At 46.6% G+C, this 144,179-nt stretch overlaps 1 long non-coding RNA gene and 1 pseudogene across 1 annotated transcript; both read left to right on the top strand.

Moving 5' to 3' along the window:
* Positions 1-35,290: 35,290 nt before the first annotated feature.
* LOC103640152 (lysosomal Pro-X carboxypeptidase-like) lies at positions 35,291-117,621 on the top strand (annotated as a pseudogene).
* On the top strand, positions 50,268-51,378 carry LOC103638815 (uncharacterized). Its single transcript, XR_002265347.1, has 3 exons — positions 50,268-50,313; positions 50,799-50,857; positions 51,293-51,378. It is a non-coding gene; the product is annotated as an uncharacterized lncRNA (long non-coding RNA).
* Positions 117,622-144,179: the final 26,558 nt, after the last annotated feature.

The following is a 144,179-nucleotide window of genomic DNA, read 5'->3' as shown; positions in this document are numbered from 1 at the left end:
TGACAATAAAATGATTTCTAATACTCCAAATATACTTGTTAGAATCCATGTATAGGCATGTGGCCTTGCGCCTGCTATAGTGCCTGTTTGTTTGGGATTCTGGGCAGATTCTGGCCGCCAGAAGCTGAAGCCGCGGCCAAACGCCCAGCTTCTGGGCCAGCTTCTGGCGATCGCGCTTCCCACGGAAGCCGGCCTTGCACAGGGAATCAGAAGCCGCCCGACCCACGCGTCCGCTGGAAGCCGAGTATTCGCGACGGTTTGCATCCACCCCCCGAGCCCTGCGTCCTCTGCAAGCCTCAGCTCTCTCCCTCAATCGCCGCCTGCTCCTCCGTCGCATCGGTGCGGCGGCCTCGACCACAGTCCCGTCTCCCCTTCCGCGGCATTCGCTCAGCAGGTACAATTCCTCCATTCCGTTGCGTATGCGCTCGTCCCCTGCTGCATCCTCGCTAGGGTTTTAACCTCGCCGCATCGTCCATACGGAAGACCTCGCCGCCTCCAGGTCTTCCGTATGCGGTCGTCCCCCGTAGACGTGGCTGCATCGTCGCTAGGGATTTGACCTCGCCGCCGCCAGGTCTTCGCTATCCGGTCGTCCCCCGTAGACGTGCCTCCATCGTCGCTAGGGTTTTGACCTCGCCGCCGCCAGGTCTTCCGTATCCGCCCGTCCCCCGTTTTAGTCGCAAGGGTTTTCACCTCGCCGCCGCTAGGTCTTCCGCAAGGTTGCACTCCGCCGTTGCATTCCAACCTTCCATACCCTTCTTCCCCGATGTCGTGTTACGGATCAGGTGTACCCCATGTAGTGATTATGCTTTAGATTGCATCGACGTGTGTGGTTCAAACTTCCCACTGTAATTAAGCCAATTGTGAATTGCTTAGTAACGAAAATCCTGTTTATGTGATGTTCAGATCTCGGGGTGTTAGCTGTTTGTCTCTCTGTTGCATCACAGAATCTCCACTCCAACGAAGGTGATGTTCACATTTAATTATTTTCCCCTTCTTGTCATTAACATTATGTATGTTAAGCAGTAATTGTTCATATGTTCACGTTTTTTGGTTACTCCTTTGAAACTGTCTTTGTAGTGTCAAAAGTACACAAGTTAGTAGTAAATGTTTGGTATAGCCTCCTTTGTTAGCAGCCTAGGCACTGGAAAAGTAAGCCAAATTTGTGTACATAGTCCCCATGTGTGGTATACTAACGACCTAATAAATCCACATCAGATGGATTCAGCTGACTCCATTGCCGACAAGGCAATTGGAAGGATGCAAGAGATTTCGGACAAGATATTTTCCGTAGCGAGGGAAACAATCCATCCTGGACGCGGGTTGACCTCATTTGATGCTACCAAACTTCGTGTAGCTTTGGAGGAGATAGCTTGCATGCTGGAGCAAGACTCTCTGGTTTTGCAAGAACATTTGGACATCGTAAACAACTTTAACATCCCGGTTGACAGCAGCTATGAACCTTCTACCTTGTCGTCACCACCCCCATCTGACGACGACCTGACTCCACATTGGGACTTTGCGGAGCATTTCCAAAACTTCTGGGGAGTTGAATATGACTCCGATCAGATGCCTTCGTTTAGTGACAATGATGTTTAAGGTAGACCTGAGTGAACCTTGGAGTTAGGTGTTTGAATAACAAGGTTGAAATCCTTAGCTTTTGTGTACTAAGTGCGTAGGGAAACAGGGAATCAGTTTGTTCTTTTGGTTAATGGGCTGCTGTAAATGTGTTCCCTGTCATTTTGTGTCTAGTACCAGTTTATTTAAGGTTCTCGTTGTGTAATTAAGCAAATTGGCATCGTAGTACTATTGGTATATTATCTGAACATTGTATGGCCAGTATATTATTCATCTTTGTTGTTGTTTTTAATCCGAGAACACTACTACGTATGTTGAAAACTATATACTTGTTATGCACTAGATGGACAAGTCCGGCAAAGTAATTGCAAAGTGGGATAGTAGAGCAACAAAAATTTACACAGAAATTTGTGTAGAAGAGGTCAATGCTCGGAACAGGCCACAACAATTTTTAAATGCAGAAGGGTATGCTAACCTCATAAGGAAGTTTAAGGAACGCACTGGTCGCACTTACACAAGGGATCAAATGAAGAATAGGTGGGATTCGTTGAAGAGAATGTTCACCCAGTGGAAAACTCTTAATGAAAGGGCTACAGGCCTTGGTCGAGACCCTCATACTGGTTCAATCAGTGCGCCAGATGAGTGGTGGGCCAAGCAAAATGAAGTAAGTTCATCTTTTTTTCGTAGACTAACATTAGTATTGGCCATCTAAAAGTAGGACTACGAATTGGTGCAGGCAATGCCAGGTTGTATTATGTTCAAAACAGCCCCCCTAGAGAATGAGGACGAGCTAAAGGTTATGTTTGGACCCATTGTCTGCACAAATGAAAGAACCCTGGTTCCTGGCGTGGAGGATGCTAATTCATCTTCTGATGATCATTTGGAGTACACTTTAGGTGGGGGTGAAAACAGCACACCTGACCCATGCACAAATGCTACTGGGAAGCGTAAGATGCGCCATGATTCCCCAAAACCAAAGAAGAAAAAAGATTCGAGGGAAGAGTACATGAAAAGACTTGTGGAGGCTTTTGAGTCCCGCTCATTGACCACAAACAAGTCCATTACCTCTTCTGACAATGACCCGGTTCGATTAGAGATTTAAAAGCAGTTGCTACAAGTCAAGGAAGATGGATCACCTGAAGGGAGCGAACTACATTTGTTTGCGACGCATCTTCTGATTCATAAGAAGTATAGAGATGTTTTTGCAAACTTGGAGACAAAAGAAGGAAGAATCGCTTGGCTTCGCAATGCTTACGAGTTAGAAACTAAAAAGAGCACTTAGCTGCTGGACGTCCGACAACAGAGTCGTACATGTTTACCCCTGTCGTTCGTTGTTTTTTTCATCAGTCATGTCGTTTCATTAGATGTTAAAAAAGTCCACCTACATGCTGCTGGTCGGACAATTGAGGCTTATTTGTTCAGTATGTTAGTTGTGTCTGCTTAATGAGTCATGTCGTGTCTGTTTTCGTTAGTATCATTTTCGCTTTGAAACAATTTTCCAGAAATTCGAGTTCAACATGTATCAGAATAATATGAGTTGTAACTTTGTGAGCTATGTGAATCTGTGAACTGCATATGCCTGTAAACTCTTCGGCTTCTTGAATATGTGTTTTATAAACTGTGTTTGCATATGAAATTTTGGCTCTTGGTTGTCTCCATGCAGATGTGTGACCCTTATGAACACACATATGATGATGAAATGGATGCACACACATCTGATGATGAAATGGATGCACACACATCTAATGACGAAACAGATGGAGAATTGCTTGTTGCTCTTTATGCTGTTGACATTTGGGGTAGGCATTTCAGTCGGGCTCCTAGAAGAACATTGGTCGAATCTGGTATTCAATGGGTTCAAAGAACGTTGGAGATTAGTAACGACTGTTTTGACATGTTTCGGATGCGAAGAACTGTTTTTCGACGATTGCATGACACGTTGGTACAAAATTATGGTCTGCTTCCAAGTAGGGGTGTCAGTACTATGGAAGCTCTTGGCATATTCTTGTGGGCATGTGGGGGTCCCCAATCGTTTAGGCAGATCAGAAATAAATTTGGTCACTCATTGGAAACAATTAGCCGCAAGTATAGTGATGTCCTTAATGCACTTTATAAGATGTCATCGGACACAATCAAGCCAAAAGACCCACATTTTGTCGAGATTCATCATCGTTTGCGAGAGGCGAGGTTTTGGCCACACTTCAAGGATTGCATAGGCGCAATAGATGGTAGTCACTTCCCAGCGGCAGTCCCGGCTTCGGAACAAGCGAAATATATTGGCCGACACGGTTACACGTCGCAGAATGTAATGGTCGTATGTGACTTCGATATGAGGTTCACATTTGTGGTGACATGATGGCCAGGTTCCGTACATGACACAAGAGTATTACAGGATACTTTAATAACTTATGCGGACAGGTTCCCCCATCCACCGGAAGGTATATAAATATTTTGTTCATTAGTATAATACAGGACTATTTTATGTCATATGTACGTAACATTTGTATGTAATGTTTGTGCAGGTAAATACTATCTTGTCGATTCGGGTTATCCTAATAGAAAGGGGTACCTTGCACCTTATATGGGTCAGAAGTACCACATTACGGAATGGCAAAATGCGAGGCAACCTATTGGGAGTAAAGAAGTTTTCAACTATACGCACTCATCCCTACGAAATGTTATTGAGCGATCATTTGGGGTGCTAAAAATGAAGTGGAGAATTCTATTAAGTCTCCCTTCATTTTCGCTTGAGAAACAATCGAAGATAATTATTGCATGTATGACACTGCATAACTTCATTAGAGATAGTGCTCTACACGATAGAGATTTTGATGAAGTAGGACCTAATAGCCTAAGTCATGATCTACCTGCAGGTGAGAGTAGTACTAGCACATCTGATGAGTTAGACATGAGTGATTTTCGAGATGCAATTGCAAATGCATTAGTGTCGTAGTTAACTTAGTGCAATTGTAACGGTACTTATGATGTAATCAACTCCACAAATTAGTTTGTAATGAACTTTATCTGCGTTATGGGTATCATTTTATCGTTTGTTCGAACAGAATCTGCAATTTCAGAATCTGTATCCAAACACGTAGATTCTGACGAACAGCTTTTCTGCACAGCTGGCGAACCAAACACCTAAATTCTAACCACCAGCTTTTCCCAACAGCCAGCTTTTCCCCACAGCCAGCTTTTCAGATAAGCTGGCCAGAAAAAAGCCGAACCAAACACGCCCATACTTGTCCCACCTAGCGTCACCATATGCGCTAGGGTCGCTGGCCTATATATGTAACCCATATTTGATCAATACTATGATTTGATTGGATAACCATTCTATCATGATATTAAAAGATGGTTATGATACTATGACCCTCGGTTTTGCCTAATCATACCGTAGTCATTAGCCCTAGCTGATGCACTCCACCCTCCTCTCCTCTCACATCTATGCCCCATTTCCACCATGTCACCGACACCGCCAGTCCCTAGTGAGGCCAAGCTCGCCGCTGCTCATGCCCAAGAGGAGGTTGTATAGCGTACCAAGGAGTAAGCCACCACCGCTGAGAACGAGAGCGTCAACTTGGTTGCCAAATCTTCTGCTGACGCCCATGGCTATATCCTCGCCATAGCCAAAGCCCTAGAGAAGGAACAATCTACCACTATTGTCCTAAAGTTTGAGGTCGTTGTCGTCCTGAACCCCTCTCCACCAACTACCCTCAATGGCGCGACCTCGTCCTCCTCACCCTAAAACGTTATGCCCTTGACAACCACATCCACTTTGACACTGCTAAGGCCTCCACTCCTGTATTATGGTGCATGGAGAACATTGTACTATCTTTACTCTTTGGCACAATCACCTTTGAGATACAAGATATGGTTCTCCTTGATGATGGCATGGCCTAGGATGCCTAGTTCGCCACCGAGCACCACTTCCTAGGCAACCAGGAGACTCATGCCCTCCATCTCAACACACTTTTTGCGCCTGTATCCAAGGTGATATCTCCATCAGTGACTACTTCCACAAGATGAAGGGCATGGATAATGCCCTAGAGAACCTTGTCGAAGTCATGCCCGATCATACGCTTGTCCTCAACCTCTTTCATAGTCTCAATAAGTGGTTCGAGCACATGAAGACCTTCATCAAGTGCACCACATCGTTCCCACTGTTTTAGACCATTCGTAATGAGCTTCTACTTGAGGAGCTCACCATGGTTGACAAGGCCTCTACCTTCGATTCTAGTGCCCTCCTTGCCACCTTTGTACTACACAGCAGCAGGAGTTTGATGCCACCTAGAAAATGGTTAAGCTCATTTCACTTTCAGGGCCAAACACTTGCGGTGCCCGCTGACTTGACCAAGATGCACCACCCCTATCATACTGTGCACCAGCTCTTTGTCTAAATTCATGCTCCTATCGAGACTAATGTAGAGCAGCCTGAAGTTTAGCATCATAATCATCACCCTGTTCTTCACCATAATAAGTTCTTGTTGCTTCATCCATCCGTTGTATCTGCCGAATCATTTGCATCTTATTTTCCTTTGTCTTGTCTACCTCACCAGTAAAGAATGTCTTTACTTTAGGAGGAATAGATGGACAATTCTTTGCATCCTTCCCTCGATGTGCTAAATGCTCCTTGAAACGAGTAGCACCACCATCACTATTTCCTTCATGCCAATACTTGCACCTAAAACTTTGACCAATCTTTTCTCCATGCTCCTACACTAGGTCTAGCATTTTACCCACAACAATGCAAACCTTGAAATATAAACTTTGTCATGGATGTAACAAATATAACTACGAATATGCGATAACACCTATGACCTAACAGTTATCCCCGAAATATATCACCTAGTTATCATCTACTACCTATTGCCTCACTAATGTAACAAATATCCACTAAATATTGTTGTGAAATAACTAAAAAATATGAAGTATCCCCTCTGTTAAGTAAGAACACTAAATATTGTTGCCAAATACGTAAAATATCCCCTCTCAAGTCCCTTATGGCTAAAAACAAAATATCCCGCCGGCTAAACAGTATATTTCAGTGAGAACCTAGTGAGATCCGCTCCTTGGTCAACGAAACTCGTTTGCAAACTAACCTGAGCCGCGTTTCCTGCTAATAATGATTGAGCTACCAAATCAACAGATCTCAATGCTTTCTTCATGACATTCGCTGCGCCGAGCGTGGATCTCATCGCTTTGGTGCCGAGAATGGCTGAGGCCTGAGGCTGAGCGGAGAGGCTGAGGGCGACTGGGAGAGTGAAGTGGAGAATGAGCTGCTCACCCACGGGAGTAACGTATATAGAAATACTAATGAGTTGGACAACGGTTAATGGGTCTACAATATTTTTTTTGTTTTTGGCACTAAAACCACAATTTTTTTGACACATTTTTTCGCTTTTTATGATTTTTAATTCAAATTTTGAAACAAATTTTTCATCGGGATCCATAACCCGCTGAGCACCGGAAACGAGAAAAAAACTGGATTTTGCTCGGGAAATATTTCCCTGCTCCCAATACATTCCCAAAACCTCCAATACATTCCCAAAACCAAAACGTAATTAACAAGACCCACAATATCGTCCACCAAGCAAAGATCAAGAGAAGTGTAGGAGGGTGGGCGACGGGCCTGCACTGCGAGGAAGTCATCTATGTCCGCACGTATGCCAAACTTGGTCGCCAGCTACACCTTCTCCCGCACCTCTGCGGGCGGGGCCATACGCGTTGAGGTAGCAGTTGTACCACTGCAGGCAGGGCTAGACGTTGTGGCTGCGTTGACGCGAGGACCCACCACCACACACGCTCAATCGGTGGTAGGAGGCCAGTGGTAGAGGGAGCCTAGCTCAAAGGGATACAACAACAATGGCAGCTATGGCCTATGGTAGCTACTGTGAGTGGGCAGGGTGGGATCGGATGATGGGGTGGGGACGAAGGTGATGCACGTGAAATAGGGTCTCGATTGGGAGCTCAGACAGACGGGATGTTTTTCACGCGCGACAGTTTTGGGATATAAGATACGTAACTGTTGAAAACTTCTTTTTTTTCTTTTTTGGGACCAGAGCTTTAAGGATCTCTTGTAGATGCTCTAATTGCGCAACCACCTTCGCCGTGTGCCTCAATTGGTATTTCTAGGATTGGGCACTGGCTACAGAAGTGGACCCGTAAGGATTCCGACGCTCCTCCACTGTATTTTCATTTGGCAGGGAAAAACGAAAACGATGGCCATCTTGCTGAATGATTGTCAGCTCACGTAGCCACATTGTTGGTACCCATCACCCAAACCTGATTTACCAAAATCCGAATCCGATTTACTCGAACCCAAATTACTGAATCATTTATTCGGATAACAAGGCTGAAAACCTGTTTTAAGTTTGGATAATTCGGGTTTCATGTTCCCGTACCCGATTTCTCCAAATTACCCAAATTCCCAATGGACATCTACTTGGACCTGGACACACAAAGTGATGCAGCCCAATAGCCCACGAATCAATTCTAATTGCTAACCCTAAGGGCTTGTTTGGGATCAAAGGTAATGGAGTGGATTGAGGGGGCCAGAATCCCCTACTACTTAATTTTGAATAGTGAGGGATTATAGCCCCCTCAATCCCCTTCATTACCCTTTGTCCCAAACAAGCCCTAAAGCTTTTCCCACTCCCAGCCCCTCACAACGAAGACCGGTATGCAAGCAACCCATATGCGCAAGCCTATAAGCAACTAACCTCAACCATTGGATGACGATCTAAAGGTGAAATTGTATTTCACAATTGAAACCCCCCACTAGCTCCCACCTTTTGTGGAAAACCGCCTACCCTTTCTAATATCCCTTCTTTTTCCTGCTTTCCACACCTGAGACCTCCAGCTCTCGTTGTCTCTCCCCCCAAAGTCACCATTGTTACCGATCATCCTGCGCCCATCCCCAACTTCCCCATGCATACTCATCTCATCTGTCGATAGGCTCTCAGGCAAGAGATGGATGGACATGCATGCAATTGCAGTTGGCATCGAATGGAGAGTACAGAGTCCACACGTGCTTTTCACAAACAGGGCAGTCTCCTCCTTCGTGAGAAGAAATAATCCCATCCAACCATCCCATCCCGCGTTTCAACGACTCCACTTGGGTTCTCTTCTTGTTTTTAATTTGTAGTGGATTTTTAGGCTATTGATCTAGCAAGTTCATCTAGTTTTTGCTAACTTTTTTTTGCTCAAGCTCATGAGCAGAGAGGTTTCCCTTGTGTCAACGGGAAATAATAGGAATGCAAGGATCAAGGAGGTGAAAGCAGTGGCATTGGCACCACCACCACTCGTCAAAGCTGACGACATGTGCCATGGGATTAGCTTAGCATTGCTATTTCATGTCTTCACCTCGCCACCGCTTTCGGCTTTCTTTGGGATAAACAATTTCTCCACTGTTGCGGCGAGCTCCCTCCCTCAGAACTCACACGCCGACTGTTTCTTCCTCCTCTTCCCCAAGTCGACGACACATAGCCAGCAGCCACAGTAACAACACAGCCATAGACCCGTCATCTCTCCTCCCATCCTCTATTAAAACTAACCTCTCCCTCCCTTTTCGCAGTAATCCTCTAGACTACTCCCTCCTTGATCACCCCCATTTTCGATCTTCAGTTCCTCTCGAGCTATATACTAGAACCTTGCATAGGGGTTGTGGATCTATCGACTCATGATTAGTATGAGGAAGATGGTGGCGCATGATCACCGAGAGTTGATCAGCGATGGATCTCTGGTGCGGACCGGGGACAGAGGAGGAAATGTCAAAGGGAAATGTGCCCTTGGGCCATCTCTAGTTGTTTTGGTTATTAAGTGTCCAACACACCACTTTGAATTAACTATATGAGCACATGTGGAAAGAAAGCAAATTGAAGATATCAAGTTCAAAGGAGCACAAACATGGACCCAAGTGACCAACTTGATGTAAAATGGTACAAGTGTGACATTTGCACTTTAAATATGTTGCATAGGTCTATTATGTTGTTTCTAGTACTTGTGTTTGGGATCTAACTTATATTGTTGAGAAAATAACTATTTGGGCTTGAGTTTACACATATTGCAAATCCTTTTGAAATGAAGTGAAAAGGTATGGTTCCTACACTTAGTCATTTGTTTTATGTGCTAACAATGCTTATCTAAGTGCTAGGGAAACTCTCAAGAAGAGTCAAAATAAGTTGGAGAAGTTTGGCTCAAAAGAACCAAACTTGGGCTAGTTTGGGACCCACCAGACTGATTAGTGAGCACCGGACTATCCAATGAAGCGTGCGTCCGAAGACGCTGCTCTCGAAAATTTTATTTATAAGATTCACCGAACATTGAATAGTGCAATATTTGGTGCATCGGACATCAACTCCAACGACTCTCTCCGTGGGCGGGCGCCAACCGCCAACGGCTAGCTAATGTGGCAGCTGTCCGGTGGTGCACCAGACTGTCCAGTGCCACACAGAAAAAGAAAATCGGCCAATCAGATCGTCGGGCGAACGTTGTTGGTTGGAAATCCAGTGGCGTACTGAACTGTCAGGTGAGCCCACAGACAGAGATGTTTTCTAGCTTCCTTGTGGAGAAGGCAACAACTCCTAGGCCTCTTGGGGCTATAAAAGGAGCACATTCAACTCCGAGACTCCGCGACCACATTGTTTAGTGATTTGAGAGAGATTTGTGCACATTTCTGAGCAGCTACTCTGTCGTTTTATTATTGTGCTCTTGTCTTTGATTTCATGTGTATTGTTGTTGTGTACTTGTGTGTGTGTGTTCTCACTCCTTCCCTTACTCTGATTTTGGATTATAATCATCTTGTGTAAGGCGTGAGAGACTCCGACTTGTAGAGATTACTCACAAATGGAATTTCGAGATATAAGGAAGAACCGTAGTACTCAAGTTTGATCTTTGGATCACTTGAGAGGGGTTGAGTGCAACCATCGTCCATTAGGACGCCACAACATGGAGTAGGCAAGCATATTACGCTTGATCGAACCACAAGATAAAAATTGTTGTCTCTTGTGCCATTTACATTATTGCAATTTTTATCTGATAAAAATTGTTGTCTCTTGTGCCATTTACATTATTGAAATTTTTATCTCTTCTTAGTTCCATCTTCTCACTTGTGATATTGCTCTAAGTATAAATCATATCTTGATAGAGCAATCAAGTGAAAGGAACATGTCTCTCTTTCTCTACTTCCAATCTTGGTTTAATTTATTATCACTCATATTATAGACCAAATTTGTAATTTTAAGTGATATTTTGTAGGATCGCCTATTCACCCCCCTCTAGGTGCTCTAAATTGGTATCAGAGTCGTTCTCTTCATCAAGCGACTAACCGCTCGAAGAGATGGATCCTAAAGGGAAGGCAAAGGTGACCGAGGAGGAGATGAAGATCCCCTCAGGTGACACACCCAAGGGAGGACAGACCGTCAACTCTGGGTTCGACAAGAAGAAGTAAGGCAAGAGGAGAAAGCGCATCAAGAAGAGTGTTGAAAGTCGCCTAGAGGGGGTTGAATAGGCAAAACCTGAAAATTATAAACTTTGAATACACACTTTACCCAGGGTTAGGGTCAGAAATAAAAAAAATCTTGAATTAAGAGTGCGGAAGATAGTTCCTCTTGCTATGAGTTGCTCAATCAATGCGGATAACTTTAGGAGCCAACTCAAAACAATATGAGCAAGGGAAATTTAGAGAGAGTAGAGGGAAGAAACAAATCGAGTGATGAAGATCAACACAAATGAACACGGTGATTTGTTTCCCAAGGTTCGGTTTCAAATAACCTAGTCCCCGTTGAGGAGGCCATAAAGGTCGGGTCTATTCCAACCCTTTCCCTCTCTCAATCGGTCACTTAGACCAGTCAAGTGTTTCTTCTTAATCACACGGGTCACTAAGACCCCGCAAGGATCACCACACAATTAGGTGTCTCTTGCTTGCCTTACAAAGCACTTAGAAGAATTAGAGTGAGAAGAAGAAATCAATCCAAGCAACAAGAGCAACAAAGGGAACACAAGTCACCCTCTCACAAGTCACTAAGCACTTGATTTGCTTTTGGAGCTTAGAGAGGATGGAATGTTTTGATTATGTCTTTGGAGTGTATTCCTATGCTTTAGTATTGAATGAGAAGGTTGGAAGGCTTGGATGGCTTGAATGGAGGTGGTTGGGGGTATTTATAGCCTCCAACCACTTCCTAACCGTTGGCTGACTTTGTTGTCGATGGGCACACCGGACAGTCCGGTGGTGCACCAAACACTCTATTGTTCACTATCTGGTGAATGCCACATCATCCGACCGTTGGGTTTGGAGCTGTTGACCATTGAAGTCCTTTGTCCTCTTGCGGCACCGGACAGTCCGGTGGCACACTGGACAGTCTGGTGCGTTCTGACTTTGCAGTTCTGACTTCTAACTTCTGCTCTATCCACTATTCCTTCATCAGCGTAGATGACCGTTGGTGAAGTTGACCGTTGCTCTATTGGCTCACCTGACAGTCCGGTGAATTTTAGTGGAGTGGTTTTGAGAAAACCCGAGAGCCGCCAGTTCGTGAAGTGCTTCGCCTGGGCACTGGACAGTGTCCGGTGCGCCACTGGCAGCACCAAATCTTGTATGCTCCAAGCTTTGTAGAATTCCCTCAATTCTTTTTCTTTGTATGTTTATGTTGAACTTTATGCACCTGAGAGAAATAGCAACTAGGCAAACTAGTTAGTCTATATGGTTTGTGATGGATGTCAAACACCAAAATCTATTAGGTCCCGTTTGTTTCCTTTCATTTTGAGGAATCGAAATCTTACTAATGGAATAGTTTATTTTTTTTAGAATGTGACATTCCACTACTTTCCAAAGTTATCATATAAGCCTATCTCAAATTCATTGGGTGAGATATGGAAATTGATTCTATAGATTACATGCTATTTTTCCGATGCACAACTTATAGCACACTCTTCTACTTGATTCGCTATAACATAAATATAGTATATAACTATCTCTCTCATATGATCTAGGATAATATACAAATATATTACATATATAAATATATAAACTTAATTAGTTTTGTCTAAATTATAATTATGAAAATGGAATTCAATTCCAACGAAACAAATGGGCCCTTATAGGAAATGGTGAACCCCATTTCCCTTTCAATCTCCCCCTTTTTGGTGATTGATGCCAACACAAACCAAAGAAAATACAAAGTGTACAAATATAACTAGTTTGCATTTTTGTCAGATGTGCATAATTTATTTGAAATGAAATAATTGAAAGTATTTCTAAGCATACATGGTTGCTTTCTTCTAGTTTAACATTTTGGACCACATTTGCACCACTTAGCTTGTTTTTGCATTTTTTTGGAAAAGTCATTTCAAATTCTTTTGCAAATAGCCAATGGTATAAGAATATCATTTCTAAAAGCATTTTCAAGTTTTGAAAATTCTCCCCTTGTTTCAAATGCTTTTCCTTTGGCTAAATAAAAGCTCCCCCTGAAGTAGCTCTCCCCTTAGCTGTCAAGAGGGTTTTTGCAATTTGAATAATTTCTCCCCTTTTTTGCAAAATTTCTCCCCTTTCGAAAAGAAGTTTTTAGAAAACAGGGTGGTGGTGCAGTCCTTTTGCTTTGGGCCTATTAATTTCTCCCCTTTTGGCATTAAGCACCAAATACAAAGAAACTTTAGAGGCCTATTACTTTCTCCCTCTTTGTAAAAGGATATGAATGAAAGTTCATGAGTAGGACAAAGGATAAATGATACCGACGGAGTCCTAGTGGAAGCCTTGCCTTTGCCGAATACTCCATTTCCCTTTTAATTTAAGACTAAGGATAGAAATACACTTGGGATCACATTAGTCTTAGCTTTGGCACAAGAAGAATAAGAAATATGCATTTGTACCAAATGAAAGAGACATGATCAAAAGTATATAAATGAGCTATGTGTGCAAGATTTCAATCAAAGTTCCGAGAATCGAGGATATTGAGTTCATTCCTAAGCTTGCTAAAGGTCTTTTCATTCAGGGGCTTGGTGAAGATATCAGCTAATTGGTTGTGGGTGCTAACATAAGCAATTTTGATATCCCCTTTTATTGATGATCTCTCAAAAAGTGATACCGGATGTCTATGTGCTTAGTGTGGTTGTGTTCAACTGGATTATCCGCCATGAGGACTGTACTCTCATTATCACATATGAGAGGGAGTTTGCTCAACTTATAGCCATAGTCCCTAAGGTTTGCCTCATCCAGAGTAATTGTGCACAGCAATGGCCTGCAGCAATATACTCGACTTCGGCGGTGGATAGAGCTACTGAGTTTTGTTTCTTTGAAGCCCAAGACACTAGGGATCTTCCCAGAAACTGACAAGTCCCTGATGTGCTCTTCCTATCAAATTTACATCCGGCATAATCGGCATCAGAATACCCAATTAAATCAAAGGTAGATCCCTTGGGGTACCAAAGTACAAACTTAGGAGTGTAAACTAAATATCTCATGATTCTTTTCACGGTCCTAAGGTGAACTTCCTTAGGATTTGCCTGGAACCTTGCATACATGCATATAGAAAACATAATATCTGGTCGTGAAGCACATAGATAGAGTAAAGATCCTATCATCGACCCGTATACCTTTTGATCTACGGATTTACCTCCTGTGTCAAGGTCGAGATACCCATTTGTTCCCATGGGTGTCTTGATGGGTTTGGCATTCTTCATTCCAAATTTCTTGAGTATATCTTGAATGTACTTAGTTTGGCAGATGAAGGTGCCCTCTTGGAGTTGCTTGATTTGGAATCCAAGAAAATACTATAACTCCCCCATCATTGACATCTCGAATTTCTGTATCATAATCCTACTAAACTCTTCACAAGATGACTTGTTAGTAGACCCAAAGATAATATCATAAACATAAATTTGGTATATAAACAAGTCTTTAGCAATTGTTTTAGTGAAGAGAGTAGGATCAACTTTTCCAACTTTGAAGCCATTAGTGATAAGAAAGTCTCTCATGCATTCATACCATGCTCTTGGGGCTTGCTTGAGCCCATAAAGCGCCTTTGAGAGCTTATAAACATGTGAAGGATACTCACTATCTTCAAAGCCTGGAGGTTGCTCAACATAAACCTCTTCTTTGATAGGGCCATTGAGGAAGGCACTCTTCACATCCATTTGATATAACTTAAAGCCATGGTAAGTAGCATAGGCAAGTAATATATGAATTGACTCAAGCCTAGCTACGGGTGCATAGGTTTCATCGAAATCCAAACCTTCGACTTGTGAATATCCTTTAGCAACAAGTTGGGCTTTGTTTCTAGTCACCACACCATGCTCATCTTGTTTGTTGTGAAATACCCACTAAGTACCTACAACATTTTGGTTAGGACGTGGAACTAAATGTCATACCTCATTCCTCGTGAAGTTGTTGAGCTCCTCTTGCATTGCCACCACCTAGTCTGAATCTCTAAGTGCATCCTCTATCATGTATGGCTCAATAGAAGACACAAAAGAGTAATGTTCACAAAAATGAGAAACTCGAGATCTAGTGGTTACCCCCTTGTGGATGTCACCAAGTATGGAGTTGACGGGTGATCTCTTTGAATTGCTTGGTGGACTCTTGGGTGTGGTGGTCTTTGATCCTGAATCTCTTGATCATCTTCCTTGTCTTGATCTTCATCATCTCCCCCTTGATCAATGTCCTCTTGAGGCGGCTCATCGTCTTGATCTTCATCCTCTTCTTCTTGAGCCATTTCCTCATCTTGGGTTGGTGGATATGCTTGTATGGAAGATGATGGTTGATCTTGTGCTTGTGGAGGCTCTTCGGATTCTTTTGGACACACAACACCAATGGACATGTTCCTTAGCACAACGCATGGAGCCTCTTCATCATCTAATTCATCAAGATCAACTTGCTCCACTAGGGATCCATTAGTCTCATCCAACACAATGTCACAAGAAACTTCAACTAATCCTGTGGACTTATTGAAGACTCTATATGCCCTTGTGTTTGAGTCATAACCAAGTAAAAAAACCTTCTACTTCTTTAGGAGCAAATTTAGAATTTCTACCTCTTTTAATGAGAATAGAGCATTTGCTCCCAAAACTCTAAAATAAGAAACATTGGGCTTTTTACCGGTGATGAGTTCATATGATGTTTTCTTGAGGGTTCGGTGAAGGTAGAGTCGGTTGATGGAGTAGCAAGTGGTGTTAATCGCCTCCGCCCAAAACTTGTCTAGTGTTTTGTACTCATCAAGCATGGTCCTCGCCATATCCAAGAGAGTTCTATTCTTTCTCTCCACAACACCGTTTTGTTGAGGTGTGTAGGGAGAAGAGATGTAAGGCCCAAAATTTGTATAAGAAGAAAAAAATATAATAATAATAATAATAAAATAAAAGAAGAAATAAAAATAGTAAATTTAGATATCTCAAATTATACTTGAGAGTTGAAAATTGAGAACTGAATCTTGAAAACCAAGAGCTATTTTAGAAAAGGAGTACCTTGGGTACTCAAACACAAGTCTTGGGACTCTTGTGTCTGCCCCCAACATATTTGGCAACTACGTTGCCTGATTTGTTAGTAATCACAAAAGGTGCATCAAAAGTTTTAAATGAAATGCTATGTTCATTTGATGCATTAGCAATCTTCTTTTTAGGCATTTTGATGTGAGTTGAATGTCTAGAGCTAGAAGCCTCATTACTATACATATAAGCATGATGAGAAACAATATGCAATTTTCTAGTATGAATTCTCCTAATTTTCTGCTCAGCATAGTTCTCAGGATATAAAATGTAATCCTCTCTATCCTGAACCATGGGAGCCTTGCCCTTAACAAAGTTTGAAAGTCTATTCTTGGGGGCATTAAGTTTGATGTTGCTTTGGCTCCCTTGTTGGAAGCCAATGCCATTCTTAATGCCAGAGCGTCTCCCATTATAAAGCATGCTATGAGCAAACTTAAAATTTTCATTCTCTAACTCATGCTCAGCAATTTTAGTATTTAATTTAGCTATGTGATCATTTTGTTCTTTAATCATAGCAAGGCGATCATCGATAGCATCAATATTAATATCTCTACATCTAATGCAAATGGTGACATGCTCAACAATAGATGTAGAAATATTGCAAGCATTCAATTCTTCAATCTTAGCAATTAAACTAGAATTTTTAGTTTTAAGACAAGAAATTGAATCATTGCAATTGTTAAGCTCTTTAGACAAGTTTTCACATGTTTCTACCTCTTGGTGTGTTCTCCCGACATCACTTCGATTTGTTAAACTCTAATGAAGCACCGGGCTCTGATACCAATTGAAAGTCGCCTATAGGGGGGTGAATAGATGAAACCTAAAAATTATAAACTTTGAATACACACTTTACCAAGAAATAAATAATCTTGAATTCGGAGTGCGGAAGATAGTTCCTCTTGCTATGAGTTGCTCAATCAATGCGGATAACTTTGGGAGCCAACTCAAAACAATATGAGCAAGGGAACTTTAGAGAGAGGAGAGGGAAGAAACAAATCGAGTGATGAAGATCAACACAAATGAACATGGTGATTTGTTTTCCGAGGTTCGGTTCCAAAGAATCTAGTCCCCGTTGAGGAGGCCACAAAGGTTGGGTCTATTCCAACCCTTTCCCTCTCTCAATCGATCACTTAGACCGGAGGAGTGTTTCTTCTTAATCACACGGGTCACTAGGACCCCGCAAGGATCACCACACGATTAGGTGTCTCTTGCTTGCTTTACAAAGCACTTAGAAGAGTTAGAGTGAGAAGAAGAAACCAATCCAAGCAACAAGAGCAACAAAGTGAACACAAGTCACCCTCTCACAAGTCACTAAGCACTTGATTTGATTTTGGAGCTTGGAGAGGATGTAATGCTTTGATTGTGTCTTTGGAGTGTATTCCTTTGCTCTAGTATTGAATGAGAAGGTTGGAAGGCTTGGATGGCTTGAATGGAGGTGGTTGGGGGTATTTATAGCCTCCAACCACTTCCTAGTCATTGGCTGACTTTGTTGTCGATGGGCACACCGGACAGTCCGGTGGTGCACCGGACACTCTACTGTTCACTGTCTGGTGAGTGCCACGTCAGCCGACCGTTAGGGTTTGGAGTTGTTGACCGTTAAAATCCTTTGTCCTCTTGCGGCACCGGACAGTCCGGTGGCACACCAGATAGTCCGGTGCGTTCTGACTTCTGACTTCTGCTCTGTCCACTGTTCCTTCGTCAGCGCATTTGACCGTTGGCGAAGTCCGGTGCCTCACCGGACAGTCTGGTGCCACACCGGGCAGCCCGGTGAATTTTAGTGGAGTGGCTCTGAGAAAACCCGAGAGCAGCCAGTTCGCGAAGTTCTTCGGCCTGGGCACCGGACAGTGTCTGGTGCACCACTGGTAGCACCAGATCTTGTATGCTCCAAACTTTATAGAATTCCCTCAATTTTTTCTTTGTATGTTTATATTGAACTTTATGCACCTGAGAGAAATAGCAACTAGGCAAACTAGTTAGTCCATATGGTTTATGATGGACGTCAAACACCAAAATCTATTATAGGAAATGGTGAAGCCCAGTTCCTTTTCAAGTGTACTACGACAGTGACTCCTCCTCTTCCTCGTAAAAGGACAACGACGGCTCCTCCTCCATCAAAAAGCTGGTCAAGCAAAACAATTCTAAGACCTCTTTTAACTATTCTCGCATACCTCACAATTTGAATGCTCATTTATTATCTATTCTTTTTGTAAGCCTCCTAATTTTGATGGGGAAGATTATTCTTGGTCGAGTCATAAAATGGGCAACCATTTGTTTTCTCTTCATCCTAAAATTTGGGACGTAGTTGAAAATGGAATGAAATGTGTAGATAGCGATGATGAGAATTACAATGCTATTCATATGCAAGAAATGATTCACAAAAATACCCAAGCCACTATTGTGCTTTTAGCTTCTTTGTGCAGGGATGAATACAACAAAGTTAGTGGCTTGGACAACGCCAAGGAAATTTGGGACACCCTCAAGATTACTCGTGAGGGGAACAATATAACCATGATTACCAATATGGAGTTGGTGGTAGGCGAGCTAGGGAGGTTCACCATGAAGAGAGGGGAAGAGTCAACTGAAATGTGCAGCAGACTCAAGACTCTGGTGAACAAGATCCAAAGCTACAGGAGTACAAGATGGATGGATCATGACGTCATGCGACTAATGCTAAGGTCACTTACCATCATTGATCCTAATCTTGTAAACCTCATTAGTGAAAACCCTAGGTACACCAAAATGTCGTTCGAATATATCCTTGGAAAATTTGTGAGCAGGCGTTTGATGGCAAAGGAGGCAAGGTATGTTGACAACATCGCCAACAGACTTCTTCCTCAACAATACGAGCCGCAACCCGTTGCTCTCAAAGCGACGACCAACAAGGATGCACTCCTCAACAAGTTGGCACAAATTGAGGCAGCCGGTCTAAATGAGGATGAAATTGCACTTGTGATCAAGCGTTTCAAGACCTCTTTGAAGGGATGCAAGGACTACGCCAACAAGAGCAAATATGGGGAAAGCATACTTACTTCAAGTGTGGTAAGTCCGATCATTTTTTTGCTCAATGTCCCGATAATCAAAATGACCAGGACCAAGGCAAAACAGGGTAGAAGGAGAAGAAGTCCTATAGATAGAAGAAGGGCGAGGCGCACATAGGCAAGGAATGGGACTCAGAGTGCTCTTCATCTGACTCCGATGATGAGGGACTCGTCACCTCCGCCTTCAACAAATCTATGTGCCTCATAGCTAAGGCTAGATTATCGATAGCAGATGAACAAACCACATGGCGGGGGAGAAGAAGATGTTCACTTCCTATGTCAAGAATAAGAATTCCCATGACACGATCATCTTTGGAGATGGGAACCAAGGCAAGGTAAAGGGGATAGGTAAGATAGCGATTACTACTGAGCACTCAATTTCTAATGTCTTTTTGGTAGAATCATTTGGTTATAATTTGCTTTATGTTAGCTAGTTATGTCATATAAGATATAATTGTTTATTTACAAATGTTGATGTAACTGACTTTAGAAGAAGTGATGGTTCATTAACATTTAAAGGTGTATTTGACTGCAAGCTTTATTTGGTTGATTTCACTAAAAAGAATGTCAATCTAGATATGTGTTTACTTGCTAAGACTAACATAGGTTGGATGTGGCATCACTGTCTAGCACATGTTGGGATTTAGAACCTTTATAAACTTTTAAAGGGAGAACATATGTTAGGACTAACTGATGTCTGTTTTGAGAAAGATAGACCTTGTGCATCGTGTCAAGCAGGGAAATAGGTGGGACCAGTCATCCGAGCAAAAATATAATGATGATGTCAAGGCGACTGGAGCTGCTACGTATCGATCTCTTTGGACTCATTGCTTACCTTAGCATCGAGGGAAGTAAGTGGTCTTGTTATTGTTAATGACTATTCATGCTTCACTTGGGTATTCTTTTGTAGGATAAATCTGAAATCCAAGGAACTCTTAAATGTTTTTTAAAGCGGACTCAAAATAAGTTTGAACTAAAGGTGAAGAAGATAAGGAGCGACAACGGTTTGAAATTCAAGAACCTACAAGTGGAAGAGTACCTTGAGGAGGAAGGCATCAAGCATGAGTTCTCTGCCTCGTACACTCCACAACAAAATGGCATTGTGGAGAGGAGAAAGGATGCTCATCGACATGGCGAGAACAATGCTGGGAGAATACAAGACGCTAGAGTGGTTTTGTTTGGAAACCATGAATACGGCTTGCCATGCCATAAACGTCCTCTATCTTCATCGCCTCCTCAAGAAGACGACATACGAACTCCTAAACATAACAAACCCAATGTTTCTTATTTTCACGTATTTGGGAGCAAATGCTACATTTTGGTTAAGAGAGGTAGGCATACAAAGTTTGCCCCCAAGGTCGCTGAAGGGTTTTTACTTGGTTATGATTCAAATACAAAGGCATATAGGGTCTTCAACAAATGCTCTGGACTATTGAAGTCACTTGTGATGTTGTATTTGATGAAACTAACGGCTCTCCAAGAAAGCAAGTTGATCTTGATGGTATAGATGAAAATGAGGTTCCGACGGCCGCAATGAGGTCTATGGTGATAGGTGATGTGCAACCATAGGAACAACAAAAGGAATAAGATCAACCTTCTTCCTCATTGATGGTGCAACCCCCAAGTCAAGGTGAGGAACATGTACCTCAATACGATGGCATGGATCAAGGGGGAGCACATCAACAAGAAGACAAGGAGGAAGAAGAAGTACCACAAGCACCTGCAGCACCAATCCGCGTCGCCATACAAAGGGATCATCCGGTGGACCAAATCCTAGGTGACATCAGCAAGGGATTAACTACTCTTTCACGTATCGCTAATTTTTGTGAACACTACTCCTTTGATTCTTCTATTGAGCCTTTCAAGGTAGAAGAAGCCTTGCAGGATCCGAATTGGGTGATGGCAATGCAGGAAGAGCTCAATAACTTCAAGAGGAATAAAGTCTGGAGCTTGGTGTCACGTACAAAGCAAAACGTTGTGGGAACCAAGTGGGTGTTCTGCAAAAAGCAAGATGAGTACAGGGTGGTGACAATAAACAAGGCTAGATTTGTGGCAAAAGGTTATGCCTAAGTCACAGGTTTGGATTTTGAGGAGACTTTTGCTCATGTATGTAGGCTAGAGTCTTGTCGGGGACCATAATTAGGGGTACCCTCAAGGCTCCTAATTCTCAGCTGGTAACCCCCATCAGCACAAAGCTGCAAAGGTCTGATGGGTGCGATTAAGTCAGGGATCGGTCCATTCGAAGGACTCGATCACGCCTCGCCCGAGCCTAGCCTCGGACAAGGGCAGCCGACCCCGGAGGATCTCCGTCTCGCCCGAGGCCCCCCTCCAGCGACGAACATATTTCCGGCTCGCCCGAGGCCCTGTCTTCGCCAAGAAGCAACCCTGACCAAATCGCTGCGCCAACCGACCAGATCGCAGGAGAATTTAATGCAAAGGTGGCCTGACACCTTTATCCTGATGCACGCCCTTCAGTCAACAGAGCCGAAGTGACCGCAGTCACTTCGCCGCTCCACTGACCGGCCTGACAGAAGGACAGCGCCGCCTGCGCCGCACCGGCTGCAGTGCCACTTGACAGAGTGAGGCTGACAGGCAGTCAGGCCCGGCCTCAGGCACCATAGGAAACTCCGCTCCGCCCGACCCAGGGCTCGGACTTGGGCTAAGCTCCTGAAGACGGCGAACTCCGCTCTACCCGACCCAGGGCTCGAACTTGGGCTAAGCCCCGGAAGACGGCGAACTCCGCTCCGCCCGACCCAGGGCTCGGACTTGGGCTAAGCCCCTGAAGACGGCGAACTCCGCTCCGCCCGACCCAGGGCTCGGACTCAGGCTAAGCCCTAGAAGACGGCGAACTCCGCTCCGCCCGACCCAGGGCTCGGACTCGGGCTAAGCCCCGGAAGACGACGAACTCCGCTCCGCCCGACCTAGGGCTCGGACTTGGGCTCAGCCCCGGAAGACGACGAACACCGCTTCGCCCGACCCCAGGGCTCGGACTTAGCCCTGGCCTCAGCCGACGGTCTCCGCCTCGCCCGACCCAGGGGCTCGGACTCGACCACGGCCGCGGAAGACAGACTCGACCTCGGAGGAGCCTCCACATCGCCCAACCTAGGGCGCGGACCGACCACGTCGACAGGAGGCGCCATCATTACCCTACCCCAAGCTGACTCAGACTACGGGGAACAAGACCGGCGTCCCATCTGGCTCGCTCCGCCAGATAGGCAATGATGGCGCCCCGCACGCTCCCTGACGACGGCGGCTCTCGGCCCCCTTACGGAAGCAAGAGGACGTCAGCAAGGACTCGACAGCCCCGACAGCTGTCCTTCCGCCAGGCTCCAGCGCTCCTCCGACGGCCACGACACCACACGAACCGGGTGCCAAAACCTCTCTGGCTGCCACGACGGCATGTACTTAGGGCGCTAGCTCTCCTCCGCTAGACACGTAGCACTCTGCTACACCCTCCGTTGTACACCTGGATCCTCTCCTTACGCCTATAAAAGGAAGGACCAGGGCCCTCTTACAGAGGGTTGGCCGCGCGGGGACGAGGACGAGACAGGCGCTCGTGTGAGGCCGCTCGCTCCCTCTCCCGCGTGGACGCTTGTAACCCCCTACTGCAAGCGCACCCGACCTGGGCGCGGGACGAACACGAAGGCCGCGGGATTTCCACCTCTCTCACGCCCGTCACCGGCCACCTTTCTCCCCCCTTCGCGCTCGGCCTCGCGCCGACCCATCTGGGCTGGGGCACGCGGCGACATTTCACTCGTCGGCCCAGGGACCCCCCGGTCTCGAAACGCCGACAAGTCTATTCAAATTTTATTAGCCTATGCTGCTCATAATTCTTTTTAAGCTCTTTCAAATGGATGTGAATAGTGCCTTCCTTAATGTACCAATCAAGGAGAGGGTTTATGTGGAGCAACCCCTGACTTCGAGGATGGTAGGTATCCCGACCATGTGTATAATCTCACTAAGGCGCTCTATGGGCTTAAGCAATCACTAAGAGCATGGTATGAATGTCTCAGAGATTTTATTATTTCTAATGCTTTTAAGGTTGGGAAAGCTGATCGTACTTTTTTCACTAAGACCTATGATGGTGATTTGTTTATATGCCAAATATATGTCGATGACATAATATTTGGTTCTACTAACCAAAAGTCTTGTGAGGAGTTTAACTGGATGATGATGCAAAAGTTCGAGGTGTCTATGATGGGTGAGCTGGCATACTTTCTAGGATTTCAAGTAAAACAGCTCAAGGACGGAATCTTCATCTCCCAAATGAAGTATACAAAAGATCTTCTCAAGAAGTTTGGGATGAATGACGTGAAGCCCATCAAGACACCGATGCAAATAAACGGGCACTTGGACCTCAACACATGAGGTAAGTCCGTAGATCAAAAGGTATACTGGTCTATGAAAGGATCCTTGCTTTATTTATGTGCAAGTATATCGGATATTATGCTTTCTGTTTGCATGTGTGCTAGATTTCAATTTGACCCCAAGAAATGTCACCTTGTGGCCGTGAAGCGAATTCTTCGATATTTAGTTCATATGCCTCACTTCAGGCTCTGGTATCCTAAGGGGTCTACCTTTGACTTAATTGGATACTTAGACTTCGATTATGCCGAGTGCAAGGTTGATAGGAAAAGCACATCAGGGACTTGTCAGTTTCTTGGAAGGTCCCTGGTGTCTTGGAGCTCAAAAAAAACAAAATTTTGTTGCCCTATCCACGCCGAGGCTAAGTAATTTGCCGCAGGCTAGTGTTGTGTGCAACTACTTTGGATGAGGCAAACCCTCTAGGATTTTGGCTACAATCTGGGCAAAGTCACACTCCTATGTGATAATGATAGTGTGATCCGATTGGTAGACAATCCCATTGAACGCAGTCGCACTAAGCACATAGAATCCGACATCACTTTCTGAGAGACCACCAACAAATGGGAGATATCGATATTTGCCATGTTAGCACCGATCACCAGCTAGTCGATATCTTTACCAAGACTTTAGATGAAAGAAGGTTTTGTGAGCTGTATAGTGAGCTTAATGTCTTAAATTCATGGAACCTAGATTGATTTATATCATACATGTGTCTTTATGCCTTTGATCATGTTCCTTAAGCTTAATTGTGCTTTATTTCCTATTTTGGTGCTCAAGTTGTAGAATGTTATTTCTGAACCTCACAGGTTCTTATGCATTTATGCGTATAGCTAGGAGGAGGATATGCTACAACTTGACCCCGTGAGAGTAATATGTTTGCTTGAGCTGTGTTAATGTAATCTCAAAGGTGGATTGAAAGGTAAAAGGTGGACTTGGACAAAGAAAAGGGCTTCCACTGCATAACGATATCATTGTACCTTGTTCCAAGTTACCCTTGGTGTTTCATTTCCCTTTGCTCTTAATTTTCTATTTTTTGTGAGGCAATGAGGTTTAGGGTCACGAGTTTCTCCGTTTTGGTGCTTAATGCCAAAGGGGGAGAAATTAAGGCCAAAGCAATTGGATCAACCACCACTTGTGAATTTCAAAAACTTTTATGTTTTGAACTTGACTTGATCAAAACCCTCTTCGCAGCGAAGAGGAGCCCTCTGATTGCAAAACTATTCTCTTATGGGGGAGAAATCTTTCTTATGGTAAAAGGGGGGTTTGGTATTTGATAAAAAGTAGTCTCTAAAAATAGTTTTATTTGCAAAACTAAAGTGTTTTGACTTAGATGTTAGAAAAATGAACTTGTTTGTAAAAACAAACCAAGTGGTGGAAAAATGATCCAAATATGCCAAATCCTATGAATCTTCAATTGGTTTTTAATGTGGACTTCAATTTGCAACTTGATGGCTCATATTTGGTTAAGTTAGTATATTTAAGTTGCTTTAGGTGTGTCAGCATAAATCACCAAAAAGTGGAGATTGAAAGGGAAATGTGCCCTTGGACCATCTCTTGTTGTTTTGGTGATTAATTGCCCAACACACCACTTTGAACTAATTATATTGATAAGAGCATGAGAACAGGTGGAAAGAAACAAATTGAAGATATCAAGTTCAAAAGAGCACAAACATGGACCCAAGTGAGCAACTTGGTGTAAAATGGTACAAGTGTGAGGTTTGCACTCTAAATATGTTGCATAGGTCCATTACAATGTTTCTAGTACTTGTGTTTGGGCTCTAACTTATATTATAGAGAAAATCACTCTTTGGGCTTGACTTTACACATATTGCAAATCCTTTTGAAATTAGGTGAAAAAGGTATGATTCCTACACTTAATCATTTGTTTTATGTGCTAACAATGCTTATTTAAGTGCTAGGGAAACTCTCAAGAAGATTCAAAAGAAGTTGGAGAAGTTTGGCTCAAAAGAGCCAACCTTAGGACAGTCTGGGACCCACCGGACTGTTCGGTGCTGCCTCCGGTGAAGCATGCGGCTAAAGATGCTGCTCTCGGTAATTTTATTTATACAATTCACCGAACAGTGAACAATGCATTGTTCGGTGCACCGGACATCAACTCCAACGGCTCTCTCTACGCGTGAGCGCCAGCCACCAATGGCTAGCTAGCGTGGTAGTTGTTCGGTGGTGCGCCGGACTGTCCGATGCCACGCCGGAAAAGGAAACTAGACAATCAGATCGTCGGGTGGCCGTTGTTGGCTAGAAATCCAGTGGCTCACCGGACTGTCTGGTGAGCCCACGGACAGGGAAGTTTTCCATCTTCCTTGTGGAGAACGAAATGACTCCTAGGCCTCTTGGGGCTATAAAATGAGCCCCAAAGCATCAGAAGTGAACATTCAACTTCAAGACTCTGTGACCACGTTGTTTAGTAATTTGAGAGAGATTTGAGCGCATTTCTGAGTTGTTACTCTGTCGTGTGTGTTTTGTGCTCTTGTCTTTGCTTTCGTGCGTGTTGTTGATGTGTTGTGTACTTATGTGTGTTCTTACTCCCGCCCTTGCTCTGATTTTGGTGAGCATCTTGTGTAAAGCGTGAGAGACTCTAACTTGTGGAGATTCCTCACAAACTGGATTTCAAGATATAAGGAAGAACTGTGGTACTCAAGTTTGATCTTAGGATCACCTGAGAGGGGTTGAGTGCAACCCTCGTCCATTGGGACGCCACAACGTGGAGTAGGAATAAAAAGTGACGTGACTCTTGTGCCATTTACATTAATGCAATTTTTATATCTTCTTAGTTCCATATTCTCACTTGTGATATTACTCTAAGTATAAATCATATCTTGATAGAATAATCAAGTGGAAGGAACTTATCTCTCTTTCTCTACTTCCAGTCTTGGTTTAATTTATTCTTACTCATATTATAGACCAAGTTTGTGTTTTAAGTAATATTTTGCAGGATCACATATTCACCCCCTCTATGTGATCTCATTAACTACGTCACCGTCCATGGTGAGGGGTGCTAGAACGCGCTGGCATGAGGCACATAGCGAACTTTGGGAAGGGGCGAGGGATGACGAGAGCTGGAGGTCTCCGGTGGGGGAAAGCAGGGGAAAAAATAAGGGGGATTAGAAAGTTCAGGTGGTTTTCAACAAAAAGGTGGGAGCTGGTGGGAGGTTTCAATTGTGAAACACAGATTCATCTTTAAATTGTCATCTAACGGTTGAGGTGAGTTGCTTGCACGCTTGCATATATGGGCTGCTTGTATACCAATCATAGCCGTCTCTCACGGCCCCCACACCCCACCCACAAGGGGGTCGGTCGCCACCTGACCTAGACAGCCCCTCGCCGGTCGTCGCCCTACCCCTGCACGTGTTGACTGTTGCTCTTGCTCGTGCGCTCAGCCACTCCTCATGTCACGGCTCCGACAGTGCTCAGACTATATGTAGTGCATGATGCTTCCCCTCCTCTCCCCTACGACTGTAGCAATATAGTGTCTCCCTATCGCTGCAACGTCTCACGCCAAATACCCCCCTACAAGCTACAGTTGAAGGGGGAATCAGGGAAGCGCTATATGTGGTGATACGGCAGGTAACCCCTTCCCTTGTTCTGTGTGCACATTTGTGTTTGTTGGTTGGTAAAAAATTGATAATAAAGGGTGAATAGATATGGAAAATGATATATTTATTGTGGTAGTGAGGTATATGGGAGAATTTAGAGGAAACAGCTGCAGGAGATAAAAAAGTATATAATGAAATGATAACGATGTGATGTAAAAAAGTGGTATAGTAAGAGAAATTTAGGGAAAATCGTTGAGAATAGTCTCAAACACCCGCGTCTTCTGACTGCTACTTCCATCATAGGACCTGAGCTAGCAGATCTTTGTTTTTTTTTTAATGACCGACGGTAGTCCAGGAGTTCTACCACTTATGTGTGTCTGGTGATGGTACTTATGTGTACAGATTTACGAGGAATAGCCGCCAACTTTATTGTTGCAAACAATTCAGATTATTTGTTGATAAAAACCTGAAATGACGGGGGTTAGTGCTTTGCAAATTTTATAGAAATGTTGCAACAAGTGCTTGTTCGGTGATTCGGCCGGTAGCCCTAGCGCCCAGCAGAAAATCTGGACCAACCTATCTAGGTGTCGTTTGGTTCGCAAAATGTAACGTAAATGGTAACAGTAATGATTTGCATTTGATTACTAGTGGTAACAAGTTTGAGTAGACTGATATCAATTTCTAGTGTGGTATCCGATTACGATTGAACTTAAACAAATATGATTTAACGTTATTTGTTACCGATTACATTACAAATATGTGAACCAAACAGCACCTAGTTCGGTTAATTCGGGACTACTAGAATCCAATATGTCAGTATAAACAGGTATATTTCGGATCCTGATTTTCATTATCTAAATTTTTTATTACGTGAATTACCTGACAAAAAAATCGGGTAACCAGGATACAGTCACGGTTGTTGGGGTCGTCTCCCCCCTGCTCGTGTGTTTGTTGGGGACCGGGACAGGGAGCTTCTCCGTACACTATTATATTTGTAAATTGAGAGAAATAAGTGACATGCTTCCAACATATTTAAATAAATTAAATATTCTAATTTCGAATAAAACAAGCATATAATTCAGATAAATGTCATATGTAATTATAACAACAATTAACAGTAGCAATTTAAGTAATTGAAAACATGAAACATAGCTACTCATGTCCATTTGTAAATTAAACATGGCTTATTGCTATCAAAATAGCGGGTTGCTGCACCAGACAACCCTCCAACGCTAAAGGGTGATCAAAGATCCTCGACTAACGTGATAGTCCTATCTTACCAAATCAGGGTTTTACATCAGATGTAATAAGCCTAATAATCAAGTATAAATAGTAATAGTAAGGAGTTGTGAACTAAATAATATAACAGAATTTAACACAGTTAAACAGCCTTAACAAATAGAGATATAATTAGGCACAAATAAATACTTTATGCTGAAATTAACAACAAACTAAAATCCAGACTGTCACGTTGTCTCACTACACCGCTATTATCATTGAGCAATCAAATCCACCCACAGATTGCGCAATCACACCCAAGTAAAAAATACTAGCAGATTGCACAAAATTATTCAATAAATATAGAGAGGCAACGGGTAACTCACAACACGTAGATTGTCTACGTGGAAAGATCCGCTCAGCGAACACGAAGTTCTGTCCCAGAAAACCAATTTTGCCGCCCACGTCCGGGCCTGCACAACGGGAGGTTGACGGAGATACTAGAGCCGCTACTGATGCCGTGGGAGACGTCCACAGCACCAGCCCGAGAAGACGAACACCGCGCAGTAGGGAGCCCAGGCACCATGCCACGGTGGACAGAAAACAGAACAGATAGAGCACCACACAGGCGCACTGTTAAATCAACGGAGCACAGGAGAACCTCACTGCACAAGAACAGCACCACCTCTACCACCTTCCAATCACCACCAGCGATTAACCACAGGAACACTAGGGACCTAATGGATTGAGGAGAATGGAACAACAAGCAGCAGAGAGGAGCAGAGAACCTTTTTAAAAGCCGGAGGAGCGCTCGCCCATCTTAAGCAGACGGCTGCGCCAGACAGTTGCGCAGGATCCGGCAGAGCAGCGAACGAATCGCTTCGCTGTTCAGCGCCTCCGCCAGGCAACTTGCTGCGTCTGTCCTGCGCACGAGCAGTTGCTCTGCTTCTCCGCTCCTCAAAGAGCCCTAGCCAACTACCAGCCGGTGGGCTGCTCGGTCAGCTGGGCCTTGAAGCGGCCCACCCAGCTGGCCCCTCCTCTTTTTTTAAAGTGAAAACTCAAAATGGACATCAATCCCCACCATTTTCACTTTTATTTCTGATCAATGTCATTGAGCCCCCGTACTGTTTATATACTACTTTTTGGCAGAGGTACTTGTTAGGTTTGAACCAAAGCCTATCCCAGTGTACTCCAACCCTGCACGAGTAAGCGGAGGACTACGCCTTGATCCACAAACCCTAGTGTGAGAATCTTCGCACAAAAGGCACATAGTACTAGGTAGATTATCTGCTTCTCTTACGGGCAGGGCGTTACGGTCATGCCCTTTAATATCTATTCATGAACTCACTAGAGAGAAAACCCCATTCTCTCCCGGACTGCGACCCCACAGTCAGCTCATATAGGTGAAATCATTAAGGAAATTCTGTAGGACAATTTCCCTGCTTATAGCATTGACTTCATTAAGAGCATATCGCTCAACCTGCCATACAGACAGAGCACAGCAGCTAATGAGACTCTTTGTCTTTTGTGCTCTTGGTTCCACAGTGCTTCGTTTCCTAGAGCCTAGATCTCGGGACCTCCGGTCACACAGGACAGTTATCCGCAGTTGAAACCGCTAACAGGGTACGAGTCCCATTCCTGCGCACGCTGCTTGGATTGGCTTTTGAGCCAGTCCTTTGGTGAAAGGATCAACAAGATTCCGTTCAGACTTGATGTAATCTACGGTTATTACACCCGTCTCTCTAGCATGCCGACATGAATCAAGTCGTCTTCTGATATGCCTCGAGGATTTTTTGTTGTCCTTTCTACTGTTCACTTTCAGCAACACAGAAGTGTTGTCAGAGTATACTAGGACAGTCGGTATCGGCTTTGCTAGCATTGGAAGGTCTGACAACAGGTCTCTCAACCATTCAGCCTCCAATGTTGCTGAATCAAGTGCAACTAATTCAGCCTCCTTGGTGGAACGTGTCGACACTGAATGTTTAGACGATCTCCATGACACGGCCCCACCAGCTAAAGTGAACACATAGCCACTTGTAGACTTCATTCGATCCGAGTCAGAGATCCAGTTTGCATCACTGAATCCTTCAAGTATTGACGGAAATCTGGTATATTTAATACCAAGATTCATCGCTCCCTTCAAATACTGAAGCACTCTGTACAAGGCTACCTAGTGTCTATCTCCTGGACTGGCCGAATAACGAGTCAGTCTGCATACTGCATATGAGATATCTGGTCTAGTTGCACTGCTCAGGTACATGAGAGATCCGATGATCTGCGAATATAGTAGCTGGTTCACAGGCTCGCCTTCATGTTTACTGAGCGTGTAGGATGGATCATAGGGCGTGGTGACTGGTTTACAGTCCATATGTCCAAAGCGAGTCAGGACTTTTTCCACATAATGGGATTGTGACAAAGTAATCCCATCCTCACCCTTTATCAGCTTGATGTCCAGTATAACATCAGCTTCACCCAAGTCCTTCATATCAAAGTTCTTGGAGAGGAATACTTTTGTCTCCATGATAGCCTCCAAATCGGTCCCAAATATCAATATGTCATCAACGTATAAACACATGATGACGCCTTTGCCCCCAGAGAAGCGATAATACACACACTTGTCGGCTTCGTTTACACAAAACCCGACAGTGGTCAGAGTATTGTTAAACTTCTCATGCCATTGTCTAGGAGCTTGCTTAAGACCGTATAAGGATTTAATCAAGCGACACACTTTGCTCTCTTGTCCTTTAACCACAAATCCTTCTGGTTGTTGCATATAAATTTCCTCTTCCAGCTCTCCATTTAGGAATGTTGTCTTTACGTCCATTTGATGGACAAGAAGTTTATAAGCAGCTACCAGCGCTAAAAGCACACATATTGTGGGCAATCGAGCCACTGGAGAATAAGTATCAAAATAATCCTCCTCTTTCTTTTGAGTAAAACCCTTAGCCACCAGACGGGCCTTATACTTTTCAATAGTACCATCGGGTCTCCTCTTCCTCCTAAAGATCCATTTGCAGCCCACAGGCTTGCAACCAGCTGGGAGATCAGTTATCTCCCAAGTTCTGTTCGAGATGATTGAATCCATCTCGCTACGGACAGCCTCCCTCCAGTACTCTGCATCCGGAGATGTATATGCCTCTATGAGGGAGCGTGGTTCTTCATCCACTAGATAAATAATATAATCATCACCCAGCGACTTTTCAGTCCTTTGTCTCTTACTCCTTCTTAACTCCAAATCTGGAGTCTGGTCATGGACACTCGAGGGCAGAGAATATGTCCGAGATGGACCATCTGGGGCTACTGCTTCCTTATCCCGCATAGGGAAGATGCTCTCAAAGAATGTCACATCCCGAGACTCCATTATTACATTTACAGCGATTTCGCTTGTCTCAGAATAGACCACTAGAAATCTATAAGCTGCATTGTTTTGTGCATAACCCAGGAAGACACAGTCTACGGTCTTAGGGCCTAGCTTTCTCTTCTTCGGCAATGGGACATTCACCTTTGCAAGGCAACCCCAAGTCCGAAGATGCGAAAGATCTGGCTTCCTTCCTTTAAATCCTTAATAGGGCGTGGCCTCACGGTTGCGATGCGGCACCCTGTTCAGGACATAGCACACCATGAGTACTGCCTCGCCCCACCAGATGTTAGGCATCCCCGAACTTTGCAACAAAGCATTAGCTAAGTCACACACTGTTCGGTTCTTCCTTTCAGCTACCCCATTTGACTGAGGTGAATATGGAGCAGTGGTTTCATGAATGATTCCACACTCTTTGCAGTACTCATCAAAAAGGTTGGAAAGGTATTCACATCCTCTATCAGACCGTAACCTTTTAATTTTCTTGTCTAGCTGGTTTTCAACTTCAGTCTTATAGATCTTAAAGTGTTCTAGTGCCTCATCTTTAGTTCTGAGTAAGTAAATATAACAGAATCTGGTAGCATCATCTATCAAGGTAAGAAAGTATCTCTTACCGCCTTTTGTGATTATACCATTCATCTCATAGATATCTGAGTGAATTAGTTCTAAAGGAGTGGTACTTCTGCCTTCAACCGTATGAAACGGTTTTCTAGGCTGCTTAGCTTGCACACAAATACCACATTTTACACCTTTAACATGTTTATATTCAGGAATTAAAGACATGTCACTTAATCTCTTAATGGCCTCAAAATTGACATGACACAAATGGGAATGCCAAATATCATTAATGGAATCGTTATTACAGACCACATTAACATGGTAAGAAGAATGATTGTTCAAAACAGAAAGACGGAACAAACCGCCTGACTCATATGACTTTCCAACAAAAGTACCAAACTTAGACAGGACCACTTTATTAGACTCAAACACTAATTTGAGACCTTGTCGACATAGAAGCACGAGCGTCTTCGAGGGCACATATAGCACGTCCTTCAGCACGAGCGTCTTCCCTGAAGTTAACTTCAGGTAGACCTGTCCAGTACCTCGAACTGCTGCCAGAACACCATTTCCCATCAAGACTGGTGCGCTGTTGTATCCCTAGAATGAAGAGAACATGGATCGATCAGCACAAATATGAACAGTAGCACCAGAATCCATCCACCAGTCATCTGATGGACTTGCCATAAAGGCATGAGGTGCATACCCTGGGGTGGAGGTAACCACCATGTTCCCTTCTTTGCGCTGAGGTGGAGGACCTTTTCCCTTCCTAAGTTTACACCTCCGAGCTGTATACGCAGAGACACCACAAACGTAGCAGATAAAGTCCTCCTTTTCTTCTTCATCGTTTTGGATTTAGGTTGGTTCAGATTCTTCTATGGAGAGTTCTTCTTCTTCTGGAATTTTCTATCTCCGCCCTTCTCAACAACATGAGCCTAGAGTTGCTGGGATGGCTTGTTACTGGACCTTGCACGCTCTTCCACATTTATCACAGCTGATAACTCAGTGAGAGTCATTTGCTTCTTCATGTGGCGGCGTGAAGTCACAAAGTCTCGCCAAGAAGACGGGAGCTTTGCCAGTATTACATTCACCTGAAAACTGTCTGGTAGGACGCAGCCATATTGGACCAAGTCCCTAACAAGGAGTTGAATCTCCTGTAGTTGTTCCATAACAGACCTTCCCTCAGCCATTTTATAGTTGAGGTAGTTTTCCGTTGTGAATGACTCATTGCCATTGCCAACTTCAGAGAACTCGTTCTCAAGTTCAGTCCATAGACCCTTAGCGGAGGTAAAACCAGAGTACACGTCAAATAAGCGGTTCGACAAGACGTTCAGCAGACGATACAAGCATGCCTCATTGGCTTCGTCCCACTTAGCCTTTTCCGCTAGTGCGGCGGCCTTCTCTGCATCCTCAGAATCATCTGATGCAGCCTGGGGAACAGCCGACGTCACTACCCAAAATAATTTTAGGTCAGTGAGCCACATGCGAGTCTTAATCTGCCAGCGCTTAAAGCTTGCGCCGTCGAACGCTTCAGGCTTAATGACATCAGAACTGGAGGCCATTATAGGAATTGGTTTTCTGGATTGTTGTAAATTTAGAGAAATAAGTGACATGCTTCCAACATATTTAAATAAATTAAACATTCTAATTTCGAATAAAACAAGCATATAATTCAGATAAATACTATATGTAATTATAACAGCAATGAACAGTAGCAATTCAAGTAATTGAAAATATGAAATATAGCTATTCAGGTCCATTTGTAAATTAAACATGGCTTGTAGATGAAGAAGGCAGATTAAACAATTAAACATGATTGTTTATCTTAAAATATTGCTCTCAAAATAGCGGGTTGCTGCACCAGATAGCCCTCCAACGCTAAAAGGTGATCAAAGATCCTCGACTAACGTGACAGTCCTATCTTACCAAATCAGGGTTTTAGATCAGATATAATAAGCATAATAATCAAGTATAAATACTAACAGTAAGGAGTTGTGAACTAAATAATATAACAGAATTTAACACAGGTAAATAGCCTTAACAAATAGAGATATAATTAGGCACAAATAAATACTTTATGCTGAAATTAACAACACACTAAAACCCAGACTGTCACGTTGTCTCATTACACCGCTATTATCATTGAGCAATCGAATCCACCCACAGATTGCGCAATCACACCCTAGTAAAAAATACTAGCAGATTGCACAAAATTATTTAATAAATATAGAGAGGCAACGGGTAACTCACAACACGTAGATTGTCTACGTGGGAAGATCAGCTCAGCGAACACGAAGTTCTGTCCCAGAAAACCAATTCCGCCGTCCACGTCCGGGCCTGCACAGCGGGAGGTTGACGGAGATACTAGAGCCACTGCTGAGGCCGTGGGAGACATCCACAGCACCAGCCCGAGAAGACGAACACCGCGCAGCAGGGAGCCCAGGCACCAGGCCATGGTGGACAGAAATCAGGACAGACAGAGCACCACACAGGCGCACTGTTAAATCAACGGAGCACATAAGAAGCTCGCTGCACAAGAACAGCACCATCTCTACCAGCTTCCAATCACCACCAACGATTAACCACAGTAACACTACGGACCTAATGGATCAAGGAGAATGAAACAACAAGCAGTAGAGAGGAGCAGAGAACCTTTTTAAAAGACGGAGGAGCGCTCGCGCATCTTAAACAGACGGCCGCGCCAGGCAGTTGCGCAGGATCTGGTAGAGCAGCGAACGAATCGCTTCGCTGTTCAGCGCCGCCGCGAGGCAACTTGCTGCATCCGTCCTGCGCACGAGCAGTTGCTCTGCTTCTCCGCTCCTCAAAGAGCCCTAGCCAACTGCTAGCCGGTGGGCTGCTCGGTCAGCTGGGCCTTGAAGCGGCCCACCCGGCGGTCAAAATGGACATCATTATCTTTAAGATTTGTTGCACCCGATGCAAACGCTTGGCTCATGCCATGCGGCCCATGCCCCAGCGTACGCACTCGCAGAAGGGACCGTCGCGCCTTCCACTATCAGTGGAGACTGATAGATACTACGAATGGCCGGTGATGCTACGGGCCATTCGCGCCATCCCTTTATAATTCCTCACAAAGCGTGACGAGTACTAACGAGACAGAGGGAGAGAGGGAGGACGTCCGACAATGACGAAACCAGGTGGTGCGGTGGTGCCTCGTCCTCGCCAGCCCCTCCTCTGCCCGCCTTCTTCCTGCCTCTCCTTCCGCTACTCCTCGCGGCCTTCTCGGGAGCAGCAGCACCACCAGCCGCAGCAGCAGCAGCGACGCGCTCGTCCTCCACCCCAACCCTGCTGCTTTCCCGGTCCCGGCCGTCACTCCGCTGCACCTGCAAGCGCTGAAGCGCCGCCAGCGGGCAAGCAGCAGAAGCAGGGAAGGCGGCGCCGGCGAGCACGTCGTCGCCGCGGCCGCCGATGGCGTCAACAGCACGCCCTCGCCCTTCACGGCGCACTACTTCCCGCAGGAGCTGGACCACTTCACCTTCACGCCCAACGCGTCGACGCTCTTCCGCCACGAGTACCTCGTCAACGACACCCTCTGGCGGAGGCCCATCAGCTCTGATGAAACGGGGTTGGCTGCTGAACACGCACAGCACCGGTTCTACGGCGAGTCCAAGCCGTTCGGGAACGACTCGTACAGGTCGGCCCAGACGCTGGGCTACCTGACGTCCACGCAGGCGCTCGCCGACTTCGCCACGCTCATCACAAGCCTCAAGCACAACCTCTCCGCCGACGCCGCGCCCGTCGTCGTCTTCGGCGGCTCGTACGGTGGAAGTAAGTGACCACTGACCAGGCCGCCGTCCTACGCCGTTCTTGACCGGCCGGACACCACAGCAGCTAGCTGTCTCTTCTCTCTTGGCAGGAACACGCACGTGACGAGCATGTACTTGCCATGTTTTCTCCCTGCGCGCGACGTGTGGTGTGGTGTGGATCTGGATCGGTCAAATTACGATCCTACAAAGATCAACGATCTGCTGTTTCTTTAAGTAGTAATATATGTTAGGATTTATGGGCTTGGCCCAATTAAGAAATTCAAATAAATCCCAGAAAATCTCAAAAGCCCATACAATAGGATGGCTAGAGTATAGGTAGAACCATTAGCACCATATTGCTAGCTCTAGTGGAGTAGAGCTAGCTTAAATATGGAAGCCACACTCACTCACCAAGTCATGGATGAGAGGAGAGAGTGTGGAGAGCCACACGCGCGCGCTCGCTCGCCTGGCCGGGGTGGGGCGAAAGGGCGCGGGCGCACGACATGCGCGTGAATGGTAGAATGACCACTATTCGAGTACTACTTTCTTTGGCTGCCTCGTATGGTCTCCTTGTTCATCAGATGGATGTAAAGACAGCTTTTCTTAATGGAGAGCTGGACGAGGAAATCTATATGGTCTGAAGCAAGCACCAAAGCAGTGGCATGAGAAGTTTGACACGACTCTAACGTCTGCAGGCTTTGCCATTAATGAGGCAGACAGGTGTGTATATTATCGCTGTGGTGGGGGCGAAGGAGTTATATTGTGCTTATATGTTGATGATATATTGATATTTGGCACAAACATTGATGTGATCAATGAAGTCAAGTCTTTTCTATCAAAGAGTTTTGATATGAAAGATCTGGGAGAAGCTGATGTGATTCTAAACATCAAGCTGATTAAGGCAGATGGTGGGATTACTCTCTCGCAATCTCACTATGTTGAAAAGGTTTTGAAACGATTTGGCTTCTCTGAGTGCAAACCTTCTCCAACACCTTATGATCCCAGTGTGACACTGCGAAAGAACAAGAGAATTGGTTTAGACCAATTGAGATACTCTCAGATTGTCGGTTCACTCATGTATCTTGCTGGTGCAACAAGGCCCGATATCTCGTTTGCTGTGAGCAAATTGAGCAGGTTCATGTCAAACCCCGGGACTGATCATGACATGCACTTGAGCGGGTTATGCGCTACCTGCAAGGTACAATGAGGTATGGAATTCACTATTCTGGTCAGCATGCAGTACTTGAAGGATATAGTGATTCGAACTGGATATCTGATGCAAACGAGCTTTATGCCACCAGTGGTTATGTCTTTACTATTGGTGGAGGTGCGGTATCATGGAGGTCATGTAAGCAGACCATTTTGACGAGGTCAACCATAGAAGCCGAGCTAGCTGCACTTGACACAGCAACCGTTGAGGCAGAATGGTTGCGTGAACTCTTGATGGACTTGCCAGTGGTTGAGAAACCAATACCAGCTATCCTTATGAACTGTGACAATCAGACAGTGATTGCTAAAGTGACGAGTTCTAAGGATAATGGAAAGTCATCAAGACATGTCAAAAGACGATTGAAGTCTGTCAGAAAGTTGAGAAACTCCAGAGTTATAAGTGTGACTTATATTTCAACAGATAAAAATCTGGCAGATCCTTTTACCAAGGGACTACCACGTAATGTGATAGAAATCGCATCGAGAGAGATGGGTATGAGACCCGAATAAAGTTGCCATGGTGGAAACCCATTCTATGTGATCGGAGATCCCGTGAATTAGGTCCTGGGAAGAACAAGCCATTGGTGAACTGAGGAGAGTAGCCTTTGACCCTCTCTAAGTAAAGATGCAATACTCTCAAATGATGTAAGGAAGGTTGGCTTTGTGCCTTAATGTGTTCTGTTGGCTTGTATTAGCGAAGATGTTGTCCTGCAGAACATTCTTTGAAAGAACACACCTATATGAGTTAGACTGTCTAATGTCGCAGTCTATGAGATCTGGGTGATCTCTAGTAAACTCATGAAGAGACCTTGGAGTACGACGTATATGCTCCACCCGAGAAGGGGACTACTGGTAGCCAAGTACCGGTCATGACTTCAAGTGAAACCCATTCACGCAAAACTTGCAATTCAAGGCATAGTCCATTGTCCAAGTTGTGGGTTGGTGTAGCTTGGAGTTCTAGGCGGAAGTTCAACTTAACAGTCTCTGCTGAAAAACTAGTATATTAAACAGTAGTGAACAGTGGCGAAAACTGCAGATGGGCATTTGAGATCTGGTGGGGGATTGTTAGGATTTATGGGCTTGGCCCAATTAAGAAATTCAAATAAATCCCAGAAAATCTCAAAAGCCCATACAAGAGGATGGCTAGAGGATAGGTGGAACCATTAGCACCATATTGCTAGCTCTAGTGGAGTAGAGCTAGCTTAAATATGGAAGCCACACTCACTCACCAAGTCATGGATGAGAGGAGAGAGTGTGGAGAGCCACACGCGCGCGCGCTCGCTCGCCTCGCCTCGCCTGGCCTGGCCGGGGCGGGGCGAAGGGCGTGGGCGCACGACATGCACGTGAATGGTCCGCCGAAATCCGGCCCCTCGCCTTGCGGGGGCGCGGCTACCTTTTGCCGTTCAATTTTTTGGTTTCTTGGCTGTTACGTCTATCCTAACCGATCGCTATAAAATCTCAACTGATTGCGAGATTTTCGTGGGCGGATAAGACCAGGGGTCGCGGACTCGGCCCTATAAAAGGAGCCCGGTAGCCAGCCTCCAAATCATCCCAGATCCCAGTTCGCTTTCACCTCTCTTCATAGCTGAGCCGCTTTTTAGTTCCCTTCGTCCCGACCGTAGAGGTGCATCTGTGATCAGGAGAGTAGGTCTCCGGAACCCTTCGTCTTCTAGATCCTGCACCGGGAGAGGGCGAATAAGGTTTTTGGGAAGCGTCTTCACGCGACTGCTCGTGATCTGCTGACCTCGTCGACCCTGCTGATTTCGCTACTTCGACATCGTCGACCCTGCTGATTCCGGCGCGTGCCATCTATCAGTAAGTCTAATCAGTACGCATCATCTGATTTGACTTGTTATTTCAGTTCTTCTGATTTGGTCATGATTTATATTCGGAATTTAAACTGGAATTTGTCTAATTATTCAACAATCCAAAAACCTTATTGTAGACAATTTCCTAGTTTTTCTATGGCTGCTTTTGCCGATGCGCTCAAGCCAGAAAAGTTCAATGGTATGCACTTTAAGAGATGGCAAGTCAAGGCCACGCTCTGGCTTACTGCTATGAATGTCTTCCATGTTAGTAAAGGCAGACCTGAGGGTCCACTGACTCCTGAACAGGAGAAAGAGTACGACCATGCCAATACTATGTTCATGGGAGCCGTTCTTAGCGCCCTTGTTGACCGTCTGGTTGATGCGAATATGCAGTACACAGACGGGAAAGAGTTGTGGGATGCACTTACTACTAAGTATGGTGCATCAGATGCTGGCAGTGACCTGTATATCATGGAGAGCTTTCATGATTATAAGATGGTTGATAATCGCTCTATTGTAGAGCAAGCTCATGAAATACAGTGTATAGCCAAGGAGCTCGACCACCTTAAGATAGTCCTTCCTGACCGATTTGTGGCTGGGTGCATTATCGCAAAGTTGCCTTCTACATGGAGGAACTTCGCCACATCTCTGAAACATAAGAGACAGGATATATCAGTTGAAAATCTGATAGCGTCTCTAGATGTTGAGGAGAAAGCTCGGGCTAAGGACACGGGATCTAAAGGAGGCGAGGGCCACTCCAGCGCCAACATGGTTCAGAAGAACCACAACAAGGGCAAAAAAAGCCAAAATCTAACAAGCCCAACAAAACTACCAACTTCAAGAAGAAGAAGAACAAGGCTGAATTGACATGTTTCGCATGTGGCGAGGCGGGTCATTTTGCCAAGGATTGTCCTGATCGAGCGGATCGCCGTGGCAAAAAGGGCAATGTCAACACAGTGGTCGCTAGCAATGAGGAAGACAAAGGGTATGGTAATTTACCTTTTATCTTCTCAGTATTTCAATCACCTAGCTGGTGGCTTGATACTGGTGCTAATGTTCATGTGTGTTCTGACATTAACTTGTTCTCTTCTTATCAGGGCGCCCGGGATTCTTTCGTGCTAATGGGGAATGGGTCACATGCTTCTGTTCATGGCACTGGCACGATGGATCTGAAGTTTACTTCGGGAAAGATTGTGCAGCTGAAGATTTGTTCTGTGTTTTTTCTGCCAGTAGTCACCCGGCAGCTAAATCTTTTGAGGTTGAGTTACTATGGTCTTTGGCATTTCGTAGTTGCCTATTTCATTGATATGCGAGATGCACGATAGCACATTACGTAGTTCTTGAAGGTGATAGGAATAAGGTTTTAACTTAATGAAGAAAAAAAACGATAAACTTTATTGATAGTCGCCTAGAGGGGGGTGAATAGGGCGAAACTGAAATTCTCAAAAATAATCACAACTACAAGCCGGGTTAGCGTTAGAAATATAATCGAGTCCGCGAGAGAGGGTGCAAAACAAACCGCAAGCAAATAAGAGGTGTGACACGCGGATTTGTTTTACCAAGGTTCGGTTCTTCCAAACCTACTCCCCGTTGAGGAGGCCACAAAGGCCGGGTCTCTTTCAACCCTTACCTCTCTCAAACGGTCCCACGGACCAAGTGAGCTTTCTCTTCTCAATCACTTGGAACACAAAGTTCCTACAAGGACCACCACAAGATTGGTGTCTCTTGCCTCAATTACAAGTGAGTTTAATCGCAATAAGGAATCAAGAAAGAAGAAAGCAATCCAAGCGCAAGAGCTCGAAAGAACACAAGCAAATCTCTCTCACTAGTCACTAAAGCTTTGTGTGGAATTTGGGAGAGGATTTGATCTCTTGAGTGTGTCTAGAATTGAATGCCTAGCTCTTGTAAGTGGTTGGAAGTGTGAAAACTTGGATGCAATGAATGGTGGGTGGTTGGGGGTATTTATAGCCCCAACCACCAAACTAGCGGTTTGGTGGGGCTGAGGGCTGACTGTCGTATGGTGCACCGGACAGTCCGGTGCACACCGGACATGTCCGGTGCGCCAGCCACGTCACCAAAACCGTTGGGTTCCGACCGTTGGAGCTCTGACTTCTGGGCCCGCCTGGATGTCCGGTGGCGCACCGGACATGTACTGTAGAGTGTCCGGTGCGCCAGAATGGGCGTGCCTGACTTCTGCGCGCGCTGGCGCGCATTCAATGCGCTGCAGGTAGCCGTTGGCGCCAAAGTATCCGTTGCTTCGTTGTCACACTGGACAGTCCGGTGTACACCGGACATGTCCGGTGAATTATAGCGGACTAGCCGTTGGGAATTCCCGAAGCTGGCGAGTTCCTGAGGCGCCGTTCCTTGGAGCACCGGACACTGTCCGGTGTACACCGGACAGTCCGATGAATTATAGCGGAGCGCCTCTAGATTTTCCCGAAGGTGACGAGTTCGAGTTGGAGTCCTCTGGTGCACCGGACACTGTCCGGTGGTGCACCGGACACTGTCTGGTGGCACACCGGACAGTCCGGTGCGCCAGACCAGAGGTGCCTTCGGTTGTCCCTTTGCTTTTTTGTTGAACCCAATACTTGGTCTTTTTATTGGCTAAGTGTGAACCTTTGGCACCTGTATAATCTTATACACTAGAGCAAACTAGTTAGTCCAATTATTTGTGTTGGGCAATTCAACCACCAAAATTAATTAGAAAAATAGGTGTAAGCCTAATTCCCTTTCAATCTCCCCCTTTTTGGTGATTGATGCCAACACAAACCAAAGCAAGTATAGAAATGCATAATTGAACTAGTTTGCATAATGTAAGTGCAAAGATTGCTTGGAATTTGAGCCAATATAAATACTTACAAGATATGAATGGATTTTTTCTTTGTTTTTAACATTTTGGACCACGCTTGCACCACATGTTTTGTTTTTGCAAATTCTTTTGTAAATCCTTTTCAAAGTTCTTTTGCAAATAGTCAAAGGTAAATGAATAAGATTTTGCGAAGCATTTTCAAGATTTGAAATTTTCTCCCCTTGTTTCAAATACTTTTCCTTTGACTAAACAAAACTCCCCTTAAATGAAATTCTCCTCTTAGTGTTCAAGAGGGTTTTGTCATATCAATTTTGAAAAATTGAAAAATTACTCTCTCTCCCTGGAGAACACGATGAGATACCAATTTGAAATTTACCAATTGAAAATCCTTAGTTTTAAAATTAGGTGGTGGTGCGGTCCTTTTGCTTTGGGCTCATGCTCTCTCCCCCTTTGGCATGAATCGCCAAAAACGGAATCATTAGGGCCTATAGAATTACTTTCTCCCCCTTTGGTCATAAATAAATAAGTGAAGATTATACAAAAGACGAAGTCCTTTTGCTCTCTCCCCCAAGGATGGAGAGTTGCTCGGTGTGATGGCGAAGGGTGAGTTACGGAGTGGAAGCCTTTGTCTTCACCGAAGACTCCAATTTCCTTTCAATACACCTATGACTTGGTTTGAACTATACTTGAAAACATATTAGTCATAGCATATAAAGGAGACATGATCAAAGGTATATAAATGAGCTATGTGTGCAAATCAGCAAAAGAAGTTCCTAGAATCAAGAATATTTAGCTCATGCCTAAGTTTGTTAAAAGTTTGTTCATCAAGTGGCTTGGTAAAGATATCGGCTAATTGATCTTTAGTATTAATGTAAGAAATCTCGATATCTCCCTTTTGTTGGTGATCCCTTAAAAAGTGATACCGAATGGCTATGTGTTTAGTGTGGCTATGTTCGACGGGATTATCCGCCATTTTGATTGCACTCTCATTATCACATAGCAAAGGAACTTTGGTTAATTTGTAACCGTAGTCCCGCAGGGTTTGCCTCATCCAAAGTAATTGCGCGCAACAATGGCCTGCGGCAATATACTCATCTTCGGTGGTAGAAAGAGCTACCGAATTTTGCTTCTTTGAAGCCCAAGACACCAAGGATCTTCCCAAGAACTGGCAAGTCTCCGATGTGCTCTTTCTATTGATTTTACACCCCGCCCAATCGGCATCCGAATAACCAATCAAATCAAAAGTGGATCCCCTAGGATACCAAAGCCCAAACTTAGGAGTATAAACCAAATATCTCAAGATTCGTTTTACGGCCGTAAGGTGAGCTTCCTTAGGGTCGGCTTGGAATCTTGCACACATGCATACGGAAAGCATAATATCCGGTCGAGATGCACATAAATACAGCAAAGAACCTATCATCGACCGGTATACCTTTTGATCGACGGATTTACCTCCCTCGTCGAGGTCGAGATGCCCATTGGTTCCCATGGGTGTCTTGATGGGTTTGGCATCCTTCATTCCAAACTTGCTTAGAATATCTTGAGTATACTTCGTTTGGCTTAGGAAGGTTCCCTCTTGGAGTTGCTTCACTTGAAATCCTAAGAAATACTTCAACTCCCCCATCATAGACATCTCGAACTTTTGTGTCATGATCCTACTAAATTCTTCACACGTAGACTCGTTAGTAGATCCAAATATAATGTCATCAACATAAATTTGGCATATAAACAAGTCATTTTCAAGAGTTTTAGTGAATAAAGTAGGATCGGCCTTTCCAACTTTGAAGCCATTAGTGATAAGGAAATCCCTAAGGCATTCATACCATGCTCTTGGGGCTTGCTTGAGCCCATAAAGCGCCTTAGAGAGTTTATACACATGGTTGGGGTACTCACTATCTTCAAAGCCGGGAGGTTGCTCAACATAGACCTCTTCCTTGATTGGTCCATTGAGGAAGGCGCTTTTCACGTCCATTTGGTAAAGCTTAAAGCCATGGTAAGTAGCATAGGCCAATAGTATACGAATTGACTCAAGCCTAGCTATGGGTGCATAGGTTTCACTGAAATCCAAACCTTCGACTTGGGAGTATCCTTTGGCCACAAGTCGAGCTTTGTTCCTTGTCACCACACCATGCTCATCTTGCTTGTTGCGGAAGACCCATTTGGTTCCTACAACATTTTGATTAGGACATGGAACTAAATGCCATACCTCATTCCTAGTGAAGTTGTTGAGTTCCTCTTGCCCTGCCACCACCCAATCCGAATCTTGAAGTTCTTCCTCTACCCTGTGTGGCTCAATAGAGGAGACAAAAGAGTAATGCTCACAAAAATGTGCAACACGAGATCTAGTGGTTACCCCCTTATGAATGTCGCCTAGGATGGTGTCGACGGGGTGATCTCGTTGGATTGCTTGGTGGACTCTTGGGTGTGGCGGCCTTGGTTCTTCATCCTCCTTGTCTCGATCGTTTGCATCTCCCCCTTGATCATTGCCGTCATCTTGAGGTGGCTCATTTGTTTGATCTTCTACTTCATCAACTTGAGCTTCATCCTCATTTTGAGTTGGTGGAGATGCTTGCGTGGAGGAGGATGGTTGATCTTGTGCATTTGGAGGCTCTTCGGATTCCTTAGGACACACATCCCCAATGGACATGTTCCTTAGTGCGATGCACGGAGCCTCTTCAATACCTGTCTCATCAAGATCAACTTGCTCTACTTGAGAGCTGTTAGTCTCATCAAACACAACATCACAAGAAACTTCAACTTGTCCGGAGGACTTGTTAAAGACTCTATATGCCCTTGTGTTTGAATCATATCCTAGTAAAAAGCCTTCTACAGTCTTAGGAGCAAATTTAGATTTTCTACCTCTTTTAACAAGAATAAAGCTTTTGCTACCAAAGACTCTAAAATATGAAATATTGGGCTTTTTACCGGTTAGGAGTTCATATGATGTCTTCTTGAGGATTCGGTGAAGATATAACCGGTTGATGGCATAGCAAGCGGTGTTGACCGCCTCGGCCCAAAACCGATCCGAAGTCTTGTATTCATCAAGCATGGTTCTTGCCATGTCCAATAGAGTTCTATTCTTCCTTTCCACTACACCATTTTGTTGTGGCGTGTAGGGAGAGGAGAACTCATGCTTGATGCCCTCCTCCTCAAGGAAGCCTTCAATTTGAGAGTTCTTGAACTCCGTCCCATTGTCGCTTCTAATTTTCTTGATCCTTAAGCCGAACTCATTTTGAGCCCTTCTCAAGAATCCCTTTAAGGTCTCTTGGGTTTGAGATTTTTCCTGTAAAAAGAATACCCAAGTGAAGCGAGAATAATCATCCACTATTACAAGACAATACTTACTCCCGCCAATGCTTATGTAAGCAATTGGGTCGAATAGATCCATGTGGAGTAGCTCAAGCGGCCTGTCGGTCGTCATGATGTTCTTGTGTGGATGATGGGCACCAACTTGCTTTCCTGCTTGACATGCGCTACAAACCCTGTCTTTCTCAAAATGAACATTGGTTAGTCCTAAAATGTGTTCTCCCTTTAGAAGCCTATGAAGATTCTTCATCCCAACATGGGCTAGTCGGCGGTGCCAGAGCCAACCCATGTTAGTCTTAGCAATTAAGCAAGTGTCGAGTTCAGCTCTATCAAAATCTACCAAGTATAGCTGACCCTCCAACACTCCCTTAAATGCTATTGAATCATCACTTCTTCTAAAGACAGTGACACCTACATCAGTGAAAAGACAGTTGTAACCCATTTTGCATAATTGAGATACATAAAGCAAATTGTAATCTAATGAATCTACAAGAAAAACATTGGAAATAGAATGGTAATGAGATATAGCAATTTTACCCAATCCTTTGACCAGACCTTGGTTTCCATCCCCGAATGTGATCGCTCGTTGGGGATCTTGGTTTTTCTCATATGAGGAGAACATCTTTTTCTCCCCTGTCATGTGGTTTGTGCACCCGCTGTCGAGTATCCAACTTGAGCCCCCGGATGCATAAACCTACAAAACAAGTTTAGTTCTTGACTTTAGGTACCCAAACGGTTTTGGGTCCTTTGGCATTAGAAACAAGAACTTTGGGTACCCAAACACAAGTCTTGGAGCCCTTGTGTTTGCCCCCAACAAACTTGGCAACTATCTTGCCGGATTTGTTAGTTAAAACATATGATGCATCAAAAGTTTTGAATGAAATGTCATGATCATTTGATGCATTAGGAGTTCTCTTCTTAGGCAACTTAGCACGGGTTGGTTGCCTAGAACTAGATGTCTCACCCTTATACATAAAAGCATGATTTGGGCCAGAGTGAGACTTCCTAGAGTGAATTCTCCTAATCTTGCTCTCGGGATAACCGGCAGGGTACAAAATGTAACCCTCGTTATCCTGAGGCGTGGGAGCCTTGCCCTTAACAAAATTAGACAATCTTTTAGGAGGGGCATTAAGTTTGACATTGTCTCCCCTTTGGAAGCCAATGCCATCCTTGATGCCAGGGCGTCTCCCATTATAAAGCATACTACGAGCAAATTTAAATTTTTCATTTTCTAAGTTATGCTCAGCAATTTTAGCATCTAATTTTGCTATATGATCATTTTGTTGTTTAATTAAAGACATGTGATCATGAATAGCATTAACATCAATATCTCTACATCTAGTACAAATAGATACATGCTCAACGATAGATGTAGAGGGTTTGCAAGATTTTAATTCTATAACCTTAGCATGTAATATGTCATTTTCACTTCTAAGGTTAGAAATAGTAACATTGCAAACATCAAAATCTTTATCCTTAGCAAGCAATTTCTCATTTTCAATCCTAAGGCTAGAAATAGAAACATTCAACTCATCAATCCTAGCAAGTAAATCAACATTATCATCTCTAGGATTGGAAGTTGAACCATTACAAACATGAGAATCAATCTTAGCTAACAATTTAGCATTTTCATTTCTAAGGTTGTCAATAGTTTCATGGCAAGAGCTTAGCTCACTAGAAAGTTTTTCACATTTTTCTACTTCTAGAGCGTAAGCATTTTTGACTTTAACATGCTTCTTATTTTCTTTAATAAGGAAGTCCTCTTGGGTGTCCAAGAGATCATCCTTCTCATGAATAGCACTAACCAATTCATTAAGTTTCTCTTTTTGTTGCATGTTGAGGTTGGCAAAAAGAGTGCGTAAGTTATCTTCCTCATCACTAGCATTTTCATCACTAGAAGACTCATATCTAGTGGAGGATTTAGATTTAACCTTCTTCTTTTTGCTGTCCTTTGCCATGAGGCACTTGTGGCCGACGTTGGGGAAGAGAAGGCCTTTGGTGACGGCGATGTTGGCGGCGTCCTCGTCGTCGGAGGAGTCGCTAGAGCTTTCGTCGGAGTCCCACTCCCGACAAATATGGGCATCGCCGCCCTTCTTCTTGTAGTATCTCTTCTTCTCCTTTCTTCTCCCCTTCTTGTCATCGCCCCTGTCACTGTCACTAGATATTGGACATTTTGCAATAAAATGACCGGGCTTACCACATTTGTAGCACACTTTCTTGGAGCGGGGTTTGTAGTCCTTCCCCCTCCTTTGTTTGAGGATTTGATGGAAGCTCTTGATGATGAGCGCCATCTCCTCGTTGTCGAGCTTGGAGGCGTCGATGGGTTGTCTACTCGATGTAGACTCTTCCTTCTTTTCCTCTGTCGCCTTGAATGCGACCAGTTGTGCTTCGGGTGTGGAGGAGGTGCCTTGCTCGATGATTTTCTTTGAGCCTTTGATCATTAGCTCAAAGCTCACAAATTTTCCTATAACTTCCTCGGGAGACATTAGCTTATATCTAGGATCACCTCGAATTAATTGAACTTGTGTAGGGTTAAGAAATACGAGGGATCTAAGAATAACCTTGACCATCTCATGGTCATCCCATTTTTTCGCTCCCGAGGTTGCGCACTTGGTTCACCAAGGTCTTCAAGCGGTTGTACATAGCTTGTGGATCCTCCCCTTGGTGAAGCATGAAGCGACCGAGCTCCCCCTCGATCGTTTCCCGCTTGGTGATCTTTGTCACCTCGTCTCCTTCGTGCGCGGTCTTGAGTACGTCCCAAATTTCCTTCGCACTTTTTAACCCTTGCACCTTATTATACTCCTCTCGACTTAGAGAGGCGAGGAGTATAGTAGTGGCTTGGGAGTTAAAGTGGTGAATTTGGGCCACCTCGTCCGAGTCGTAGTCTTCATTTCCTACGGATGGTACCTGTACACAAAACTCAACAACATTCCATATACTAGTGTGGAGTGAGGTTAGATGATGCCTCATTTTGTCACTCCACATATTATAATCTTCATCGTCAAAAACCGGTGGTTTGCCTAATGGAACGAAGAGTAAAGGAGTATGTTTTGAAACATGGGGATAGCGTAGAGGAATCTTACTATACTTCTTGCGCTCTTGGCGCTTAGAAGTAACGGACGGAGCATCGGAGTCGGAGGTCGATGGTGATGAAGAGTCGGTCTCGTAGTAGACCACTTTCCTCATCCTCTTGTGTTTGTCGCCTCTCCGATCCGACTTGTGGGAAGAGGATTTCTTCTCCTTCCCCTTCCCTTTATTGGAGGAGCTTTTCTTCTCCTTCCTCTTGTTGCGGGACTCTTCCGATGAAGTCGACCTGTGGCTTGTAGCGGGCTTGTCACCGGTCTCCATCTCCCTCTTGGCGAGTTCTCCCGACATCGCTTCGAGCGGTTAGGCTCTAATGAAGCACCGGGCTCTGATACCAATTGATAGTCGCCTAGAGGGGGAGGTGAATAGGGCGAAACTGAAATTCTCAAAAATAATCACAACTACAAGCCGGGTTAGCGTTAGAAATATAATCGAGTCCGCGAGAGAGGGTGCAAAACAAATCGCAAGCAAATAAGAGGTGTGACACGTAGATTTGTTTTACCGAGGTTCGGTTCTTCCAAACCTACTCCCCGTTGAGGAGGCCACAAAGGCCGGGTCTCTTTCAACCCTTCCCTCTCTCAAACGGTCCCACGGACCGAGTGAGCTTTCTCTTCTCAATCACTTGGAACACAAAGTTCCTACAAGGACCACCACAAGATTGGTGTCTCTTGCCTCAATTACAAGTGAGTTTAATCGCAATAAGGAATCAAGAAAGAAGAAAGCAATCAAAGCGCAAGAGCTCGAAAGAACACAAGCAAATCTCTCTCACTAGTCACTAAAGCTTTGTGTGGAATTTGGGAGAGGATTTGATCTCTTGAGTGTGTCTAGAATTGAATGCCTAGCTCTTGTAAGTGGTTGGAAGTGTGAAAACTTGGATGCAATGAATGGTGGGTGGTTGGGGGTATTTATAGCCCCAACCACCAAACTAGCCGTTTGGTGGGGCTGACTGTCGTATGGTGCACCGGACAGTCCGGTGCACACCGGACATGTCCGGTGCGCCAGCCACGTCACCAAAGCCGTTGGGTTCCGACCGTTAGAGCTCTGACTTCTGGGCCCGCCTGGATGTCCGATGGCGCACCGGACATGTACTGTAGAGTGTCCGGTGCGCCAGAATGGGCGTGCCTGACTTCTGCGCGCGCTGGCGCGCATTCAATGCGCTGCAGGTAGCCGTTGGCGCCGAAGTATCCGTTGCTTCGTTGTCACACCGGACAGTCCGGTGTACACCGGACATGTCCGGTGAATTATAGCGGACTAGCCGTTGGGAATTCCCGAAGCTGGCGAGTTCCTGAGGCGCCGTTCCTTGGAGCACCGGACACTGTCCGGTGTACACCGGACAGTCCGGTGTACACCGGACAGTCCGGTGAATTATAGCGGAGCGCCTCTGGATTTTCCCGAAGGTGGCGAGTTCGAGTTGGAGTCCTCTGGTGCACCGGATACTGTCCGGTGGCACACCGGACAGTCCGGTGCGCCAGACCAGAGGTGCCTTCGGTTGTCCCTTTGCTTTTTTGTTGAACCCAATACTTGGTCTTTTTATTGGCTAAGTGTGAACCTTTGGCACCTGTATAATCTTATACACTAGAGCAAACTAGTTAGTCCAATTATTTGTGTTGGGCAATTCAACCACCAAAATTAATTAGGAAATAGGTGTAAGCCTAATTCCCTTTCATTTATCAAGCTAATGGAATTGTGGAACAAGGAATATAATAGTCATACACATTTGCCAGAACTTATCCTTGTAGATTGAGCCTAAACTGTAAACTTTATCTCGGCAACTTCCAGTTTTCAGGCATGAATTATGGGCACGCAGTCTATCAATATCCCGCAACTGATCGGATCAGAAATTTTGTCAGAGAGTTTTAGATTCAGATATTTCATTACAGGAGAGTTATTTGAGTATTTCACAGACTGTCAAAATTTAAATGTATACAACTGATAGATGTACTGATTTTTTGGTTCTGCCTTCGGTTAAGTGTTGTTATTTGTGCTTTTCCTGGCCACTAATGTTATTCCATTCTATTTTGATAGCAGTACTGATTTAACCAAAATTTATGATTAAACTCTCTCGATCTACTATATTACTTGGGTGCATACAACTGATAGATGTACTGATTTATTTTATTCTGCTCTCCACAGGTTTTGTTCCTGACAAAGGACTGTTAACACTTTCCATAAGGCTCCTTTTTATTTACTAGGTAAATCTATAATGCACTATTATGTTTATGATTTTGTCAGATACTTTTACATGTTAGAGAGTTTTAGATTTAGAGATTTCATCACAACTCGGTTATCTAAGTATCTGCCTTTGGCTATCTATTAATTTGGTGATGATTTCAATCTGAGTTCTTTCAAAAGCTTTTAATTTCCAATCATATGTATGGTGGTTGTCCAATAATTAGCTGCTCTGTCAAATACAGCGTGACATTCATTTGCTATTGTTAGGTGCAAGAAAAATCCATTACAATGAAAGCAGACTATTCCTTTTCTTATTGCTTTACCGAGAACTTAGATAACATGTATTTTTATGAATAAGTATATATTATGGCTTTGTCATGTTGTCTGAACTATCTTTATTCTGTCTAAACACTATGTAGACGGTCTAAACAGTAATCATTGTGCACTACCATTTAATTAAATAAGTTGTATACTGATTTGAATGTTTTTGTTCTGCTCTCCACAGGTTTTCTTTCTGAAAAGGGACTGTTAACACTTTCCATAAGGCTTCTTTTCATTTACCAGGTAAACCTAAAATGCACTGTTATGTTTATGGTTTATATTTTCTTCACTGATATCAGTAGCACTTAATCAGTGGTAACAGTAACAACTTATTCAACACTAGGACTTCAAAACTATAAAACACAAAACTATAAACTAACTAGCGAACTTTGCTTTGTTATGGTGTGATGTGGTGCTTTAAATGCCTTCGGTGGGTGTTAGCTAGAGATAACAATATCATAATCATTGAAACTATGTTGCTTTATAGTTCAGTTCACAATTGTTGTTTGATAATGTATATGTCTCACACACAGTCCTAATTGGTTTGACAACATCTATTGTCTTCTCAATCACACCTCTCTTGATGGTCAATCTAGTTAACTGGATGAGCACATATAAAGGACTACTGATTGTCTACCCTCTTTTATTATTGTTTATTTATGTGTTCATGTTTTGTAGGGCACTGTTCTTGTTATGGATCAGATGGGATACAATGCTGATCGCACACCATTCACGAACATCTCAAACACCATCATTACAGGTAAAGCTTAGTACATGCGTGTCGAAATGTAGTAGGTACAGACACTAATCCACAAAGTTACATTGTAGGTAATCAAAATGAATCGAATTCGCTTGGACCAATTGTCGATGCTAGGGAACGTAAGAGGCAAAGGGATAGGGAAAGATATGCCACGATGACTGTTGAACAAAAGAATGAGAAAAATAGGAAGCGTCGTGAAGCGCGCCAAAGGAATAAAGGACTACCGATAAAAACACAATCATCCATAGGTGATGAAAGTTAAATTTCTAATTCTAAATGCTATACCTACATGTTCGTACTATACAAAGTTGTCGTGTAGCCTTTTGTAAATGGATGATATATAAATAAGACATTAATATGGACAAGTCATGTGAGGTGGTTAACTTTAAAATACGTGGGGATGTGCATCTCGGTTTAGGTATATGATCATTTTACCAACATTTGAACAGATCCTCTTATGAATGAGTGAGTACCTATTAATCCTATTTTTATTTTCACCATGTTTCGCAGATAGCTTTCCAGATGACTGTAGCATCATTGATTTCAAAATTTTGTCAACACAAGGCATTGCAGGTATATAACAATCACATTTTTTGTCACTTTAGCACCACCTATTATGTATCTCTTTACTTATGCTAAAATGTTTAATGTAGGTGGAGACGAACAAGTAAACGTGGATCTAGATGATGATAGCGATTGGTTGCATAGAAATGAGACATTCCAGGTAAACAACATTGTCGCAAGTAATGACCTTTTGACAACAGGTACATGACTGTTCACTTGACTACATATGCAAAAAACAACGGGTTTCAAAACATTGAACGTAGACATGCATTTATTCCAGGTTGTGTGCATGAAAGTGTTGATAACACACCTAATCATACTATGAAAAGGGTCGCCTACTTTAGTGAGCGGTACAAAAACTTAACTCCCATCGAGAGGGAGTCTAGGCGTGAACACCTTAGGTTGTATAATAAGACACCAAAACGGAAAGATGCAAAGACAGAGTACGGCAGAAAACGTAGAGCACTGCAATCTGACACTTTGAATCAGGAGTCCATCGCCATGGAGGACCCAACATATACCCCTGAGGTTGGACGTCATAGAACAGATGCAACACAACCGTATGGATCCTCAGTTACCACTTGCGATTGGGTTATCCCTGAATTTGTCGGGACACCTTTCCTGCCAACTTCAATACAGACCGAGGATGTTGGTTCACTCACTATGTCTACTGAGCCACTAAGTCGTAAACATCATGTGCTATCTGGGGCAAGACCAGCTATCTTAGGTAGTCGAAACCAACAATTTGAAGCCGCCATTTCAAGGAACGTGGCTACAGTGACTGAGGATACAATCAGTGACGCCGTGGAAGGGGACGATTGGACACAACCCCATATGACTACAGAGATCCACAACAATGGTAATTTCTAACCAATTTTAAATCAATCTTGCACGGCGACGATAGCATGTATTCTTACTAAACGTGCGTTTCCATCAGTACAATGTACAAATCCATGCCAAGGTGCTACCTTGGCAACAAATGTGAGTGAAGGCATGGCTGAACAAAGAGTGCAGCATACACATACGAAGCCAAAGGTCATTTCCGATGGTAATTGTTAAAAATTTTGTTCACATTACATATTTCCCCACCCTAGAAGTCAAACCTCATATTTTCACGAATAGGTGACGATGATGAGGGTGTCATATTCGAAGAGGATGATGATGATAACGATGGATACCTATTCGCTGGGCAATGTACGTACATGGATTTACATGTTGCTACCATGGTTTATATAGATACACATGTCTTAATCGTTGTTTTCTAAAAAAATATTAGATGATGAGACCGACGAGGACATCAAGATTGATGGTACTCAAGAAGAATCTATTGACACTGATTTGCCTGACACGTACAACAAGGTGTACAGTAACGTGCCTGAAGAAACACATATGCTGAAGTCTGTTCCCAACTACGGTTATTGCAATGCGAAGAAGTTTGAGTATGAGCCACCTGGATTTTGCTGTCGTGGTGGGAAGGTTGAGCTAGCCCCACTGGAGACCCCTCCACAACTCTGGAGGTTGTGGGATAGTGTAGACTCTGATGCTAGGCACTTTCGTGATAACATCAGGTTTTTTAATGGCCATTTCTCTTTCACTTCGTTGTACTGTTGCCTTGATAGTATGACAACTAATGTGAGGGATTCTGGTATATACACGTTCCGGGCACAAGGCATGATGTATCACAATATCAAGTCATTCGGTAGGGAAGGTGGGGCGGAGCATAAACACCTTGAACTTTACTTTTACGATGATGATCCCAATCTCGAGCATCGGTACCGTATGTGCCGCGAAGAACATCAACAGAAAGACAAAGATGTTATTAAACAAATAGTTTCCATACTCCGTGAAAATCCATACTCTGAACATCTTAGAAGCATGGGTCATGTTGAGAACCTTGATGACTATCGTATCACATTGAACCTTGATCAATCGTTGAACCAGAAGACATATAACACACCTATCACTTCAGAGGTCGCTGCTGTCTAGATCGAGGGGAGCGAACGGCGAGGCCAGTTCAGCAAGAATGTTATGCTACATGGGAAGGATAGGTCAAGCCATGGTATCCGCTCATACCATGGATGCTACGATGCACTATCGTATCCACTGTTATTTCCTAGAGGTGAACTTGGATGGCATGCAAATATACCAAAGGTTGGTGTATCCATGGGCGAAGTGGATGCATACCGTGCGACGCATAGGGCAAGTAATGCAAACGATGAAGATGCAGGTTAGTTATTTCTTTGTAATTTCTTACGTAACACATTGTTAAAGTATCCTTTCGACATCACTAAATAATCAATCCTTGCGTATGCAGAATCTCCTAATCATCTATGTGTGTTCGTACGTGACTATTACTGCTACAAATTCCAGATTCGTCCAGGGGTATTCAATCCAATACTTCATGGTAAACGTCTTTTCCAGCAGTTCGCAGTTGACACATACATCAAGATTGAGAGCTCCCGTTTAGATTTCATTCGTAAGAACCAGGATCGGTTACGGGCAGACCTATACCAGGGTTTGGTGGATACTATGTTAGATGGCGATATAAGAGCAGAAAAGGTTGGGAAGCGAATTGTGCTGTCGTCGTCGTTTATTGGCGGTCCTCGTGACATGAGACATCGGTATATGGATGCTATGGCTCTGGTGCGGAAGTTTGGGAAACTAGACATCTTTCTTACCATGACATGTAACCCTAACTGGGATGAGATAAGGAGGGAGCTTCTCCCTGGGAAGACACCACAAGATCGTTCGGATCTTGTAGTGCGTGTCTTTCATGCGAAGCTACAAGAGTTAAAGTATAGGCTGACTAAACAAGATATTCTCGGTAAGGTTCGTGCTTACGTCTATGTCATCGAGTTTCAAAAGAGGGGTTTGCCCCATGCCCATTTTTTACTAATCATGCAGAGGAAGTACAAGCTAACATGCCCTGAGCAGTATGACCTTTTGATCTCAGCCGAGATCCCAAACAAAAAGTACCATGAACTACGAAAGATGGTTATCAAGCATATGATGCATGGTCCATGCGGGTCGCTAAACCCTAACTGTCCATGCACTAAGGGTCGTGCATCATGCAAGAATCATTACCCTCGGCCTTTCAGTGACGCAACTTTGCAAGGGAAGGATTCATATCCTGTTTACAGACGTCGTGACGATGGGCGTAAGGAAAAGGTTCGAGGGTGCGAGTTGGACAATAGATGAGTTGTCCCTTACAATCCTTACCTCCTTCGCCTCTTCAACTGTCACATCAATGTTGAGGCGTGTGGGAGCATCAAGGCTATTAAATATTTGTTCAAGTACATATACAAAGGCCATGATCGTGTGTCTGTTGTTATGAGAGATGCGAGCAAGACAGATGATGATGTAGATGAGATCAAGCAGTACAGAGATGCAAGGTGGGTGACCCCGCCAGAAGCCTTATGGAGGATATACGGCTTTGAGCTTAGTCAGAACTCTCCACCTGTGATGCAGCTGCAGCTCCATCTTCCAAACATGCACATGGTGGCGTTTCATGATCGGCAAATGGTCCAGCGAGTTGTAAACCGTCCAGGTGCTGATAGGTCAATGCTCACAACATATTTTGAGGCAAATAGGCTACATGAAGAGGCTCCGGGCATCCTATATTGTGACTTCCCTGAGTGGTTCACTTGGCAGAGTGGTAAGGGCAAAGTATGGCAACGGAGGAAACGAGATACGGGTGGACAAGTCGGTAGAATAGTCTCTGCTCATCCAGCCGAGGGGGAGCGCTACTATCTCCGTGTTCTCCTAAACCACGTGGCTGGCGCCATCTCCTATGTGGATCTAAGGACAGTAGATGGTGTCACGCTACCGACTTTTCGTGAGGCAGCAGAGAGAAGGGGACTGCTTGAGTCGGACAACACACTGGATGAGTGTCTCACTGAACGTGCTCTTTTCCAGATGCCATCGGCGCTGCGACGACTTTTTGCCACAATACTGGTGTACTGTGAGCCAAGCGATGTGGTGGTACTCTGGCGGAAACACCTAGATGCTATGTCAGAGGACTATCAACGTAGGAGTGAGAGCAAAACTCACGTTGAGCAGATGGTATTGATTGACATTAGGAACATGCTGCAGTCAATGGGAAAGGACATAAAGACATTCCCACTTCCTCCTATCATTGACACGTATGACGATGCTATAGGTACTGCTAGGGAGGTTTACGAGGAGGAAAGTATCGAACCGACAGTGGCAGATGTGGCTCTCAAAGAGACTCTTAACGAGGAACAGAGAGCCGCCTATGATAAGATTATGTCTGCTGTTGACACTGATCAGGGTGGATTGTTCTTTGTGGATGGACCTAGTGGCACTGGAAAGACTTATCTATACAGAGTGTTGCTTGCGACGCTACGCAGCCAGAACAAGATTGCGGTGGCAACAACTACATCTGGCGTTGCGGCTTCCATAATGCCTGGAGGAAGAACTGCCCATTCACGCTTCAAGATACCTCTTACTATTGATGATGGCGTTGTATGTAGCTTCACGAAGCAGAGTGGAACCGCAGAGTTGCTACGGAAAGCATCTCTCATTATCTGGGATGAGGCTTCTATGACTAAGAGACAAGCTGTGGAGGCACTAGACAATAGCATGTCACACTCGGGTTTCAGGGGTCCAAAGCCCGGGCGCGAACATAATCACCAGGTGTGCTAGGACCAAGTCTCACACATATGATGAATCATGGCACTGGATCGAATGTCACATCTTTACTACATAACAGGAGTTCTGTACAAATTAAATAAATAATTACATTATAAGGAGACAACGGTCCAGCAACCCAAAGTTGACTGAGAGACGACAACCTAGACCTCTCACGAACTCGTCATAGCATCCTCCATGCGCCTCATCCTGTGGTACCTGTTCTTGACCTGTGGGGGGGTGTGAGACAGCAAGAGTGAGCTCACATACGTTCATCGCTCAACAAGTTGTGGGGAATAATGTGCATGAACTCGCCAAAGGTGGGAGCTCACGTGAAGTGTAAGGCTTACCAAAGGAGATGGTTAGAGCTGAGCATTGCTTTTAAAGTTGGTCAAAATTTTATTAGCAGTTACTAAGTATAAGTAAATACCAACCCAATTAAATAGTTGAACAAAAGTAACAACATCACCTGCGATGCAATGCATATGACAAATTGAATTTAGTTCCATAAATTAATCATGTGAGTGTCCGAGCCGCTCATGACCGTGAGCACGGCTAGTATACCAGTTTTACACTCTGCAGAGGTTGCGCATCTTTACCCACAAGTCGTGTTACCCATTTGCCACGGAGTTGATCAGACTCCATACACCTCTACCAAGGAAGCGAGGCAGGGTACCACTACGAGGCCTTTACAAAGTTCCACTAGCTTCAGACTACCCGCTACAGTTTATAGGAAGCTCCAGTGCAGGGTTCTTGTCTGACCGCCATCGCAGCAAAATCAACCCAAGGACCTCCCTACACTGACCACTCCCCTACTGCCCTTGCCCCTTTCGGGTAAGGTAGTCCTCCACTAGCTTTCCTAATTAATCAGCCAAGGGCGTCCATAAACCCTTGTGGTAGCACTGTTTTCCCGGGTGGTTCTCCATGTTCCCATTAACATAATGATCTTAACATGAACATTAAATAATAGAACAGATAATAAAAAGTATAACAATGAGTGATGAATATCTCTATACCCAAATCCACATAAAGCAATAGCATGAACTACCCAAAACTTTAGTAGTAAAACCAGTGGGGAAACAAGGTATAAAGATAGTCAAATCTAGGGTATCCTATTGGGTCCCATCAAAATTAACCTATGCAGATCATTATGAATAATAAGAACATGAATGGGTAAAAGAGGTGATCAAGGGCACAACTTGCCTGGCACTTGAGATTCCAGTTACCAGGGTAATTCTTCAGATCCTCGAAACCTCGCGCTAGTCATAGCAATACAAACATACATGGTATAGATTAACATCACACCAAACATAAGTACAAACTGAATAATAATGATCTACGCGAAGCTACGAGATCGCGGGTTCGAGAATTACTAAGATCGAAGTTACGGTTAAGAGGTATAGTTTACGGAAGACCCACGTGATTAAGTAATTAAAACTAGGTCTTATGTTTATTTTATAAATCAAGAGAAAATAACTTAAAATAGTAATTAATTCAACTTTAACCTAAGTTATAAATTAACCATAGGTCATATTTCAGTAGTTTATAAGCAGTTTAACCAAACTAACCAACATCAGTTAAATACAGATATAATACATGGTATAATAGATGTTTTTATTGTATAGTAAATATTTATACGAGACTAACGCAACTGGAGAGGATCAAATTGGAGTCATAGATTTTAAGTTATGAATTTCTAAATCTTTTATGTGTTTCGTACAAGATTAAATATGATATAAATTTTTTAACGTGACTTTCATGTCAAAACAGTGACACAATTTGATAAACAATAGTATTATAAAATTATAGGAACTAGAATGAACTCATTTGGACTTAATATGAATTTTATATGAATTAAACAAGTCCTAGTATTTATTGTTACATTGAAAATTCACTTCCTATTTACTTTTCTGGATTTTTTTTTCTAATTCCTGGACAGCTCATCAAATACCAGAGAAGGTAGGGTTTCAGCCGCAAAATGAACCTAGACACAATCTACACCTCCCCTAGGACGGCGGGTTGGTTTAGATAAATTTCAGGGACTCTTTAGCAAAGTGACTCGGCAAAGGGGTATTGGCGAATCATGGTCGTTGGATCATAATCGAGGGCCCGGATTAGATCACGAATCATTACGCGTTGAAACGATCCCAACCGTTGGATTTTGGATCTACGGATTAGATTTTTAAATGACCGAACTCCAATCCTGTGCGTATGATTTGGCATCAACGGTTGTGCGCCAATCCGATCTAGTTGCTATAGTCGCCTAGTATCCACCGTACAGGGACAGATCAACAGTCAAGACGCCTTCTTCTTCCCCTCAGCTCTCTCTCTCTTCTAATTCTTTCCTCCGCTAATCCGCCACGGCCGAGCGCCATGGACGAGGCAGCGAGCTGTCCCGAGCTCGCCATTCGAGCCCAGATTAGACGGCGCATCTCCATCTTCTACCTCACACCGACACCCGATGATCCACCACGAGGTCCGGCTCTTGATGTTTATGCCTAACGGCAGCCGCGGCGCAGTGCGGATACACGGTGACGAATAACGTCAACAAGGAATTTCCAGAGCTCAGATGATCCACGCGCCAAATCTAGCTAGCCCTAAGTATAGCAGAGGACAAGATGGAAGTAATAAGGGTGCTTACTGGCTATTGAAGCAACGGGGACACCCACGGTCGTGCCGACTCGCGACGGCGCTCCTTCGAGGCGAGTCCCGATGCCCCAACTTGATGCCACAAAGGACGCCGCCTACGGTACGGGGAGCGCCGCAGCCGCCACGCGCGTCCAGAGCCCGGAAGACTCCTCCCCGCGGTCGCCCAGACCACCGTGCACAACTCGGTTCTTTTCTCTCTCTCTTTCTTCGTTCTCACCTCAGAAATGGTGGCTGGCAGATCCCTTTCTCCCTGCATGGCTTTGGTTCTGGAGGGCCAATGGGGGCGGTAGGCTTATATGCACATGGGGCGAGGGGTAGCATGAGAATCGGAGGTTCCAACGACCCGCCGAAATCGCGGCTCGATCCGCGAGCTTCGGTGTTCGTTTCAATCGGAGAAGAAGACCAGGCAAGTGGGACCCGTCTGCAGTGGCCCAAGCATGCAACGCAGAGGAGAAAACGGCTGGCGCGCGCGTAGATACTGGATGGAGCCGCCGACTTGTGGGCCCCGCGCCACAGTGAGCAGGGCCGAGCGCGCTGGTGGGCTGGTTAGTGGCCGTGTTGGGCCGGCTAAAGGTAATTTGGCCCGGCACTAGGTTTTCTGTTTTCTCTCTTTTTTTTTATTTCCTTTTCTAATTTCACATTAGATTCCAATTGAAATTTTGAATTAAATTCACATATAGTTTAAACTTAAAGTATATTTAAGTGTCAAACAAAAACTCCAACATGTTATACATGGTCTATTTTATTTTATATATCAAATATTTATTTAGTCTGTGTTGCAAATACAAAATACCCACTCATATTGTTTTCCTTCTTTGTAGAAAAATAGTATTTTGCTTGTGAAATAGGAAGTAAAGGTTACTTCCAAATTTATTATTCATGTAAATAAAGGCTTATGATGCATCATTTGATGATATGCATAATTATTTAGTTGAATAGGAATCTTTTCTATTACTTCTTTTCTAAAATATTTCTTGGTTTCCACAATGGAGTTCTCAAATTTCCACACTCATATGTAATTTGAGATATCTGAATTTACTATTTCATTACCTCATTTTTTTATTTTTATTTTTATTTTTATTTTTATTTTTTTATACACATTTTGGGCATTACAAATCCTACCCCCCTTAACAGAAATCTCGTCCTCGAGATTTGTAAGAAAAGGGACACAGAAGGATTGATTTGTAATTCAGCTTTTAATCTATAATTGGTTCAAAAATCTATAGTCTCATTTTTTATAGTCAATAGTGGGTGATTAAGAGAGCATAGGTATCCAGCTACTTATTATGTAGGATATATGAGATGGATAGGTTAGGGCAAGAATAGCCAGGGGTAAGAAAGTTTATGGTGAGGAAGAATTTCGTGTTGAGTGGTAATGCATTTGAAGATCAAGTTTGACTTCACTATCCTTCCTTGACAAGGTTGACCTTTTCCTTCTTCGATCCTGGTCTCATTGATTCGAGGTCAGTGTATATCATCGAAGTTGGGGGAATATGGTTAAGATAAATATAGGTGAGATAAACTACATGATGTAGGTTAAAAGTTGGTTTAATGCTAGGTGGGGAATGATTATACAATTCTTCATGAATCTATTGATTGGGTTAACTCTTTTGCTCTTGGTCGAGTTGGTCTAATGTGTTAAGTTAAGTTAACACCTGGCTAGTAGGGTCTAATCTCTTCTACCAGTATCACTAATCTGTTTAAGTAGTCCACTTTAGATTAGATAGAATCTAGATTAGGTTGGAAATAACTAGATTAGATCACGGTGGTTATACTAATGTGGGATAAATATGCTTATTAGGGCAAGATGAATCCATAAGGATGAGATAGAATCTTTTGAGGTCAGTTAGATCTATTAGGATAAGATAAATCTTTATAAGATAAGATGAGAATCTATTTTTTTAGGATAAGATGGATCTATGAGTGTAGGATAGACTTTTTCAAGATAAGATGGATTTTGCTAGGCTAGATTCTTTGATGAGGGATAACCTAGTTCATTTAGATATTTTTATAACCGTTTTTTTTTCTATATGTATATGCAGATGTGATTGTGGACATTACTCCACAACTAATCACACTCAATCAAAGATCCAAATCAAACAAGTATCATAAGAACAAACATTCAAGCATACAAATACCTATAAAAATAGTTTTGTTTTTGTTCCTAAGAGTAGGTCTCCTATTCCTAAAGTCACTTTAGGCACAGGATTTCAAAGTGTGAAATCCACATTTGTCTTTAGAATGAAAAGGTAAGAATAATCAGAGTAAAGCGGAAATAGATGAAAAAAGATTAAGAAAAGTTTAGAAAAGAATCAGAGTAGCAAGGGTAAGTAAAGAATGGTTGTCCAGTTCTATCTAGGTTTCGTCCTACAGTCAACATTCCTCTGATACCACTTCTGTCACACCCAGGTTTCAGGGGTCCAAAGCCCGGGCGCGAACATAATCACCAGGTGTGCTAGGACCAAGTCTCACACATATGATGAATCATGGCACTGGATCGAATGTCACATCTTTACTACATAACAGGAGTTCTGTACAAAATAAATAAATAATTACATTATAAGGAGACAACGGTCCAGCAACCCAAAGTTGACTGGGAGACGACGACCTAGACCTCTCACGAACTCGTCATAGCATCCTCCAAGCGCCTCATCCTGTGGTACCTGTTCGTGACCTGTGGGGGGGGTGTGAGACAGCAAGAGTGAGCTCACATACGTTCATCGCTCAACAAGTTGTGGGGAATAATGTGCATGAACTCGCCAAAGGTGGGAGCTCACGTGAAGTGTAAGGCTTACCAAAGGAGATGGTTAGAGCTGAGCATTGCTTTTAAAGTTGGTCAAAATTTTATTAGCAGTTACTAAGTATAAGTAAATACCAACCCAATTAAATAGTTGAACAAAAGTAACAACATCACCTGCGATGCAATGCATATGACAAATTGAATTTAGTTCCATAAATTAATCATGTGAGTGTCCGAGCCGCTCATGACCGTGAGCACGGCTAGTATACCAGTTTTACACTCTGCAGAGGTTGCGCATCTTTACCCACAAGTCGTGTTACCCATTTGCCACGGAGTTGATCAGACTCCATACACCTCTACCAAGGAAGCGAGGCAGGGTACCACTACGAGGCCTTTACAAAGTTCCACTAGCTTCAGACTACCCGCTACAGTTTATAGGAAGCTCCAGTGCAGGGTTCTTGTTTGACCGCCATCGCAGCAAAATCAACCCAAGGACCTCCCTACACTGACCACTCCCCTACTGCCCTTGCCCCTTTCGGGTAAGGTAGTCCTCCACTAGCTTTCCTAATTAATCAGCCAAGGGCGTCCATAAACCCTTGTGGTAGCACTGTTTTCCCGGGTGGTTCTCCATGTTCCCATTAACATAATGATCTGTAACACCCTGAATTTGGGGGTATAAAATTTCTTTTCTAATATCCACCAAATTCAGGTGTTACTCTCTCAGTTCTTTGCTTTCCTTTCTCTTTTCCCTAAAAATGGAGAATTATTTTGTTTTATATTAGCGTAAACCTAGTGGAATGAGCCCTAGAGGCACTTTGGTTGTTGCATTCATGCTGTTGCATGGTGTTTCTGTTGGGGGCCTTCGACTTACGAAGGTCCTCAAAAACAGGATTTAACAGTATTTCTGGAGCATAATGTGTGAACAGGTACCTTCGGACCCGAGTCGGAATTACAGTAGGAGAAGCCTAATACGAAGGTTGATACAGCGCCGAAGATATGAGCGGGAAAGCTTCGGCGTGCTAGCAGAAAATGAAACCGACTTAAAGATGAAAAGGCTAGTTAGACCTCGGTGGAATACTATAGAATTATTACCAAATGTAAAGGGCATGAATGTAATTTTGCATGGGCTGTGTCCCGTGTCTATAAATAGGTGAACAGTACCCCCGTACTGTTCACGTGGACTTGGCATTTGCTTTTTGCGTCACGCTTGTACTTTTACTCCCTTCCAAACTGAAGGTACATCTGTAACTTGATGTCGTTTTTATTCTTCAATAATAATAATACAGAAATGAATCGATAACAACATATAATTGTTTACATTTTACTTCATATTCTATATTTTATATGCTTCTTCTTTTATTTAACATATACTACGATGATGAAGGTATGTCTTTAATGACCTTCGTCTGAAGATCATTATGTCCTAAGGGAAATAATGCTTCGAAGGACGAAGGGTATTGACATTTAACATCTTGTGTTGCCTTGTTCTTAATTCATAGTATTTGAGAACAAGTCCCCAACATTGGCGCCCACCTCCGGTGAACTCACTTCCACTCTTTGAGTTTTTGAACACCTTCGGCGATCATAAACCTTCGCTATGGCGCCGAAGAAAGCTTCAGCAACTGGCACTGCAGCTCTTCAACCGCTGGACCACAATCAGGAGACTGTCTCTCTTCGGGAGGCCCGAAGCCAGAAAAGGAAGGCTGTTAGCCCAACACCGCCAGAGGATGAGATAGACCAAGAAATCAGAGACATGGAGATGCTTCATCAACAGGTGTAGAGGAAGAAGGAAAAGATGGCCAGGCTAGCCGAACTGCAAAGGCAGATAGACGAAGCCTCTAAGGAAGTTCGTCATCTTACTCAGGATGAGCAACACCGAAGGCCTCAGCACCAAGACCTTCATCAGGAGGGTTTCCTCAATGAAGATGACTGGTATGACAGTTTCCGTCATGGGAATTTTGTTTTTGATGATGCTTCTCCTCTGTCCGCTGAGCTGCAGGCTACACCTTGGCCTCCGTCCTACAAGCCGCCTCAGCTTCCCATATTTGATGGCCACTCAGACCCGAAGCAGTTTTTGATGAGCTACGAAGCAACAGTATCTTCGTATGGTGGCAATGCTGCAGTCATGGCCAAATCTTTTGTTATGGCTGTCAGGAGTGTTGCTCAAACCTGGTACTCCTCCCTTCGACTAGGAACGATCACTTCATGGCAAAAGCTGAAGGACTTGTTGTTAACCAGCTTCCAAGGGTTTCAGACGAAGCCGGTCACTGCTCAAGCTCTATTCCAGTGCACCCAGGATCACGAAGAGTACCTTCAGGCGTACGTCCGGAGGTTCTTGCGTTTGAGGGCACAGGCACCAACAGTGCCCAACGAAATTGTCATTGAGGCTATGATCAAGGGGCTTCGGCCAGGACCTTCAGCTCAATACTTCGCTAGGAAGCCTCCTCAAACTCTGGAGAAGCTGCTCCAGAAGATGGACGAGTATATTCGGGCCGATAATGATTTTCGCCAAAGAAGGGAGGAGGCTTTCAGGTTTTCTGAAATGACCAGGGGCTTCGGAGGGAGGTTCTACCCGAGGCACGTTAGATCAATTCATAACTCTACCCAAAATGATGATAGGGGGAGCCAACAGCAAAGGCCACAGTGCTCCTCACAGGCTTCGGGGCAACAGCAAGGCTCCTTCCGACCACTAGCTCCGAGAGGCAGAGGCGCCAGGGGCTTCGGCGGAAGATTTGGCGATCAACCGAGAAGAATTTTTTGCTTGTTCTGTGGTGAGAACAAAGGTCATACCACCAGGATGTGCCATGTTACCATTCAGAAGTAAAAGGAAATAGCCGAAGCGGCAGCACAACAGGCTCAGCCGAAGCAGGTCATGCACACTGCTTCGTATCATTCGCCTTACATCCCAGAATATGTAGGCAACCACCCTGCAGTTTCTGTTGCTTCGGCGAGCCAACCTCAAGCTTCCTGGCAACAGCCTCCGCCTCTACCACCGATGCAACAAGGCCAACAGCCAGAAGGGAGCCAATATGCTCCACACCAAAGGGACTTCAGAGAACAATCCGAAGCTCGCACAGTCAACAGCACTGTGCCAGAGTCAAAGCACATCTATTGACAAATATCCTACCTTGATAGAGGTCTTTTTCATTCAGTTTTATTTTCTTTATAATAAAGGACATTGTTTAGATTTCATGTAATAGTTTCGTTGTTTGCCACAAGGAAAATATATTTTCTCCACAGGCTTAAGTTGTTGAAGCTTAAAGATTTGCGATAACAAAGAGGACCTTCGAATTATCAAAAATTCTTCGAAGCAACAAAAAGTCGTTCTAAGGAACGCAGAGTAAGTTTGCCGAAGTCACAAAAAGCCGCTCCAAAGGGAGCGCAGTGTAAGTTTTCTGCTCCAAAGACGTTCCTAAGGGAATGCAGAGCTTACAGCGAAAAGTCAACGCTGATTCCGCCGAAAGTAAAAGGCGAAGAAGCTCCAAAGACGTTCCTAAGGGAATGCAGAGCTTACAGCGAAAAGTCAACGCTGATTCCGCTGAAGTAAAAGGCGAAGAAGCTCCTAAGGGAGGCTTACAGCGAAAAATCAACGCTGATTCAAAAAAGGATTATGTATTTCATCGCACGGATGTGCGTGTCCTTCGGAATGAATACCATCTCTCATAGCATAACATCATCACATCATTTTGCATAACATAAGCATCATACATCATGCTGCATATGGCACAAGAAGGGGGCCTAATATCGATCTTCGGGAAAATGCTTTGAAAAAGGGCAAATCATGCTAAGTCACAAGGAGAAACAATATTGATCTTCAGAGTATAGCTTCGGAAGATATTTTCACGAAGCTTGGATATTTTTCATCAGAACACTTTGGATATTGTTATGATAAATGACAATCCTTCTTCACGAAGCATGAAAAGAAGGGAAGGTGTTTTTTGGTCGAAGACTCAAAAACGGTATGTGTTTAAAATTTCATGCATCGTAAAGAATTAAACCATAAAAAACAAGTATGTTACATTCAGGGTTACAAGATATTACACATATCACATTTCAAATGTTTTTACAATAGCACCTAGTCTTCCCTAAGTACTACTTCTGCAGCTTCGTTCAGGAGTCGATCGACAGCTTGATCCATGATAGCTTCAGCCATCTTTTTAATTTCATCGTCATCTTTAGGCTGAGGGCCCGGAGACGCTTCAGTAGGATCTGAGGGAGGACAGGATACGACTACATTACTATTACAGCTTGCGAGCGAAGTTTATAATCAAAAGTTACAACACAATAAAAACCATTAGTTAATACCTATTTGCCCTTCGGGCTCTATGTTTTTCTCAGCAGCCTCGGCTACTTTTCTAGCTTCGTGGATCCCTTTTTCGCTTTTCTGGATGATTTCTCGGGCCATTTCTCTACCACCATTGTCCCAGATATCGGTGAAAAATTTTCCCCCAACCATGCTAGCTTCGGCTGAAGGATCTTTTACATCTTCAACGGACAAGGTGGCTTCGGATTGCGATAAAATCTTTACATGTTCGCAGCCTTTTCCCTCCAAAATGGTGGCAATCCCTCTGGCACCTGAGAAAGCGCAGATGTCTCCGCGGCTATTTAAAATTTCTTCAAAGGCCTCTGCCTCGTGATTAATCCATTCGATGGGATCTTCGGGGTTGCCTCTTTTAAAATTTTCTTCGCTCGAGAATGCGCCAACGCTGGCGAAGCTAGCTTTTATTTTCTTAACACACTCCATAGACTTGTCATAGCATTTTTTCTTGGACGAACGAAGCTCTTTAACAGTTTCTTCTAAATGATTAGCCCATTGGTCGCTAAGTTCTCGCCTCGTTTCTTCAAGTGTGCATTCCTCTTTAGCTCTGGCTAGTTGTTTTCGAAGATCTTCAATTTCATGCTTCTGAGCTTCGGCTTGACCTCTAAAAGTAGCTTCGTCTTCTTTTATTTTATTTATCAAGGAATACAATATCTTATCTTTTTTGAGACCTTCGTTCCGTAGTTCAATAACTTCGGAACGAAGGTTGTTCAGGGCCATAACACACCCTTCATCTTCGGCATCTTTTTGGGCCCTGAGGGCATTGCTAAGTATAAGGCCCTGCAAACAAAAATGAATGTGTCAACAAGTTTGAGCAAATGAAAGATTTTGGTTTCAAGAAAAAACACAAAGGCCTCATTTTTTGTACCTTTAAGCTATTATACGGCAAGCTGTCGGCCAGCTCGTTTTTCGATAGCACTGAGAGCCCGTCTTCTAGTGTTGGGAATCCGAAGCTCTTGCTAATCTCCCGACAGACAGAAATCTCCTTGCTGTCAGGGAGACAATACAAGAAGTCTTCTTCTCCACTGCCGTTGAATATCAACGCCCCCTTAGGATATTTTAGTTTTGGGCGTAAAACTGGGCCTCTTGTTTTTCCTTTTCAGACAGTTTTTTCCCCGAAGCATGTCGAAGAATATAGTCAGGGACTGTGGGGGATGCTTCGGGGGCAACAGCACTGATTTCTTCAATAGGAATTGGCTCTGATATTTTTTCTTCCTTCGTGGGCTTTGAAGGCCCAGCTTCAGTCTCAGCCTGTTGCTTTGGAGCTTCAGCATCGAAGACTCCAGTTTCTGCTTCGGATGTTTCAACAGTCTTCTTTGGAGGTGTGCTTGAGGATTTAATTGTTTCCAGAACATCTAGCACATTGACCATTCTCTTTCTTTTCGGAGTCACCGCAGGCACCTTTTGATTTTTTATTGTCTCAACATTTGCTGAAGGACTTAAAACTTCTGATGTTTTTGATCCCTCAACTGGTCCTTTTACTTCTTCCATTTTTTCTGTCGATGGCGCTTCAGCCATCTTTTTGGTTTCTGGTAACAAAATCTTTGGTTCTTCCAATTCTATTCTTGTTGGCGCTTCGGCCATATCTGCGACTTCTGGCAGCAAGGTTGGCTTGGTTGGCTTTGCAGCTTCGGTGGCTGAAGAGGTCTCTCCGGTGAACTCAGGCACCGAAGCTGGTTCAATATAGCGTGGCCGATGTGTGAGGATCTTTATCTTTTTTCTTTCCGGTGCTGGTTCACTAGGAGCAGCTGCGGCTTCTTCTTTTGCAGAGGTTGTGCTTTTTCTTTTTTGCCCTCGGATGGGATATCGATAGTCAGGGTAGACGAACCCGATTGCGTCAAACACTCGGTTCAGTCTTTTCTTTTTTCGGCCTCCGAAGGCCGCTGACAGTGCAGTATCTTCGGCCTTCGAGTAAGCCCCAAGTAGTTCATCACTTAAATTTTCAATGCTTTTTAGCCAGTCATCATCTGGCTCAATGAATTTATCTCCGAACTTGAAAGTATACTTCAGCCTGATAAGTCCACCTTCGTCAGCCTCTTTTATGGTCTCTTGTGGCATTTCCCATTTTTCCGCGAGCGGCCATACTCTGAAGGCAATATGCTCTTGGACCAAATCTCTTGTTCCAATAAAAGAATAAATAACTCCGAAGGCTCTCTGGCATTCTTCGGCGGCTTCATTCATCTCAACCTTCGGCCTTCGCAGGCCGAAACTTTGCCAAATAGGGCGCATAATTATACCTTTAATGTCTTCCCGTGCTTTCAGGTCATTCTTCACATAAAACCATTCTGTCGTCCAGTCGCCGGGCCATCTCTTCCGAAACGTTGGCACAGGGCAGCTTGACCCAGACCGAGAAACGAAACTGTAGCAGCCAAAATTATTGTGATACTGTTCCTTCCCCCAAGGCTTTGTTTCGTATAATAACTCGTGTATGTTACAGAAACTTTTTGCATCAGGCTCCAGACCTTGGCTTCTCGCGGCCCACACGAAGATATTTAGCCTTATGATTGCTTCGGGGGTAAGTTGGTGAAGATATACTTCGAACATTTTCAGCACCTCTACGACAAAGCTGCTCAGCGGAAATCGTAGTCCAGCTTTCAAAAAGCTTCGGAACACTACGACTTCGTTTTCTTCAGGAGTCGGGCAAGTTTTCTCTCCTTCGTCGATCCTCACAATGGATAAATCCCGGAAGTATCTTCCCCTCATTTTGACAAGATGATTTTCTTTGATACCTAATTTCCCAAAAACTGAATGGCTTGGTCGCCAGGGGCGATCTTCGGAGTCTTCACCACCACTATCCACATCATAACTGTCGCTGTCATCAGTATCTTCAGACAAATCTTCTAAAATCTCTTTCGTAATTTTTTCTGTGTTGGTCTTTGACATTGCTATCAGGAACCCCAGGTTCTTCTCTTCATCGAGACTCAGCTTCATCTCGGCAGCAGCCTTCTTATCTTCAGACATCTTCGGAAGCACTAAAAAACTGTTTTCAATGCCGAAGCTTCAAAACTTAAAAGCAAAGCAAATCTTGGTACGCAAGAGCTAAAAATTGAGTGAGCGGGAGCAGATGGCAAGAGAGCGTGCCAAATGAGCTTGCGGTATGATCTTATTTATACGCCCAGTGCGTTGAAAATTGAAAGACCCCGTCTATCAGTGAATGTTGCTATTTTAGCAAAGGGAAGGTGTTTTTTCGGACCTTCGGCTTAAAGCCTTTGTCCATGTCACAATCTAAATTTATTATTTTAAAATAAATTAATATTGCGAGGGGCTACTGTTGGGGGCCTTCGACTTACGAAGGTCCTCAAAAACAGGATTTAACAGTATTTCTGGAGCATAATGTGTGAACAGGTACCTTCGGACCCGAGTCGGAATTACAGTAGGAGAAGCCTAATACGAAGGTTGATACAGCGCCGAAGATATGAGCGGGAAAGCTTCGGCGTGCTAGCAGAAAATGAAACCGACTTAAAGATGAAAAGGCTAGTTAGACCTCGGTGGAATACTATAGAATTATTACCAAATGTAAAGGGCATGAATGTAATTTTGCATGGGCTGTGTCCCGTGTCTATAAATAGGTGAACAGTACCCCCGTACTGTTCACGTGGACTTGGCATTTGCTTTTTGCGTCACGCTTGTACTTTTACTCCCTTCCAAACTGAAGGTACATCTGTAACTTGATGTCGTTTTTATTCTTCAATAATAATAATACAGAAATGAATCGATAACAACATATAATTGTTTACATTTTACTTCATATTCTATATTTTATATGCTTCTTTTATTTAACATATACTACGATGATGAAGGTATGTCTTTAATGACCTTCGTCTGAAGATCATTATGTCCTAAGGGAAATAATGCTTCGAAGGACGAAGGGTATTGACATTTAACATCTTGTGTTGCCTTGTTCTTAATTCATAGTATTTGAGAACAAGTCCCCAACAGTTTCTAAGTGCAAAATATGTTTGAAACATGTTAACATATCTTCTAGAAGCGCTCGGTAAATTTTCATATTTTTCAGAATATTTTTCTATTTTCCGGAATCCAAAATCTATTTATTTGTGGAACTTAAAAATATTTTTAGAAATTCTAATTATGTTTTTTGAGTTCATTAGGTGCCAAAACATTTATAGGAATTTTTCTGGAATTTTTGAAAGCACATATAATATTTTAAGCACAAAATATGGAAATCTAGGCTTTTTTCGAATTTTAAAAATAGTAAAATCCGAATTTTAACCGAATTTTCATCTCATCCAAACCCTAGATATATATACATGTCCGGCTTCATCTCGTCGAGCCCGTTCCAGAACACAAAACGTTTCCCCCAAATCCAATCCCTAGCTCCCGGTATTGCTCGCCGAAGTTCGGGGCGGTTCCAACTCCGGCGAACAATTACTCCCAATCCGTGCATCGTCTGCGGAATCCGAGGGTACCGTTGCGTTCGTCTCGTTGAGGGCTTCGTTGCAGCGCGTTCGGTTCTTCGATTCGATCCCCAAATCTCCGACAATCGACGGATTTCCTCTCGGCTCCGGCGAGGGTCTTCTTCCCCGGTGAGAAACCTCCATTGTTGCACCTAGGGTTTCTTCGTTTCTTCGTTTTTCCGTCCGTGCAGAGCCTCTCCCACTCTCCCCTCACCTTCCCCGGCGGCGGCGCCCCTCTCCCGTTCATTTCCCCTCCCATGGCGCCCCTTTCCCCCTCCCGGCGGCGGCGGCGGCGGAGGCCGGCGGCGGCTCCCGTGCCCCGCGCCCCGCTCCCTCCCTCCTAGGCGCGGCCCCCGCCCGCGGGCGCGCGTGCCCTGTGCGGCGTGGCCGGTCTCTTGGCGGAGGTCGAGCTCCTCCCTCCTCCTGCGCAGCCCCCTCTCCTTCCCCTCCTCTCTCTTCCATGGATGGGAGGAGGAAGATGAGAAGAAGAAGACGATGACAATTCTGTAAATTTAGTCCGCGCGAATTACAATATGGTTTAAAACATTCATAACTTTTGCATTTTAAACCCGATTCGATCCATTCAAGTTGCGTTAGGTTCATATTAAAATTATCTTAATTTATAAATATTTATCCCAATTTTTGCACATTTTATTTAATTTAGTTAAACGTTTATTTAACCGGTGGCCACTAGAACAATGTTTCAATTTAAAAACCTAATTTAGGAATTCGATTTGCGCATTTATAATTAGTCACCAATATGATTAATCTTAACTGAAATGTTATTTATTAATAATTATTTAGTTTAATCACGTTGTTTAATTATTAGTTTCGCATGTCGGTCCGCGCGTGCCGCGGTGCTGTTTCGCGCACGTCGTCGCGTGTCGTTCGCGAGTATTGCGCGTGTTGTTCGCACGCGTTGTCGTGTGCCGTTCGCGCGTATCGCGCGTTGTCCGCGCACTGAGTCGTTTGTGTCCGCGTGTTGCGCACATCGTGTTTGCACGTCGTGCGTCGTTAATTCGTCTCGCTTAGAATCGCTCATATTCATTAAGTTACTTGCTTAACTGTCAACTATTAAAATAGTAAGTTAGTCAAAACTAAGTAGTAGTATTAATTCACATTTGATTAATATCAATTAATATAATTATATTGAATTGGATGTTCTAATTAGTACTTGTTTAATGTAAACGTGCTAACCTCTCGACCATAGCTTCGTCTATCATGGTTCTTTTTCTTGCGTAACCGTAGAAGCGCTCTCTATTTTTTTATTGCTCACTTTTATAACATTTTATCTTGTATGATGTAATGTTCTTATGCATATGTATATGTTTGTTTGCTTGTGCCTGTTCGTCTTTGCTTCGCGTTGCGATTAGATCGCGATTCGTTTCTGAGCTTCGAGGAATCGACGGACAAGCTTCGGCGACCAAATGACCCAGCTCTTCGAGTTCTACGAAGCTGAAGACCCTGAGCATCTGTTTGGTGAAGGCAAGTGTCCTCTGACCTATTATGTCTCATTTACTTTATAATTCATCAACCCGCATACCATGATCAACCTAAGGATTGACTAGCTTTGTATTTACCTTGTCCTTGATTACCTTTTGGGTTATTATTGTTTAGCTTTATGCTATTGCTCAACTCTAATCAATGAACATGATGAGATTTATCAATGATACGCTGTTTTGCCCTCTTTTATTATGATGTTATACTTGTGGTCTTCAAGGGGGCTCGAGCGGTTTCTCGAGTGCCTCTCCGTAAGGACCTGTTCATTGGATGACCGTCCGGGAAAACAGTGCAACCATGAGGGTGGAATGGGATGCCCTTAGCTGAATAATTAGAGGAACTGGGGTGTAGTTCGCTTCGCCGTCGTGCCGTTAATGGGGCTCGGTGTATGCGGCTCGCTCTGCCAAGGTTGGTTCGCCCCTTGGGGAGGAGTGCGGTGCATTTAGGAAACCTAACGGGCGGCTATAGCCCCAGGGAATCTTTGTAAAGGCTACGTAGTGAGACCCTGCCTATTCACCATGGTAGTGTTTAAGGGTTTGATCGGCCCGAGGCAAGAGGGAATCACGACTTGTGGGTAAAGTGCGCAACCTCTGTAGAGTGTTATGAAACTGATATATCAGCCGTGCTCGCGGTTATGAGCGGGCAAGGGAGCTCCGTTGATTAGTGATACTTGATCAGAGATGTTCGGATTACAGGTGGCAATGAGATTGATGGTTCTTGGTATCGACTCTGGTAATGGTAAGTGGTACTCTTTCCGTTTGGAAAGGAGTACGTTTGGGTTAATAACGTGGGTTAAATCTAAAACTTGGCTTTCTCTACTAGTAATAATAATCTGACCAACTAAAAGCAACTGCTTGACTTACCCCCCACATAAAGCTAGTCCACTACAGCCAAACGGGACATTTGCTGAGTACGTTGATGTGTACTCACCCTTGCTTTCACAAAACACCAGGTTGCCTTTGGTGCAATCTATGCTCAGGTAAAGAAGAAGGAGAACGACGTCGAGGTGGATCTCCAGGAGTTCTAGGATGTCGACGAGTTCGAGGATTAGGCTAGCGACCTCCCCCAGTCAGCTGCCTGTGGTGGGTTGTTTACGTTGGCTACGTTTCGATTCTGTGTACTTTGATTTATATTATGTAAATGGCTCTAGTCTGTAATATTATTACTTACTCTTTATTGTAATTCGAAGCATTGTGCTATGATGAGTCATTTATGTAATCGCTGTGTATGTGAATAACTGATCCTGGCACGTACATGGTTCACATTCGGTTTACCTTCTAAAACCGGGTGTGACATAAGTGGTATCAAAGCCGTGCTGACTGTAGGACCGCTGACCTAGAGTAGCATTGGCCGTTTTAAGAACTTATTGATTATTACTTCATCTCATCCTTGATTCTGCTTCAAAATATTAGTCACCTCGACTAATTCTATGTGTGCTCCTATATGCCCCTTGCCAAAAAGTATTTTATTCTAGTATGGTCTATACTTCTCTCAATCTATTAGATCCGATCTCATCTTGTGCTTGCGACATCTTTGTAGATGCCCCCTAACCATAGCCTTGTCTTTTGGGATTCTTTTTCCATTATTAAATTGCTACCATTTGACCATCTCTATTCCCTTGGTATTGACATGCTTTTATCCCCGGATTCTTCAATACTCTTGTTTCGATACCTACCTCTAATAAAAACTTTGCTGCCTATTTAAACATTTCAGTTTATATGTCCATGATCTTACTATCTTTTGAGACCCTTTCCTATTCTATTGATAAGTCGCTATCTTTTTGGCAATTTGTACTTTCTTGGTCTTGGTATGCTCGTACCATTGGAATTTTGCCTACTCTTATTTTTATATGTGCTTACCTTTATATCCCAATATATGTTTAAGACATTTCAGTTAACGTGCCCTTGACCACCCTTGTTTCTTAATGATCCATGAGCGGTCATTCTACTTTGCATATCCTTGGTGATCCTGTTGTCTCCTTGTAACTCCACTCGGTAATGAATTTTTACTTCAACCCTTCTGTTGGAACCTTACCTATCTGACCCTTGATTGTTTTCTCCACTTTGTCATTTCGCGAGTCTTGCCTTAACTATATCCTTTGTTATGCTTTTAATTATTATCATATGCACCCTTGACACCTCTATATCCTACATTGATGTTTGTCTCATACATGCCCTTTAAAATCGCCCCTCTTTCGTCTCATACCTTCTTTCTCTTGGCCGTATCCTCTTCTTTGGCTCGTGAGTTTGTAACCTCATCCTTTGTTGTGCTTTTGTTTCTTATTGCCTTTACCCTTCTCATCTCTCAATCTTACCTTGGTGATTACGCTATGTTCATTATCTAAAACCTCCAATCTCCCACCTTAGTTCAAGCATGGTCTCTTACTTATCTCACCCGTGGTTATATCCCATACTTTACCACTTGCAAGACTTATCTGAACTCTATTCTTGGTTGTACCTAGATTCCTGGTTTTTTATGCACATTTACCTCTTCCTTTATATCCTTGCCTATCATCACCTTTGACCCTTGACCTCTCTCCATATTTACCATGATGTTTACTTATTTTTTTAGCCTCACTTATTCCATTTCAATCTGAGAGTGTTGTTTTCCCTATCCCGCTCTGGTTCGTTTCCTTTCCCTTTGTCGCTTTGCAAGTCTTGTCATACCTTAATTTCATCCTTTGTTGAGCTTTTGTTTGATATCGTCCTTACCTTTGTAATCTGTAGATCTTGCCTTGATACTTATCTTAGGTCTGCTTGTTGAAATCCTCTCTTTTCTATCTCAATTCGAGAGCTATGTTTTACTTATCTCACCCTTGGCTATATCCTCTTCTTTACCGCGTGTAGGCCTAGACTTAACTCCATTCGTTATTGTATTTGTACCACTTGCTCTTCTATGCCTTCATCTTTTCTCTTACACCCTTGTCCGTTATCGCCTTTGGCCCTTGCGATATTTATGTCTTCTACCTAAATGCTTACCTTAAACTTATCCTTTAAATCCTCCCCTTTCTTTCAACCCAGTTTGAGAGTTGCGAGTTACCTACCTCTCCCTTGATTTCTTTTCACTTCTTGTCGCCTTACAAGTTTTGTTTCAATTCCATCCTTTGCTATGTGTTTTATTTGCTATCACCACCTCCTTGTCATCCATCGATCTTGCCTTGATACTCATCTTTATTCTAGCTCTTTAAAATCTCCTCTCTTCCACCTCAATTGGAGAGTGACTGTTTACCTATCTGGCCCTTGGACGTACCTCTTTCTTTTTCATCTGCAGGTCTTGTCTTAACTCCATCCTTTGTGGTACTTATATCCTTGGTTATTATGCGCATTTGCCTCCTCTCCTACATCCTTGTCCGTTATCACCTTTAAACCCTCGTGATATCTATGCCCTTGCCCTCATGCTTAATTACTTTGAACCTACCCTTTAAAGCCACCTCTTTTTCATCGCTGTTTGAGGATAATGCCTCACCTACTTCACCATTGATTGCTTCCCATTCTTTCATACCTCACAAGTTTTGTCTAAAATACATCCTTGGTTGTGTTTGTCTGTTATCACCTTAACCCTTGTCATCCCTTGACCTTTACCATGATGCTTATCTTGCTTCTTCATTTTAAAGCCTCCTCTCCCATTTCATTTCAAGAGTGATGTCTCGCCCATCCCACTCTTGTCCGTTCCCTTTTTCCTCTGTTGTGTTGCAAGTCTTGTCCTATCTTTTGGTGTGCTTTTGCCTTTCACCTCACTTACCTTTGTAACCACTGGATCTTTCCATGATGTTATCTTATGCCTACCTTTTGAAATATCAACTTTTACATCTCGATTTGATAATGGTGTTTTACCTATCCTGACCTTGGATGAATTTTCTCCCTTGTCGGTTACAATCATAGCTTTAGCTCCATACTTTACTATTCTCATGCCCCTATCCTACATGTTTTATCGCTCCCCTTGTCTTTCGATGGCCTTATAGTAGTCTCCCATTTGTAAGGAAAGACCACCATTTAATTAAAAGGAACGTATAGCAACGAGATGTTTGTTGTTGTGTGCTCATGATGTTTGCCCTTCTGCTATGACTGATTTGCTTCTTTGGAATGAGTGTTGATGTGTTGTGGCCCTTGGTCCGCAATGGAATCAGTTTACTAGTTGAGTGCCATAGAGTTATGTAGTTGGTTGCTCTCCCTTTTCTCTCTTTAATCCATCTATGCTTACCTTTTCTATCTGTAGCCTTTCCTCTTGTACCTATCCGGTTGGCAACCTCCAGCCTCTCTTAATCAGTCAAGATCAAAACCGAAAGCATCTTCACCAAGTGTGTATCAATGCTCCTGTTAAGGGGGTTAGCTTCTAACCCTAATGAAGACAATGCGATCAACATCAACCAATAAGATCAAAGTGGCGCAACGCAAGCGTGTGTGGGTCCTAACCCACAGGTCCAGGAGATCCTCAAGAATTGCATCAATCAGTCTCAAGCATCTGATGGTCAAAGCAACCAATTCACAAATCAAGCCGGCGGAGTCAAAGTTGAGTTAGAAAAAGCTATGAAAGACTAATGAACCAATCTCATTTTCTTGCTAGCCTCTTCTTGAATCTCGAGGATGAGATTCTGTTAAGGGGGTTAGATTTGTAACACCCTGAATTTGGGGGTATAAAATTTCTTTTCTAATATCCACCAAATTCAGGTGTTACTCTCTCAGTTCTTCGCTTTCCTTTCTCTTTTCCCTAAAAATGGAGAATTATTTTGTTTTATATTAGCGTAAACCTAGTGGAATGAGCCCTAGAGGCACTTTGGTTGTTGCATTCATGCTGTTGCATGGTGTTTCTAAGTGCAAAATATGTTTGAAACATGTTAACATATCTTCTAGAAGCGCTCGGTAAATTTTCATATTTTTCAGAATATTTTTCTATTTTCCGGAATCCAAAATCTATTTATTTGTGGAACTTAAAAATATTTTTAAAAATTCTAATTATGTTTTTTGAATTCATTAGGTGCCAAAACATTTATAGGAATTTTTCTGGAATTTTTGAAAGCATATATAATATTTTAAGCACAAAATATGGAATTCTAGGCTTTTTTCGAATTTTAAAAATAGTAAAATCCGAATTTTAACCGAATTTTCATCTCATCCAAACCCTAGATATATATACATGTCCGGCTTCATCTCGTCGAGCCCGTTCCAGAACACAAAACGTTTCCCCCAAATCCAATCCCTAGCTCCCGGTATTGCTCGCCGAAGTTCGGGGCGGTTCCAACTCCGGCGACAACTCCGGCGAGCAATTACTCCCAATCCGTGCATCGTCTGCGGAATCCGAGGGTACCGCTGCGTTCGTCTCGTCGAGGGCTTCGTTGCAGCGCGTTCGGTTCTTCGATTGGATCCCCAAATCTCCGACAATCGACGGATTTCCTCTCGGCTCCGGCGAGGGTCTTCTTCCCCGGTGAGAAACCTCCATTGTTGCACCTAGGGTTTCTTCGTTTCTTCGTTTTCCCGTCCGTGCAGAGCCTCTCCCACTCTCCCCTCACCTTCCCCGGCGGCGGCGCCCCTCCCCCATTCGTTTCCCCTCCCATGGCGCCCCTTTCCCCCTCCCGGCGGCGGCGGCGGTGGCCGGTGGCGGCTCCCGTGCCCCGCTCCCTCCCTCCTAGGCGCGGCCCTCGCCCGCGGGCGCGCGTGCCCTATGCGGCGTGGCCGGCCTCTTGGCGGAGGTCGAGATCCTCCCTCCCCCTGCGCAGCCCCCTCTCCTTCCCCTCCTCTCTCTTCCATGGATGGGAGGAGGAAGATGAGAAGAAGAAGACGATGGCAATTATGTAAATTTAGTCCGCGCGAATTACAGTATGGTTTAAAACATTCATAACTTTTGCATTTTAAACCCGATTCGATCCATTCAAGTTGCGTTAGGTTCATATTAAAATTATCTTAATATAGAAATATTTATCCCAATTTTTGCACATTTTATTTAATTTAGTTAAACGTTTATTTAACCAGTGGCTACTAGAACAATGTTTCAATTTAAAAACCTAATTTAGGAATTCGATTTGCGCATTTATAATTAGTCACCAATATGATTAACCTTAACTGAAATGTTATTTATTAATAATTATTTAGTTTAATCACGTTGTTTAATTATTAGTTTCGCATGTCGGTCCGCGCGTGCCGCGGTGCTGTTTCGCGCACGTCGTCGCGTGTCGTTCGCGAGTATTGCGCGTGTTGTTCTCACGCGTTGTCGTGTGCCGTTCGCGCGTATCGCGCGTTGTCCGCGCACTGAGTCGTTTGTGTCCGTGCGTTGCGCACATCGTGTCTGCACGTCGTGCGTCGTTAATTCGTCTCGCTTAGAATCGCTCATATTCATTAAGTTACTTGCTTAACTCTCAACTATTAAAATAGTAAGTTAGTCAAAACTAAGTAGTAGTATTAATTCACATTTGATTAATATCAATTAATATAATTATGTTGAATTGGATGTTCTATTTAGTACTTGTTTAATGTAAACGTGCTAACCTCTCGACCATAGCTTCGTCTATCATGGTTCTTTTTCTTGCGTAACCGTCGAAGCGCTCTCTATTTTTTTATTGCTCGCTTTTATAACATTTTATCTTGTATGATGTAATGTTCTTATGCATATGTATATGTTTGTTTGCTTGTGCCTGTTCGTCTTCGCTTCGCGTTGCGATTAGATCGCGATTCGTTTCTGAGCTTCGAGGAATCGACGGACAAGCTTCGGCGACCAAATGACCCAGCTCTTCGAGTTCTACGAAGCTGAAGACCCTGAGCATCTGTTTGGTGAAGGCAAGTGTCCTCTGACCTATTATGTCTCATTTACTTTATAATTCATCAACCCGCATACCATGATCAACCTAAGGATTGACTAGCTTTGTATTTACCTTGTCCTTGATTACCTTTTGGGTTATTATTGTTTAGCTTTATGCTATTGCTCAACTCTAATCAATGAACATGATGAGATTTATCAATGATACGTTGTTTTCCCCTCTTTTATTATGATGTTATACTTGTGGTCTTCAAGGGGGCTCGAGCGGTTTCTCGAGTGCCTCTCCGTAAGGACCTGTTCATTGGATGACCGCCCGGGAAAACAGTGCAACCATGAGGGTGGAATGGGATGCCCTTAGCTGAATAATTAGAGGAACTGGGGTGTAGTTCGCTTCGCTGTCGTGCCGTTAATGGGGCTCGGTGTATGCGGCTCGCTCTGCCAAGGTTGGTTCGCCCCTTGGGGAGGAGTGCGGTGCATTTAGGAAACCTAACGGGCGGCTATAGCCCCAGGGAATCTTTGTAAAGGCTACGTAGTGAGACCCTGCCTATTCACCTTGGTAGTGTTTAAGGGTTCGATCGGCCCGAGGCAAGAGGGAATCACGACTTGTGGGTAAAGTGCGCAACCTCTGCAGAGTGTTATGAAACTGATATATCAGCCGTGCTCACGGTTATGAGCGGGCAAGGGAGCTCCGTTGATTAGTGATACTTGATCAGAGATGTTCGGATTACAGGTGGCAATGAGATTGATGGTTCTTGGTATCGACTCTGGTAATGGTAAGTGGTACTCTTTCCGTTTGGAAAGGAGTACGTTTGGGTTAATAACGTGGGTTAAATCTAAAACTTGGCTTTATCTACTAGTAATAATAATCTGACCAACTAAAAGCAACTGCTTGACTTACCCCCCACATAAAGCTAGTCCACTACAGCAAACGGGACATTTGCTGAGTACGTTGATGTGTACTCACCCTTGCTTTCACAAAACACCAGGTTGCCTTTGGTGAAATCTATGCTCAGGTAAAGAAGAAGGAGAACGACGTCGAGGTGGATCTCTAGGAGTTCTAGGATGTCGACGAGTTCGAGGATTAGGCTAGCGACCTCCCCCAGTCAGCTGCCTGTGGTGGGTTGTTTACGTTGGCTACGTTTCGATTCTGTGTACTTTGATTTATATTATGTAAATGGCTCTAGTCTGTAATATTATTACTTACTCTTTATTGTAATTCGAAGCATTGTGCTATGATGAGTCATTTATGTAATCGCTGTGTACGTGAATAACTGATCCTGGCACGTACATGGTTCACATTCGGTTTACCTTCTAAAACCGGGTGTGACATGATCTTAACATGAACATTAAATAATAGAACAGATAATAAAAAGTATAACAATGAGTGATGAATATCTCTATACCCAAATCCACATAAAGCAATAGCATGAACTACCCAAAACTTTAGTAGTAAAACCAGTGGGGAAACAAGGTACAAAGATAGTCAAATCTAGGGTATCCTATTGGGTCCCATCAAAATTAACCTATGCAGATCATTATGAATAATAAGAACATGAATGGGTAAAAGAGGTGATCAAGGGCACAACTTGCCTGGCACTTGAGATTCCAGTTACCAGGGTAATTCTTCAGATCCTCGAAACCTCGCGCTAGTCGTAGCAATACAAACATACATGGTATAGATTAACATCACACCAAACATAAGTACAAACTGAATAATAATGATCTACGCGAAGCTACGAGATCGCGGGTTCGAGAATTACTAAGATCGAAGTTACGGTTAAGAGGTATAGTTTACGGAAGACCCACGTGATTAAGTAATTAAAACTAGGTCTTATGTTTATTTTATAAATCAAGAGAAAATAACTTAAAGTAGTAATTAATTCAACTTTAACCTAAGTTATAAATTAACCATAGGTCATATTTCAGTAGTTTATAAGCAGTTTAACCAAACTAACCAACATTAGTTAAATACAGATATAATACATGGTATAATAGATGTTTTTATTGTATAGTAAATATTTATACGAGACTAACGCAACTGGAGCGGATCAAACTGGAGGGTTGTAACGCCCTGAATTTGGTGGTAGAATTTTTTTTTCTTCTTTTCTCTCACCAAATTCAGGCGTTACTCTTTCCTTTTTCCCTTTTCTTCTCACTAAGCCTTGATCTTTTCCAAAGTCGCAGCGGGTTTTGGCTTTAGACCCCGTGTAAAGCAAAACCTTAAAACACTTTATTTTGTGTGATGCACCATGCCGAACCATGCATACTTTTTGATTGATTAAAAATGTGAATGCTTTCATCTAGAGGAAATTAGAAGTTAGAAAAAAAAGAAAAAGCCTTTTCTTTTTTTCCTTTCTCTTCCCCCCTTCTCCCCTATTCGGCCCAGTCGCCCCCCCCTTCGGCCGACCCAGCTGGCGGCCCAGCTGCCCCCTCCCCCCCTCCCGCGTGGGCCCCGCGCCGGCCTAGCCGCGCGCCCCCTCTCCCCCCCACTTTGGGCCCAGTCGGCCCAACCGTTCCCCCCCCCCTCTTTTTTTTCTTTTCTTTTTTCTTTTTCCAAAAATCCCCTCCCTCTCTCTCTCTCTCCCTCACCCTCACCCTAACCCTAGCGCCGCCGCCACACCTCCCCGGCGCCGCCGCCGCGCCGTCCCCCTCCAGTGAGGTCCCCCCCCTCCTCCTCCCTCCTCCCCTCCCTCTCCTCCCCCGTCCGCCGGCCACCCCGGCCGCCCGCGCCCCCCGCCGCCCGGCTCGGCCCCGCCCGCGCCGCCTCTTCCCCGACCCCGGCCGCCCGCGCCCTCGTCCGCCTCGGCCCCCGGCTCGGCCGCTCCGGCAAGCTCGGCTCGGCCCCGGCCCCGGCCACCCCGGCCGCCCGCGCCCCCGACCCCGCCCGGCCACCCCGCCAGCGCCGCCTCTTCCCCGACCCCGGCCGCCCGCGCCGGCGTCCCCCGCCCCCGGCTCGGCCGCCTCGCCCGCTCGGCCCCGCCCCCGGCCGTTCGGCTCGGCCCCTCCGGCGAGCCCCGTCCCGCGCCCGCCCTCTCCGGCGAGCCCGCCCCCCTCGTCCGCCCGCCCCCTCCGGCGAGCTCCCCCTCTGGTTCAACCGCCCCCCCGGTTCAACCGCCCCGGCCCCGGCTCGGCCGCCCGCGCCGCACGCGCCCCCGCGCCCGGCCTCGGCCGTGCCCCCGTCCTACCCGTGCTTTGCCCCGCCGTGCCTTGCTCGCGTCGTGTCGGCTCTCGGCGTAGCCTCGAGCTCGGCCCAGCGTGCCTTCGACGCGCGGCCTCGAGCTCGGCCAGCGCACGGCCCCGACGCGTGCGCGACTCGTTCGCGATACGTTGCGTGTGGTTTTGCGCGTGCGCGTGCTCGCACAGCGTTCTGGCATAGCTCGTCGTGCTCGCGACGTGACGCATAGCGCCCTGTCGCGCTCGCGACACGATCGTCTACCCCCCCCCCCCCCGTATCCTATCTACGCTAATCACGTTGTTTATATTAATAAGAAAGGAGTCTCAATTTGGAAATTGGTTACGTTAGTTAATTTGTATAGCTAATCGTCTATCTTATTCAATGTTAATCTACTAAAAGTGGTCGCGCTTACATTAGTACATGTAGCTAATTCTTTTGTTAGAACCAATTGGAACTAGAACACGTGATGTCTAGTTATTCATCAACCCATAGTGCGTCTCAGGCATAAGCTTTAACTCTCGCGAGACCCTTCCCCCATTTCTTTCTAACCAAGGTAAATTCATTATCGTATGTGATATCCTATGCATATTTACTTTATTTGTTCTCTTGTATGGTGTATTGTTTGTTTCCTAATTTGAATGGATGGATGTATGTATGCTTGCAATCGCATAGAGAACGATCCGGTTGAAGAGCCCGAGGAACTCGCAGGAGAAGCCCCTGAGCAGCAGTCGGTTGGTGGAGGCAAGTGTCCCTTGACCTATCTCTGTCCTATTCATTCTTTAATTCACCTCCCGCATTACACCTTTATGCCTAAGGATCGACTAGCTTTGTTATCCATGTCCTTGTTTACCTATTTGGGTTGGATTATTATTGTTTAGCTTTATGCTATTGCTTAACTTTAATCAATGAACATGATGAGATTATCTATGATACGTTGTTTTCCCTTCTCTTATTATGATGTTGTACTTGTGGTCTTCAAGGGGGCTCGAGCGGTTTCTCGAGTGCCTCTCCGTAAGGACCTGTTCTATGGATGACCGCCCGGGAAAACAGTGCAACCATGAGGGTGGAATGGGATGCCCTTAGCTGAATAATTAGAGGATCCGGGGTGTAGATCACTTAGCCGTCGTGCCGTCAATGGGGCTCGGTGTATGCGGCTCGCTCTGCCAAGTTTGGGTTCGCCCCTTGGGGAGGAGTGCGGTGCATTTAGGAAACCTAACGGGTGGCTACAGCCCCGGGGAATCTTTGTAAAGGCTACGTAGTGATGCCCTGCTGGGTCACCTTGGTAGTGATCAATGGAGAGTCATGATCTCCGGGCAGGAAGGGAATCACGGCTTGTGGGTAAAGTGCACAACCTCTGCAGAGTGTTTGGAAAACTGATATATCAGCCGTGCTCGCGGTTATGAGCGGCCAAGGGAGCTCCAGTGATTAGTGGTACTTGATCAGAGACATTTTGGTTTACAGATGGTTATGAGATCGATGGTTTTGGTTATGACTATGGTACTGGTAAGTGGTATTCTTTCCGTTTGGAAAGGGTACATCGGGCTAATAACTTGGGTTAATGCTAAAACCTGGCTTTCTATTAGTAAATAATAATCTGACCAACTAAAAGCAACTGCTTGACTTATCCCCACATAAAGCTAGTCCACTACAGCCAAACAGGATACTTGCTGAGTATGTTGATGTGTACTCACCCTTGCTCTACACACCAAACCCCCCCCATCCCCAGGTTGTCAGCATTGCAACCACTGCTCAGGCGAAGATGAAGCTGTGGAAGGAGACTTCCAGGAGTTCCAAGACTACGACGAGTTCTAGGCGCGGGTTAGCGGCAACCCCCAGTCGGCTGCCTGTGAAGGCCGCGGTTATCTATGTTTCTTTTCCGCACTTTGATTTATTGTAAGGACTATATGGACGTCTCAGACGTATGATGTAATCGACTATTATTTCCCTTTTAATACTATTTTGAGCACTGTGTGATGATGTCCATGTTATGTAACTGCTGTGTACGTGAATAACTGATCCTGGCACGTACATGGTTCGCATTCGGTTTGCCTTCTAAAACCGGGTGTGACATAAGTGGTATCAAAGCCGTGCTGACTGTAGGACCGCTAACCTAGAATAGAATGGTCGTTCTAAGGACTATAGACCTCTGTCCCTGCCTTGACTTTGATATCCCTTCAAAAGTTGGTCATACCGACCAAACCTATGTTCTACTATATAATATACCTTGCTGAAAATTGTGTTTCATTCTAATCCTTCATTTACTTATGATTCATTATTTGCTGGTCATATTAATTCTGTTCTCACCCTTTTGCTTGCGATGTCTTTTGTAGATGGCTCGACTTAGACACACTGCACGAAAGTCCGTCATCCCCTTCTTACCCTCCCGCCTTGCTGAGCGTCCGCTTCGCCGTCCCGTGGCCGGACAGTCCAACCACTTGGAGAGACTGCACCACCGCCTGCATGAGGAGCAGAAACGTCAACGACAGGAGCAGCAGGGCTCTTCTTTCTCGCTCCAGCAGGAGATAGAGTCTGTGAGGAGCTGCTCCCCTGTGCTTCCCCTGGAGGCGCCCCCTGCACCACCACTAGGCGCCCCAGCCTCTGGAGTAGCTGCTGGAGGAGACCCAGACGACGGAGGTGGCGACGACAGCTCGAGCCACGACACCGACTTCCCTGCTGACCATGAGCCGGAAGGATGGGTTGCTCGGCCCATCACTCGCGACGCTGCTCGCGGGTGTCACTTCCATGATGCGCTCGACACCCTGCTACGTCGAGCACTTAACCGGCGTACCTGGTCCATCGAGTATCGTTGTGTGGTCTACCAGCATAGTCGCGGGGTCTACCTGGACCGCTGGGAGGCAACCTGCTTGGTGCGCTGTCCGGAGAACAGTCTCCAGGGTGCGGAGGCCTGCTTAGAGCACTATTCTATCTCTGAGCGGGACTCAGCTGAGGCAGCCATGCAAGATGCTGCACGGCGTGCGCTTTCGCACTACTGCTCGGTTTTCAGTGGGGTAGCTGACGGTCTTGACCTGAAGTATTACCCCCGCCGTCCATCTGGCAGCACAGGAGGCGTGATTGTCTCACCTGTCGGTGAGGGCAATCCTAGGTTGAGCAGCACAGTCAACCTAGCCGTCGTGCTAAACACGGAGCTGGACCATGCACTAGACAAGCTAAGTAGGGCTCGTGCTGAGATCGCCCTGCTACGGGCTGAGCGCGCGGAACGTCGTCACCTGGACGATGGTTCCCCCGCTCCCGTTGGGACTCAGCACCCGTACCGCTCACCTCGGCGTGGACACCAGTCTTATGGCAATCCCGACTGCAAGACCAAGATAAATCTAGAACCATAGATCGTTAGAGTTGGATCTTGTAATTAATACAAAATATATACGTAGAAGCTACAGTCTTAGCGTTAGTCTCGGTCTTAATTAGTCTTAGTTAGACAGGGTAGTTTGCTATATCCTGTGCATTTATGTTTGTCATGATGAACTATGTTTGGTTTGGATCTTTGTAATGACTGTCACCAGAGTGTGGGTATCCCCTGCATTTTGGTTTACCTGTTATATGTTAATGGAGTTAGTTATATAGTTGGGAAACCTTTTATTCCACTTTCCTCTTTATCTGAGAAGCTGTGTGGTCTGTGTTGGAGATCAGTGAAGATGCTCACCTGTTCAGTGCTGTTGAAGAATTCTATGCTCTTTTCTTATGCTGCAAGATCTGCCAGATCAGTTCTGATGTGTGGTTGCATTCTGCAGATGTCAGAGAACAGGCGCAGAGGAGGAAGGCGTGCTCAGCAGGAGCGAGCCGCTCAACAGGAGGAGGTGCCCCAGCAACAGCACCTGCCGCCCCCGCCCCCGATGTCCATCGAGCAGATGTTTCTGATGCAGACTCAGGCAGTTCAAGCCATCGGTCAGACTCTGGCCGCCATTCAGCAGCAGCAGCAGCAACAGCAGCAGGCCCCACCTCAGCCTCAGATGCCTCAGATGCCCAGAGACAAGCGTGCTGAATTCATGAGAGGTCATCCACCAACGTTTGCTCATTCTTCTGACCCCATGGATGCTGAAGACTGGCTGCGCACTGTGGAGCGGGAGTTGCATACCGCTCAGTGCGATGACAGGGAGAAAGTCCTGTATGGCCCCCGTCTGTTGAGAGGAGCAGCCCAGTCATGGTGGGAGTCTTACCTCGCCACCCATGCCAACCCCGACGCCATCACCTGGGAAGAGTTCAGAGGTAGCTTTCATCAGTACCACGTACCTGCAGGTCTGATGACAGTGAAGAAGGAGGAGTTCCTGGCTCTCAAACAAGGGTCATCGTCTGTCAGTGAATACCGAGACAGATTTCTGCAGCTGTCTCGCTATGCTCCTGAAGATGTCAACACCTACGCCAAGCGGCAGTACCGTTTCCTGAGAGGCTTGGTTGACCCTCTGCATTATCAGCTGATGAATCATACCTTCCCGACATTCCAGCACCTGATTGACAGAGCAATCATGACAGAGAGGAAGCGTAAGGAGATGGAGGATCGTAAGCGCAAGATCAGTGGACCCCAGCCTGGAAGCAATAGCCGCCCTCGCTTCTCAGGCAATCAACCTCAGCAGTTCAGGCAGAACCAGCGTCCACCTCAGCAGCATCAACAGTTCCAAAGGCAGTACCCTCAGCACCAGTACCAGAACCGTCAGAGCAATCAGTCAGGAGGTCAGTTTCAGAGGCAGAATCAGCAAGCATCTCGTCTGCCTGCCCTAGCAAACCAGCAGAACAATCAGGCAGCACCAGCTCAGGTTGGAAACAGGGCCTGTTTCCACTGTGGAGAGCAAGGCCACTGGGTGATGCAATGTCCGAAGAAGGCAGCCCAGCAGCAGTCAGGCCCCAATGCCCCAGCAAAGCAGAACGTGCCTCAGCCTGGAGCAGGCAACCGCTCTCAGCCACGTTATAATCATGGGAGACTGAACCACTTGGAGGCTGAAGCAGCTCAGGAGACCCCCGACATGATAGTAGGTATGTTCCCAGTCGACTCCCATATTGCAGAAGTGTTATTTGATACTGGAGCAACGCATTCTTTCATTACTGCATCGCGGGTAGAAGCACATAATCTTCCAATTACTACCATGTCAACCCCCATTCAAATTGACTCAGCCGGTGGTAGAATTCGAGCCGATAGCATTTGTTTGAATATAAGTGTGGAAATAAGGGGGATAGCGTTTCCCGCCAACCTTATAGTAATGGGTACTCAGGGAATAGATGTCATCCTAGGGATGAATTGGCTAGATAAGTATCAAGCAGTTATCAGTTGTGATAAAAGGACAATCAAGTTGGTGTCCCCACTAGGAGAGGAAGTGGTGACCGAGTTAGTCCCGCCTGAGCCAAAGAAAGGAAGCTGTTATCAGACAGTTGTTGATAGCAGTGAAGCAGACCCAATTGAGAGTATCAGGGTTGTGTCCGAGTTCCTAGATGTGTTTCCAAAGGACTTACCGGGTATGCCACCAGAGCGGAAAGTTGAGTTTGCCATAGAGCTTCTTCCTGGAACCGCCCCCCATCTTTAAGAGAGCTTACAAAATATCTGGACCCGAGTTGGTTGAACTTAAGAAGCAAATTGATGAGCTGTCAGAGAAAGGTTACATCCGGCCAAGCACCTCGCCTTGGGCCGCCCCTGTCCTATTTGTGGAGAAGAAAGATGGCACCAAAAGGATGTGTATAGATTATCGAGCTTTGAATGAAGTCACGATTAAGAACAAGTATCCCTTGCCCAGAATAGAAGATCTGTTCGACCAGTTGAGAGGAGCCAGTGTGTTCTCCAAGATTGATCTGAGGTCAGGTTATCATCAGCTCAGGATCCAACCTTCGGATATTCCGAAGACAGCATTCATTACCAAGTATGGGTTGTACGAGTTCACAGTGATGTCTTTTGGTTTGACCAATGCGCCAGCCTTTTTCATGAATCTGATGAACAGAGTATTCATGGATTACCTTGATAAGTTTGTGGTGGTATTCATTGATGACATTCTGGTTTATTCTCAAAGCGAAGAGGAGCATGCAGGTCATTTGAGGATGGTATTGCAGAGATTGCGAGAGCACCAGTTGTATGCAAAGTTGAGCAAATGTGAGTTCTAGATCAGTGAAGTCCTGTTCTTGGGTCACATAATCAACAAAGAAGGATTGGCTGTGGATCCGAAAAAAGTGGCAGACATTCTGAACTGGAAAGCGCCAACAGATGCTCGAGGAATCAAGAGCTTCATTGGAATGGCCGGATACTATCGGCGATTCATTGAAGGGTTTTCGAAGATTGCGAAACCAATGACAGCGTTGCTAGGCAACAACGTTGAGTTCAAGTGGACCCAGAAATGCCAAGAGGCCTTTGAAGCGCTGAAAGAGAAGTTGACTACAGTGCCTGTCCTAGTCTTGCCTGATGTGCACAAGCCCTTCTCGGTGTATTGTGATGCTTGTTACACAGGTTTGGGATGTGTGTTGATGCAAGAGGGAAGAGTTGTGGCCTACTCGTCCCGACAGTTGAAGGTTCATGAGAAGAACTACCCAATCCATGATTTAGAGTTGGCAGCAGTGGTTCACGCACTGAAGACATGGAGGCACTATCTGTATGGACAGAAATGCGATGTTTACACAGATCACAAGAGTCTGAAGTATATATTCACTCAGTCAGAGTTGAACATGAGGCAACGAAGATGGTTAGAGCTGATCAAAGATTATGAGTTGGAGATTCATTACCATCCAGGCAAAGCAAACGTAGTGGCAGATGCTTTAAGCAGAAATAGTCAAGTCAATCTGATGGTCGCTCGTCCGATGCCTTATGAGTTGGCCAAGGAGTTTGACAGGTTGAGTCTCGGATTTCTGAACAATTCGCGAGGAGTCACAGTTGAGTTGGAACCCACCTTAGAGCAGGAAATCAAAGAAGCACAGAAGAATGATGAGAAGATCAGTGAGATCCGGCGACTGATTCTAGATGGCAGAGGCAAAGATTTTCGAGAAGATGCAGAAGGTGTGATATGGTTCAAAGACCGCTTATGTGTTCCTAATGTCCAGTCCATTCGGGAGTTGATCCTCAAGGAAGCTCATGAGACAGCTTATTCGATTCACCCTGGTAGTGAGAAGATGTATCAGGATCTGAAGAAGAAATTCTGGTGGTACGGAATGAAGAGGGAAATCGCAGAGCATGTGGCTATGTGTGATAGTTGTCGAAGAATTAAGGCAGAGCACCAGAGACCAGCTGGATTGTTGCAACCATTGCAGATCCCTCAGTGGAAATGGGACGAAATCGGTATGGATTTCATAGTCAGATTGCCTCGCACTCGAGCCGGCTACGATTCCATCTGGGTAGTAGTGGACCGTTTGACCAAGTCAGCCCACTTCATACCTGTCAAGACCAACTATAGCAATGCCGTATTGGCAGAACTGTATATGTCTCGGATCATTTGTCTTCATGGTGTGCCAAAGAAGATAGTATCAGATAGAGGAACGCAGTTCACCTCTCATTTCTGGCAGCAGTTGCATGAAGCCTTGGGCACACATCTGAATTTCAGTTCAGCTTATCATCCACAGACAGATGGCCAGACCGAAAGGACCAACCAAATTCTTGAAGACATGTTGAGAGCCTGTGCGTTGCAAGATCAGTCCGGATGGGACAAGCGATTGCCTTATGCAGAGTTTTCCTATAACAACAGTTACCAGGCCAGTTTGAAGATGTCACCATTTCAGGCGCTCTATGGAAGGAGTTGCAGAACTCCGTTGCAATGGGATCAGCCTGGAGAAAAGCAGGTGTTTGGACCAGACATTTTGCTTGAAGCCGAAGAGAACATCAAGATGGTCCGAGAGAATCTGAAGATAGCGCAATCGAGGCAGCGAAGCTATGCAGACACAAGAAGAAGAGAGCTGAGTTTCGAAGTCGGAGACTTTGTCTATCTGAAAGTGTCACCGATCAGAGGAGTCAAGAGGTTCGGAGTCAAAGGCAAGCTAGCACCCCGCTACATTGGTCCGTACCAAATTCTCTCAAGGCGTGGAGAAGTGGCCTATCAGCTCAGTCTGCCAGAGAATTTGTTTGTTGTGCATGATGTCTTTCATGTGTCTCAGTTGAAGAAGTGCTTGCGTGTGCCAGAAGAGCAGTTGCCAGTGGAAGGTCTTGAAGTCCAGGAGGACTTGACCTACGTTGAAAAGCCAGTGCAAATCCTTGAGGTTGCAGACAAAGTCACCCGAAGGAAGACCATCAGAATGTGCAAAGTCAAATGGAATCACCACTCTGAGGAAGAAGCAACCTGGGACCGTGAAGATGATCTGATGGCTAAATACCCTGAGCTCTTTGCTAGCCAACCCTGAATCTCGAGGGCGAGATTCTTTTAAGGGGGATAGGTTTGTAACGCCCTGAATTTGGTGGTAGAATTTTTTTTTCTTCTTTTCTCTCACCAAATTCAGGCGTTACTCTTTCCTTTTTCCCTTTTCTTCTCACTAAGCCTTGATCTTTCCAAAGTCGCAGCGGGTTTTGGCTTTAGACCCCGTGTAAAGCAAAACCTTAAAACACTTTATTTTGTGTGATGCACCATGCCGAACCATGCATACTTTTTGATTGATTAAAAATGTGAATGCTTTCATCTAGAGGAAATTAGAAATTAGAAAAAAAAAGAAAAAGCCTTTTTCTTTTTTTTCCTTTCTCTTCCCCACTTCTCCCCTATTCGACCCAGCCGCCCCCCCCCCTTCGGCCGGCCCAGCCGCCCCCTCCCCCCCCTCCCGCGTGGGCCCTGCGCCGGCCCAGCCGCGTGCCCCCTCTCCCCCCACTTTGGGCCCAGTCAGCCCAACCGTCCCCCCCCTCTTTTTTTTCTTTTCTTTTTTCTTTTTCCAAAAATCCCCTCCCTCTCTCTCTCTCCCTCACCCTCACCGTAACCCTAGCGCCGCCGCCACCCCTCCCCAGGGCCGCCGCCGCGCCGTCCCCCTCCGGTGAGGTCCCCCCCTCCTCCTCCCTCCTCCCCTCCCTCTCCTCCCCCGTCCGCCGGCCACCCCGGCCGCCCGCGCCCCCCGCCGCCCGGCTCGGCCCCGCCCGCGCCGCCTCTTCCCCGACCCCGGCCACCCGCGCCCTCGTCCGCCTCGGCCCCCGGCTCGGCCGCTCCGGCGAGCTCGGCTCGGCCCTGGCCACCCCGGCCGCCCGCGCCCCCGACCCGCCGCCTCGTCCCCCGCCCCTGGCTTGGCCGCCTCGCCCGCTCGGCCCCGCCCCCGGCCGTTCAGCTCGGCCCCTCCGGCGAGCCCCGTCCCGCGCCCGCCCTCTCCGGCGAGCCCGCCCCCCACGTCCGCCCGCCCCCTCCGGCGAGCTCCACCTCCGGTTCAACCGCCCCCCCCCCCCCCCCCCGGGTTCAACCGCCCTGGCCCCGGCTCGGCCGCCCGCGCCCCCGCGCCCGGCCTCGGCCGTGCCCCCGTCCTACCCGTGCTTCGCCCCGCCCGTGTGCCGTGTTTGCCCGCTCGCCCCGCTGTGCCTTGCTCGCGTCGTGTCGGCTCTCGGCGTGGCCTCGAGCTCGGCCAGCGCACGGCCCCGACGCGTGCGCGACTCGTTCGCGGCACGTTGCATGTGGTTTTGCGCGTGCGCGTGCTCGCACAGCGTTCTGGCATAGCTCGTCGTGCTCGCGACGCGACGCATAGCGCCCTGTCGCGCTTGCGACACGATCGTCTACCCCCCCCCCCCCGTATCCTATCTACGCTAATCACGTTGTTTATATTAATAAGAAAGGAGTCTCAATTTGGAAATTGGTTACGTTAGTTAATTTGTATAGCTAATCGTCTATCTTATTCAATGTTAATCTACTAAAAGTGGTCGCGCTTACATTAGTGCATGTAGCTAATTCCTTTGTTAGAACCAATTGGAACTAGAACACGTGACGTCTAGTTATTCATCAACCCATAGTGCGTCTCAGGCATAAGCTTTAACTCTCGCGAGACCCTTCCCCCATTTCTTTCTAACCAAGGTAAATTCATTATCGTATGTGATATCCTATGCATATTTACTTTATTTGTTCTCTTGTATGGTGTATTGTTTGTTTCCTAATTTGAATGGATGGATGTATGTATGCTTGCAATCGCATAGAGAACGATCCGGTTGAAGAGCCCGAGGAACTCGCAGGAGAAGCCCCTGAGCAGCAGTCGGTTGGTGGAGGCAAGTGTCCCTTGACCTATCTCTGTCCTATTCATTCTTTAATTCACCTCCCGCATTACACCTTTATGCCTAAGGATCGACTAGCTTTGTTATCCATGTCCTTGTTTACCTATTTGGGTTGGATTATTATTGTTTAGCTTTATGCTATTGCTTAACTTTAATCAATGAACATGATGAGATTATCTATGATACGCTGTTTTCCCTTCTCTTATTATGATGTTGTACTTGTGGTCTTCAAGGGGGCTCGAGCGGTTTCTCGAGTGCCTCTCCGTAAGGACCTGTTCTATGGATGACCGCCCGGGAAAACAGTGCAACCATGAGGGTGGAATGGGATGCCCTTAGCTGAATAATTAGAGGATCCGGGGTGTAGATCACTTAGCCGTCGTGCCGTCAATGGGGCTCGGTGTATGTGGCTCGCTCTGCCAAGTTTGGGTTCGCCCCTTGGGGAGGAGTGCGGTGCATTTAGGAAACCTAACGGGTGGCTACAGCCCCGGGGGAATCTTTGTAAAGGCTACGTAGTGATGCCCTGCTGGGTCATCTTGGTAGTGATCAATGGAGAGTCATGATCTCCGGGCAGGAAGGGAATCACGGCTTGTGGGTAAAGTGCACAACCTCTGCAGAGTGTTTGGAAAACTGATATATCAGCCGTGCTCGCGGTTATGAGCGGCCAAGGGTGTGACAGTTGGCAAGACATTCGGGATGGAATACCTCTTTGATGAACCCTGCCGCCATTAGCTTGTGGATCTCCTCGCCTATGGCTCTGCGCTTCTCCTCGTTGTCACACCCGGTTTTAGAAGGCAAACCGAATGCGAACCATGTACGTGCCAGGATCAGTTATTCACGTACACAGCAGTTACATAACATGGACATCATCACACAGTGCTCAAAATAGTATTAAAAGGGAAATAATAGTCGATTACATCATACGTCTGAGACGTCCATATAGTCCTTACAATAAATCAAAGTGCGGAAAAGAAACGTAGATAACCGCGGCCTTCACAGGCAGCCGACTGCGGGTTGCCGCTAACCCGCGCCTAGAACTCGTCGTAGTCTTGGAACTCCTGGAAGTCTCCTTCCACAGCTTCATCATCGCCTGAGCAGTTGTTGCAATGCTGACAACCTGGGGATGGGGGGGTTTGGTGTGTAGAGCAAGGGTGAGTACACATCAACATACTCAGCAAGTATCCTGTTTGGCTGTAGTGGACTAGCTTTATGTGGGGATAAGTCAAGCAGTTGCTTTTAGTTGGTCAGATTATTATTTACTAATAGAAAGCCAGGTTTTAGTATTAACCCAAGTTATTAGCCCGATGTACCCTTTCCAAACGGAAAGAATACCACTTACCAGTACCATAGTCATAACCAAAACCATCGATCTCATAACCATCTGTAAACCAAAATGTCTCTGATCAAGTACCACTAATCACTGGAGCTCCCTTGGCCGCTCATAACCGCGAGCACGGCTGATATATCAGTTTTCCAAACACTCTGCAGAGGTTGTGCACTTTACCCACAAGCCGTGATTCCCTTCCTGCCCGGAGATCATGACTCTCCATTGATCACTACCAAGGTGACCCAGCAGGGCATCACTACGTAGCCTTTACAAAGATTCCCCGGGGCTGTAGCCACCCGTTAGGTTTCCTAAATGCACCGCACTCCTCCCCAAGGGGCGAACCCAAACTTGGCAGAGCGAGCCGCATACACCGAGCCCCATTGACGGCACGACGGCTAAGTGATCTACACCCCGGATCCTCTAATTATTCAGCTAAGGGCATCCCATTCCACCCTCATGGTTGCACTGTTTTCCCGGGCGGTCATCCATAGAACAGGTCCTTACGGAGAGGCACTCGAGAAACCGCTCGAGCCCCCTTGAAGACCACAAGTACAACATCATAATAAGAGAAGGGAAAACAGCGTATCATAGATAATCTCATCATGTTCATTGATTAAAGTTAAGCAATAGCATAAAGCTAAACAATAATAATCCAACCCAAATAGGTAAACAAGGACATGGATAACAAAGCTAGTCGATCCTTAGGCATAAAGGTGTAATGCGGGAGGTGAATTAAAGAATGAATAGGACAGAGATAGGTCAAGGGACACTTGCCTCCACCAACCGACTGCTGCTCAGGGGCTTCTCCTGCGAGTTCCTCGGGCTCTTCAACCGGATCGTTCTCTATGCGATTGCAAGCATACATACATCCATCCATTCAAATTAGGAAACAAACAATACACCATACAAGAGAACAAATAAAGTAAATATGCATAGGATATCACATACGATAATGAATTTACCTTGGTTAGAAAGAAATGGGGGAAGGGTCTCGCGAGAGTTAAAGCTTATGCCTGAGACGCACTATGGGTTGATGAATAACTAGACGTCACGTGTTCTAGTTCCAATTGGTTCTAACAAAAGAATTAGCTACATGCACTAATGTAAGCGCGACCACTTTTAGTAGATTAACATTGAATAAGATAGACGATTAGCTATACAAATTAACTAACGTAACCAATTTCCAAATTGAGACTCCTTTCTTATTAATATAAACAACGTGATTAGCGTAGATAGGATACGGGGGGGTAGACGATCGTGTCACGAGCGCGACAGGGCGCTATGCGTCACGTCGCGAGCACGACGAGCTATGCCAGAACGCTGTGCGAGCACGCGCACGCGCAAAACCACACGCAACGTATCGCGAACGAGTCGCGCACGCGTCGGGGCCGTGCGCTGGCCGAGCTCGAGGCCGCGCGTCGAAGGCACGCTGGGCCGAGCCCGAGGCTACGCCGAGAGCCGACACGACGCGAGCAAGGCACGGCGGGGCAAAGCACGGGTAGGACGGGGGCACGGCCGAGGACGGGCGCGGGGGCGCGTGCGGCGCGGGCGGCCGAGCCGGGGCCGGGGCGGTTGAACCGGGGGGGGCGGTTGAACCGGAGGGGGAGCTCGCCGGAGGGGGCGGGCGGACGAGGGGGGCAGGCTCGCCGGAGAGGGCAGGCGCGGGACGGGGCTCGCCGGAGGGGCCGAGCCGAACGGCCGGGGGCGGGGCCAAGCGGGCTGGGGTCGGGGAAGAGGCGGCACGGGCGGGGTGGCCGGGCGGGGTCGGGGGCGCGGGCGGCCGGGGTGGCCGGGGCCGGGGCCGGGGCCGAGCCGAGCTCGCTGGAGCGACCGAGCCGGGGGCCGAGGCGGACGAGGGCGCGGGCGGCCGGGGTCGGGGAAGAGGCAGCGCGGGCGGGGCCGAGCCGGGCGGTGGGGGCGCGGGCGGCCGGGGTGGCCGGCGGACGGGGGAGGAGAGGGAGGGGAAAAGGGAGGAGGAGGGGGGACCTCACCGGAGGGGGACGGCGCGGCGGCGGCGTCGGGGAGGGGTGGCGACGGCGCTAGGGTTAGGGTGAGGGTGAGGGAGAGAGAGAGAGGGAGGGGATTTTTGGAAAAAGAAAAAAAAGAGGGGGGGGACGGTTGGGCCGACTGGGCCCAAAGTGGGGGGGAGAGGGGGCGCGCGGCTGGGCCGGCGCGGGGCCCACGCGGGAGGGGGGGGGAGGGGGCGGCTGGGCCGAATAGGGGAGAAGGGGGGAAGAGAAAGGGAAAAAAAGAAAAGGCTTTTTCTTTTTTTTCTAATTTCTAATTTCCTCTAGATGAAAGCATTCACATTTTTAATCAATCAAAAAGTATGCATGGTTCGGCATGGTGCATCACACAAAATAAAGTGTTTTATGGTTTTGCTTTACACGGGGTCTAAAGCCAAAACCCGCTGCGACTTTGGAAAAGATCAAGGCTTAGTGAGAAGAAAAGGGAAAAAGGAAAGAGTAACGCCTGAATTTGGTGAGAGAAAAGAAGAAAAAAAATTCTACCACCAAATTCAGGGCGTTACAAACCTATCCCCCTTAAAAGAATCTCGCCCTCGAGATTCAGGGTTGGCTAGCAAAGAGCTCAGGGTATTTAGCCATCAGATCATCTTCACGCTCCCAGGTTGCTTCTTCCTCAGAGTGGTGATTCCATTTGACTTTGCACATTCTGATGGTCTTCCTTCGGGTGACTCTGTCTGCAACCTCAAGGATTTGCACTGGCTTTTCAACGTAGGTCAAGTCCTCCTGGACTTCAAGACCTTCCACTGGCAACTGCTCTTCTGGCACACGCAAGCACTTCTTCAACTGAGACACATGAAAGACATCATGCACAGCAGACAAATTCTCTGGCAGACTGAGCTGATAGGCCACTTCTCCACGCCTTGAGAGAATTTGGTACGGACCAATGTAGCGGGGTGCTAGCTTGCCTTTGACTTCGAACCTCTTGACTCCTCTGATCGGTGACACTTTCAGATAGACAAAGTCTCCGACTTCGAAACTCAGCTCTCTTCTTCTTGTGTGTGCATAGCTTCGCTGCCTCGATTGCGCTATCTTCAGATTCTCTTGGACCATCTTGATGTTCTCTTCGGCTTCAAGCAAAATGTCTGGACCAAACACCTGCTTTTCTCCAGGCTGATCCCATTGCAACGGAGTTCTGCAACTCCTTCCATAGAGCGCCTGAAATGGTGACATCTTCAAACTGGCCTGATAACTGTTGTTATAGAAAAACTCTGCATAAGGCAATCGCTTGTCCCATCCGGACTAATCTTGCAACGCACAGGCTCTCAACATGTCTTCAAGAATTTGGTTGGTCCTTTCGGTCTGGCCATCTGTCTGCGGATGATAAGCTGAACTGAAATTTAGATGTGTGCCCAAGGCTTCATGCAACTGCTGCCAGAAATGAGAGGTGAACTGCGTTCCTCTATCTGATACTATCTTCTTTGGCACACCATGAAGACAAACGATCCGAGACATATACAGTTCTGCCAATACGGCACTGCTATAGTTGGTCTTGACAGGTATGAAGTGGGCTGACTTGGTCAAACGGTCCACTACTACCCAGATGGAATCGTAGCCGGCTCGAGTGCGAGGCAATCCGACTATGAAATCCATACCGATTTCGTCCCATTTCCACTGAGGGATCTGCAACGGTTGCAACAATCCAGCTGGTCTCTGGTGCTCTGCCTTAATTCTTCGACAACTATCACACATAGCCACATGCTCTGCGATTTCCCTCTTCATTCCGTACCACCAGAATTTCTTCTTCAGATCCTGATACATCTTCTCACTACCAGGGTGAATCGAATAAGCTGTCTCATGAGCTTCCTTGAGGATCAACTCCCGAATGGACTGGACATTAGGAACACATAAGCGGTCTTTGAACCATATCACACCTTCTGCATCTTCTCGAAAATCTTTGCCTCTGCCATCTAGAATCAGTCGCTGGATCTCACTGATCTTCTCATCATTCTTCTGTGCTTCTTTGATTTCCCGCTCTAAGGTGGGTTCCAACTCAACTGTGACTCCTCGCGAATTGTTCAGAAATCCGAGACTCAACCTGTCGAACTCCTTGGTCAACTCATAAGGCATCGGACGAGCGACCATCATATTGACTTGACTATTTCTGCTTAAAGCATCTGCCACTACGTTTGCTTTGCCTGGATGGTAATGAATCTCCAACTCATAATCTTTGATCAGCTCTAACCATCTTCGTTGCCTCATGTTCAACTCTGACTGAGTGAATATATACTTCAGACTCTTGTGATCTGTGTAAACATCGCATTTCTGTCCATACAGATAGTGCCTCCATGTCTTCAGTGCGTGAACCACTGCTGCCAACTCTAAATCATGGATTGGGTAGTTCTTCTCATGAACCTACAACTGTCGGGACGAGTAGGCCACAACTCTTCCCTCTTGCATCAACACACATCCCAAACCTGTGTAACAAGCATCACAATACACCGAGAAGGGCTTGTGCACATCAGGCAAGACTAGGACAGGCGCTGTAGTCAACTTCTCTTTCAGCGCTTCAAAGGCCTCTTGGCATTTCTGGGTCCACTTGAACTCAACTTTGTTGCCTAGCAACGCTGTCATTGGTTTCGCAATCTTCGAAAACCCTTCAATGAATCGCCGATAGTATCCGGCCATTCCAATGAAGCTCTTGATTCCTCGAGCATCTGTTGGCGCTTTCCAGTTCAGAATGTCTGCCACTTTTTTCGGATCCACAGCCAATCCTTCTTTGTTGATTATGTGACCCAAGAACAGGACTTCACTGATCCAGAACTCACATTTGCTCAACTTTGCATACAACTGGTGCTCTCGCAATCTCTGCAATACCATCCTCAAATGACCTGCATGCTCCTCTTCGCTTTGAGAATAAACCAGAATGTCATCAATGAATACCACCACAAACTTATCAAGGTAATCCATAAATACGCTGTTCATCAGATTCATGAAAAAGGCTGGCGCATTGGTCAAACCAAAAGACATCACTGTGAACTCGTACAACCCATACTTGGTAATGAATGCTGTCTTCGGAATATCCGAAGGTCGGATCCTGAGTTGATGATAACCTGACCTCAGATCAATCTTGGAGAACACACAGGCTCCTCTCAACTGGTCGAACAGATCTTCTATTCTGGGCAAGGGATACTTGTTCTTGATCGTGACTTCATTCAAAGCTCGATAATCTATACACATCCTTTTGGTGCCATCTTTCTTCTCCACAAATAGGACAGGGGCGGCCCAAGGCGAGGTGCTTGGCCGGATGTAACCTTTCTCTGACAGCTCATCAATTTGCTTCTTAAGTTCAACCAACTCGGGTCCAGATATTCTGTAAGCTCTCTTAAAGATGGGGGCGGTTCCAGGAAGAAGCTCTATGGCAAACTCAACTTTCTGCTCTGGTGGCATACCCGGTAAGTCCTTTGGAAACACATCTGGGAACTCGGACACAACCCTGATACTCTCAATTGGGTCTGCTTCACTGCTATCAACAGCTGTCTGATAACAACTTCCTTTCTTTGGCTCAGGCGGGACTAACTCGGTCACCACTTCCTCTCCTAGTGGGGACACCAACTTGATTGTCCTTTTATCACAACTGATAACTGCTTGATACTTATCTAGCCAATTCATCCCTAGGATGACATCTATTCCCTGAGTACCCATTACTATAAGGTTGGCGGGAAACGCTATCCCCCTTATTTCCACACTTATATTCAAACAAATGCTATCGGCTCGAATTCTACCACCGACTGAGTCAATTTGAATGGGGGTTGACATGGTAGTAATTGGAAGATTATGTGCTTCTACCCACGATGCAGTAATGAAAGAATGTGTTGCTCCAGTATCAAATAACACTTCTGCAATATGGGAGTCGACTGGGAACATACCTACTATCATGTCGGGGGTCTCCTGAGCTGCTTCAGCCTCCAAGTGGTTCAGTCTCCCATGATTATAACGCGGCTGAGAGCGGTTGCCTGCTCCAGGCTGAGGCACGTTCTGCTTTGCTGGGGCATTGGGGCCTGACTGCTGCTGGGTTGCCTTCTTCGGACATTGCATCACCCAGTGGCCTTGCTCTCCACAGTGGAAACAGGCCCTGTTTCCAACCTGAGCTGGTGCTGCCTGGTTGTTCTGCTGGTTTGCTGGGGCAGGCAGACGAGGTGCTTGCTGATTCTGCCTCTGAAACTGACCTCCTGACTGATTGCTCTGACGGTTCTGGTACTGGTGCTGAGGGTACTGCCTTTGGAACTGTTGATGCTGCTGAGGTAGACGCTGGTTCTGCCTGAACTGCTGAGGTTGATTGCCTGAGAAGCGAGGGCGGCTGCTGCTTCCAGGCTGGGGTCCACTGATCTTGCGCTTACGATCCTCCATCTCCTTACGCTTCCTCTCTGTCATGATTGCTCTGTCAATCAGGTGCTGGAATGTCGGGAAGGTATGATTCATCAGCTGATAATGCAGAGGGTCAACCAAGCCTCTCAGGAAACGGTACTGCCGCTTGGCGTCGGTGTTGACATCTTCAGGAGCATAGCGAGACAGCTGCAGAAATCTGTCCCGGTATTCACTGACAGACGATGACCCTTGTTTGAGAGCCAGGAACTCCTCCTTCTTCACTGTCATCAGACCTGCAGGTACGTGGTACTGACGAAAGCTACCTCTGAACTCTTCCCAGGTGATGGCGTCGGGGTTGGCATGGGTGGCGAGGTAAGACTCCCACCATGACTGGGCTGCTCCTCTCAACAGACGGGGGCCATACAGGACTTTCTCCCTGTCATCGCACTGAGCGGTATGCAACTCCCGCTCCACAGTGCGCAGCCAGTCTTCAGCATCCATGGGGTCAGAAGATTGAGCAAACGTTGGCGGATGACCTCTCATGAATTCAGCACGCTTGTCTCTGGGCATCTGAGGCATCTGAGGCTGAGGTGGGGCCTGCTGCTGTTGCTGCTGCTGCTGCTGAATGGCGGCCAGAGTCTGACCGATGGCTTGAACTGCCTGAGTCTGCATCAGAAACATCTGCTCGATGGACATCGGGGGCGGGGGCGGCAGGTGTTGTTGCTGGGGCACCTCCTCCTGCTGAGCGGCTCGCTCCTGCTGAGCACGCCTTCCTCCTCTGCGCCTGTTCTGTGACATCTGCAGAATGCAACCACAAATCAGAACTGATCTGGCAGATCTTGCAGCATAAGAAAAGAGCATAGAATTCTTCAACAACACTGAACAGGTGAGCATCTTCACTGATCTCCAACACAGACCACACAGCTTCTCAGATAAAGAGGAAAGTGGAATAAAAGGTTTCCCAACTATATAACTAACTCCATTAACATATAACAGGTAAACCAAAATGCAGGGGATACCCACACTCTGGTGACAGTCATTACAAAGATCCAAACCAAACATAGTTCATCATGACAAACATAAATGCACAGGATATAGCAAACTACCCTGTCTAACTAAGACTAACTAAGACCGAGACTAACGCTAAGACTGTAGCTTCTACGTATATAATTTGTATTAATTACAAGATCCAACTCTAACGATCTATGGTTCTAGATTTATCTTGGTCTTGCAGTCGGGATTGCCATAAGACTGGTGTCCACGCCGAGGTGAGCGGTACGGGTGCTGAGTCCCAACGGGAGCGGGGGAACCATCGTCCATGTGACGACGTTCCGCGCGCTCAGCCCGTAGCAGGGCGATCTCAGCACGAGCCCTACTCAGCTCGTCTAGTGCATGGTCCAGCTCCGTGTTTAGCACGGCGGCTAGGTTGACTGTGCTGCTCAACCTAGGACTGCCCTCACCGACAGGTGAGACAATCACGCCTCCTGTGCTGCCAGATGGACGGCGGGGGTAATACTTCAGGTCAAGACCGTCAGCTACCCCACCGAAAACCGAGCAGTAGTGCGAAAGCGCACGCCGTGCAGCATCTTGCATGGCTGCCTCAGCTGAGTCCCGCTCAGAGATAGAATAGTGCTCTGAGCAGGCCTCCGCACCCTAGAGACTGTTCTCCGGACAGCGCACCAAGCAGGTTGCCTCCCAGCGGTCCGGGTAGACCCCGTGACTATGCTGGTAGACCACATAGCGATACTCGATGGACCAGGTACGCCGGTTAAGTGCCCGACGTAGCAGGGTGTCGAGCGCATCATGGAAGTGACACCCGCGAGCAGCATCGCGAGTGATGGGCCGAGCAACCCATCCTTCCGGCTCATGGTCAGCAGGGAAGTCGGTGTCGTGGCTCGAGCTGTCGTCGCCACCTCCGTCGTCTAGGTCTCCTCCAGCAGCTACTCCAGAGGCTGGGGCGCCTAGTGGTGGTGCAGGGGGCGCCTCCAGGGGAAGCACAGGGGAGCAGCTCCTCACAGACTCTATCTCCTGCTGGAGCGAGAAAGAAGAGCCCTGCTGCTCCTGTCGTCGACGTTCCTGCTCCTCATGCAGGCGGTGGTGCAGTCTCTCCAAGTGGCTGGACTGTCCGGCCACGGGACGGCGAAGCGGACGCTCAGCAAGGCGGGAGGGTAAGAAGGGGATGACGGACTTTCGTGCAGTGTGTCTAAGTCGAGCCATCTACAAAAGACATCGCAAGCAAAAGGGTGAGAACAGAATTAATATGACCAACAAATAATGAATCATAAGTAAATGAAGGATTAGAATGAAACACAATTTTCAGCAAGGTATATTATATAGTAGAACATAGGTTTGGTCGGTATGACCAACTTTTGAAGGGATATCAAAGTCAAGGCAGGGACAGAAGTTTATAGTCCTTAGAACGACCATTCTATTCTAGGTTAGCGGTCCTACAGTCAGCACGGCTTTGATACCACTTATGTCACACCCGGTTTTAGAAGGCAAACCGAATGCGAACCATGTACGTGCCAGGATCAGTTATTCACGTACACAGCAGTTACATAACATGGACATCATCACACAGTGCTCAAAATAGTATTAAAAGGGAAATAATAGTCGATTACATCATACGTCTGAGACGTCCATATAGTCCTTACAATAAATCAAAGTGCGGAAAAGAAACGTAGATAACCGCGGCCTTCACAGGCAGCCGACTGGGGGTTGTCGCTAACCCGCGCCTAGAACTCGTCGTAGTCTTGGAACTCCTGGAAGTCTCCTTCCACAACTTCATCTTCGCCTGAGCAGTGGTTGCAATGCTGACAACCTGGGGATGGGGGGTTTGGTGTGTAGAGCAAGGGTGAGTACACATCAACATACTCAGCAAGTATCCTGTTTGGCTGTAGTGGACTAGCTTTATGTGGGGATAAGTCAAGCAGTTGCTTTTAGTTGGTCAGATTATTATTTACTAATAGAAAGCCAGGTTTTAGCATTAACCCAAGTTATTAGCCCGATGTACCCTTTCCAAACGGAAAGAATACCACTTACCAGTACCATAGTCATAACCAAAACCATCGATCTCATAACCATCTGTAAACCAAAATGTCTCTGATCAAGTACCACTAATCACTGGAGCTCCCTTGGCCGCTCATAACCGCGAGCACGGCTGATATATCAGTTTTCCAAACACTCTGCAGAGGTTGTGCACTTTACCCACAAGCCGTGATTCCCTTCCTGCCCGGAGATCATGACTCTCCATTGATCACTACCAAGGTGACCCAGCAGGGCATCACTACGTAGCCTTTACAAAGATTCCCTGGAGCTGTAGCCACCCGTTAGGTTTCCTAAATGCACCGCACTCCTCCCCAAGGGGCGAACCCAAACTTGGCAGAGCGAGCCGCATACACCGAGCCCCATTGACGGCACGACGGCTAAGTGATCTACACCCCGGATCCTCTAATTATTCAGCTAAGGGCATCCCATTCCACCCTCATGGTTGCACTGTTTTCCCGGGCGGTCATCCATAGAACAGGTCCTTACGGAGAGGCACTCGAGAAACCGCTCGAGCCCCCTTGAAGACCACAAGTACAACATCATAATAAGAGAAGGGAAAACAACGTATCATAGATAATCTCATCATGTTCATTGATTAAAGTTAAGCAATAGCATAAAGCTAAACAGTAATAATCCAACCCAAATAGGTAAACAAGGACATGGATAACAAAGCTAGTCGATCCTTAGGCATAAAGGTGTAATGCGGGAGGTGAATTAAAGAATGAATAGGACAGAGATAGGTCAAGGGACACTTGCCTCCACCAACCGACTGCTGCTCAGGGGCTTCTCCTGCGAGTTCCTCGGGCTCTTCAACCGGATCGTTCTCTATGCGATTGCAAGCATACATCCATCCATTCAAATTAGGAAACAAACAATACACCATACAAGAGAACAAATAAAGTAAATATGCATAGGATATCACATACGATAATGAATTTACCTTGGTTAGAAAGAAATGGGGGAATGGTCTCGCGAGAGTTAAAGCTTATGCCTGAGACGCACTATGGGTTGATGAATAACTAGACGTCACGTGTTCTAGTTCCAATTGGTTCTAACAAAAGAATTAGCTACATGCACTAATGTAAGCGCGACCACTTTTAGTAGATTAACATTGAATAAGATAGACGATTAGCTATACAAATTAACTAACATAACCAATTTCCAAATTGAGACTCCTTTCTTATTAATATAAACAACGTGATTAGCGTAGATAGGATACGGGGGGGTAGACGATCGTGTCGCGAGCGCGACAGGGCGCTATGCGTCGCGTCGCGAGCACGACGAGCTATGCCAGAACGCTGTGCGAGCACGCGCACGCGCAAAACCACATGCAACGTGCCGCAAACGAGTCGCGCACGCGTCGGGGCCGTGCGCTGGCCGAGCTCAAGGCCACGCGCCGAAGGCACGCTGGGCCGAGCTCGAGGCCACGCCGAGAGCCGACACGACGCGAGCAAGGCACGGCGGGGCGAGCGGGCAAACACGGCACACGGGCGGGGCGAAGCACGGGTAGGACGGGGGCACGGCCGAGGCCGGGCGCGGGGGCGCGGGCGGCCGAGCCAGGGCCGGGGCGGTTGAACCGGGGGGCGGTTGAACCGGAGGGGGAGCTCGCCGGAGGGGGCGGGCGGACGAGGGGGGCGGGCTCGCCGGAGAGGGCGGGCGCGGGACGGGGCTCGCCGGAGGGGCCGAGCCGGGGGCGGGGGACGCCGGCGCGGGCGGCCGGGCTCGGGGAAGAGGCGGCGCGGGCGGGGTGGCCGGGCGGGGTCGGGGGCGCGGGCGGCCGGGGTGGCCGGGGCCGGGGCCGGGGCCGTGCCGAGCTCGCCGGAGCGGCCGAGCCGGGGGCCGAGGCGGACGAGGGCGCGGGCGGCCGGGGTCGGGGAAGAGGCGGCGCGGGCAGGGCCGAGGGTATAAAATTTCTTTTCTAATATCCACCAAATTCAGGTGTTACTCTCTCAGTTCTTCGCTTTCCTTTCTCTTTTTCCTAAAAATGGAGAATTATTTTGTTTTATATTAGCGTAAACCTAGTGGAATGAGCCCTAGAGGCACTTTGGTTGTTGCATTCATGCTGTTGCATGGTGTTTCTAAGTGCAAAATATGTTTGAAACATGTTAACATATCTTCTAGAAGCGCTCGGTAAATTTTCATATTTTTCAGAATATTTTTCTATTTTCCAGAATCCAAAATCTATTTATTTGTGGAACTTAAAATATTTTTAGAAATTCTAATTATGTTTTTTGAGTTCATTAGGTGCCAAAACATTTATAGGAATTTTTCTGGAATTTTTGAAAGCATATATAATATTTTAAGCACAAAATATGGAATTCTAGGCTTTTTCGAATTTTAAAAATAGTAAAATCCGAATTTTAACCGAATTTTCATCTCATCCAAACCCTAGATATATATACATGTCCGGCTTCATCTCGTCGAGCCCGTTCCAGAACACAAAAAGTTTCCCCCAAATCCAATCCCTAGCTCCCGGTATTGCTCGCCGAAGTTTGGGGCGGTTCCAACTCCAGCGACAACTCCGGCGAGCAATTACTCACAATCCGTGCATCGTCCGCGGAATCCGAGGGTACCGCTGCGTTCGTCTCGTCGAGGGCTTCGTTGCAGCGCGTTCGGTTCTTCGATTGGATCCCCAAATCTCCGACAATCGATGGATTTCCTCTCGGCTCCGGCGAGGGTCTTCTTCCCGGTGAGAAACCTCCATTGTTGCACCTAGGGTTTCTTCGTTTCTTCGTTTTCCCGTCCGTGCAGAGCCTCTCCCACTCTCCCCTCACCTTCCCCGGCGGCGGCGACCCTTTCCCCCTCCCGGCGGCGGCGGTGGTGGCCGGCGGCGGCTCCCGTGCCCCGCGCCCCGCTCCCTCCCTCCTAGGCGCGGCCCCCGCCCGCGGGCGCGCGTGCCCTGTGCGGCGTGGCCGGCCTCTTGGTGGAGGTCGAGCTCCTCCCTCCCCCTGCGCAGCCCCCTCTCCTTCCCCTCCTCTCTCTTCCATGGATGGGAGGAGGAAGATGAGAAGAAGAAGACGATGGCAATTCTGTAAATTTAGTCCGCGCGAATTACAGTATGGTTTAAAACATTCATAACTTTTGCATTTTAAACCCGATTCGATCCATTCAAGTTGCGTTAGGTTCATATTAAAATTATCTTAATTTAGAAATATTTATCCCAATTTTTGCACATTTTATTTAATTTAGTTAAACGTTTATTTAACCAGTGGCTACTAGAACAATGTTTCAATTTAAAAACCTAATTTAGGAATTCGATTTGCGCATTTATAATTAGTCACCAATATGATTAACCTTAACTGAAATATTATTTATTAATAATTATTTAGTTTAATCACGTTGTTTAATTATTAGTTTCGCATGTCGGTCCGCGCGTGCCGCGGTGCTGTTTCGCGCACGTCGTCGCGTGTCGTTCGCGAGTATTGCGCGTGTTGTTTGCACGCGTTGTCGTGTGCCGTTCGCGCGTATCGCGCGTTGTCCGCGCACTGAGTCGTTTGTGTCCGCGCGTTGCGCACATCGTGTTTGCACGTCGTGCGTCGTTAATTCGTCTCGCTTAGAATCGCTCATATTCATTAAGTTACTTGCTTAACTGTCAACTATTAAAATAGTAAGTTAGCCAAAACTAAGTAGTAGTATTAATTCACATTTGATTAATATCAATTAATATAATTATGTTGAATTGGATGTTCTAATTAGTACTTGTTTAATGTAAATGTGCTAACCTCTCGACCATAGCTTCGTCTATCATGGTTCTTTTTCTTGCGTAACCGTAGAAGCGCTCTCTATTTTTTTATTGCTCGCTTTTATAACATTTTATCTTGTATGATGTAATGTTCTTATGCATATGTATATGTTTGTTTGCTTGTGTCTGTTCGTCTTCGCTTCGCGTTGCGATTAGATCGCGATTTGTTTCTGAGCTTCGAGGAATCGACGGACAAGCTTCGGCGACCAAATGACCCAGCTCTTCGAGTTCTACGAAGCTGAAGACCCTGAGCATCTGTTTGGTGAAGGCAAGTGTCCTCTGACCTATTATGTCTCATTTACTTTATAATTCATCAACCCGCATACCATGATCAACCTAAGGATTGACTAGCTTTGTATTTACCTTGTCCTTGATTACCTTTTGGGTTATTATTGTTTAGCTTTATGCTATTGCTCAACTCTAATCAATGAACATGATGAGATTTATCAATGATACGCTGTTTTCCCCTCTTTTATTATGATGTTATACTTGTGGTCTTCAAGGGGGCTCGAGCGGTTTCTCGAGTGCCTCTCCGTAAGGACCTGTTCATTGGATGACCGCCCGGGAAAACAGTGCAACCATGAGGGTGGAATGGGATGCCCTTAGCTGAATAATTAGAGGAACTGGGGTGTAGTTCGCTTCGCCGTCGTGCCGTTAATGGGGCTCGGTGTATGCGGCTCGCTCTGCCAAGGTTGGTTCGCCCCTTGGGGAGGAGTGCGGTGCATTTAGGAAACCTAACGGGCGGCTATAGCCCCAGGGAATCTTTGTAAAGGCTACGTAGTGAGACCCTGCCTATTCACCTTGGTAGTGTTTAAGGGTTTGATCGGCCCGAGGCAAGAGGGAATCACGACTTGTGGGTAAAGTGCGCAACTTCTGCAGAGTGTTATGAAACTGATATATCAGCCGTGCTCGCGGTTATGAGCGGCCAAGGGAGCTCCGTTGATTAGTGATACTTGATCAGAGATGTTCGGATTACAGGTGGCAATGAGATTGATGGTTCTTGGTATCGACTCTGGTAATGGTAAGTGGTACTCTTTCCGTTTGGAAAGGAGTACGTTTGGGTTAATAACGTGGGTTAAATCTAAAACTTGGCTTTCTCTACTAGTAATAATAATCTGACCAACTAAAAGCAACTACTTGACTTACCCCCCACATAAAGCTAGTCCACTACAGCCAAACGGGACATTTGCTGAGTACGTTGATGTGTACTCACCCTTGCTTTCACAAAACACCAGGTTGCCTTTGGTGCAATCTATGCTCAGGTAAAGAAGAAGGAGAACGACGTCGAGGTGGATCTCCAGGAGTTCTAGGATGTCGACGAGTTCGAGGATTAGGCTAGCGACCTCCCCCAGTCAGCTGTCTGTGGTGGGTTGTTTACGTTGGCTACGTTTCGATTCTGTGTACTTTGATTTATATTATGTAAATGGCTCTAGTCTGTAATATTATTACTTACTCTTTATTGTAATTCGAAGCATTGTGCTATGATGAGTCATTTATGTAATCGCTGTGTACGTGAATAACTGATCCTGGCACGTACATGGTTCACATTCGGTTTACCTTCTAAAACCGGGTGTGACATGATCTTAACATGAACATTAAATAATAGAACAGATAATAAAAAGTATAACAATGAGTGATGAATATCTCTATACCCAAATCCACATAAAGCAATAGCATGAACTACCCAAAACTTTAGTAGTAAAACCAGTGGGGAAACAAGGTATAAAGATAGTCAAATCTAGGGTATCCTATTGGGTCCCATCAAAATTAACCTATGCAGATCATTATGAATAATAAGAACATGAATGGGTAAAAGAGGTGATCAAGGGCACAACTTGCCTGGCACTTGAGATTCCAGTTACCAGGGTAATTCTTCAGATCCTCGAAACCTCGCGCTAGTCATAGCAATACAAACATACATGGTATAGATTAACATCACACCAAACATAAGTACAAACTGAATAATAATGATCTACGCGAAGCTACGAGATCGCGGGTTCGAGAATTACTAAGATCGAAGTTACGGTTAAGAGGTATAGTTTACGGAAGACCCACGTGATTAAGTAATTAAAACTAGGTCTTATGTTTATTTTATAAATCAAGAGAAAATAACTTAAAGTAGTAATTAATTCAACTTTAACCTAAGTTATAAATTAACCATAGGTCATATTTCAGTAGTTTATAAGCAGTTTAACCAAACTAACCAACATCAGTTAAATACAGGTATAATACATGGTATAATAGATGTTTTTATTGTATAGTAAATATTTATACGAGACTAACGCAACTGGAGCGGATCAAATTGGAGTCATAGATTTTAAGTTATGAATTTCTAAATCTTTTATGTGTTTCGTACAAGATTAAATATGATATAAATTTTTTAACGTGACTTTCATGTCAAAACAGTGACACAATTTGATAAACAATAGTATTATAAAATTATAGGAACTAGAATGAACTCATTTGGACTTAATATGAATCTTATATGAATTAAACAAGTCCTAGTATTTATTGTTACATTGAAAATTCACTTCCTATTTACTTTTCTGGATTTTTTTTTCTAATTCCTGGACAGCGCATCAAATACCAGAGAAGGTAGGGTTTCAGCCGCAAAATGAACCTAGACACAATCTACACCTCCCCTAGGACGGCGGGTTGGTTTAGATAAATTTCAGGGACTCTTTAGAAAAGTGACTCGGCAAAGGGGTATTGGCGAATCATGGTCGTTGGATCATAATCGAGGGCCCGGATTAGATCACGAATCGTTACGCGTTGAAACGATCCCAACCGTTGGATTTTGGATCTACGGATTAGTTTTTTAAATGACCGAACTCCAATCCTGTGCGTATGATTTGGCATCAACGGTTGTGCGCCAATCCGATCTAGTTGCTATAGTCGCCTAGTATCCACCGTACAGGGACAGATCAACAGTCAAGACGCCTTCTTCTTCCCCTCAGCTCTCTCTCTCTCTTCTAATTCTTTCCTCTGCTAATCCGCCGCGGCCGAGTGCCATGGACGAGGCAGCGAGCTGTCCCGAGCTCGCCATTCGAGCCCAGATTAGACGGCGCATCTCCATCTTCTACCTCACACCGACACCCGATGATCCACCACGAGGTCCGGCTCTTGATGTCTATGCCTAACGGCAGCCGCGGCGCAGTGCGGATACACGGTGACGAATAACGTCAACAAGGAATTTCCAGAGCTCAGATGATCCACGCGCCAAATCTAGCTAGCCCTAAGTATAGCAGAGGACAAGATGGAAGTAATAAGGGTGCATACTGGCTATTGAAGCAACGGGGACACCCACGGCCGTGCCGACTCGCGACGGCGCTCCTTCGAGGCGAGTCCCGACGCCCCAACTTGATGCCGCAAAGGACGCCGCCTACGGTACGGGGAGCGCCGCAGCCGCCACGCGCGTCCAGAGCCCGGAAGACTCCTCCCCGCGGTCGCCCAGACCACCGTGCACAGCTCAGTTCTTTTCTCTCTCTCTTTCTTCGTTCTCACCTCAGAAATGGTGGCTGGCAGATCCCTTTCTCCCTGCACGGCTTTGGTTCCGGAGGGCCAATGGGGGCGGTAGGCTTATATGCACATGGGGCGAGGGGTAGCATGAGAATCGGAGGTTCCAACGACCCGCCGAAATCGCGGCTCGATCCGCGAGCTTCGGTGTTCGTTTCAATCGGAGAAGAAGATCAGGCAAGTGGGACCCGTCTGCAGTGGCCCAAGCATGCAACACGGAGGAGAAAACGGCTGGCGCGTGCGTAGATACTGGATGGAGCCGCCGACTTGTGGGCTCCGCGCCACAGTGAGCAGGGCCGAGCGCGCTGGTGGGCTGGTTAGTGGCCGTGTTGGGCCGGCTAAAGGTAATTCGGCCCGGCACTAGGTTTTCTGTTTTCTCTCTTTTTTTTATTTCCTTTTCTAATTTCACATTAGATTCCAATTGAAATTTTGAATTAAATTCACATATAGTTTAAACTTAAAGTATATTTAAGTGTCAAATAAAAACTCCAACATGTTATACATGGTCTATTTTATTTTATATATCAAATATTTATTTAGTCTGTGTTGCAAATACAAAATACCCACTCATATTGTTTTCCTTCTTTGTAGAAAAATAGTATTTTGCTTGTGAAATAGGAAGTAAAGGTTACTTCCAAATTTATTATTCATGTAAATAAAGGCTTATGATGCATCATTTGATGATATGCATAATTATTTAGTTGAATAGGAATCTTTTCTATTACTTCTTTTCTAAAATATTTCTTGGTTTCCACAATGGAGTTCTCAAATTTCCACACTCATATGTAATTTGAGATATCTGAATTTACTATTTCATTACCTCATTTTTTATTTTTATTTTTTATACACATTTTGGGCATTACATAGCATGCGCGATATAATGGGTCGGCCTGGATTGCCATTCGGTGGTAAAACCATTGTCTTCGGTGGGGATTTCAGACAAGTCTTGCCTGTTGTTCGTAAAGGTTCAAGGGCTCAAGTAGTCGCTTCTTCTCTACGGATGTCTTACCTATGGGAGTCCATGTCCCACTTAAAGCTTGTTAGCAATATGAGGGCAAAAAACAACCCTTGGTTTGCAGAGTTTTTGCTACGCATAGATGGTGGAACTGAGGTCACGAATAGAGATGGTGACATCCGTCTTCCTGGCGAGGTATGTGTGCCTTATAGTGGGAGTGACAGTGATCTTGACAATCTAATAGACTACGTGTTCCCAAATCTCAATGAAAATATATCAGATTCCACCTACATTACTTCACGAGTGGTACTATCAACGCGAAACGATTGGGTGGATATGATAAATGTTAAGATGATCGATCGTTTTCAAGGTGCACATACGGTGTACCATAGTTTCGATAGCGCCATGGATGATCCCCATAACTATTACCCACCTGAGTTCCTAAACACACTAACGCCTAATGGGCTGCCCCCGCATGTTTTGAAGCTCAAGATTGGATGCCCTATTATATTGCTTCGGAATATAGACCCTGCGAATGGACTTTGCAACGGTACCAGGCTGGTGGTTCGTGGTTTCCAAAGAAATAGCATTGACGCAGAAATTGTACTGGGTCAGCATGCTGAAAAACGGATTTTCCTGCCACGTATACCTCTTTGTCCCTCTGATGATGAGATGTTCCCTTTCTAGTTCAAAAGGAAGCAGTTTCCTATACGTCTTAGTTTTGCAATGACTGTTAACAAAGCACAGGGTCAGACTATTCCCAATGTTGGTGTGTACTTGCCCGAATCAGTGTTCTCTCATGGCCAATTATATGTTGCTCTATCTAGAGCGACAGCCCGATCGAACATAAAGATCCTTGTCATCCCAGCCGTCGATGGAAATAAGAGGTCGAGGAAGGGTGTACGAAAGAACCCCACAGTAGATTGTGGGACATACACCAAGAACATCGTCTACAAGGAGGTCCTAACAAACTAGCGGAAATCTTCACAAACAACAGAAGAGTGATTTACACAAACAATAACACAACCCAGACCCACAGTAAGTCTGTTAAAACTCAATTGTTTTTTTTTGACATGTGCAAGTAATTTATTTGTTCAGATATTTAATGATTTGAGTTTCTGTTTCAGTTAGAGATTTCTAGCATGGCTGACACAAGTAACCATGGATCCCTTATTGATGAATGGTTGCCGACACTACACCAAGCCCAAAGAACTCTCATGTCATGCTGAATGAAAAATTCAGCTCTCGCTCAATATCTGGTCTTTTTAGTGAACATGGAACCAATAAGCCCCATGATCAATCTGAAAAAGCAGAGAAGTTGTGAATTCTGCTTTTCTTTACAGTAAAATGGTATGTGATATTTCCTTAATTGATTTCTTGTGCTCTCAAGATTTATTTGTTACACTGTTATCCAATGTTGAAATAACTCATAATTAGAGCAAGCACTTAAGACTTTCATACTGCAATTTTCAGATATGAATTTGGTACACTATGGAAGAAATTAATTGGTTATGATTTATTTTGTTTAATTGTTATTCACAGTGATTTGATATATGGAAACATTTGCACGATTTTGTCTACGTTTGCATACACCTATTATATTCATACTTCTCACTAACGATGATGAAAATTTGGTCTTCCACCTTTTCCTTTCTAATATTTCTGTCTATAGGGGATATAACAGCTTTAAGCACAATGAGAAATGAGTCCATCATTAGTGAGATCCAAGCCCAGCTAAAGCACAAGAATGTCACAGTGGATGTCAAAGCAAATTCAGACCCTCATGTAAGTTTCTTCTAAATTTGTTCATGTCTTATTCAAGCCTTATTATGTTAAGGTTCTTGTTTAACTGCCTGGAATTAAATAAATTGTTCTATGCATATGATTGATTTTAGATTAGTCCTATTCAGCTCTCAACTACAGTCACAGTCGAGGAACTTGGTTTACCAGGCTTGAAAAACATAATGGCCATTTCTTATCCACATCAAGCATTTGGGAGGGTATGCTTCTTCACCTTTTCTAGATTGGTTGAATATCTATTTCATTATTTTTACTAATTTATCTACATTGTGGTTGTAGTTTGGAATCCAGTACTTGCGTAATTATGTTGGTATCAATGCCAGTTCTTCTATGAACACAAAACCTTCGGTTAACCTTCATACTCGCTCAAGGTTAACAAGCCCACATCTAGACCACCAGCAAATTGTGAAATTGATGTTTAACGCTACTTCATTATAGGGTAAGAACTACTCTCATTTTCACAAGTTTCTGATTTTTTCATTATCATGAGATTACAAAAATCAATGCCTCCTATGCCATGCAATCCCAAACGTGAGGAGTGATACTCGCTCCAGTCTGAACTGAACCCTAAAGATGCTGGGCATCATCATGAAGTTGAATTCGTTCCTTATTCAGCTTCCTCGGAGAATAGTCCATTTCAAAACATCCAACACAAGCCACTTGATTCTGGTGGTTCGCCCTTTCCAACTAATGTGCACCTTTTTATTTTTGTAAAAGTAAAATAGAACATAGCATGTATATACATGAAGTTCGTGGGATGATTTTATAGATAAAGCTGACAAGCTGAATGATTTGTGTCACTGATTGTTCCATTTTCATGACACCTTGCACCAAACTGGCTTCATTATTGTGTCTTTTGGTTGTTGGTTTATTACATGTTTGATTGTATTTTATTAACGCAGGTTGCTGAAAATCTGGCTCATCTTATGTACAGTGTCCTAATGACTGGATACATGTTTAGGAGTGCACAACACCATCTAGAATTGCAACAGAGTTTGGAGCAGATTTCTCTTCCTGAACCAAACGAAGAGAAGGTAGTTGTCCACCTTTGTTGCGGTATATGTGTAATTGCCAATAGGCATATATGATTGAATGATTTCCATGCTGAAACCTGATCTTTTGTGACTGCAATGTACATGGGCCCTACAAGCGCATGGGTGGTCCTCAAACTTGCCTCACAATACAATTTAGGCCACTAAACTATTAAAAATGTTGGCTATAGGAGAAATGGGATAATGGTACAGAGAGCTTGGCAAATGTGAGTCACCTGGAAGATTTTGTAATTGTGTGGAATATTAGTTCTTTGTAATTTTATACTGATCTGCTATGCCTTCTGTTTCAATTTGAATTTTGTAGGTATGGGCTATTTTGGACATGCACCACCCTGATTTTCGTTGCTGCATCTATTTGCCACTTTTGTCACCTACCTATCTCACAAATGGCACAAGAAGGAATGGAACTATGATATCAACTTGGTTACCTGGTGTGCTAGCTTATTCTATGGCTACGTAATGTTTGTTCCTCTTCTTTTATATGAAATTCTCAAGTACTTATCAGCTCTTGCTGGTCTAGTGAATTGTGGTGCTTGTATGAATACTCTATGTTCATCTTCATTCCAGTATCGGTAAGGTTCTTACTAAAATGCATAAATACTTAGGCATTGCAATTCAATTAGTTTACAATTTTGTGCTGTTATGGCCTATTCTTAAAGTTGCTTGAAATTTGGTCTTATCTGTCAGAAGTGTTCACTGTATTCTAACTCTTGTAAAGTGATTAGCAAGCTTGAGTTTGAAGAATTTACACTGCTTTTGTAATGAAAAAGATGAAACTAATTATTTCCAAGGGGCATTACTACAACTATTTACCAATGTAATTTATAACTACCATATATAGTGAAAAGGGTACCCAGCAAACAAATTATATTGGTAAAACTGTGTAATATGTTAGCAGGCTTCATGTTGAATCTATTGGTACCGGGTTCATATGGTCAAATACTTTTCTATGGATTAATTATCAAAATGGAAAATGTTTTACTGGAATGGACTCTAGGATGGCTGATATTTAGAATTTGAGGGACTATTTGTACTTCCATATAAGTTATATTTGTTATCTATCTGTCTGCCCACCCAGATGTTCTTAGTTTGGATTGCCTCTTGCTGTTGGCAACTTTGGAAGCTGAGCTCATGTGACTTGTGCGAAATCGCTAGAAATTATGTCTACCAATCCAGTTTCTCTCATAGGCTCAAGGTATGGGTCGTTTGGTGTGGGTCATGGATGAATTCTCTCTCTCTCTGTGTGTATGTGTGTCTATTTTGTTTACTGAGCATCTAACACCGATCATTTTACTGGATTGGGAGAAACTACTATAGAAGGGGTCCGGAGGGCAATGACATCCACTAGACAAATGTTCCTCACACCAGGTTGAGTTTCGACACACCGTATATACTTACCTCCATATTTAAATGGTGTATCTCTATGTGATGTGCTTGATGTATCTTTTTATGACCCATCTTATACTTATCCTGGATTACAGATCCGGAAAGAACAAATGGAGTTGATACATTTTGGAAATGTTAAAGTAGCCGGAGAAGAAATTGACAGGTGAAGTGTAGGGGAATTGTCATGGTGTGGCAGTAGAGGTCTAGAAGTGGCGGTAAGAGAGATTGATACTAATGATTTGTTTATTGTAGACTATTTGCATTAGCTTTTATTGTACGGATCAATAATGTTATGTTTTATTTATGTACATGTTTGAGATATGCTACCAAATAGCTCTAGCAATAAAAAAGACTACTTATATTTTGGTTGTACGTGTTTCAATAATTATCCCATCCAAATATGGTATAACTATGTGATACATGGAAACCGTAGCAACGCACGAGCATTTAACTAGTGATAGATGAATTTGCTTGCAGTGTTGGCTTGCTGGTTCAGTACCCGCACGTCCTCCGCGCCGATAATCCTGCAGTTGGACCACATCACACCGTGGAGCAGCTTCTACGACGCCGTCTCGCAGGACTTTAAGGTAAACAAACTGCCCTTTTCCCTCCCCCTCCTTGTTCGGACCGACGTTGGCTGTGTAGCGCTTGCGGACCAATGTTTATTTGCAGTCGGAGAGCATGAACTGCTTCAGTGTCATCAAGGCGACCTGGGGCTGGGATGCCCTGGACGAGAGGGCGGCCAGCGACGGAGGGCTCCTGGACCTCAGCAAGCTTTTCAGGGCCTGCAAGTAAGCTCGTCATCGTCATTCGTCAAGCAAGCCGAATCTAATTACTGGTTCTAGTCCATGGCTGCAAGTCTTCATTAATGTATTGCTTGCGTCGCGTTGAAGCACAGCTGAAATTATTATTGTTTTTTCTTCGCTGGAATTTCAGGACACTGAAGTACGCTTACTCGATCAGGAACTGGCTGTGGACGGCGTTCGCTTACACCGCCATGGTGGACTACCCGACCCCGGCCAACTTCCTGCAGAATCTGCCTGCCTACCCGGTCAAGGAGGTTGTCGTCCGTTTCTACCCAATATTTCAACCAAACCAGCCACAGCAGCAGCAAGTGTTAAGGAGAAGTTCATCTGCAGATGTGCAAGATCATCGACGGGTTCCCCGCGGGCGCAGACGTGCTGGACAAGGCGTTCGCGGCGGCGAGCTTGTACTACAACTACACAGGAGACCAGACCTGCACGGCCTCGATGGCTGGCAGTGGCAGGTGAGATCTGAGAGACGATTGACGAGTGTGATACCATGTTCGTGAATGCTCGTGTACGTGCGCATGCAGGCTTGCACGGAGATGGTCATGCGGCCCCATGACGGTCTCCAACGAGAGCATGTTCCCGCCGTCCACCTTCAGCTATGAAGAAAGGTCCGATGAGTGTTTCCAGAGCTGGGGGGGGGGGGGGGGGGGGGGGGGGGGGGGGGGGGGTTCGGCCTCGACCACACTGGGTCACCACTGAATACGGTGGACATGTAGGTGTGCTGTTACAGAATTTCATCCGGTTTTGCAGAAATCAACCACAAGATCAAACGTTCGTCGATCTGGTGCTTCATTGCACAATTTTCCTGCAGAAAATTGAGAAGGTGCTCAAGAGGTTTGGGAGCAACATCATCTTCTCCAATGGAATGCGGGACCCGTGGAGTCGAGGCGGGTAAGTCGTCTATCTGATCATTTCTCTCTTTTTTCTTTTTGGCCCGTCATTGATCAGCGTAGTTTTAAGTATCTTTCTGATACGTACATAGCGCTGGAGTATCTGTAATTCCTTCGCCTTGTGCTGCAACCAGGGTGCTCAAGAACATCTAACCCAGTATCATCGCCCTTGTCACAGAGAAAGGCGAGCAACAAATTGCAGAAAAGAAAGAAGAAATAACTGTAATGAATAGCAAGGGGATTTTAACCCCTCAAATCCCCTCCGGTATTCGGTATTCTAGCTCCCAAACAAGCCGACTGTCGTAGCGAAATTATTTCCCAATTCACTTACTGGCAGTTATTTGTCACGGTGATCAGGTGCTCACCATTTAGACTTGAGATCATCAACAGAGGGCGATCCAGACTGGGTTATAGAACAGAGGAGACAAGAAGTTGACATCATTCAGGGATGGATTGATGAGTATCATCAGGACATGGCGGAAGCGTCTTCCTGACTAGGCGCCGCCGCCATTGCTGGTACCGTCAGGGAAAAGAAGTATTTGGATCCACGGGATTTAAGGAATCACTCTATCCAAATTAAGGTGGTGCGTCATGGATTCATTCCTCAAATTTGATGGGATGACCTCATTCCTCATATTAGTACTAACTAAATAACTATGAGGAATGAGGTGGTGATGGATCAGCCCATTCTATTCCACAAACCAAACAAAAATATTGAGAAGTGAGAAGATGATAGACTAGGTCATTCCTCAAACCAAACACCCCATAAGTTACGCACTAAGCATAGGCAAACAATGCTTTCTTTTCTACTCACAAGGGTCTCCGTCGTCAAGGTGATGCTCTTTCTCCGATTCTCTTTAATATAGTTGTGGATATGTTGGCAATTCTATTTTTAAGAGCAAAGGAAAATAACCAATTCATGGGTGTGATTCCTCATCTAGTGGATGTTGGACTTTCTATCCTCTGCGGATGATACCGTTGTTTTCTGGATCATAGCTTGGATCAAGCGCGAAATCTGAAACTTTTCCTAACCGCTTTTGAGCTGATGTCAGGTTTGAAAATCAACTTTCACAAAAGTGAGCTTTTTTTGCTATGGGTTAGCTAAGGATTATGAAATGGATTATTCTTGTTTTTTTGATTGTGGGGTCGGTTCTTTTCCTCTCAAATACCTTGGAATTCTTATGACCCATCGCAGGTTACGAAATAGTGAGTGGCATTGTGTCATTGATAGATTCGAAAAATGATTAACTACGTGGAAAAGTTCTTTTCAGGGGGACGTATTGGCTCAGACTCTGGAGATTATTGCAGAAACAAGAAGCTCACCAAGAGATTCATGTGGTATGTCAATCCTTAGAGAGGGTGGCAATGAAGATTTTTGCAAAATATGGATGGAGGTCTAATGCCAGATTAAAGGACGCTTGATTCGAGGACAAGTTCCATTTAAGAATGTTCTTTTTTTAATGATGCATGTTTTTTTAATTTTTAAACTTTAATGTCGTATGTAGACAACTACAAAAGGCTCGAACATTTTTTTGTTTCTGTCACACCCGTTTCTAAGGGGCAGAGCCGGGTGCATAGCATATGTGTGCCAGGATCTATTTTCACACATATGTTGACGTCACAAGTGTAATATATCAAAAGAACAATGCATGAAAGCGTAAATAATGATTATATTAACATATTACACTTCGAACAAACATAATGTCTTGACCTTTATTCATCAAAGTACAGCGAAACAAGGACATCCATCCACAGGAAGATGACAGGGGGTATCACTAGACTAGCATCCATGGAGTTCAGCATCATATCTTCATCTGCAACTTCTGATCAAAATTAAGCAAGGGTGAGCTCACTTATGGTCGGGGCTCAGCAAGTGGGGGAAAAACTAATGCAAGTCTAACAAGGTGAGGCTGAGGTTGAGCAGTAAGCATTTTAGTTGGTCAACATTTTATTAACAACACCTGTCTTACTAATAAGTGTGAATCCCAAGTATTCCCATTAAACAAAGGTATAAGAGTATATCAAAAACACTTAAGTGAAACCACTTAAGCAAACCATTGGCAGATCATCGGATCTCGATTTATTTCCATCTTCAAGTTCAATTATCATGTGAGGAGTCCAGGCTGCTCATAACCGTGAGCACGGCTGATATATCAGTTTTACACTCTGCAGAGGTGGCGCATCTTTACCCATGAGTCGTGATTCCCTTCTAGCCCGGGTTAGCTAGACCCGTATTCACTTCCGAGGTGAATGGCCAGGATCTCACTACGAGGCTTCTCCCTGGAGTCCTCATTACGCAAATGTTGGAAATGGTCAACTGCATAAGGTACACCTACCGTAACCAACTTATAGCCCAATCCACAGGGTAAAGCTTTGGGAACTATGCCCGTATCCAATCTGCCTGAGCCGGAACTATAAGCACTTGCCAGGTGCCCCCGTTCCTGGTCGACTACGACCAACACCCAACATAAGACTTCCCTAGTTATTTAGCCAAGACCAGAGCCATGATAGTTCTCATGGTAGCACCGTTTTCCCGGGTGGTCACTCCATGTTCCAATTAATATGCAATAATCTTGTTTAACCATCGGGTTAACAACAATAATGTAAACTTACCATTTTAGAACATTAATATCATAAGCGAGAGTGACTGTATAAAGTTAAGTTGTAGCAATAGCATAGCTACTTGATTAAATCATAATCCCAGGTTAAACAAAGAGTAAGGTTGGAAAGGTTATCTAAATAGGTAACCCGTCAAGTTATGCATATATATCCAAAAGAGTAAACTTTATTAAATGTATTGCTTGGGATCAAACAGAGTATGCAGAGGGAGAAGTCCACTTGCCTTGCTTATTGAAAACTTGAGGTTCTTCCACGGATCAGAATAGATCTTGATTCTTAACTACTAGATCAACCACTGAATATCACACAAACAAACGAGAAGAACAAGCACCACTCAATAACATACAACATTCATCATACGTAAAGCTAAAAGAAAGCCTAACGAAAAGAGCGTTCGCTTTTCAAAAACATTACACGCAAGGGTTATAATAAAAAGGTATTCTTTTCAAACATGTGATCTATACTTTATAAAATAAGACATGAGCTTATAAATGTCTTAATTACAATATACAAATGTTGGGTTCATCAATTTTAATCTTTTATAAAATGCCATATGTGATATGTCTAAGATTAAGGGTTTATAAGACGATAAAACACGTTATAACGATATTAAACCTTTTTAACCTTTTAGAACACATATAAGTTATATCTAAGGTTAATGGGCTACAAAATACGTTATTAATCTTCGAAGCATTATGGTATGTATTATAATTCATTGTTAAACATTTACTTATGACAAATTAAGATATAAGTCGAAATAGGTTTTATGTGAAAAGATCATTATTACTAAACACCTATTTATGGAAAGTTATGATATATGCTTTAATGAACTTTTTATGAAAAAGAAAATGGACAACAATTATATTTTATTTTTATTAGAAAGTACATGTCCTATATTTTATTAAGAAAGCTATATACAAAACAATATGCAACTAACATTATTATTAAAGAACATGAACACTAATTTCCTTAGTTTATTCTTTAGAAAAAACTAAGTGACACATATATAAATAATATGAACTAATTTTGATTAAATAATTAAGCCTATATAACCAGTTGTAAACAAATATAAATCTAATTAACTAGGTTATGAGAGGACATAATTACTCTATTATTTATCTTTACATTTAGTTTAGAAACATATGACCTAGATATTTAAAATGAATATTATTGTCGGGGACCATAATTAGGGGTACCCTCAAGGCTCCTAATTCTCAGCTGGTAACCTCCATCAGCATAAAGCTGCAAAGGCCTGATGGGTGCGATTAAGTCAGGGATCAGTCCATACGAGGGACTCGATCACGCCTCGCCCGAGCCTGGCCTCGGACAAGGGCAGCCGACCCCGGAGGATTTCCGTCTCGCCCGAGGCCCCCCTCCAGCGGCAAACGTGTTCCCGGCTCGCTCGAGGCCCTGTCTTCGCCAAGAAGCAACCCTGACCAAATCGCCGCACCGACCGACCAAGTCGTAGGAGCATTTAATGCAAAGGTGGCCTGACACCTTTATCCTGACGCGCGCCCCCCAGCCGACAGAGCCGAAGTGACCGCCGTCACTTCGCCGCTCCACTGACCGGCCTGGCAGAAAGACAGCGCCGCCCGCGTCGCTCCGACTGCGGTGCCACTTGACAGAGTGAGGCTGACAGGCAGTCAGGCCCGGCCGCAGGCACCATAAGAAACTCCGCTCCGCCCGACCCAGGGCTCGGACTCGGGCTAAGCCCCGGAAGACGGCGAACTCCGCTCCGCCCGACCCAGGGCTCGGACTCGGGCTAAGCCCCGGAAGACGGCGAACTCCGCTCCGCCCGACCCAGGGCTCGGACTCGGGCTAAGCCCCGGAAGACGGCGAACTCCGCTCCGCCCGACCCAGGGCTCGGACTCGGGCTAAGCCCCGAAAGACGGCGAACTCCGCTCCGCCCGACCCAGGGCTCGGACTCAGGCTCGACCCCAGAAGACGACGAACTCCGCTTCGCCCGATCCCAGGGCTCGGACTCCGCCCCGGCCTCAGCCGGCGGTCTCCGCCTCGCCCGAACCAGGGGCTCGGACTCGACCTCGGCCACGGAAGACAGACTCGACCTCGGCTTCGGAGGAGCTTCCACGTCTCCCAACCTAGGGCGCAGACCATCCACATCAACAGGAGGCGCCATCATCACCCTACCCCGAGCTGACTCGGGCCACGGGAACAAGACCGGCGTCCCATCTGGCTTGCTCCGCTAGATAGGCAATGATGGCGCCCCGCATACTCTGTGACGACGGCGGCTCTCAGCCCCCTTACGGAAGCAAGAGGACGTCAGCAAGGACTCAACAGCTCCGACAGCTGTCCCTCCGCCAGGCTCCATCGCTCCTCCGACGGCCACGACATCACACCAGCTAGGTGCCAAAATCTCCGGCTGCCACGACGGCATGTACTTAGGGCGATAGCTCTCCTCCGCTAGACACGTAGCACTCTGCTGCACCCCCCATTGTACACCTGGATCCTCTCCTTACGCCTATAAAAGTAAGGACCAGGGCCCTCTTAGAGAGGGTTGGCCGCGCGGGGACGAGGACAAGACAGGCGCTCGCTTGTAGCCGCTCGCTCCCTCTCCCGCGTGGACGCTTGTAACCCCCTACTGCAAGCGCACCCAACCTGGGCGCGGGACGAACACGAAGGCCGCGGGATTCCCACCTCTCTCACGCCAGTCTCCGGCCACCTCGCTTCCCCCCTTCGCGCTCGGCCTCGCGCTCGACCCATCTGGGCTGGGGCACGCGGCGACATTCACTCGTCGGCCTAGGGACCCCCCGGTCTCGAAACGCCGACAGTTGGCGCGCCAGGTAGGGGCCTGCTGCGTGCTGACGAACAGCTTCCCGTCAAGCTCCAGATGGGCAGTCTCCGACAACCTCTCCACCCCGGGACGGTGCTCCGTTTCGGGAGTCTTGAGTTCGTGTCCCTCGACGGCAGCTACGACATGATACTCCTTCCACCGTCGTGTGACAACGACAATGGCGGCCGACAGCCCGCCCGCCGGCGGCGGAATCGACGACGTCTTCCCCGCGTGGTGGAAGAACAACATTCTAGCTCACCCCGTCCTCTCCCCCGCCGACGGAGGAGGAGGCGGGGCAACCAAGGCCAAGCAGGAGGCAGCGCCTCGTCGGCTGTCGAGCGAGTCGACGGCGCCAGCACCCCAACGGGGGGCGCACTGGGCATCGACCCCGCGCTTGAGACGAAGACGAGCGTCGTCTCCCCGCAACGCGCCGATTCCGGGCAAACGTACGACGCCAGCGCGCTCGCGAAAGGCTTGCTGGACGTCACCCTTGTACCTGAGACGACGGTGCAGTCAGTCCCCGACGTGACCTCATCGCCGCCCGTCGACCAAGAGGTACCGACCGATTCCCATCCCACGTCTTTCGGGTTCGGCCTCGACCCGCCAAGCGGCTTCGCTTTGGCGGGTGCTCTCGTAGAGGCGAGTCCAAACCCCCTGGGGTTTCGTATGCGGTCACCTTGGGACCGGCTGACTGAGAGCACCTAGAGGGGGGGGTGAATAGGTGATCCTGTGAAACTTAAACTTATAGCCACAAAAACTTGTTAAGTGTTAGCACAATAAATGCCAAGTGGCTAGAAAGGAGTCTCAACAAAACACAATACCACAAGAGATCAATCACAGAGACGACACAGTGGTTTATCCCGTGGTTCGGCCAAGACCAACGCTTGCCTACTCCACGTTGTGGCGTCCCAACGGACGAGGGTTGCAATCAACCCCTCTCAAGCGGTCCAAAGACCCACTTGAATACCACGGTGTTTTGCTTGCTTTTTCTCAATCCCGTTTGCGAGGAATCTCCACAACTTGGAGCCTCTCGCCCTTACAATTGAAGTTCACAAAGAACACAGAGCAAAGGGGGAATGAGCAACGCACACAAGACTTCAAAAGATCAGAGCAACAACACGCACACAAGTCGCAACAAGAGCTCGCAACACAACTCAAAGAGTTTGCAACTCAACAAGAGCTCTAGATGCTATCACAATGAAACGAATGCGTGAGATCGATGTCTTGGTGCTTAGGAATGTTGTAGGAATGCTTGGTGTTCTCCTCCATGCGCCTAGGGGTCCCTTTTATAGCCCCAAGGCAGCTAGGAGCCGTTGAGAGCAATTCTGGAAGGCTGATCTTGCCTTCTGTCATCGGGCGCACCGGACACTGTCCGGTGCCCGATTTCTTTCCTTAAACGGCGCAGTCGACCGTTGCAGATCTGGGAGCCGTTGGCGCACCGGACAGTCCGGTGCACACCGGACAGTCCGGTGCCCCCTTCCGACCGTTGGCTCGGCCACGTGTCGCGCGCGGATCGCGCGGCGGACCGTTGGCCCGGCCGACCGTTGGCTCACCGGACAGTCCGGTGCACACCGGACAGTCCAGTGAATTTTAGCCGTACGCCGTCAGCAAATTCCCGAGAGCGGCCTCTTCGGCCGAGGCAGCCTGGCGCACCGGACACTGTCCGGTGCACCACCGGACAGTCCGGTGCTCCAGACCGAACAGCCTCTTGGCTGAACACAACCAACTCTCCTCTTTTCTTCTTCTTCCTGTTTCTGATACTTAGACAAGTATATTAGTACATAAAACCAATGTACTAAGACTTAGAAACATACCTTAGCTCTTGATTTGCACTTTGTTCATCCATGGGCATAGATTCACATTTAAGTACTTGTGTTGGCACTCAATCACCAAAATACTTAGAAATGGCCCAAAGGCACCTTTCCCTTTCAATCTCCCCCTTTTTGGTGATTTTTGCCAACACAACATAAAGCAACTAGAACAAGTGCAATATCACTTCAAATAAAACTCGAATTTATTTTGATTCAATTTTGGCATATATGGATCATCCTTTGCCACCACTTGGTTTGTTTTTGCAAATCAAACTCAAATCTCTATCTCTAAGTCAAACACACATGTTGAAGCATAAAGAGAGTCATTCCAAAAGAGATTGATTAAAGATTTCAAAAACTCCCCTTTTTTTCATAATCAACATTTCTCCCCACAAGAAGCCAACTTTTGACAAGAGAGACAACAAAAGAGATTTGACAAACCAAAAGCTCTATTCTACTGTTTTCAAAATCTCTCAAGTGGTAGTTGATCCATTTATCACTTTGGCCTTTATTTTCTCCCCCTTTGGCATCAAGCACCAAAACGGGATCAATCTTGGCCCTTTAATCCCATTGCCTCACCAAAATCTTCAATTAAGAGTACGAAGGCAATAAGATCATAGAGATGAACTTGGAATAAGTTACCGTCTCATCGGAGTGCAGTGGAAGTCTTGCATGGTCCAAGTTCACCTTTCCCTTTCATTCCGCCTTCGAGACTAAATCAAGCAGACTCAAGCAAATGGTTAGTCTCAAAGGGTCAAGTTGTAACACATCTCCCCCTAAATATGTGCATCACTTTGCAACGGACTTGTGAGGTCCAGGGAGTGTTTGTACAACTTGAGCACCAATATTAAGCAACAAAATGCATAAGGAATATGATCTAAGGCATAAACACATGTATGCTACAAATCAATCCAAGTTCCGCGAATCTAAGACATTTAGCTCACTACGCAACCTGCAAAAGGTCTTCTCATCTAGAGGCTTGGTAAAGATATCGGCTAGCTGGTTCTCGGTGCTAACATGAAACACTTCGATATCTCCCTTTTGCTGGTGGTCTCTCAAAAAGTGATGCCGGATGTCTATGTGCTTTGTGCGGCTGTGTTCAACAGGATTTTCCGCCATGCGGATAGCACTCTCATTATCACATAGGAGTGGGACTTTGCTCAGATTGTAGCCAAAGTCCCGGAGGGTTTGCCTCATCCAAAGTAGTTGCGCACAACACTGTCCTGCGGCAACATACTCGGCCTCAGCGGTGGATAGGGCAACGGAGGTTTGTTTCTTAGAGTTCCACGACACCAGGGACCTTCCTAAGAATTGGCATGTCCCTGATGTACTCTTCCTATCGACCTTACATCCAGCATAGTCAGAATCTGAGTATCCAACCAAGTCAAAGGTAGACCCTTTTGGATACCAGAGCCCGAGGCAGGGCGTAGCAACCAAATATCTTAGAATTCGCTTCACCGCCACTAAGTGACACTCCTTAGGATCGGATTGGAATCTAGCACACATGCATACGCTAAGCATAATATCCGGTCTACTAGCACATAAATAAAGTAAAGACCCTATCATTGACCGGTATGCTTTTTGATCAACGGACTTACCTCCTTTGTTGAGGTCGGTGTGTCCGTTGGTTCCCATCGGAGTCTTTGCGGGCTTGGCGTCCTTCATCCCAAACCGCTTTAGCAGATCTTGCGTGTACTTCGTTTGGGAGATGAAGGTGCCGTCCTTGAGTTGCTTCACTTGGAACCCAAGGAAGTAGTTCAACTCGCCCATCATCAACATTTCGAATTTCTGCGTCATCACCCTGCTAAACTCTTCACAAGACTTTTGGTTAGTAGAACCAAATATTATGTCATCGACATAAATTTGGCACACAAACAAATCACCATCACATGTCTTAGTAAAGAGAGTTGGATCGGCTTTCCCAACCTTGAAAGCATTAACAATTAGAAAGTCTCTAAGGCATTCATACCATGCTCTTGGGGCTTGCTTAAGTCCATAGAGCGCCTTAGAGAGCTTACACACGTGGTCGGGGTACCGTTCATCCTCGAAGCCAGGGGGTTGCTCTACGTACACCTCCTCCTTGATCGGCCCGTTGAGGAACGCGCTCTTCACATCCATTTGGTACAACCTGAAAGAATGGTGAGCGGCATATGCTAGCAAGATATGAATTGATTCTAGCCTAGCCACAGGAGCAAAAGTCTCCTCAAAGTCCAAACCTGCGACTTGGGCATAACCTTTTGCCACAAGTCGAGCCTTGTTCCTCGTCACCACCCCGTGCTCGTCCTGTTTGTTGCGGAATACCCACTTGGTTCCCACAACGTTTTGCTTGGGACGAGGCACCAGTGTCCAAACTTCATTGCGTTTGAAATTGTTGAGTTCCTCCTGCATGGCCAACACCCAGTCCGGATCTAGCAAGGCCTCTTCTACCCTGAAAGGCTCAATAGAAGAGACAAAAGAGTAATGCTCACAAAAATTAACTAATCGAGATCGAGTAGTTACTCCCTTGCTGATATCACCCAGAATTTGGTCGACGGGATGATCCCTTTGAATCATCGCTCGAACTTGGGTTGGAGGTGCCGGTTGTGCTTCTTCCTCCATCACGTGATCATCTTGTGCTCCCCCTTGATCACACGCCTCCTTTTGATGAACCTGTTCATCGTCTTGAGTCGGGGGATGCACCGTTGTTGAGGAAGAAGGTTGATCTTGTCCATCTTGTTCCTGTGGCCGCACGTCTCCAATCGCCATGGTTCGTATAGCGGCCGGTGGAACATCTTCTTCATCTACATCATCACAATCAACAACTTGCTCTCTTGGAGAGCCATTAGTCTCATCAAATACAACGTCGCTAGAGACTTCAACCAAACCCGATGATTTGTTGAAGACTCTATACGCCTTTGTATTTGAGTCATAACCTAACAAAAACCCTTCTACAGCTTTGGGAGCAAACTTAGAATTTCTACCCTTCTTTACTAGAATGTAGCACTTGCTCCCAAATACACAAAAGTAAGATACATTGGGTTTGTTACCGGTTAGAAGCTCATACGACGTCTTCTTGAGGAGGCGGTGAAGGTAGACCCTGTTGATGGCGTGGCAAGCCGTGTTCACGGCTTCCGACCAGAAACACTCGGGGGTCTTGAATTCTCCAAGCATCGTTCTCGCCATATCGATTAGCGTCCTGTTCTTCCTCTCTACCACACCATTTTGTTGTGGTGTGTAGGGAGCGGAGAACTCGTGCTTGATCCCTTCCTCCTCAAGGAACTCCTCCACTTGAAGGTTCTTGAACTCGGACCCGTTGTCGCTCCTTATCTTCTTCACCTTGAGCTCAAACTCATTTTGAGCTCTCCTGAGGAAGCGCTTGAGGGTCCCTTGGGTTTCAGATTTATCCTGCAAAAAGAACACCCAAGTGAAGCGGGAAAAGTCATCAACGATAACTAGACCATACTTACTTCCTCCTATGCTCAGATAGGCGACGGGTCCGAAGAGGTCCATATGTAGCAGCTCCAGGGGTCTTGATGTTGTCATCACATTTTTGGTGTGATGAGAGCTTCCCACCTGTTTCCCTGCTTGACAAGCTGCACAAGGTCTATCTTTTTCGAATTGCACATTAGTCAAACCTATCACGTGTTCTCCCTTTAGAAGCTTGTGAAGGTTCTTCATCCCTACATGTGCTAAGCGGCGATGCCACAGCCAGCCCATGCTAGTCTTAGCTATTAAGCATGCATCTAGACCGGCCTCTTCTTTTGCAAAATCAACTAAATAAAGTTTGCCGTCTAATACACCCTTAAAAGCTAGTGAACCATCACTTCTTCTAAAGACAGACACATCTACATTTGTAAATAGACAGTTATATCCCATGTTGCATAATTGACTAACAGATAGCAAATTATATCCCAAGGACTCAACTAAAAACACATTAGAAATTGAGTGCTCGTTTGAGATTGCAATTTTACCTAACCCTTTTACCTTGCCTTGATTCCCATCACCGAATATAATTGAATCTTGGGAATCCTTATTCTTGACATAGGAGGTGAACATCTTCTTCTCCCCCGTCATATGGTTTGTGCATCCGCTGTCGATAATCCAACTTGAACCCCCGGATGCATAAACCTGCAAGGCAAATTTAGGCTTGGGTCTTAGGTACCCAACTCATGTTGGGTCCTACAAGGTTAGTGCAAATATCCTTAGGGACCCAAATGCAAGTTTTGTCTCCCTTGCATTTTGCCCCTAACTTCCTAGCAACTATTTTCCTATCCTTTCTACAAATAGCAAAGGAAGCATTTAAAGCACAATAAATTGTAGAAGGTTCATTCACTACTTTCCTAGGAGCATGAATAATATTCTTTCTACCACCATTTCTATCATGCGCATATGAAGAACTAGAAGCAAACATAGCATGAGAAAAATCATTGTAAGCATTATAACTCCTATAGGCATTTCTAGTTTGTCTCCTATCATGATACAAAAAGGCATGGTTCTTTTTAGCACTAGTAGCCATAGGGGCCTTCCCTTTCTCCTTAGCGGGAATGGGAGCCTTATGGCTTGTTAAGTTCTTGGCTTCCCTCTTGAAGCCAAGTCCATCCTTAATTGAGGGGTGTCTACCGATCGTGTAGGCATCCCTTGCAAATTTTAGTTTATCAAATTCATTCTTGCTAGTCTTAAGTTGGGCATTAAGACTAGCCAATTCCTCAGTTAATTTGGAAATTGAAACTAAATGATCGCTACAAGCATTAACATCGAAATCTTTACACCTAGTGCAAATCTCAATATGTTCTACACAAGAATTAGATTTACTAGCTACTTCTAGTTTAGCATTTAAGTCATCATTAACATTCTTTAAAGTAGCAATGGTTTCATGACAAGAAGATAGTTCACTAGAAAGCACTTCATTTCTTTTAACTTCTAAAGCATAAGATTTTTGTGCCTCTATAAACTTATCATGTTCATCATACAACAAATCCTCTTGCTTTTCTAAAAGCCTATCCTTTTCATTCAAGGCATCAATCAATTCATTGATTTTATCAATTTTATTTCTATCCAATCCCTTGAACAAACTAGAGTAATCTATTTCATCATCACTAGACTCATCGTCACTAGAAGAATCATAAGTGATATCATTACGAGTGATTACCTTCTTCTCTCTTGCCATGAGGCAAGTGTGACGCTCGTTGGGCAAGAGGGATGACTTGTTGAATGCAGTGGCGGCGAGTCCCTCATTGTCGGAGTCAGACGAGGAGCAGTCCGAATCCCACTCCTTGCCAAGATGAGCCTCGCCCTTTGCCTTCTTATAATTCTTCTTCTTCTCCCTCTTGTTCCCTTGGTCCTGATCACTATCATTGTCGGGACAGTTAGCAATAAAATGACCAAGCTTACCGCATTTGAAGCACGAACGCTTCCCCTTGGCTTTGGTCTTGCTTGGCTGTCCCTTGCGACCTTTAAGCGCCGTCTTGAATCTTTTGATGATGAGGGCCATCTCTTCATCATTAAGTCCGGCCGCCTCAATTTGTGCCACCCTGCTAGGTAGCGCCTCCTTGCTTCTTGTTGCCTTGAGAGCAAGGGGTTGAGGCTCGTTGATCGGTCCATTCAAGGCGTCGTCCACGTATCTTGCCTCCTTGATCATCATCCGCCCGCTTACGAATTTTCCGAGTACCTCCTCGGGCGTCATCTTCGTGTACCTGGGATTCTCACGAATATTGTTCACGAGATGAGGATCAAGAACGGTAAATGACCTTAGCATTAGGCGGACGACGTCGTGATCCGTCCATCGCGTGCTTCCGTAGCTCCTTATTTTGTTGATAAGGATCTTGAGCCGGTTGTATGTTTGCGTCGGCTCCTCGCCCCTTATCATCGCGAATCGTCCGAGCTCGCCCTCCACCAACTCCATCTTGGTGAGTAAGGTGACATCATTCCCCTCATGAGAGATCTTGAGGGTGTCCCAAATTTGCTTGGCATTGTCCAAGCCGCTCACCTTGTGATACTCGTCCCTGCACAAAGAGGCTACAACACAGTAGTAGCTTGTGCATTTTTATGGATCTGTTCATTAATAAACGAAGGACTATCCGAGCTATCAAATTTCATTCCACTTTCCACAATCTCCCAAATGCTTGGATGGAGAGAAAATAGGTGTGTACGCATTTTGTGACTCCAAAATCCGTAGTCCTCTCCATCAAAGTGAGGAGGCTTGCCAAGTGGAATGGGGAGCAAATGAGCATTTGAGCTGTGCGGAATGCGCGAATAATCAAAAGAAAAGTTTGAGTTAACCGTCTTTTGTTTGTCGTAGTCGTCGTCCTTGTGGGAAGAAGTAGACTCGTCGCTGTCGTAGTAGACGATCTCCTTGATACGTCTTGTCTTCTTCTTCTTCCCATCTTTACGTCTGTGGCCCGAGCCAGAGTCGTTGGATTTGTCATCTTTTGGCTCGTTGACGAAGGACTCCTTTTCCTTGTCGTTGATCACGATTCCCTTCCCCTTAGGATCCATCTCTTCGGGCGGTTAGTCCCTTTCTTGAAGAGAACGGCTCTGATACCAATTGAGAGCACCTAGAGGGGGGGTGAATAGGTGATCCTGTGAAACTTAAACTTATAGCCACAAAAACTTGTTAAGTGTTAGCACAATAAATGCCAAGTGGCTAGAAAGGAGTCTCAACAAAACACAATACCACAAGAGATCAATCACAGAGACGACACAGTGGTTTATCCCGTGGTTCGGCCAAGACCAACGCTTGCCTACTCCACGTTGTGGCGTCCCAACGGACGAGGGTTGCAATCAACCCCTCTCAAGCGGTCCAAAGACCCACTTGAATACCACGGTGTTTTGCTTGCTTTTTCTCAATCCCGTTTGCGAGGAATCTCCACAACTTGGAGCCTCTCGCCCTTACAATTGAAGTTCACAAAGAACACAGAGCAAAGGGGGAATGAGCAACGCACACAAGACTTCAAAAGATCAGAGCAACAACACGCACACAAGTCGCAACAAGAGCTCGCAACACAACTCAAAGAGTTCGCAACTCAACAAGAGCTCTAGATGCTATCACAATGAAACGAATGCGTGAGATCGATGTCTTGGTGCTTAGGAATGTTGTAGGAATGCTTGGTGTTCTCCTCCATGCGCCTAGGGGTCCCTTTTATAGCCCCAAGGTAGCTAGGAGCCGTTGAGAGCAATTCTGGAAGGCTGATCTTGCCTTCTGTCATCGGGCGCACCGGACAGTCCGGTGCACACCGGACACTGTCCGGTGCCCGATTTCTTTCCTTAAACGGCGCAGTCGACCGTTGCAGATCTGGGAGCCGTTGGCGCACCGGACAGTCCGGTGCACACCGGACAGTCTGGTGCCCCCTTCCGACCGTTGGCTCGGCCACGTGTCGCGCGCGGATCGCGCAGCGGACCGTTGGCCCGGCCGACCGTTGGCTCACCGGACAGTCCGGTGCACACCGGACAGTCCGGTGAATTTTAGTCGTACGCCGTCAGCAAATTCCCGAGAGCGGCCTCTTCGGCCGAGGCAGCCTGGCGCACCGGACACTGTCCGGTGCACCACCGGACAGTCCGGTGCTCCAGACCGAACAGCCTCTTGGCTGAACACAGCCAACTCTCCTCTTTTCTTCTTCTTCCTGTTTCTGATACTTAGACAAGTATATTAGTACATAAAACCAATGTACTAAGACTTAGAAACATACCTTAGCTCTTGATTTGCACTTTGTTCATCCATGGGCATAGATTCACATTTAAGTACTTGTGTTGGCACTCAATCACCAAAATACTTAGAAATGGCCCAAAGGCACATTTCCCTTTCACTGACGGACGTCTCGACCTACGGGCCCTCTGGGTCCGAGGAAGACGACGAGCCCAGCTTCTGTTGGGATTTCTCTGGACTTGGCAACCCCAGTGCCATGCGAGACTTCATGACCGCATGCGACTACTGCCTTTCCGACTGTTCCGACGGTAGCCGTAGCCTCGGCGACGAGGACTGCGGCCCAAGTCGCGAATGCTTCCACGTCGATCTGGGGGGTCCCTCCGAAGGCAACCATCTCGGCATGCCGGAGGATGGTGATCTCCCTTGGCTGGTGCCCCGCGTTGACATCCCACGGGAGCTAGTTGTGGTCCCCGTTCAAGCAGGGGGCCATGACCCACAGCTCGAGCAAATCCGGGGGGTGCAGGCCAGGCTCGACGAGGGAGCAGGAGCGCTTGAGCCGATCCGCCGGGACATCGGGCAGGCAGGGGCGGGCCAACCTCCAGCCGGAGAAATACGTCATCTGCCCCAGGGCTTCCAGCACCGCATCGCCGACGACGTCAGGGTCAGGCCGCCACCCGCATCTAGTGGGGTTGGCCAGAACCTGGCGGCAGCGGCAATGCTTCTCCGCGCGATGCCGGAGCCATCAACCGCCGAGGGGCGGCGAATCCAGGGAGAGCTCAAGAATCTCCTGGAAGGTGCCGCGGTCCGACGGGCCGAGAGCTCCACCTCCCGAAGGCAGGGGTACCCCTCGGAACCTCATGCCGCGACTTCCCGATTCATGCGGGAAGCCTCGGTCTGCCCCGGGCGCACGCGCAACACAGCGCCTGCGGCCCCGGGTCGCCTCGGCAACGAGCACCATCACCGCGACCGTCGGGCCCACCTCGACGAGAGGGTGCGCCGGGGCTACCACCCCAGGCGTGGGGGACGCTACGACAGCGGGGAGGATCGGAGTCCCTCGCCCGAGCCACCCGGTCCGCAGGCCTTCAGCCGAGCCATACGACGGGCGCCGTTCCCGACCCGGTTCCGACCCCCGACTACTATCACGAAGTACTCGGGAGAGACGAGACCGGAACTGTGGCTCGCGAACTACCGTCTGGCCTGTCAACTGGGTGGAACGGACGATGACAACCTCATCATCCGCAACCTCCCCCTATTCCTCTCCGACACCGCTCGCGCCTGGTTAGAGCACCTGCCTCCGGGGCAGATCTCCAACTGGGACGACCTAGTCCAAGCTTTTGCCGGGAATTTCCAGGGCACATATGTGCGCCCTGGGAATTCCTGGGACCTTCGAAGCTGCCGACAGCAGCCGGGAGAGTCTCTTCGGGACTACATCCGGCGATTCTCGAAGCAGCGCACCGAGCTGCCCAACATTACTGACTCGGATGTCATCGGCGCGTTCCTCGCTGGCACCACCTGCCGCGACCTGGTGAGCAAGCTGGGTCGCAAGATCCCCACCAGGGCGAGCGAGCTGATGGACATCGCCACCAAGTTCGCCTCCGGCCAGGAGGCGGTCGAGGCTATCTTCCGAAAGGACAAGCAGCCCCAGGGCCGCCCATCGGAAGATGCCCCCGAGGCGTCAACTCAGCGCGGCGCCAAGAAGAAGGGCAAGAAGAAGTCGCAAGCGAAACGCGACGCCGCCGACGCGGACCTTGTCGCCGCCGCCGAGTACAAGAACCCTCAAAAGCCCCCCCGGAGGTGCCAACCTTTTCAACAAGATGCTCAAGGAGTCGTGCCCCTATCACCAGGGGCCCGTCAAGCACACCCTTGAGGAGCGCGTCATGCTTCGGCACCACTTCCACAGGGCCGGGCCACCCGCGGAGGGTGGCAGGGCCCACGACGCCGATAAGAAGGAAGATCACCAGGCAGGAGAGTTCCCCGAGGTCCGCGACTGCTTCATGATCTATGGTGGGCAAGAGGCGAATGCCTCGGCTCGGCACCGCAAGCAAGAGCGTCGGGAGGTCTGTTCGGTGAAGGTGGCGGCACCAGTCTACCTAGACTGGTCCGACAAGCCCATCACCTTCGACCAAGCCGACCATCCTGACCATGTGCCGAGCCCGGGGAAATACCCGCTCGTCGTCGACCCCGTCATCGGCGACGTCAGGCTCACCAAGGTCCTCATGGACGGAGGCAGCAGCCTCAACATCATCTACGCCGAGACCCTCGGGCTCCTGCGTGTCGATCTGTCCTCCGTCCGGGCAGGCGCTGCGCCCTTCCATGGGATCATTCCCGGGAAGCGCGTCCAGCCCCTCGGACAGCTCGACCTTCTCGTCTGCTTCGGAACACCCTTCAACTTCTGAAGGGAGACCCTGACGTTCGAGGTGGTTGGGTTCCGAGGAACCTACCACGCGGTACTGGGGAGGCCATGCTACGCGAAGTTCATGGCCGTCCCCAACTACACCTACCTGAAGCTCAAGATGCCGGGCCCCAACGGGGTCATCACCGTCGGCCCCACGTACAAACACGCGTTCGAATGCGACGTGGAGTGCGTGGAGTACGCTGAGGCCCTCGCCGAGTCCGAGGCCCTCATCGCCGACCTAGAAAGCCTCTCTAAGGAGATGCCAGACGTGAAGCGTCATGCCGGCAACTTCGAGCCAGCGGAGGCGGTTAAGTCCGTCCCCCTCGACCCCAGCAGTGACGCCTCCAAGCAAGTCCGGATCGGCTCCGAGCTCGGTCCCAAATAGGAAGCAGTGCTCGTCGACTTTCTCCGCGCGAACGCCGACGTCTTCGCGTGGAGTCCCTCGGACATGCCCGGTATACCGAGGGATGTCGCCGAGCACTCGCTGGACATCCGAGCTGGAGCCCGACCCGTCAAGCAGCCTCTGCGCCGATTCGACGAGGAGAAGCGCAGAGCCATAGGCGAGGAGATCCACAAGCTAATGGCGGCAGGGTTCATCAACGAGGTATTCCATCCCGAATGGCTTGCCAACCCTGTGCTTGTGAGAAAGAAAGGGGGGAAATGGCGGATGTGTGTAGACTACACTGGTCTCAACAAAGCATGTCCGAAGGTTCCCTACCCTCTGCCTCGCATCGATCAAATCGTGGATTCCACTACTGGGTGTGAAACCCTGTCTTTCCTCGATGCCTACTCAGGGTATCACCAAATCAGGATGAAAGAGTCCGACCAGCTCGCGACTTCCTCATCACACCCTTCGGCATGTACTGCTATGTCACCATGCCGTTCGGCTTGAGGAATGCGGGCGCGACGTACCAGCGGTGCATGAACCATGTGTTCGGCGAACACATTGGCCGCACGGTCGAGGCCTACGTCGATGACATCATAGTCAAGACAAGGAAAGCCTCTGACCTCCTTTTCGACCTTGAAGTGACATTCCGATGTCTCAAGGCGAAGGGCGTCAAGCTCAATCCCAAAAAGTGTGTCTTCGGGGTGCCCCGAGGCATGCTCTTGGGGTTCATCGTCTCCGAGCGGGGCATCGAAGCCAACCCGGAGAAGATCGCAGCCATCACCAGCATGGGGCCCATCAAGGACTTGAAAGGCGTACAGAGGGTCATGGGATGCCTCGCGGCTCTGAGCCGCTTCATCTCACGCCTCGGCGAAAGAGGTCTACCTCTGTACCGCCTCTTAAGGAAGGCCGAGTGCTTCACTTGGACCCCTGAGGCCGAGGAAGCCCTCGGGAACCTGAAGGCGCTCCTCACGAAGGCGCCTATCTTGGTGCCCCCGGCTGCCGGAGAAGCCCTCTTGGTCTACGTCGCCGCGACCACTCAGGTGGTTAGCGCCACGATTGTGGTCGAGAGGCAAGAAGAGGGGCATGCATTGCCCGTTCAGAGGCCCGTCTACTTCGTCAGCGAGGTACTGTCCGAAACCAAGATCCGCTACCCACAAGTTCAGAAGCTGCTGTACGCGGTGATCCTAACGCGGCGGAAGCTGCGACACTACTTCGAGTCTCATCCGGTAACTGTGGTGTCATCCTTCCCCCTGGGGGAGATCATCCAGTGCCGAGAGGCCTCGGGTAGGATTGCAAAGTGGGCGGTGGAAATCATGGGCGAGACAATCTCGTTCGCCCCTCGAAAGGCCATCAAGTCCCAGGTCTTGGCAAACTTCGTGGCCGAATGGGTCGACACTCAGCTCCCGACAGCTCCGATCTAGCCGGAGCTCTGGACCATGTTCTTCGACGGGTCGCTGATGAAGACAGGAGCCGGTGCAGGCCTACTCTTCATCTCGCCCCTCGGGAAGCACCTACGCTACATGTTACGCCTCCATTTCCCGGCGTCCAACAATGTGGCCGAGTATGAGGCTCTGGTCAACGGGTTGCGGATCGCCATCGAGCTAGGGGTCCGACGCCTCGACGCTCGCAGTGACTCGCAGCTCGTCATCGACCAAGTCATGAAGAACTCCCACTGCCGCGACCCGAAGATGGAGGCCTACTGCGATGAGGTTCGGCGCTTGGAAGACAAGTTCTACGGGCTCGAGCTTAACCACATCGCTCGGCGCTACAACGAGACTGCAGACGAGCTGGCTAAAATAGCCTTGGGGCGAACAACGGTTCCCCCGGACGTCTTCTCCCGAGATCTGCATCAGCCCTCCGTCAAGATCGACGACATGCCCGAGCCTGAGGCGCCCTCGGCCCAGCCCGAGGTACCCTCGGCACAGTCCGAGGCGCCCTTGGCTCGGCCCGAGGCACCCTCGGCCCAGCCCGAGGTACCCTCGGCACAGTCCGAGGCACCCTCGGCTTGGCTCGAGGCACCCTCGGTTCGGCCCGAGGTACCCTCGGTCCCCGAGGGCGAGACGCTGCACGTCGGGGGGAGCGAAGTGGGGTCACGCCTGATCAAAGCTGGCGGACCCCGTACCTGCAATATCTCCACCGAGGAGAGCTACCCTCCAACCGAGCCGAAGCTCGACGGCTGGCGCGGCGCGCCAAGTCGTTCGTCTTGCTGGGAGATGAGAAGGAGCTCTACCACCGCAGCCCCTTGGGCATCCTCCAGCGATGCATCTCCATCGCCGAAGGTCAGGAACTCCTGCGAAAAATACACTCGGGGGCTTGCGGTCATCACGCGGCGCCTCGAGCCCTGGTCGGGAATGCTTTCCGACAAGGCTTCTATTGGCCGACGGCGGTGGCCGACGCCACTAGAATTGTCCGCACCTGCGAAGGGTGTCAATTCTACGCAAGGCAAACCCACCTGCCCGCTCAGGCTCTGCAGATGATACCCATCACCTGGCCTTTTGCTGTGTGGGGTCTGGACCTCGTCGGCCCCTTGCAGAAGGCACCCGGGGGCTACACGCACCTGTTTGTCGCCATCGACAAATTCTCCAAGTGGGTCGAAGTCCGACCCCTAAACAGCATCAGGTCCGAGCAGGCGGTGGCGTTCTTCACCAACATCATCCATCGCTTCGGGGTCCCGAACTCCATCATCACCGACAACGGCACCCAGTTCACCGGCAGAAAGTTCCTGGACTTCTGCGAGGATCACCACATCCGGGTGGACTGGGCCGCCGTGGCTCATCCCATGACGAATGGGCAAGTAGAGCGTGCCAACGGCATGATTCTACAAGGGCTCAAGCCTCGGATCTGCAACGACCTCAACAAGTTCGGCAAGCGATGGATGAAGGAACTCCCCTCGGTGGTCTGGAGCCTGAGGACAACACCGAGCCGAGCCACGGGCTTCACGCCGTTCTTTTTAGTCTACGGGGTCGAGGTCGTCCTACCCACAGACCTGGAATACGGCTCCCCGAGGACAAGGGCCTATGCCGACCAGAGCAACCAAGCTAGTCGAGAAGACTCGCTGGACCAGCTGGAAGAGGCTCGGGACAGGGCCTTACTGCACTTGGCGCGGTACCAGCAGTCCATGCGATGCTACCACGCCCGAGGGGTCCGGTCCCGAGACCTCCAGGTGGGCGACATGGTACTTCGACTGCGACAAGACGCCCGAGGGCGGCACAAGCTCACGCCCCCCCTGGGAGGGGCCATTCGTCATCGCCAAAGTTCTGAAGCCCGGAACGTACAAGCTGGCCAACAGTCAAGGCGAGGTCTACAGCAACGCTTGGAACATCCAACAGCTACGTCGCTTCTACCCTTAAGATGTTTTCAAGTTGTTCATATACCTCGCTCCCACGCAAAGTTTAGTCATCAAGGAAGGGTCGGCCTCGCCTCGGCAAAGCCCGACCCTCCCTCGGGGGCTAAAAGGGGGCGAACCCCCTCTGCGTCGAATTTTTTCCTCGAAAAAAGATCCTTTCTGCCAGAATGTCTTTCGTGCTTTTTGACTACTTCGAAAGCGGATCCTGAAAACGACGGAGTACACGTAAGCAGCCAAGGCTAACCGAGCCGAGGGACTCCTACGCCTCCGGGATATGGATACCTCACTCATCACCTTCTGCGATAAGTAACTCACGCTCGGATAAACGATCTTGCGGACCGAACAAGTCTTCACGTTCGGAAGCTCTTCTGCCGAAACGATTCTTCGAGCCTTCTTGACTGCGTCGGTAACAGAACCCCAAGGACGGGTAAGAGTGCGCGTAAGCGGCAAGGCTGACCGAGCCGAGGGACTCCTACGCCTCCGGGATACGGATACCTCACTCGTCACCTTTACACGGGGCGACTCACGCTTGGTGAAGCGGTTCAGACAACCAACAGGCGAGTCTTAGCGCTCGAAAATGAGGAAAAAACATGGCTTCGTGCCGAAATTACATACATGTTCAGGCCCCAAAAGCCGCAATGAACAAAACACCGGCATTCAAGGTGCCATTACAAACGGAACTCCGGTTCCACCTCCGCAGGCACGAACAACCCCACTCGACGGGAGGGGGGCCTGCGGAGCAACGGAAGATCGACGAACGGCGCGCCGTCGCCCGCTCCGGCAGCGGCGACGACGACGACTTCTGCTCCGGGGGGCCGAACAGCGGCAGCGATGACCTCAGGGCGGATGCCGTTGCCAGGAGGCCCCCGCCCATGCCCAAACTCGTGAGGCAAGGACGGGCAGAAGGCCGTAGAGTTGGAGGTCGGTCCGTGGGCGGCCCTGGCTATCTCGTCGGCGGAAGAACCTCTTCCAGCTGCCGTGGCGGAAGCCGGCGCCGAGAGCGGCTCCGAAGCCACTCGGGTCCGAGAGCCAGGCACGCTGCAGCTGCCGGCGCCACGGACGACAACCGCCCTCCCCCCGATCACTGAGGGAAGGAGCGGGCCACCGCCCACGCAGGGGCCGACCCCAACTCGGCACACTCCCCTCCTCAGCCCTGGTGATGAAAATCCTTGAGGCTGAGGGAGGGGCAGAGGCCGCAGCCCGGTTCGCTTTCCCTCGCCATCAAACTGGAGGTCACCATCTTGGGTGACCGCCAGCGGAGGGGTGCAACCGGGCTGCATGATGAAAATCCTTGAAGCCGAACGATGGCTGAAAGGTACCAACTCCCATGGAGTTGCGTTCCTCCAACGACGAGGCGGAAAGACGACGGATATCCCCCATCCGGGGGCTTCGAAGGTGGAAAGACACGATGCATAAGGGAACGCGAAGACATGGTCGCCTTCTAAGGGGGTCACCCTCCTTTTAAAGGCGGCTCTCCCTACTTGCGTCCCCAGCCGTCATGGGCTGAGTCTTCTCCAACACACTCCAAGGTCCTCCCCTACGGCGCGGGGGCTGGGTCCCACACGTCATGCAAGCCGGCTCAGAGCAGAAGAAGCCAAACCGCCGTGCGCGGTGCGTACAACTGCCCAGCGGTTACAAGCGACTCTCCACTTTTGCCCAGACCAACGGGCGAAAGGGGCGGGCAGCCATGCAGGCGGCGTGCAACCGCGCCAAGTGGGCGCACTTCTCCGACTCCCAACATGCCCAGCATGGAGGCCCAGGCCCACGCGTCATGCAACCGGCGCGCCGAATGCTTCGTGCATGCAACTGCACCGCCACTTGCGCCACTACCGCGCCTCCTCGACTGCGGAACCAATACCGTGACTCGAGGCGACCCAGCGCACGACCCAGCAGCGCCAGCCTGGCGCGGCGGTCAATGCGGCCAAAAATGGGCCGACAGTAATGGCGGTGGCAGGCGGGCAGGAGCGGCGGCCACGTTGTCAGCCAAGCTCACGTCCCGTCCGGGGGCAGCGAGAGAACCCTCTCTCACGGCGTGAAGACAACGCGCCCGTGTTCCGTTCCTCGAACGGCTCGCGCAACGGCCGCCCCGCCAACCACTCGCCCCGTCACATTAACTCCGCGGTAGGACAGGCGGCGCCTCTGGCAGGAGAAGCGGACGACGCTTCGCCTTCGCCATAATGACCGCGTCAGAAAAGGTACGCCGCGTCGTTCGATTTCGTATCCTTTTCCTTTTTTCCTCTTTCTCTCTCTTGCAACAGGGACCGGGAAAGGGGGATACCCCAAAAAGGATCCTTCCCCGTGAAGGAACCAGGCTCTGAGCCTCCCTACTGATCAGAGGTTCGAAGGCTGGCCCCTCGGAAGGGTTCGACAGCCGCCTCAGATCGTGTGGGCTCTACACCCACTACTGGTCAGAGGTTCGAAGGCCGGCCCCTCGGAAGGGTTCCACGGCCGCCTCAGGCTACTCGGGCTCTGCGCCCACTACTGATCAGGGGTTCGAAGGCTGGCCCCCGAAGGGTTCACAGCCGCCTCAGACGCCGAGCGAGGGATGACCATGGGTACGTTCGATACATAACCGAGGCTCGGGCTGCGCTCCCGAGGTACCCTAGGACATTTCCGAGACCAGCGGGAACGATCTTGTAACGGAATCCCATCAGAGGGAGGCATCGAGCCCTCGGACCCTGTCGCCAGGGGACCGGGTCCGGCAGATCACCCGCAGGTACTTTTGGGCGTGCCTCTGGGCCCCTAGCCGACCCCCAACGAACGGGGCACGGATGTCCACTCGGATTACTCGCCTGCAGCTCACCGGAGACACCATGTTCGGCGCCCATCGAGGGCAACATGGCGCTTTCCCCCCCTCCTCCTTGCGGAAAGGCGACGCAGGGGCGTATGTAAAAAAGTCGAGTCTGTCCCTGATCGTCCTCTCGCCCTGTGCAGAGGCTCGGGGGCTGCTCTCGCAAACCCGGCTCGAGCCGAACCATTGACAGCGTCAAGAAACCAGCCCGAGAACTTGGGACCCGACCGTACACCCGGGCTACGGCCAGCTCGCATGAGGGACGACCAGACCAGCCGAAGCATTACACGAGGCATTAAGACCTCGGAGGAGTGAAACCACTCCTCCGAGGCCTCGGGGGCTACACCCGGCGGGTGCGCTCGCGCGCACCTACCGGAACAAAACGCAACCGAGAAAGTGAGAGCACCTAGAGGGGGGGTGAATAGGTGATCCTGTAAAACTTCAAACTTATAGCCACAAAACTTGATAAGAGTTAGCACAAGTATGGCCAAGTGGCTAGAGAGGAGTCAAAACACAATAACCACAAGAATCCAATCACAGAGATGACACAGTGGTTATCCCGTGGTTCGGCCAAGTACAACACTTGCCTACTCCACGTTGTGGCGTCCCAACGGACGAGAGTTGCACTCAACTCCTCTCAAGTGATCCAATGATCAACTTGAATACCACGGTGTTCTTGCTTTTCTTTTCTCAATCCCGTTTGCGAGGAATCTCCACAACTTGGAGCCTCTCGCCCTTACAAAAGATGTTCACAGAGAATCACAGAGCAAGGGAGGGATTAGCAACTCACACACGACACAAAGATCACAGCGAATACGCACACACAAGACCCAGACTTGAGCTCAAAAGACTAGCACACTAGAACGGAGCTCAAATCACTAGAATGTCGAACAAGTGCGCGAGATTGATGTGTGAGTGATCAAGAGTGCTCAAGGAATGCTTGGTTATCTCCTCCATGCGCCTAGGGGTCCCTTTTATAGCCCCAAGGCAGCTAGGAGCCGTTGAGAACACATCTGGAAGGCTATCCTTGCCTTCTGTCGTCGGGCGCACCGGACAGTCCGGTGCACACCGGACACTGTCCGGTGCCCGATTTCTTTCCTTAAATGGCGAAGCCGACCGTTGCCGACCGTTGCAGATCTGGCGCACCGGACAGTCCGGTGCACACCGGACAGTCCGGTGCTTCCTTCCGACCGTTGGCTCGGCCACGTGTCGCGCGCCGATCGCGCGGCCGACCGTTGGCCCGGCCGACCGTTGGCTCACCGGACAGTCCGGTGCACACCGGACGGTCCGGTGAATTTTAGCCGAAGTCGCCGGAGAAAAACCCGAGAGCGGCCTCTTCGGCTGGGGCAGCCTGGCGCACCGGACACTGTCCGGTGCACCACCGGACACTGTCCGGTGCACCACCGGACAGTCCGGTGCCCCAGACCGAAACAGCCTCTTGGCTGTACACAGCCAAGTCTCCTCTTCTCTTCTTCTTTCTGTTTCTAACACTTAGACAAGAATATTAGTACACAAAACCAATGTACTAAGGCTTAGAAACATACCTTAACTTGTGATTTGCACTTTGTTCATCCATGGGCATATTTTCACATTTAAGCACTTGTGTTTGCACTCAATCACCAAAATACTTAGAAATGGCCCAAAGGCACATTTCCCTTTCAATCTCCCCCTTTTTGGTGATTTATGCCAACACAACATAAAGTAGATAGAACAAGTGCAAAATCACTTCAAATAAAAACTCGAATTGGTTTTGATTCAATTTTGGCATATATGGATCATCCTTTGCCACCACTTGGTTTGTTTTTGCAAATCAAACTCAAATCTCTATTTCTATGTCAAACACACATGTTGAAGCATAAAGAGAGTCATTCCAAAGAAATTTGACCACGGATTTCAAAAACTCCCCCTTTTCCCATAATCAACATTTCTCCCCACAAGAAGTCAACTTTTGACAATAGAGACAATAAGAGACAATAAAAGCTTTTGACAAAACAAAAACTCACAAAAACTCTATTCTACTATTTTCAAAATCTCTCAAGTGGTAGCTGATCCATTTATTACTTTGGCCTTTATTTTCTCCCCCTTTGGCATCAAGCACCAAAACGGGATCAATCTTGGCCCTTTTAACCCCATTGCCTCACCAAAGTCTTTAATTAAGAGCAAATGGCAATAAGATTTCATGAGATGAACTTGGAATTAGTTACCCTCTCATCGGAGTGCAGTGGAAGTCTTTCATGGTCCAAGTCCACCTTTCCCTTTCAATTCACCGTCGAGACTAAATCAAGCAAACTCAAGCAAATGGTTAGTCTCAAAGGGTCAAGTTGTAACACATCTCCCCCTAAACATGTGCATCACTTTGCAACGGACTTGTGAGGTCCAGGGAGTGTTTGTACAACTTGAGCACCACAATAAGCAACAAAATGCAGAATGAACCTGATCAAATGCATAAACACATGTATGCTACAATTCAATCCAAGTTCCGCGAATCTAAGACATTTAGCTCACTACGCAGCCTGCAAAAGGTCTTCTCATCTAGAGGCTTGGTAAAGATATCGGCTAGCTGGTTCTCGGTGCTAACATGAAACACTTTGATATCTCCCTTTTGCTGGTGGTCTCTCAAAAAGTGATGCCGGATGTCTATGTGCTTTGTGCGGCTGTGCTCAACAGGATTTTCCGCCATGCGGATAGCACTCTCATTGTCACATAGGAGTGGGACTTTGCTCAGATTGTAGCCAAAGTCCCGGAGGGTTTGCCTCATCCAAAGTAGTTGCGCGCAACACTGTCCTGCGGCAACATACTCGGCCTCAGCGGTGGATAGGGCAACGGATGTTTGTTTCTTAGAGTTCCATGACACCAGGGACCTTCCTAAGAATTGGCACGTCCCCGATGTACTCTTCCTATCGACCTTACATCCAGCATAGTCGGAGTCTGAGTATCCAACTAAGTCAAAGGTAGACCCCTTTGGATACCAGAGCCCGAAGCAAGGCGTAGCAACCAAATATCTAAGAATTCGCTTTACCGCCACTAAGTGACACTCCTTAGGATCGGATTGAAATCTAGCACACATGCATACGCTAAGCATAATATCCGGTCTACTAGCACATAAGTAAAGCAAAGAACCTATCATTGACCGGTATGCTTTTTGATCAACGGACTTACCTCCTTTGTTGAGGTCGGTGTGTCCGTCGGTCCCCATCGGAGTCTTTGCGGGCTTGGCGTCCTTCATCCCAAACCGCTTTAGCAGATCCTGCGTGTACTTTGTTTGGGAGATGAAAGTGTCGTCCTTGAGT

Source organism: Zea mays, chromosome 9, assembly GCF_902167145.1.
Source record: "Zea mays cultivar B73 chromosome 9, Zm-B73-REFERENCE-NAM-5.0, whole genome shotgun sequence".
Taxonomy (NCBI): Eukaryota; Viridiplantae; Streptophyta; class Magnoliopsida; order Poales; family Poaceae; genus Zea; species Zea mays.
The sequence above is the reverse complement of the archived record's forward strand: the minus strand, read 5'-3'. Positions and strand labels throughout refer to the sequence as shown.